Below are 144,179 nucleotides of genomic sequence, written 5' to 3'. Positions count from 1 at the left end.
GTCTCTTAGCCTCAGTTTCCCTTCTGTAAAATGGGGATACTAAATCCTATCTACCTCCTTGGGGTGTTGTGAGGATGAATACATTAGAGATTGTGAGGTGCTCAGATGCTGTGCTGAGGGGGCCTATATAAGTATCTATGATAGGTGGATAAAGGAGTATGTTGAGAATGTGAGGGTATAAAGCAGAAATAGAGCCAGACACCACACTCATTTCATACCTGCATAATAAGAAGCAGGTTTGCTGGTCACTACAGCACAAGCATATTGAATTCAGGAAAGCCAGTTTTAAAAAATTAACCATTCTCATGAGTAAGGAAGCAAATATTAAAATCTGCCATCATGGAAGAGGAAGGGAATTATTAATATGTATTCATTAATTATAAGGCTATCATACTTACAGTATCTAGATTTTGTGCCCTGCTATATAAATTAACTTCACCAGCACCTCTTCAACTGACTAAACCCTTTACATTTTAGCCATATATTTTAGAATACTTCAGTTCAGAGCTGTTTTTGAAAGGAGAGGTGGCGGGGGGGGTTGTAATTTTTCTCTACTCATGAGCATGTTGGTGGGGGCTGATCTAGCACATGGCTGTTAGATGACTGCCTGCTGGAAGACAGGTCTCATCATAACCTGATGGTAGCAAGACTTGAGCATATCCTGGTTTTGAACAGGAGCAAATTCTATGAGCAAATATCTTCCACTGACCGAACCCTTCATTCTGTACCTGTTAAATACACCTGAGCTACTATAATTTGATAGCTAAGTCCTACTACTTTAAGGGCCTCAAAGATAAAATCTAGGGGGTGGATAAGTTGCATGAAGCTGATGCTTTGCACAACTGAAACTGGAGGAAGAAATATGTTACTTTAAGCCACTTTCCCTAATCCTGGGCTGGCCAAGGTCTGAACTGGCCTATGGAACAAATTTGAGCAGCCGTAAGGTTGCTCTTACCTAAGTTGGCTGGACCAGACTTTTAAAATCATTTCTGCTAGTGCAGGAAGGCTGGAGTGCAGCACTTTTCAACCCCAACTCCACTCCATCTTGGAAGAGAAGAAAGGGAAGCAGATGGTGGAGGAAACTCCCCCGATGTCATGAATTTGCTATTTACTGCCTCCTCTAGGTCATTCATAAAGATACTAAACAGGACCAGAACTCTCATAAATCCATGTGTCAGCCTGGTAGACTTAAACATCTTAGATGAAGCTCCACCCCTAGATCAGAATGGACCCATGAGCAATAAGAAAGCTGATAATAAAGAACAAATTTTGCCAGGGGTGCGGGGGAAGGGAATAAATTGGCTAATTTACTTTTTGGATAAAATTATTAGACGTGTGGAAGAACAGGAAACAGAAGATACAACATAAGTGGGACCATATCTTCACCTGGTGTAAATGGTCATAGCTCCTTTGACTTCAGCTGAACCATGATGATTTACACTGATTGAGGATCTGTACATAGTTTTTAGGAGCACCTTTGTGGCCGTGTCTCATGAAAACTTACTCTCAGAATTAATTCAAACAGGCTCAGAAAAGGACACTTTGTGATTAATGGAAATGTCGCTGAAGAGCCACAAACAAAGAGCAATAACAAGTGGCAAATTATCAAATTTGGGGCAAGTGTCTCCTGAAGTGCTGCGGAATCTACATGAGCTCCAACTTTTTTTAAGATCTTCGTGAATGACATAGAGAAGAAGAAGCAGAGAACAGGTTAATGAAATCTGAAGGTGCTGCTAAACGGCTGGGTGTTCCGAAGACCAGGGAACACAGAGAAATAATACAGAGGGACCTGCTGAAATTAGAGAGAGGAAGAACGCATGAATCTGCTCTTCCTACAAGCAAGGGCTTCATGTTGACTGGATTCCCTCTGACATTGGCCTATCCAGTGATAGAATGTTCATACACTTCAGCGTGTGGGAGGGAGGGGCATATGGTAACAGAATCTTTATCGTCCACATGGGGTTGAGGGTGGAAAGATAGCAGCAGGGTCAGTTGCATTCAGATGACTCTGGGCCAGGCACCCCAGCTTTGTCGGTGTTATTTGTCATGATTTTATGATGGGGCTTATTGAGAAGTGTCTCCAGTGCTTCAGGGGAAAACTACAGACAAAGTCAAATGAGCCTCAAAGAGTCTAAGTTCAGAGTCCCCACCTCATTCTGTTCAGCACTGGCCCTGTAGGTGGCGTACCACAAGCACAGTGCCTCCCTCCATGGGATCAAAGACCTCTCTCACTAAGGTGACCAGTGGTCCCAATTTTATAGGAACAGTCCCTTGGGTTCTTTTTCTTATATAGGCTCCTATTACTCTCCACCCCCTGTCCCAATTTTTCACCCTTGCTGTTTGGTCACCCTATCTCCCAGACAATTCTAAAGGCTGAAGCCCAGCTCCAACAATTGACTAATCCATTCAGGGTGGTGGTCCTTTCCCATAAAATTTATTAAACCCTTTTCCTTCCCTAGCTGGAGCTAGGATTCATCTACTCTGTAGGCAGGCGGTGATAAGATATTCTCTCTCTCACAGACACACACACACACACACACACCCTGCTGGAAGAACAGGAACGTTTCCCCATAGCAATGGCACTTTTTAATGTTCTGGGTGTACCAAAAATGGCAGAAGAGCTGAATTACAGGGCTCAAAGAGAAGGATGGGGGGAAAAAGTCACAAAATCCACAGTGGTGACAAATTTACTTCCTTACCAATAACACAATACTGGACTGCTTCCAGAGTGAGAATGTACAACCCTAAAGCACACTGATAAGCAGCAATGTTAGACTGGAGAAATGTGATCACATGCTGGTGGACAATAAAACCATTCTGAGGCCAGTGGGCAAATGCAGGCTGTCATTAAGAAACCCACAAAACAAGGGACATGATCACTTGTTTAGACTAGTTGCCACACAGGAGTGCCACCCACTGCTGGGCAGTGCAAGCCTTGGATTTTATCATAGCCCAATACCAGAATATCCCCAATGTGAGAGAGAAAGAAGAAAAAAAAACCCTGAGTCCTTTCACAGCTTTCTACAGAATATAAGGACATATTTCAAGGAGATAGACACGTAGAGGGCAAGCTGATGTTAGAAATACTGCAGCCCTTTGGACTACTGAAACAGAGTTCCATTAGCCCCGGTGAAACTACTGAAGAAGGAACTGGCAAGCCTGCAAAGAACAGACATACTTATATCAGTTAAAATGAACAGTGGATCAGCAACCTAGCTGAAGTGAGAAAACTTCAGGTAACCTTGGGATATGCCTTGATTCAAAACCACTGAACAAAGCATTGAAAACAGGCTGCAATGGAGCTGGCAGTAAAAGCCATGTCCAAAGGATGGACTATCTACTAGTAACCCCTGGCTGCAACAAGTCAGCAAAAACTGGCACAAAAAATACAACAACAACAATTGTTAAAAGGAAAGATGTGACAATCTGCATGGAGCTTGTAGCGAGGAGAACAGGTTGCAGGAGGGAAGAGTTTGAAGGAGGCACCAGGAAGTCAGTCTGTGTTCACATGGGTAGAATGCTAGCTGCAAGTGCAGTTTCTCTGTAAATAGTTTTCTTAATAAAGAACTAGTTTAGTTTTAGAAGCATGGAGTCCTTTCATTTTATTACCCAGCACATGGTACGTGAAACACCATGCAGGCAGGTAGACTCCAACTTTTCCAAGGAAGTGTGCATAGTCATCAGGCTTTCTGACCCTTCAGACAAGTCTGCTGTATCTTTGTATACAGCTGCACAGTTAAGATGTTTTCAAATTTAACTGCACCAAACTCCTTTTCAGTCAAAAATCACATACATTTCCTGCTGGTGTTGGAGGTGTCATTTTTCCTTATTGAAAGATTCCACTATTCTAGATGTGTTGTGCAGAACATGAATGTGTTCAACCTGAGGGCCCTGGATTCTGGATTATGTAGACATTTTTTTTTGTCTTTTTAATCCTAAATCTGTCAGACAGTTATTAAATCTATGAGCACCATAAATCTGTTCCAACAGAAAGACTCAGACTGACAAATTCTACAGATTATGCTACCGAAACCTAGGACTTCTTTGAAGTCCTACGTATGCTTCTGTCTCACCAAACACAAAGCTTGTAACCCTCTCTGAGAACCACATGTGAAACTTCCCAGAAATCCTAAACTTCATCAGCATAGTCTTTGTAGCACCCATGCTCATCACTGATGAAATACAAGTCTCACTAAAGTTACAATCAAATTATATTCAGCTGTGCTGGAGTTATCTGAGCATGAGAAAAAACACACTTTTTAATATATTTAATGAAAACCAAAGAAATTCCAAACCAAAAATCTTCATTAAAATAGATCCATATATTTGAAGGCCAGGAAGGACCTGCACTGGGAACACAATCCAATTTTATCCAGTAATTCCTGCGGTGGAGAGATTTTTACCTAACACATAAGTTGGTCCCAGTAACTTGTGGTTAAATTTCTTTTTGAAAGAAACGCAGACATGATGTAAGGACCTCAAATTATGATCAATTTGTCAGTTAGAAGTGACAATTCAGAACATATTTCCCTTTAAAATATTGTTAATGATGTTATAGTTATAGTTTTAAAACTAAATGCTAGAAACCCAGGAGCTCCATTTGGGGGTTCTTATATCTACCGTGAATTCTGCTCTCACATCCCACTCACCCATCACCTTTAAACCAGAGATACACCTACCCATTTCCACTACGATCAGATTTTATCTACATTTTCCCTACCAATGAATTATGCAGCTAAAACAACAGTAGTTGTTTAAGGAATGCAGGATAGCTTCTCAAATCATCATTTTTAAAGTGGCAAAGCAGTTCTCCACTGTTCTTAAGATTTTATGTTTATTTATTTATTTTCATTTTAACGCAACCGTTTGTGTTTGGAATACCAGAGAATTCCAATTTGCTGATCTTGGTGTTAATAAACATTCTTAAAGAAACATTAGGGCCTTAATTCTACTCTCTTGGAGGAGAATTCCTGATTGCAGTGGAATAATTCCAGATTTACAATAGTATAAACGAGAATACAGTTTGACATTTGTTGGGGAAGAAAAGGCCCGGGGTTGATTATTGACGAGTATCCAGACCTGATCCCATTTTGGATTTTTCTTTAAATAGCGAACTCAAAGATTTAATAAAAATCAGCTTTAATTTTTTGCTGATTGTTTCCCACTAGATCTATTGTATCTAAATCTCAGCAGGTCTAAGGCACCAGAGTGTACTTTTCTGTTATCAAAAAATGGACTTCAACAGTTTCAGTCTCTAATAGATGGTGTAAAGATGTGCTAAAACCCTGGTTATGAATGGAAAAGTTGGTTAACACATCCATATGGAAGTGAGAGGTAAGGGATGTCAAAACTGTATCTATATGAGACAAGGTGAGTGAGGTAATATCTTTTATTGGACTGACTTCTGTTGGTGAGATAAACTTTGGAGCTCCACAGAGCTCTTCTTTAGCAGAGTGTCCCATACCGATGTAAAACAATAAGTTACTGCAACCTGGTAAATTGTATTCAAATACACCGAGGAATAAAGAGTCCAGTGCAGAGTACACTCAAAAACTAACCACAAAAACTCTAGTCAAAACAATAGTAGTATGCGCACCGAGTGTAACTAGACTACGCTCTCTGTTTCTCACTCTCTTTAGTCCATTAGCCCCTGGAAAGAGAAGAATAAGGTTACTTTCCGTGCTTTGATACCTTTGCCTGCTTTTCTCCCTGCTCTTCAGAGGAGTACCTTGAAGTAAACTATCCTCAGTACGCCTGGAATATATCCCAGCATGGGAAGCTGCTTAGTCTGCCTCTCTGGAGTTATATCAATATGTAGATTCCTAAACACAGAGGGAATGAGTGAATGTCCTCGCTCTCCAGTTTATGTCAAGCGCAGTTTCAAAGTCAATGAAATATAGGATCGGAAGAAGGACAATTGTGCCCCCATTTCCTTTGATCAGAAGAGAGAAGGGACATACCCTGCCAAGAGCGCTCAGCTGCGAGGGTGATGCAAACTTTATAGATAGAGCAGATTTTTTTCTTTCCCTGCACGGGTTGCTTTAAAGGAAAGGTACGTTCGTGGGGAGTGTGCCAATGTGTGTCACTGCATGAAAGCCACTTACAGACACTGCTTGATGGGCACAGAAAATACACGATTACTCCTCACTGAATGAAATCCCCTCTCCCTGGTGCCTATGATGCTCTGTCCCACAATGTGGCATGGGAAGGATTTCACTCGAGAGAGAGTTCAGACAATGTCAGTCGGAGTTCTGTCTTCCCTCCGCGTGAAACGATAGTAATAATAAGGGAAAGTAACAACACTGGCTATTAAGAGACCCAAACCACCTTAGCTCTCCCAGCAAATCTGATGCGGTAACGTAATAGAACGTAACCAATTCTTTGGTGTATAATAGATTGTTTTTAACATCGTCACAGACCCCAGGGCTGACCCTGCAGCGCTTACGTTAAAGTTACCGGAAATTTTGTCCCTAAGAGTTGTAAATCCCTGGGCCTAGCAGCGCAATTGGTGTTGTCTTGGGGAAATTACGCATTGCAGCTATCTCCGAAGCAAAGCCTCAAAAGTTGCAGGACCGTCTCTCTCCAGCTTTTCCATTGTGTATTATTCTTATTAATTATTATGAATTTACAGGTTTAAAATAGTCATCACTGACCTGAGATACATTATTGGCAAAAAGTGTCAATCAAAAATTGCTCAGACCTCACCTCGTCGCTATTCTAACACTTTTCAATCTCTCAGCGGCACTGGAAAGATGTTCTTAGCTAAATACATGATTTGATTAATGAGCACTTACATTTGCTAAGGAATGCAAATTCTGTCTCTCCATGTGTTATTAGCTGTATCAGAATATTTGTCCTTTCAGGCCTCTTTGAAGTTGATGAAGGAAAGGCTGTGATGTGACACCGAGGGGGAAAAAACACTTCTGATTCCTCGGGTTTTTTATTTGTACTCTTGCCAAAAGCGCCAAAGGTAGCGAAAGTTACAGAAATTATTTAAAATGTGTGTTTGTTTTTCAAATGCTGCAGATATTTTTTTTCACCTGGTCCTCCCTTTTAATAATAATGGGATCTGATGAACAGTCTGCTTTGAAATTATTTTACGGAGTAATCTCTCCCATGCCCTAAAGAATCTGTTACTGTTTGGAAGATATATAGGATCTAAATTCAGTTGCCTATCCCAAACATGTGAAGACTTATTTTGTATTGCTTCTTGGTTTACATTAATTTCTTCCTTCCCGCCCCCCTCCAATCCCACCCCCCTCACACACACACACTGGTGGTACTAGAGTATGGAAGGCATTCTATAGCACTTGTCAGTTACCTAAAAGGTTTAATCGAAGCAGCAACTGGATATTTGCATTTTAAAGCATTTACCCAAATATCAATTTCAGGCTCAGGTTTTTAATGGAATGCGGTTTGATGCGAGTTGTATTTTTGAAGTCTGCAAACCGCTCTAAACTTCTTACGAATACTGAGATCTTACATTTATCAGGGTTGGTGAGAAGTGGTCACTTCAGGTAGCTTTTGATGATGAGGCTGAGAACTAGGTAAGTTAGTTCAGGGAGCAATGGAAACCACCTGCAGTGGTATGGATGGTGGCAGGTTTACCTGGTTCTACATTGTTTGTGGACACCGCTGGTTGCACCGGTTGGCTGTAAATTCCAGGGCGATTTTGTGGTTAGAGTATCGAAAATTCAAGCAGTTGGGCAAACCTCAGAGGACGGAGATCAGAGATAGATCTTTGTACAACACAATACGTTGGATGCAACACAACTTGGCTTAAAAATGTACCACAGTGCCACTAACATGTTTCTATGAAATGCCATTGCTTTCATTATAATTCTCAGTCATGTTATGCGCCTTTTAGGTACGTTTTCCAGTGTGCATTCGCAATCACTAGGGGAGATTTATTGCTTCTAGTGGTTTAGTTATTCCACCTAGGGATGTTCTAACATTTGCTCTCTGCTGGTGACATTACAAAGGAACTCAAATTGCACACCCAACATTAAAGACAAACATAAATGGACAATATTGGGAGCCTCTCTGAATGTAATGACTCAAGTGAAGTTTTTATTCCAGATAAGATCCCAGCGTCAGTTAAACTTTTGTCATGTATCACTTTTCCTCTTGAAAGGTGTTATAACAGCAATTCAATTACAGGAAATAGTGTACATCATCTTCACAGCTGGAAAATTCTGTAACTAACTGTGACCAAACGTTGTAAAGGAATATAGCTTAACCAGTATTACGTGTTTTTTTTAGCTGACCACAGGTTAATTAATTTCAAGGAGCTTAGTATATCTAAACAGAAACATACTGAGATGCTGGCAAGAAGTCATAAAAATATAAAACGTGGAATTAGAAAGATCATATGAAATCTACAAAGCAATATTTTTTGCCTGAGAATAACTCTTACAGCTTTTCTCACCCTAAAGTATAATAAATTAATTATTATTATTATTATTATTTAATAGCAAGTACTGTAAATCCAACCCTCTCATATATATATAGTCTGTGTCTATATGTCACACACACCAGACATATGCATAGCATGTATCCATTGAAATATACATACATATGCATATTGCAATATATACATATATATATGACGCTACCTTGAACAATATATACATTATAGACCACATGATTTTATTAAACATCCATTGATACCCCAGCATTAACTGCATACAGCAAATGTGAGGAATAGCTGGATCAGAACTGTAAGTTGTACACAGAGAAATGATTGCTTCTGAGTGCAGTCCTAAATCATGCATGTAAAAAGCTCAAGGAAAGCTCCCAGTAACTCAGACACAGTTATCATTTCAATTAATGATAATATTAATATTAGCTGCCGTCTCTAGTTGCAATTGAGAAGATTTAAGGGGGATTTAATTTCCTTGAGGGTATATGAAAAAAGCATTATAACCCCTTGGAGGTGTTTTTTTTTTTTTAGTCCAACAAATGTATCTGTGGGTTTTTTGTAACCTCGTCAGTCAATAGAAGTGCAAGTACATTGCTTTTTTTGAAACACTATATTGCCCAATCTTCCATCTTCAAAAAGACAAAACTTTCCTTAGGAGTAGAATAACTTGTTTGACTCCAGTGGAGTTGCTGAGGAATTACTCTGCTGTAAACGACAGCAGAAGTAAGACTTCAGGGGGAGCTTTGGGAGCATAAGCGATAGGGCCTCAAGGTTTGAATACACGGTCAGCAAAAGCACCTGCAAATGGGAATAGTGACAACCCCCCACTAAGTACCCTTTGGTCGGTCATTGGCTGTGCAGGGATCATTGCAGAGGGGACAGGTTACACCTGTAGGAATCCACAGGATGCTTGCTGGGAGCAGAGTCAAGAAGGGGCTCTTAAGCGTTAATTCTGTGTTTCTAATCTGAAAATCATCCGAAAACGTTCAGCGTCAAAGATCGGGTTTCTTCTTCTTCTTCTTCTTTTTATTATTATGAGTTATTAATTCTCATTATTGTTGCTTTTACATATAAAGTGCCGGGAGCAAGATGGTCAGCAGCTCCACCTGGTAGGAGAGCAGCAGTGAAGAGGAAATCCCGGGCTGGGATATTAAAAACAATACCTGAAAAGGGAGGGCTAGATCCAGAAGTCTTTTCTGAGCAAGAAAAGCAGGATCGAGCCCCTTGCTGTTATCATTGACCTGGACGGTAGCTGCTCATGGAAATCAGTTTCTTTACAAATCTTTTAGCGAGTTGATTTTGACTTCTTGGCTCTTGTTTTTGTTTTAATGGTCTCATAATTTGTAAACCTTGTTGATCGAAACATTTGTATCTAAAAAATAAACAAATAAAATCCTGGTTTCGCAAAGTCTAAAGCCTCAGCTGCCCATTTGCAAGTGTTAAAAGGAGAATATTTAAAAATAAAATAAAATAAAGAAAACCAAACTCTTTGAGTCCCATTTTCCATATCGCCATTAAAAAATCTGTAGGAGGGATAAAAATTAACAAATTAAATACATCAACCAAGATTCTGGTAAAGAGACAAAATTGTCTTCACTATTCCAGTTTCAAATAGTCCCAGATATTCCCCAGTGCACCGTAAAAACGTGAGCATTAAACTTCCTCGCAATTTATTTGTCAGGATGCAAAATTATTTGCGTTTTGGAAAGTTCGTTTTAATTGATTTTTGTCTGAGTCTGGGATTTCTGATTGCATATTAACTTACCTTTCTAGTTGAACCAAGAGCCTCAGACCTGTTATTTCCTTTTATTTCAGTTTGACTTGATTGTTTCATAGACAACGATTTTACACAGAGAGGCGCACAATCGCACACATATTTGAATCTTGTATAGACTGTTTCTATCTATCTAAAACTTAAAGAAACTTTTGTCATTTCCCCCCAAAATATAGTTTTGTTCAGTTAAAAAACTTCAGGAAACAAGAAAGTGGGATAAAGCCTGGAATTATTTTTTGTGGACAAAATTACACTTTATGTTTTCTCCAGCAAGAGAATTTCGTTCCTACAAACGTGTCTTACATTTTTCCTGCAGAAGCCAAAACACTTTTTAAATATTACTGGTTTCTTTCGCCTTCCCTATTTCATCTTGTTCTTTTTCTCAGCTTAGAAAGGTGTTCCCAAAGAATTAACCTAATTATTTATACAATATCTTGAAAACTCTGGCACATCTGAACGAAAATGTGGGCATAACTCCTCCCAAAATACGAATCTTCTATTGTCTAATCTTTTGAAGAACGTGTTTCTGAAATTCGGGTAAGGGAACGCACCACTGAAGATTTGTATTATTTTCTTTAAAGTCCTTCAGATGCTTAATATCTTAAATAAAAATCCTGTAAGATTATGTTTGTGTAATTGGCATATATACTCACACCAAAGGACAATGCACATCAAACACGTCTTTCAAAACTTTTTTTTATATTTTATTTTTTTTGCAAGTTGGGTGTTAAATTTTATTTTTCTTCTTAAAATGTCAATCCTCATTTAGGAAAGGTGAGATCTATAGATAATTAAGGGTTATTTGTTAATTATCTAGTTACTTTTGATGGTAAAAAATACACACATTTTCTATTGTGTTAATTAGTAGGATGTCATTCTACCAAAGGTATCTTTGTCAATTGCAAGGAGCGGAAGAGGGAGGGCGGGGGAGAAGAGAGAGATTGGAAAGCTTTTGAAAAATAAAATCTTAATAGGTTTTCTAATGGTAATTTAAGAAATTAAAACCTTATCATGTTACGTATTTTGCATAGGATCGTTTTGCCACTTAGAATGACCTGGCATTTATTTATTTCTGGGGGGAAAATTAAATATATATAATACATCGCTTTCTCTACAGTTTGGTCCAAATCTTTTTTTCATCATTTTTTTAATTGAACCAACCATCTTTGCTTTTAATAATTGTTTCCATCCCGTTAAACTGTTCAAACTAAATGTCTTCTATTCTCTTGTCTTTTCCTCACCTAAGAAAGAACATCCGGCTACAAAAGCGAATCAGCTAAATAATTAAATAAACAAAAATCATAGCAGGAAGGTGGAACACGACGTATGTTATGCTATGTCTGCCTGTTTATTGCTCACGTAGCACCTAACGGATCCTAATGTGCAACTGAGATAACGTGGACTTAATTCGAGCTCTCGAAACCTTTGGCCTTGAGCTAATTAAGAAAAAATATACTCCAAATTGCTATTTCCAAAAACACCTTGTTCATTTGTCAAAGTTACCCATGTAATTTTTTTTAAAAAAAAACAAGCGCAATAATTATAAATCACGGCATTTAACTACTTTTCATTATCTTCAGAAAATCAATATCAATTCATTTAAAATTATTAAGATTATAATAAACTTGCTATTGCACCTGACTTCTCCAAATGCGTTACACATGGAGTATCTGGAACATTTTTTACAGGCAGTCTATGCCTTTCTTACCTATATAGCCTTCTTTTGCCATTTCCCAAGTCCTTGGCAGGACACTTTTAGAATATATAACTACTGTATTATTTCCACCCTGCTATTCTGACTGTCTTACGCTGTTAACTACACTCCAGGCAGCACTGGCTTTTTAAAATGTTTTCCTATTTACGAAACAATAATAATCTGACATATTTGTAGCAAAACTCCTAACTATTGAGCTCAATTCAAAATGAACACCAATGGCAAATATATTTTTTAAGAATTTAATGTAGGCAAAATCATATGGAAATTATTTGGAGGGGATATAAATTGATCAGGAATTGAAACTGTAGGAGGCACTCATTCTGATGGCATGGGGAAAAGGAACAGGAAAGCTTAGAAAAATGTTTAGGTGTGGAACATTAATTATAAAACACAGAAGTCTTCACTTTTGTTAGCTTGGTAGGAAAGCGTCATGTCTCTCTCTCTCTCTCTCTCTTCTCTGTCTTTTAAAGAAAGAAGATCCTAAATTCCTTTTGACTGATAGGAAGTTACAAGACAAGATGCAATTTTCTCTTTCTTTTCTGACAACTCTGTCATCCCAGGGATCATAGTCATGTCAGGATGTCTATCTCGGGAAGAAAAAAAAAACATTAAAGCCTGTGGCCATCTTTGCATCAAAATTTTCCAGACCTCTATTTTTCACTGTGATCTCACTGATCTGAGTTTGAAATGCAAACGCGGTAAAGCCCCTAAGCCTTCAATCGTGTGGAATTTTCAAAAGATCTCTAGAAGCAATCTCAGGCTGTCTGACCCCTGACAGGCGTAGATCCCTTTATACCTCTCTCTGCCAGCACTTCATTTGTTGAAATATCTTTCAGATTTGCACCTCCAGATGACAACCTGAGTGTTTATTATGTGTATGAATCTGAAATCTTCACTGCGTTACAACGGAGCCGTCTTAAACATCATATTTAATTTCAGATCATAATTACCTGAGCCTTTTTTGCTTCTAATTATCGATTCCACCTTCCTCTCTGTGTCATCTTGATATTTTGTGTATTCTCCGTTTTAATCAGTCTTTTAAAAAATCTTATTACTTTATTCCACAGGGGAATTAAACGTGTCACACTGAACACACATCATGACTATGTGGAGATAGACACTGGACTCACATCATGTGGCGATGTATAGTTATAACTATGTCTTATTTGCTCTTTATTACTAGCTGGCTGTGTGTGTGTGTGTGCGCGTGCTTTGAAAACAATACAATATCTAACTATTACTGCCACTGCAATCCGAGTTGTTGGTATATTTCACCTCTTACTAATCTATATCAGGCCATTTCCATTGGGGTATATTGATAGCAGTGTTTAAGTTCTGTCTTGTGACGTAATAAATTGTCATTTGGTATGAACCAGAGAAGCTCAAAGCCGTTACATTTTCCTTGCACACTTCTCTAACTTTCTAGAATCCCAGGTGTTAGTGGTTTCCCGTTCACCTGTTTAACTACCGGTCCTAGATGGTTTATCTTTCAAAAGAGACGGATGTGATAACACTGGCCCTTGGCACTTAATTTATCAGTCGAAATCTTATATACCCAACAGCCTGATCGTTATCATTCAGAATGTTTGGTTTATTTTAACTGACCTGCTTAGGTCAGAGCTCTAAAGACCACAAATTTTATTTTCAGTTTTAAAATCTGAAAGTGATGAAATGTTTAAGATCTTACAAATTATTTGCCGGTCAAGTCTATACATGCCTCTGCACCGCAGCTCTGCCCTCCAAACTTCTAGCCACATGCGACACAGGGCTCTATTTAAATGGTAATCTTTCAATATTTGCAAAGGTGTCTTTTTGTGACAGATATTTTTTTATAGATTTCACATTACTCCCCCCCCCTCCATTTGGACATAGGTTCGTTCTGTTGCTATGATTAACTTATTAAAATAACTTATCATTAGTTTAATTTGCCTAGCAAACGCCTGCCTATGTGTTCAGATGTTTCTGTATTTATCCATTTTTTCCCATAAAACTTGTATTAAAACAAAATGTTACTTTTCTTTCTCTCAGGAGCTGTATATACATAGACCCTCCCTTTTTGAAATAGACCGCAGGGACTGTCATTAGATCAGATGGCAAGCCTTTATAGAAAGTGTTTTGCATAATTACATACCAAAGCCAGAATAGTCACCCTCACATTTTATGGGTCACAAACCATCAACAATTGGCACATTATTGTCCAAGAAACCCCAGTCCATTCACTGATAGAGAAAACTAGACTGCCTAATCTAGAACTGAAGAAGATTGAAATTTCTTCTAATAAGAACCCAGAGAAGATTATTTTCAAACTGACGTGTTTACATATAGTTATAAAGTTCAGAGGACCGATGAGGAGAGAGAAAGGGTAAAACCACTAAACATGATTAAGAATTGCACAGTGGTCTAATATAGATGGTTCTTCAAAAAGGAACAGACTGAAAAGCCCCCCCATACCCCACCTCCTTTTCAGATCTGTTCCCTTTTCTACCGTTGTGATTCAGTAATTAAGATATTCTTATTTGGACAGACAGCTCCTCTGGTAACTGAATAATATTAGTTCCCTTTGATGTCAAACTTTTGACAGTTATCACACCCGCGTTGAGCAATTTAGCACAAATGCCCTCTTTTCTTTCTTTCTCTTTCTCTTTTTTTTTAAAGAGGGGGGAAAGACTTTGAAGAAAAGTAATAAGTGTGATCGCTATCAGCAAATGATGGAAATCGCAGCGGACAGCCATCCCTGGGTATAAATTACATTTTGTTCTATATAATGAAGCAGTTTTGTTTTTTCCTCATTGGGCGATCATTGTCCAAAATAAGGGCAATAATCCTATTCACTTCACACTAATTCACCACTCTCTCCCCTGGATCTCCCCCACCACCACCGCCGGGAAAAGGGGAGATTTTCCATTCCTTTCCCTCCTCCAACCCACCCACCCAGTAAAACTGAGAAGCCATCAGGAATTGCCCTACTACAAAATAAAGGAACAGCTGAACGCTGAACAGGGCTGATGACTCAGGGAGGGTGTTTCACCTGAGTCTGGATTGACATAACATAAAGCCACTCGTGTGGACGCCAAAACTTTGGATCTGCCAGATGGCAGAATGATGAACCACGTCTGTTGTATGATATTAATAAAAAACCGTACATAGGAACACGTTGCTTTTTTTGATCCCCGGGTTGCTTGATTTCTAAGGAGCGTGGTGACGTCTTCTCCCCAACTGCCTCTAAATCAGTTACCTGTTCTCTCGAGGGGGTGAGCTTTCAGTCTAGCAAGTACTGCAGCATCCCAGAGCCTGCGTCAGGAGGAGCATCTCTCTCCTAGGGGCGTCTTGTCGCTTTTCAAACCTCAGCTGGAGTATATAAGGATGGGGGACCTTTCTGGTAACTTTGGGGAATGCTCTTTAACCCTGGCCCTGGCATTGTCCCCCGAGGCAAATTAGGAAGAGCTTGATATAGGAGTGACACGTGAAAACGCCAGTGCAACTCGGTAACATGATCCGGGAGTAGGGGAAATAACTTGTGGGTGTTTTTTTTTTCTTTTCTTTTCTGATTCTTTCAGCAAAACTTTGGCCGGGGGATGAGGGCGTAGGGGGGGGTGGGAGAGAGAAGTCAAACTCTCGCAGGTTTCTCGCGAGATCCAAGCAATTAAGGGAGGAGGGGGACTAACCCAGCCCTTTGCTTTCAGCTCCCATTCCCACAGTGTGTCTAGATGCCCATGGAACTCAAGAAAACAGCGCTAATGCTTTCTATAATCTAATTATCCCCTGAACGATGCGTGTTTTAGGGGGTGGGCAGGCATCGGGCAGGCCACTTTGGAAGGCAAGAGCTCCTTCGGTTTGGCGGACTGTGCCAGTCTTTCATAAGTCAAAGGCATTGATGTGACCCTTCCCACATGCCAATACAACCTGCCCCTTCGGTGGCTTGCTGGAAGTGAAAGTCTTCCCTTAAACTCTTGCCCACCGGCTTTAAATTGAGAAAATACTGGAGGCAAAGAAAACATCCCTCATTTTCCCCTACCCCCAGTGTATTTCCATCAACCAAACACCCCAATACAGCGTGCGTATGTGTGTGTGTGACCTACTTACCTACACAGTTCTCACTGATACTTACCAAGCAGTCCCTTTTTTGGCTTTCTAGTGACGAGTCTCATTAGCAGCCTTAAGGCTCGGACTAATTAATTGAAATGCTTTTGGTAACACTATAGGAAGAGAGAATTGTTTATGTCCACAAATGTGTTATATTATTTTCGGGCTCGCCTTACCAGCCCGCTCCACGTGCCATCAAAGGAAGGATCTCTCTGTCTGTGGGTGTGTCCCCGGGGTACCACCTCACTCCGACAAATCCATCAGGCTTTCCTGGAAACTTTTGCCCCAAAGGGTACAGGGCTATGTAACATTTTCCGAGGATTTGCATTACACTTTCAACTCAACGGTAACAGGTTAATACAGTGGAGGTTCTCCTCCCCCCTTCTTGAGCGGACACCGCAAACAACCCCACTCAGATGGACCACCTCCAAATCCGGGTCCGCACTCCAACTAAAAATTAGATTTTAATTTGGTGGAGCAGAGAAATAAAGGGGACTTCTCAATGTTGGGTTGCTTTTTCTCTTTAAGATCTTAAAATAAATCTTCTCCTTTCCTCTCTCCTTCATGCGGGAGAAGACAGAACAAAATAAAGCCAAACGGTTCGAATCACCCTAAAGTATTTGCAAACTGAAGATCTCATTTCTGTCCCTACTTGTTATGGAGGATTGGGGACATATCTTAAAACCCTTCAAAGCTTTTGGGCTTGCATCTCATAGGGCTGTGCTGTAATGGGGTTTGACAGCTTTCTCAAACAGCTCAGAGACTGAGTCCAAAATTAAAGCGAGGACCATCCACCGACCACTTATTTAAAGATTATCCAATAATTCATTTTCAAACTTTCCATGGAAAGGTTGCAGATCAAAATTCGGATTACTTGTGCGGTGCTTGGGCATATACAATATGTGTTTCTGTCCATGGGCGTGTGATCCCGATGTGAATTCCCATTTAACAATTAATACCTCAGCCATTTTTATAACACCATTGCTATTGATCAAGGGGGAAGGGAAGCAGCAATCGTGTGCAGGGTAAAGAAAATACTATATTATAAAGAAAAGGCAGGTTACAGGGTGGTACCATAACAAGGGATTATCACTCTGATAGAACTATGCTAGAGATTTCATTCACATGTTTATAGTTTGATTCCTGGGGAGGAAATGTGGAGAAAATATCCTCAGATTCTTGCAACAGGTATGGAAATATTTTACCTGTCTCCAAAGGTCCTAGCAAAAGAAAGAGGCTATTTTTTTGTACAGGGATCAATTGTTTTAAAAGTGTGGGAGGGGGATGCATTTTCCTCGGAATATTTCAAGGAGAAAGTAACTTGTGAGGAAAGGTTCAGCTTTGGAGAGATAATGTAGTCAGCTGGGTCAAATGAAGTTCTTCCCGGGTAAAAAGAAAAATGAAATACATTAAAATGGGTCACCTTTAAAGTATTAAACAGACTTCTCCCCGAGTTCTCTGTTCCTAGTTTTCTCTCAGCAAGAACGCCCAGACATGCATACATGCATACAATCGATAGAAGAATCCCAAGCAAAATTCCATTTCACATTATGGACATTTATTCATGTTTAACAGCTGCATTTCATAAACACTGCCTTAGTAACAACACTGGTACAGTTTAAAGACAGAGAAAAACGCGCATTTCTCTACACACAAACGTATTTAAGTGTCTGAGATTCATTAATGTTGTTTAAAAGTGAAAAACGCGGGAAGGATAACAGTGATAAGAAATGGACGTAAATATATTGACTTTTCTTATCTTCTCTTTAAAAATAAAATAAAATACATCATAGAACTGCATTACACACTGAACATCAGTTCAATTATTTCCCCCTATAACTCATTTCTAAAATCATTTTACATGTTGGATTTAACAACCGTAAAATACAACAAAAATACTGGAAATATCTGAATATCTGTGTTTTCAATTAGCAAAGGAAGTTTTGTGCATTTGTTTGTTTTAAGCCCGGAATGTGACACTTACAATGGACAGTTCGCATTTTTCATAATATGGTCTGTTTTGCTTAAAACAGGGTGAAATATAATTACAGAACAGCACGGGGTGGATCTGCGAAAGAAACCTTTCCGACAGATGTGATCATAACACACGATCCATTATAACGTAGCATTAATTGCTTTCTTTGCACTATTTTTAGGGTTGCGTACAAGCCCATCAATGGAAGTGAAGAATCGCAGAATATATCCCGGTTTCGAGCACTCCGTCAGTTGCTGCAATGAAAGACTCTCTTTGCTACACCTGAGAACATGTTTCCTCGAAAGACGCGTCCTTTTTCTCAGACTTTTTAAACGTAGTTTATTAATAGTCCGGTAACAGGTTAACCAGATCAGAGAGACGCAATGGCTCACATTTATTCTGAAAATGTTACGAAGTGCACGTCCTACAGAGGTGGAATGATTAGTCATATCAGATTGGCCTGAGTACGTATATAAACCTGCTTTCAAAGGCCTCTAAAAATCAAAGAGAAAATATTAAAGTTCCTCCATTTCTCAGCTTTACACAGTGGATCACTTAAATGCATCTTTCCTCCGAGGATCCGTACTAAAAGCGGTGGACAGGAGACTGGTTTCGTCTGTATTAACTACTAGCTAAGCTGGCAAATAACATTGTTCATTCATCTTTTTCAAAGCTGATTTATAGCAATCGACAGGTTAAAGCGTCATCTGACTTCATTACTTTTAAAAGCTGTCTATTTCAGAACTGTCACTTTTCATCACTGAAACCAAGTAAAACTCGTGAAGAAATGAATTGAGAAAGACTTTTAGATCATGTTTATAATTCTTTGTCTCGACGTTAACATTCCTAATGACCTGACCTGCTTTAGTTACTTATACGTCTAATGTTAGGAGTAAAATACAATCACCACTTCGGGCTGCAAAAGTTCCAGAAAAGGGAGAAAGTGTGTGGGAAACAGAGGAAAAGCAGTACACAGACAAAACACACACAGTTATAAGGCAGCATGTGTAATACACACATGTGGTTCACGCACACACAAAGGCTTAGCTATGCCTAACTTTTTTCCTCTGTTTAAAATGTGCAATGAAACAAACAAGCATAGCTTTAATATATGCTTACTCCGGTGATATTCTTCGTGCATTATTAGGACATTCATTTTAACTAACTGTAAAACTAATAATTTTGAAAGCGTGTTCAACAACATTGTAAATATTCTACTGCAAAGGACGTACATACAAAGATAACCCATCTTTACTGGCTTAGATCTGCCAAAAATATAAACAAACAGATACATTAGAGAGAAATTCTGAATAAGAAGACTAATCAGATAATACAGAAACTGAGCTGACCACATTAAAATAGCTTGGTTTTGTGTGTACATGAGATCAATGGAATGCATATTCGCATGGCTTTTCATTTTATTTTTTAAAAGCTCATCTTGTCTTCAAGCTATTATATTTTATCAATGTATATTAATATAAATGCGACCGATCTGAAATGACATGAATGCAGCTTTCGGAAAAATAGTAATAACTCAGAAATGAATTTCTACCAAAATATATAGATTGCTTGGTTTGATTTTTTTTCTGTCTTTGAAATAATAGTCACCAATACAAAAATAAAAGATAGATTTCGAACTTCATTCATATAAGCGGAAACATAAATTTGCATTTAACTAGCCAAAAATATGAACCTATGTTGCTTTTGGTTTTGGTTTCAGTCCATCACTATATGTATATGCACACACATAACACCGCTTTACGAAGCAACACTCCAGTTCCCAATTAATAATACAGTATCATTCCAATATCAGTAATCGATGTTAATGCCTTGAATGCAATGGACCAAATATTGCAAATGTTAACAGAGTGTTTATGACCTATATAGGGCTGAAATATATCTAGAGGCAAATTCTTAGCAGCACACTTTACTGTGATTTGTTCTAACTATTGAATATTGATAGCCTCAACTTGCTGGTCTGTATTGGTATAAGACTGTTTTAACATTTGTTTGATTTATTATGGCTTTTCTTTTGAAATGCCTAGTTTAATTGTATTCTTCAACAAACTCCATTACCACCGCAGAAGTCGTGCTAATGGGCTTCTGTATAAATCAGCCACACTTCCGTACCTTAGAGCGCCACCTTGCTGCTTAAACTATAACTGCACGGCAGAAAATACATAGTGATATTTGAACACACGTACTTTTCATAATCAGAAACCTAATAGACCAGGACACTTGAAAGTATTCTCTACTAATAGTTTACGAGACATTATCTCTTTGCTCAGCATCTTCTATAGTATCAGAATGTGAGTGAAAAAGAAAGAGAGAAAGACAAAACCAGAGTGTACAATTTCACGAAGACTGAAGTTGTAACAGAAGCTGCAATGTTTAACATGAGATATAAAATAACAGATAGTTTTTCTCACCTTGCCTACAATTTGCGACTCATTTTTTATTGTGTAGGTAACTAACCTCAGGGGTAAGTTGTATGCAAAGTTATCTGGTAACCCAAACAGCTATGCGAGACTTGCATATTCAATTAAGACGTGCAAAATCAAATAATTACAGCCAGTCGTGCAATGGCATATGAAGTATCTTTAATACTTTAAGGTCAGGATCCAGTGGTGGTCTTTAACTATTTTGTTTTAGCGGATTCAAATGACACTTAAATAGCAGCACAAAAATATTGAGCTTGTTAAGTAAAGCACACAACATTACATTTGCTTGTTCCCCGTTCCTTCTCCCACCCCCAAAAAATCTGTTTATCCAATTGAACGAAAGTAAATTCTAGCAAATCAATCAGACCTAATTTGTACCATTCCTTTTTTCCCCCTGTGGTCAAAGAAGAATGTTTTAGAAGTAAACGTCACCTTTTCACCTCTTCAGAGAAGATTTTGTAAACTATTAAAAACTCAGCGCTATCAATGGAGCCAAGGCCACAGGCACATTTGGCTAGAACTCCCTGGGACTGTATTTTGGAACTATCTCAGGTCGTTGTTGCATGGGCATGGTTGTGTGGTCCCGTTAAGATTTGTATTTAATCTGAGATGCGGAGCGCTCCTCTGCAGCTCCCAGCTTCGGAAATGGTTAACACGTGTGGAAGACATAGAGTGGAGCCAGAAAGCAATTTTTTATTTTTCTTTTTTTTTTTTTTTGGACTGCCGCAACACTTAGCTTGGCTAGAAATGAATGGCCAACTTTTCGCCTGGTTCTCAAACGCACAGCAGCGCCCGCCTTCACTTGCAGACAAGCCCAGTGGTCTCACATTGTACACGTCAGTTGTTTAGCATGAACCATGCTATTAAGTATTGATTAAGAACATCCCCGGGTTATTCCGAGAATATGGAGAGCTACTAACGGCCATTTGACTACCAGAAAGTATAGAATATTAGTTCGTGAGCAATAGGCAAGGTACCATTCCTATTCAGGGTGAGCTCTTTCCCCTGTCCCCGGCGTTAATACTCGGGAACTATTTCAAAGACAACAGAACAGGAGGGGCAAAAAAAATCCAGCCAGAATTTAGACTAGAAACAACATAACCAAACAGCTGCGACAGGTGGAAGAGATATAATTGCGCTGTGGTTCCAGGTTACAATTAACATAGAGAGATTAACATGCAAAGTCCAGTTATGTTAATAGCAGAGGATTCAAAGGCACTGTGGCCAGGTTTATTGAAGGAAGCAACAAAACTGCAAAAAAAAAAAAATACTGTAAAGCTCTGTTTTATTTCACTCTATTTTACTTCCGACATAACCTGGAGCTCGCAGAAGTTTGGGAACTTGTCTGGGTTCCCCTCCCCCCACCTTTCTTTTGGGTGAAGAGTTCGGTTTTTCTGTTAGACAATTTAATGCCTTTAAATGACTTTCTTAAAAAAATGATTCTATTGCTGTTGCACTTCCTACCGCAAGATGCAAAGCAAGTCAGTGGAGTTTGTATTACAACTATGTCATAATGTTTCGCTGATGCAAAACATGTAGCCAGAGGGGGTTGCTAATGATTCCTAGATTAGAGAGAGAGAGAGACTGGTTCCATATCATTAAAACCAATGTAAAAACTAACCATTAATATCGGGCATCGGAATATCTGTCTCAGTCTCCCACATGCACGCAAAGATCTGTCACGAGCCTTTTAAGCACCGCAAACGTTTTGCATATTCTCCCTATTAATTATGTTTACATCCTATTCATTTGCTTAGTCTCTTTGAGAGAGTCAGCGTCAAACTTTGCGGGGGGAAATGTACTGGGATCCAGCGGCTTTTCCGGTCGAGGGGATGACTACAGGAAAGCAGCTTTGGCACAGCCAAATAAAATAAAATAAAATAAAAGAAGAAAAGAAAAGAAAAGAAAAGAAAAGAAGAAGAGCTGCTCAGAAGAAATTCTGGTGGGAACTGGGAGCGAGATGACACCAGGAAAAGGGGGTGGGGTGGGTCCCTTTTCTTCTGTTATTGTCTCTTCTTTCCAACAACATGTTTTTGGGGGACGATCAGGGATGATTCAAAGAGAGAGAGGGCAGAAGTACGTGATTAGAAGTGACCAGTCCGAAACTGATGAGTTTGTCTCTGCTAAGAGTCGCGGGCCTGAATCCTTCCTCTGTTCGTGCTCCACTGGAATATTGAGAGGGCTTTTGGGGGCGGGGGTAGGAGGTTCCATATATATATATACTATTTGTCTTATATATGTATATCCATAAACAGAGGGAGCAAATCCAAAGGCAGGGGGGTTGAGATCTCCCCTTGGGATTCTCTCCTCATATTATGTCCTCCCAGGCCTGGGAGGGAAGATGCACCCACATAAATAAATAGGATGGGAGACTTAAGGGCTGCAGTCGTGAAGGGGGCAGGAGGGCTGGTTGATCCGAGTTCAGTGAGCTGGGCTTCGGAGGCCGCCAGCCATGGGGTCTCTTTGGCAGGGCACAGGGAAGAAACACGGAGAAATAATGAAAGGGGAGGGGAGAGAGGGAGCTGGCTTGTGGCGGGCGGCTGGCTGCCCCCTTGAAATGAACTGGGAGTGGGGGTCATTAAGAGCTGTGGTCCTCAGCGGGGCGCCGCTCGGAGTGGGGAGTCTGTCCCACGAGAGATCGCAACGACCGGCGTGTCGGCGCCTCCGCTGCCTTGAGGGCTGGATGCCGCTTTCGCTCCACACCGGTCAGCTGCCCATTAGCCCGGGGTCTGGCTGTTGCCTTGCAAGCGGCTCGGAGCGGGCACAGAGGCGCATCCTCTCCACCAAGGCTGGGGGCGCGCTCCAGAGGCTGTAGATTTTCTACCTTGGACGACACTTGTGTCCCTTGTGAAAGGAGCCCAAACCCGAGCAATCTGTGTCCTGCATCCTCCCGGGAGGTGGGTGGGTCGGGCTCTGGAGGAGACTAGCCAGGCCAGAGCTATTGCATACAGCTGCGGCAGCGGGGCTGCTCCAAGGGAGCCATACACACGGGGCAGATCGAATAAGGAAGGCAGGAGTCTGTTGGCATATTCCTGCCGTAAAGGAACCCTGATCAGAACCCAGGTGGGCGTTCATTTGTTGGGTGTGGCCGCCGGTAATTTACTCCGCGGCGCCTCACCACTTCAGGTCGTTACCTAAGAATAATGGCCCCCAGGGAAACCTCGAACGTTTGGGTCACCCTGATTTCGGTGCCAGCAAACCAGCTCCCGGCGCTGCACGTCCTCTCCCCTTTAAACTGAAATGTCCTCTCTGGTGTAACCCAAGCCCTATGATAGGAGCCAGGTGAGTGACTCAAACAGGCATATTATTCTATTCCACTTCCCCTGGCCTTTATTCGTGGACAGCTGCCTCTCAAACACTCATTTAACAATTACATATTTTGCTTCCTTAGATAGGAATGAGATAGATCCAATTTCAGGTTCTACCTAGCTTTAATGTCTTCGGTTTTTATCGCTTCTTCCCCCTCCCCCCCCAACATCCCTTCTCCAATATTTTAATTAATGTCCTTGTTTAGGATCACAGGCTTGTTTCAACGATTCAGGATCGGGTCTCGTTGATGTTGATCCTGGGACCGATAGCCACTTTAATGGTTGAATCGGCGGGTGGAATATGAACAAAATATGATTTTCAGCAAAGCCATCGAGTGCGTGTGTGCGGGGGAGAGAGAGAGAGAGATGTATCACTGTACTTGCAAAAGATCAACCTTAGAGGAGAGCGGAGCATTGCAGGTACTGGCTGAGTCAGCCTGGTGGCTTTACAGATACAAGGTACGGACCAAAGGACACGAACCCTGGTGCATTAATGGGAGAGGGAGGGGAGTGGAAGACGCGTAGGTATCTTTTGCCGTCTTTGGCGTTCATCTGAGAGGTATAAGTGGCCCGGTGCTTGGCATCCTCCCAAAATGCGCCCACCAACAGTCAAACCGAGGGCGGTGTTGCAACACCCCGCACCGACATGGGAACGCGACTGGAGGGCTGCGCATGCTGTCCAAGCCTGAAAAGCAAACTTCTCAACTTGAACTGAGCAGTGCCGAGAAGGCTGGCGCAAGAAATAGCAGCCAGGGACGATCAAGATGGGGGGGGGGAGGGCAAACGATTTTTCCTAGCCAGAGTTATTATGAAGACAAGGAAAATAAAAGTTTTAAATATAACCTAGTTACATCTGCTTTCTCCCCGCCCTCTCTCCATATTTACGTCATTCCTTTAAAAACGCTACATTTATGAGGTCTGGTGGGCTTCTGGGGTCGCGGTGCATAGGAAACAGGTGTTGTCAGAATGCTAGTGTGGCAGTAAAGTTTTAAAAATTAAGTAATAAGGAGTTAGGCTGGTTGGAGCAATCTGCTGGCTTTAATCTGGGTTAATTTATACGGGAGGGGGGGAAAAACCCTCACGCTCACTCAGAGATACTGAAGGGCACAAACATAGCGAGAACAGATTCACACTCCCACAGATTATGGCACTTGAGAAAAATAGATGGCTTTTGCAGAGCCTTATCGATGGGATGTGGGAGCTTGCTCGATGTAAACAACCACGAGTAAGAAGAAATGCAATTGAATGAAAGATTAAAAGCCCCTCGAGTTATGTGTGTTGTTTTTTTTTTAAACACCCTTGGCTACATTTAGCATCAGGATTCCAGCGAGGCTGGAAAGAAAAGATTTTATTTAAACCTCTATTTCTTTTAGGAACAATCAGAACAATATTTCTCTCAGGGCTGTTTAATCCGGACAAGTTCTTCTTCCTTACGCCGGAGTTTCAATTTAACCCTAGTGACATCCGAGTGCCAAGTGGGCAGCATTTCGGATCCATCTGTAAATTCCCATGAACACCTTAGCCCACAACGCGCCGGAGCCAGGACCAGGAGCATCTCCTGGGAGCATCTTTATTCTGGAGAAAAGGGCCAGGAGGCTGTTCCCTTAAAAGCGCCTTGCAAATGTTGCGGCAAACAGGTGATCTGTGTGAAACGCAGGCGGAAGCTTGACCCGGTGTGATTTATAAACGTTACCCCCCTTGTCCCACAAACTAGAGGCACACGCTTGCCCCGAAAGGTAGATTTGTCTCCAGCCAATCCAGTTCACCGTTACTCTTTGCTTTCTTCCATCAGTACGGGCCCGCCGCTTGGGCTCCTAATATCCGAACATAGACCAAGCACTGGAGCTTGGTGATAGCGGAATCGATGTCAAGGCTCGCCTCGGCCTGCCTTCCCCACCCCTCAACCCCTTATACCACTGGGGCTGGAAATCACCAGTGACCCTGAACTGTTTCTCGACTAGGTTTGAAAAGGCAGGCGATCCGAAGGCCAAGACAAAAGGTTTTGTGTGCACAAATACAATCTACTTAAGGCCTAGGGGTCTGATTCCACATTATATAGGGAGCCCCTACATAATGCAGCTCTACTTTTATTTGGGGGGAAAGGGGGAACTGTAATACCGACATTGGGTGTAATAGCCGAGCATAGGCGTGGTCTGCAGTTCTGCCTGCCAAGCAGCCATCATGACATATTATTTTGCTTCAAAGGGGAAGGAGGAATCATCATCAAATATGATTCTCTCCCCCTGTTAGGGTTTTCTGACAAATCATTTTCGTTGTATCAACCACTTGTTTCTTTTAGTATGGCCAGGAAAGATTTCATTAAGGCGCCTTCCAAACCCACCCCTCCAAATCTAGTCTCTTTCACAGAGTGCGTCTCCTAATCATAATTAAAATCGTCTCATATACATTGGCGTCTCTTGTGTGCACGCTGAATTGCAGGTGACTGGACTAAACGTTCTTTCGCTGTAGTCTATCATTTGTACATTACGTTGCCAGCGTGAGATAAGACATATTGTGAATATTGAAAGATGCGATAGGAGCAATATTAGCAATCGATCGTTTAATAGGCAGACGTCATGCATCATGTTCAGTTCCATGACAGCCCGGCACTTCAGTTAATATAATTAAGATTAAAACTCAAGTGGTATTGGAGGGAACATATATTGATGGCTTTGCAAGAATAACATTCTGAATATAATGACTGGACGTCACTGTGCGTGTGTGTGGGGGGGGGGAGTTCTTAAATTGCCCTCTGATAAACAACAACGTATTACTACATTTATAGAGAAAACTGATAGATTATTTGCAGACACATAATTAAGTCATTATGATGCCCTTGCCCAAGAAATTCAGTTACATTCAGAGAAAGCCAAGTGTATTGTCTGTGATTTTAGGGTGTGCTTATTTTATATTGTAGTCATATCCCTATATATAAACCGAAGTCCTAACTGTTTGCTTCGGTAATCCTGGCATTCTGGAAGCAAAGCGGTGAGAAACATTGTGTTAGAATTCACACTGGATTATATGTCATTTAGGATTTCTTTTGTAGAATTGTTAGTTTCTTTTCAATAAAAGGACACACTTGGTTCATTTTATTTCAGGACACAATTGCAGCGTATCTGTCTTAATGACCTTTTAGAGGCAGTTCCACTTTTGCCTTCTCTGTTGCAAATATAAAATACACTTCGGTTTAAAGGTTGTAGCCATTCCCTTCCGAAAGCAGAAGCTTTGTACTTAGCAGCATTTGTGTGGCTGATAATAAAGTACAGCTTGAAATTATCTCAACTAGTGGAATATTAATCAAATCAATCAAGGCTGACAAATGAGAAATATTTGAGAGAAGGCGGCAATTTACAACTTTGCTATTAGTTAAGAATCTCTCGCCTTGTAAGAGTAATTAATAATTCTTGAATGGGAACCATTTGAAAACGAAAAGCACACGGTCTTTAAATACAAATGGAGTAAAGAAAAGGCTTGGAAGTGAGTTATGTGTCAGAGCCAGAAAACATAGCTACATGGGGATGTAAATATGAACACGTACACAGAGAGAGATAAAAGCCGGACAGGAAGTAAGTACAGAAAAAATAATAATTCAGAGCATTGTTTACAGAAGTCACATCCCCCGTCCAAAGATTAAACGCAATGATGGACTGCAAAGTGTTTTAGAGAAATTACACCCAGTAGGAACAGTGGATGGCAGATATCAAGAAGTAACTCCAAACTGATCTGAGAAATGTCTCTCTCTCTCTCTCTTTTTTATGTGACGAAAGACCCCTTCTCCCAGGCTCCAGCTCCGGGAGGGCAACTCAATTGTCTTTAATGTTTATAGTGTTAACTCTACCTATCTTCACATCTACTACAACACCCATCCCTTTTCCTTCCCCATAGACACACATTGATTATTACACTATATGGACCCCCTCACCCCCCCTTTCTCCCCCGACCCTAAAAAAACAAACAAACAAACAAACGGACCAAAAGAATGACTTGTTGGAAAACTATAAATCATTTTCGTGTATGAAACCTTGAAGACTCTATTTAAGTAAATACGCTTACTGTGAAACAATGAATAGATCCAAGTCCTTCTCCGGATTGCTTCTCAAGTGCTGCCATCTCCAAAACTTTTATTTACAAGAGAAGAAGAAGGGGGAGGGGAGAAACTTTGGCAAACTTTATCTCTTCTTTATTATAAGCTTCAGCCTTGCCTTGGTAAGCCCCAGCCTGTTCTACAAAAGGTGGCTAGAGATTGAGATTTATTGGTTTCCAAATGAAAAGATTCATTCGATATAAGAGGTTAACTCAAAGTTCCTTAAACCGTGACTAGCATTGGCAAGAAGCTTTGCCTAGTCAGCACAAAGGCAGTTCAAAGAAACCTTTAAAAATACACACAGATATACATACACACAAACACACTCTCACACTTTAGTCTCAACTGCAATTTTCTTTTCATTTTTGTTTCTTTCTGCCATTACAAAGCCCTGAGCCCCTTTGTAGGTAGCTGGAGGATTTTTTTTTCCCAAGCTGAACTTTGCCATTTTGGTGTTGACCAACCCCCTTTTCTTTTGCAACCAGTGAATGAAAAGACTCTAGGGAAAGAGGGGCGGGGGGGAAGAAAAGTAAACGGGATGAGCAAAAAATGAATAAAAATAAAAAAATCCCAACCTTCTAATTTATAGAGATCAGAAGAACGTTTTTAAATATAACAGGAACCAAATAAGGCTAGAAAGAGCCATGCAAAGAAAAACAAAGAAAAGGGACAAATGTTAGGAAAGGAATCAAACGCATCTGAAGCTAATAGAATGGTTTAGATTGAGTAAAGTCTGCACCCTCCTCCCCCCACTCCGGTGTGAGGCGTAGAATGTTGTCATGACACACACATGTGTCGGTCTGTCTTTCTGTGCGAGTGTGTGTGTGTGAGAGAGAGACACACAGAGAGAGACAGACAAGCGGTCTGAAGTTATAGGGCAGAATCCTGTGTGTGGAGCCTAAGCTATGGAAATGCTAATGAAGGAAAATTAACCCGGCCGTTTGTTACATTGCAGAGGGATCAATGCCTGACCCAGGGGCTGAAGGGATAGCTTACTTCTGCAGGAAAGATATGAGATGATCGCCCTGAAACACACTAGTGCTGAGACCCACAGGGAGAAATATGGAAATATCATTTAAAATGGAGGGGGAAAAGCCCTTTAAATAAAGTGCTCGGAGATAAACAGCTAAAAGGTGTTTACATGGGTTGCCATTCGCATTTTGGGGCATTCGTGCAAAAAGGATATGCCTTGAAATTAGGAATGTCTTCATGTCGCTTTCTTCTCTCTTGTCCCGACTGGAGACAGCACCACACATCCCTGCAATCCTCTGATTTTATCACCAGAAATTCCTCTCATTACTGAAGAGTTTATTCTTTTGTTTCGAGCGGGAAGAAAGGGAGCATCCCCCATTTCTGGATGGAAAACAATGGGGAACCTGGACTTTGGGGGCAGCTTCTGTATTCCAAGTACAGAAAATAAGTTATTGATTCAGCGTGCAAACTTTCAGGCCCGTCAGCTTTTTAGCGACAGACCGAGGGGAAAGGGAGCGCTGAAGAAGCTTTTGGGGAAGTGTTTTCAGAGATCGTTTGGGTTAAGCAAAGAGATTGACCTTTCTGATTGGAATGTTTTCAGTGAAACTTCGAAATAAAATGCATGGGGAGATGAATGGCTTAAGAGGGGAGAAATGCTGCCTTGAGAGCAATATGCATAGGACAATGACGCCATTGGGGTGGGACTGCTGTACTTGTTCTTTATATATATATGGAGACACACCTATCTCATGGAACTGGAGGGGACCCTGAAGGGTCACTGAATCCAGCCCCTTGCCTTCACTTACAGGACCAAGCACTGATTTTGCCCCAAATCCCGAAGTGGCCCCCCTCAAGGACTGCAACTCACAATCCTGGGTTTAGCAGGCCCATGCTCAAACCTGCTATCCTGCCCCTCGCCATCAGAAAACCCACCATATTAGTAACAGTGACCAGGCAAAATGAATTATGATGTTGGAAAGGGAGCAGGAAATAGAAAATAAGAGAGAAAGAAAATATTGACCGGACCTAGATCTTCATAAAGAAGAGATCAACAGAGTAGCATTGTTATCTGTATGTTCCAAGAAGCGATATGTACAGTATATGGGCTCTGACCTGAATGCTATTGCAGCCATTTGCCACCATCAGAGTGACAGCAGGATCGAGTTTCTGTCTGAATAAACTATATCAAACTTGCTGTCTGGCAGTTGTTTCTTTCTCCTGCTGTTTTAGTTTCATCCATATTAGAAGTAAAACTAGGATTGTTCTAAAATACCTCTTTCGTGTTGGGGAAGTCTTTCTTGGAAAGCCAGTCTGTATATTCTTAGAGAGAGCGACAGCGAAAGGTTGGCTAAGCCTTGCTCTCTAGTGAAAGAATGAATTTTTAGGCCAGGGTTAATTTCCAAAGAATCCTTCATTAGCAATGTTGCTGGAGTTAAGGCACTAACTTGTTGGCTGAGATTAGATTATGTAGGAAGGAAAAATCTGTGTGCGGAATCCATTACGTCTACAAAATTGAGAATGCCTTTCTTGTCATGGAAAATAAACCTTCTAAAGAATCGAGACAGACAATGAGCTCAGTGAAATAAATAACAAGAAATATGACCACTTCATATGCCAGGAGTACAGCAGGTTTGGGTTGAAATGCATTATATCTCTTCAAATGACTAATCTGACCTCCACCCCACCCTAAGAGAAAAACCATTACTGTTGCACTTGCATCTAGTTGAATATAGCCAAATCTTTAATCCTGCTCCAAAAGCACATGGAGTCCCGTTAACTATGTAGAATTATTTGTCTGAAAAGGGGAAGATCATGTTTTATAGGAATAAACAATTTGTATTCAGTGTGAGAGATATTGCTGAGTAAAATCTGCGTTTTAAAAACATTAGGATAATTATTTCGCCTTGGGATTAATAGAAGATAAATTTACCTTTGAGTGTGATGGTCTAGGTAGTGGTTAATAAAGAACCTAAGTACTAAGGTTTAACCTCAGTATTTGACAATTTTTTTTAAAAAAAAATTGAAGAATGAAAGGTGAAAAATTAATTAGAACTGAAACACAAAACGGTGAAGGAAGAGTAAAGTGTAAATGTATACAAAAATAATAGGGAAAATGAATCTATGAAAACTGGGCATCCAGACAGGAATAAATGAAAAGTTAGAGACATTTGGAGAAATAACTCTCTGGATCCTGTATAGTTTCTATAGCAAGAATTTAAAAAAAAAAATACATCTGGAGGAAAACTGGCTTTGGCTGATCGTTTTTGCAGTTTGATTTTTTGCAACAAGTATCCAAAGATCTAAACTAATTGATTCTGGAGTTTCTTGGAATTTATCCAAAGAGCAATATAGTTTTAATTGTATGTTGCTTAAAACTCCATTTCTTGAACAGTGTGAAACAAGTCATAAAAGCCATAAAGCGTATCACTGTTTTCCCCCCAACCATAAATACTCAACCGACACTTAGAAATCTTTCTTAATACTCCTAAGGGGTACAAAATAATTTCAAAGACATGTAACTACATCATAAAATTGGAAACTGTTAATCCGTTTTAACTGATTTAGTAGGCAGTTGTGATTTTTTGAGGGGTGAAGATAAAACCTATTTTCAGTCTCCCACGAACAAGCGAGATTTCGAAATGTATTTGAAAACATGCATTCTCTTCAGATTCTCGCCTGCTGAAAAGGAAATAGATTCCCTCTGTACAAATCATCCAAGAGGCTCTAAAAAGTATTTGGATGGCGTTTGAAAGTTTATATACATGTTTCTGATCTCTGATTTACTAACCCCAGCCAGCAGCGATAATCGCTAACCAGCCAAAACCAACCTTAGGAAGCCAACTTTTCCAATTAAGAATAATATATTTTGATCATTAGAGGCAGTGGTTATAAATAACAGAGTATTTCTTTTTAAAGCACGATAGAGGATTGATTCCTTTCCCCCCTTACACGCCCACGTTCTTCATGTCTAAAAGTAGCAGGAAAACTATGCACTGGATAGAAAGTGAAATGTGGCTAACACAGAGGATTCATTAATTATTGTAAAGGGTTTGGTTTGAGCATAGGAGGGAGAAGCAGCAAGAGGAAACCTACTGCGTCTTTGTAGATCACTTTGGCGTTTCAGAGAACGATTCAAGCTGGAAATCTGTAAAATCCACGCAAACCTTTCCCTTCTCACCACTAGCCCACCCTTTGACACAGCTGTATTGAAGTTGGGGCTTGAAGGTCCTTGGAGGTCTCCGAGTGTGACAGTACTTAGAATAGCGGGTAGATGGCACAATTTTCTAACATTTAAAAAGAAGAACCCACGCTGGGAGCAATAAGTCCATTTAAAAGCCCTTTATTTAAAAGGAACAAAGATAACTGACAAGCAAAGTACAGAGACATCTCAATGAAATTTCTAGAGAAGAATAAAAACTCTCTGCAAAGGAAAATACAAGATCTCGGCTTTTTTAAAAAAAATGTACAATAAAAAATAAAATAAAATGAAAAATAACTCTCCTAACAAATCGATGCGGTTCATCGAATGATGTATATTTAATTCGGGTGTCCGGAATAATTAAATATGAGCCGCTATGGTCAGGAAAGAAAGAAATTAAAGTTAAATGTTTCAGAGAATCAATACAGCTGTAGCAATTCCGTTGTTCGAACTCCAAATCAGCACAAACACCTTTCAGGGGAATCGGAGAAATATGGACATGGGGACAGAAGGGTACATTTGAATTTATGATACAGTTTCTAGAAAGCGGAAAGAATCTGAAGTTTTCAAACGATGGAGAAAATATTGACAGTTCTTGAATTAAGGTGGCTCTTTTCTTTCTCTCTTTCACATTTGCAGGAATAGAGGCGTTCAAAGAAAAGGTGGGGGTTGGCTGAAACAAGAGTTAAGCACATGAAAGTGGAAATTTGAACAGCGGTACAAGAAATCATTTTGGGGAGATCTGCTTCCTAAGAGTGGGTCGCAAATATTTAGGGAGAGATACACAGAAAATGGAAGGCTGATTTTGCCCCTGTCTTGTACTTGGAAAGTCAACGACGTGTGATACCAAATACACACCCATCACTCTCATTTTTGCTGAAGCAAAGGGAAAAAGCAAAAGGGGGAAAAAAGAGAAAGTGTAAAGCAACGCAAAGTACATAATTATGCATCGAGATATAGTTTATTATAGGCTGCGAAACACCACTAACCATAGACAGCGAAACACCTCCCAAAGCAAAGAAACAGGATACACACTCGTGGCTCCACTTATTCTGAAGAAAGAAAGAAAGAAAACCCCGAATTTGCTTCAGAATATGTGCCGCTGGAAGAAATCAGTTTCCGTATAAATAATTGTATTTGGGTGGGTGCTTTTCCGACTTATTTGTTGAGTAAATCTCTCTCACTGCGCTGAAGGCGAATCCCTGTTGATAAATCCATCATTATCGTTTGGATCCAGGGAGACAGCAGCGCCACTAAATTTATCTTACATTTGTAGCGCTTTAATAGACATTTATTAAATGCTTTTAGAGAGAGACATGGGGCGTCTGATTACATCCTAGTTATAGACAGAACATAAAGGCACACGTTAACACCAATTTACTAGGAAAAGAAAAGAAAAGAGAAAAAGAGAAAGTTTTGGAGTAAAGCTAGGGTACTCCATAGTACTCATAAGCGTTTTCTCACATGACCTAAATACCATATCTTCCTGGCCCGTCTCCGGATTCTAATAATGGCATTTATTTGTATGTATCAGACAAACCTATGTTTATTTTGATTTCGATCTATAACATCAGACGATATATGACCATTGGCAACAGACTCATCACACTCTTTCACATAAGCCCCCACCTGCCTTCCAGCTTTTAACTCTCATTTCAATCTTCTTCAACTGAAGAATCTCCAGGGACCTGGGCAAACTTGTGTAAAACAGTTAAACCAAGCGTGGTTCAAAGAGGATTGCTGAGTTCCTCTCGCCACCTTAGTAAACCGAAGGGCCCACTTCAAAGAAAACACACTGGAATCCAAAATCAAAATATTGCCATGGCTCACATATATGGCAGAGCTGAGACCATTTATTCCGTTTCACGCGTTGGTTGGGACGGAGTTGTGCCCTTCTTTTTGTGGGAATCCTTCATTTTCCCTTGTGCCTTTACATTTCTTATTAGAAGATCCGTGTTTTACTAACGTTCAGGTAGGTTTTAAAAGTCGCCTCTTCAACTGTCCCCAGCTGAGATCTGGTCAAATTCCGTTGGCATTGCTACCCTTCCACCACTCTGATCCCACGTATATTCCCCGATCCTTTTTTTATTAGAATGATTACTACGGATACTAACTCTCTCTCTGTGTATGTGTATAATAGGTATGGGTAGGGATTCTAAATTCGATTCCCAAGAATTGAATACTCCAGTATAGAACAAGTGGTTATATTGACTAAAATCCACACACTAGATTGAGGTTTATCCCTCTTAACGCACTGTGGGCTTCCTTTAACCGAAGACTTGAAGCCTAAAACACACCGCCGGTATCCCTGAATCTTAAGAAAATACTCAAAAAAGTCCCTCCTCCCCATACCTCCCCCTTTAAAGAACATTTCCGCTACCGAAAAGTTGCCATAAGAAAATAAATACAAGTGACACTGTGCTGGGGGAAAGCTCATTAGTTCGTTGTCCCACCCTGATAAAAGTACAGAAGTGCAAATTATGGAGTTCAGCTTCACACTCTCTGTCAACTAAAATCAACCCAGGGTAAGCTTGACTCAAATTGCTGCTAACTTGGCCCGCAATTCTCACCCCCTCCTTCCCCTACCTCGTCCTAGTAGAAAGGATATTCGGTGGAAAAATATTGTTCCAAGGAGGGTAATGATCAAGCTTTACATTAGGAGGACTGCGCAAACTCATTTCCTCAGCAGTAATCCCAATCATTTGAACTTGCTGCCGCAATGGAAGGGCTTGGGAAGGGGGTGGGGGCAGTGAAGAAGAGAACTCCTGAAATAACATATTCTTTCCAGCAAGGTAAAAGAAAAAGCGGGCCCTTTGTTTTGATAATTAACTCAGTCCAAACTAGGAAAGCAGATGTGTTTGCTTAGCTAATCAGAAAATAAGTTTCTTTCAAAAAGAACTCGGTTTGGAGCTTGCAACTGGGGACGAAAAAGAAGGTTCCATTTTTGTTCTCACCCCTCCTAATCTCATAAACGTTTCCGAATACCTCGATGGGAAGAGTCAACAATAATTTTAATAACAATCAATAAATAATATAAAAAATGGGAATCTCTCTCAAAAGCAAGCCAGGTCCCTGAGCAAGCGGTCCTCCGAGCTACCAAGCCAGAGCTGTGGACGTTTTAGTTATGGGGGGGGGGCAGGAGGGAGCGAGCCCCCCCCACAAAATTTTAATGACATTTATGACATATTAAATCGGGCAGTTTTACAATTGGGTTTGAATGTGATGCTAACTGATTACAAGCGCGTTATCAAAGGGACGGTAAGATTTATAACTTCGAGAGCACAAACCTCTTGCTTTAATGACAATAGATGTTCAATGGGAGAAATAGAAAGAGGTTTTGTTGGCTCTGCATTCAAATTGACGGTAGCATTCAAAATAGCTGGGACTTGGAAATCCATAGGCCAAAAATACCTTTATGGTCACCTATTAACTAGTGTGTCATTGACACTTTTCCTGGTGCTTCTTATTCAATCCCCCTGTCGCCTACAATTTAAAGCACGTTTCTCCCCCTCGCGAGGTATTTTGGGGGTTTTGCATATCTGCGCTACATAAAAGGCTGTTCCCCCACCCTCTCTAAACCAACACATTAAGCAAACTTAGAAAAAAAAACGAAAAAAAAGAAACCTAGGGTCCTATTACAAACCAACGCCCAGGACTAACTGCTTTAAAATTACTGCATAATTAGATTTAGCTGAATTTCACCATTAATTAGGCAGCCGCACTGCGGGGAGCCTTTGAAATCTGAGAAAATGGGAAAAATCATCTGAAGCACGTTTTTTAAACCCAACTTCAATAAATCCAGAGCGGGCCTGAATTTCTCCGAGTATCCCTTTCCCCTGTACAAAAGCGAAGTGAAGCAAAGGATGATTCGCAGGACCCAATAAAGTTTGTCTTAAAAAAATTCCGTGTATATTTTTAAATCCTGCTTGCTGGCGGTGGCATATGACACGGGTTATGAAGGGTCTTGACATATTTTTTTTTCAAATGAACCTTCTCGAGAACCCCTTTCTCTATGAAGAACAAGCCCTGATGTAATACCCTGAATAGATCTTATTTATTTCGATGGCCATTGAGCTGAAGAAGAGGTAAAAGCTTGTTTGGGAGAGATTCTTCCACAGGTAATTTATATTCAGACTGTATACTATCTCTGGGTGGAAGATCTCTCTGCAGCCGTATACATTTACCTACACGTGTCTGGCTAGAAGTCTTCTAATGTTCTGACCCCACCTATACTAAAGGATCTCTTTTAACTTCTTTACTAAACGCCAGGGTATGCAAATATGCTACAACCTACAGCACATGAAAATACCAAACACAGTTCCTGGATGAATGAGAATTGATAAGGGACTGTCTTTGGTGGTGGTTTTTTTTTAAATTTTATTTTATAAATTATTCTGCACCTCCCCGAACACACACACACACACACACACACACATTTTCAATACACGAGCCAGACAGAGAGATCGGTTTCTGATACCGGCTTTCAAACCTGTTTGGTAGAAGGGGAGGGAATGAAAAAAGCGTGCATTCAAATCCACTGTCTGGGGAGGGGGGATGGCTGGAGAGGGACGTTGTTAATGTTTTCTCTGATTAGATCCCTGCTTGTTTAATTACAGAATCAGTCCGGACCTGCATTTACTTGCTTCGCTGGGGAGTTTTTCAGGGCGGTTTTCTGGTTACAGCTGGAACGGCCCTTCTCTTTGCCTTTTGTTTTCTTGCTGCCTCTTTTATTTTTTGCACCCAATGTGTTTCCTATTACTAAAGCGCTGCCTTCGCTGAGCAGCTCAGCCCAGGCGCTTGCATTGCACTACTGGGAGACGCCATGTTGGCTGAGCTAATAGGACACCAAGTCAAAAGCAAGCTTAAAGGCATACTTCCACACGCTTCATCTCCCCTCCTCGACACTGCCCCAAATGCCACTTAGCGCGCACACCCAGGGCCCGCAGCCTTAGAGGAACCGGTACCCCCGCGCTATACGGGGAGGGTTAAGTGCAAGCCCCCCGCTCGGTCTGGTACGATCCTCAATGTCTGTCCTTTAAACCGCTTTGTGTTAACTTCAGAGATAAACCTCCTCCTGTCCGGACATGGGGAGTGAAGCTAACTGGGAAAGGTTTGGAGGTGGGCGGGGGGGAATCATTCTCGAGACGTGTTTTAAAGTGTCTTAAACGCAGCGATCGCCTCTTTGCTTTTACTATTGTTGTGGTTCGCGTTGGGCTGTTTCTGTTTCTCTTCCATCCCAAGCACTGGTGGTGGTGGGAGAAATAGCGAACTCAGATCAGATAAAAACCTCGCAAGGGGGAGGGAGGGGGGAGAGGAATAGACACTTAAGAGGAAAGAGTCGCCATGTTTAGCAGCTTTTTTTTTTTTTTTTTTAAAGATCTCGTCAATTTCACATAGAACAAGCCTCTCATTCCCAGCCCTCCTCTTTTGTCCAACTCAGTCGTTGGATGGGTCTTTTGTTCTAACTCAGCATGAAAAGAAAAACTTTCTTTAAATGCTATAAACTTAAACCTAATGCAAGCCCCTAAACAAATCCTCCTCTGAGCATTCCAAACATATATACATGGGGTTTTTTTGTTTTTGTTTAACCCTGATGCATTTTCTGTTTACTCTTATTCTTTGTGCACCAAAGCTAGCTGCAGAAACACAGATCTCTATATAGAGCTTGCAGGCTTTCAAACATTAAAAAACAAAACAAAACAGGGAATGTCTTTTGATTTGAAAATCATAAATTATAATTTAATGCCAATAACAATGTACAGCAAACGGTTGCTTACAATAAACTCACACAAAACAAACAAGTAAAGATCCGGTGGTCTTAGCTGGAATTAAAACTTCACACACACTCACTCACATGCAGAGCACTTGCAATAGAAAAAGCTAAATCTAGAGGTCAGCAATCCCCTTCAGTAACACATGCACACACACAGAGTTTATATATTTATATATAATCAGCCGTGGTTCAGGTGTAAAACTGCTCAAATTCACAATTATATATATCATTTCCCCCCGCTCCCCCCTCCCTCCACAGATGGGTCTAACTGGAAGGAAGATCAAGGTTTAATCGACTTTACAGAATTGTCTCTCTCTCCCCCACTTTTTTTTTTGAAACCACAACTTGGTGTAGTAACTTGTGGTAGAGAGGGTGGGAAGCCTCACACAAGGACAAAACTGCAAGCTTTCATATACAAAGCCTCTGCTATAGACCATAGGTGGGGGACGGGACACACACACACACACCACACAAAAGAAAGCAACCGCTTTCACAATCAGATCACCCTGCTTTGTGTCTTCCCTTCCTTCAAATTTTATTTGCGATGACAGGGATAGTAAGTATTAAATACACAAATTGTGTATCCGATCCTGCAGCACTTCCGCAGACAAAACTCCCACTGATCTGAATGGGACCTTTGCTGGCGCGAGGATTCCAATATAGGGCCCTTCACATATATGTGTGTACGCAGAGGTACACATACATTCAGGTACCCCAAATGTAAAATATGTTGACTACCTCTGGTCATGCTTTCACTGCCAATTTTTTTTAATCCACTTGTTATTATATACACATTAAAAACAGTCGCCTCAGTCCTACAAGCTAAGTCACTCCTTGTGAAGACCTCTCAATGACAAAGATAGATGGCAGTTACAGAGTATTATTAAAAAATCACACATGCTTAAAGAAAACTCATTGCAAACAACTGACCTGTATTTACAATACTGCTATTACCTTGCTCCAGTGATCTTGTGCGTGTAGGTCAGATATTTACAAAAGATTTTTCCTCCCATTCCGATCATAAAATAGATACTGCTCTTCAGATTTCTAATACTTTTTCACAACAATACTTTTCCTATGCAGGCACTTAAGTGTGATAAAAATAAGGCCCTTCTCTAGAAAATCCATTTTTAATTAACAGGAGGATTAGATGAATGGGGGGTAATGGTTTACCATTTCAATATAGTGCTTCCTAAACCAAAGATAAACCATGAGTTTAAGTCCCCCAACCCCACTCCCGAATTAAACAGGTAAATACCCTACTATAAGTCTGCTACAAACTTATTGTGACAAGTAAACAAATCAATTGCCTATGGATTTATAGAACTACAAACTATGGAGAAGTAATGCAGTTTCTGAAAGACATTTGACAGCCAAACAAGTTTCAGATATCAAATAATATTTTAATTTCTGAATACTTTCAATTTTCCTTGGAATATAACACACAAAGACTCGACCAAACAGTTCAGTTATTATAACTTTTACAGTATACAGAAATGTTGCACTTAAAAAAAAACCTTCAGTTTTTTTAAACACAAAACTGTAAACTCTAAGATACTGAATCAATCACGTTATCTATAAGTGCCAACAGTGTTATTTTGTCATGCTGATTTCAATGATATTTTTTTTAAAAAGGGAAAATATCAACAATTATTATAATACAAAGGGCTTGCAAATATACAAACAGATAGAGGAGTTTAATAACAATTCATGAAGAACTATGTGGAATCCAATCCAAATTACAAAAGTTCACTTTGTTTTTTTTTTGTGGTTTTTTTTTTGTTTTTAGTTTTTTGTTTTTGTTTTTTTAATCAAAACCATAATGTGTCTTGGACACAATTCATTCTACCTACAATAAATCCCCACAGTTCATTTTCTGTCTGAAAATATCAAAAACCTAGTTTTTGGGGTAGTTAAGTGACATGTGGTTCATTTGGGTCTATATAATTATAGCTCTCTCTCTCTCAGCTTCAAGCTAAATTTTGGGTCACCACCTCTAAGTGCGCTTCCATCATTGTGTTGTTGAGGGGTTTTTTTTCCTTTTCTTTTCCTTTCTTCCTATGATACTTTCGTGGACTCAGTTTTAATTCTTTCAGAACATATATTTTAAGGATACACATTTTTTTAAAGAAGCCAAGATTATATCAAAAATTATTATAGAACCACAGAATAAACTGGTTTGAAACCAGAAAAATACAAAAAAGAACAACTATAGGTACATAGACACATAGGACAATTAATAATTTGGAAAAAAAAAGACTTACTTTTTTCCATTGCTAATTTTCTCCAAATTTCCTTTAAAAGCACTTTCAGTGAGATATTTTTCTTTAAAAAGTTTATCCCATAAAAGAAAAAAAAAGAAAAGAAAAAAGAAAAACCCACCCTAATGTATTTCCTTCCTTCTTTCTTTTTTTCTTTTACTTTTCTTTTCCCTTTATTTTTTAAACAAAAGAAATGATAAGTAGCAAGTTTTTTTTTCGCTTAATGACATGGGAGTTTTTAATGCATTCTGTAAAAGTTCATTTGAGAGTCTTTTTTTAATTCACAGTCCATTATTTTTTTTCCTGTCTTCTTCTAGCAAACTTGTAACATCCTTTTACATCCTTAGCAGAAGGAAATATAAGCAACCACCAGAACCCAAATGTCATTTGCTTTCCTTTCCCTCTCTTTCATCTCCCTTCTCAATATATATATTTTAATTTTTTTCTCCAATATTTTATTGAATGGACATATAAGGCCAGTTAAAACTGCTGCCAGACAGTAACATATCCCTGATTAGGGTTTCTATTGGGGTTTTACCTACCAAACGGACGAAAAACAATTGCTCTATGACAGAAGATGAGACAGTGCGCAGTGAGGGAAGACGTAGTAATAACTTCCCGAATCGCGTTGGTTGGTTGGGATACTGGCTCCTAACATATTCTTCCAAAGCACACTGTGACTTCTCCTGTAAGCTTTCAACATGGGCTACATCAGAGAGACCACAGGCATCTAGAATAAAGTTAAAAAAAAAAAAAAAAAAAAAATTAAATATAAAATAATTAGTTTAAATAAGATTGTTTTTTAAAAAAAAACTGGCAAAATTAGGCGTAGATAGTGGTTGATCATGTCGCTCTCAGAGCTAAGCATGTTTTTAGCAAAAGGTGAATATACATATATATATTTCACCCATCGGAAGGGTCTGCTCTAGAATCAAACACAGCTTCAAGATCTGAGGGTTTAATTGCACTACTGAGCTAGGCGTTAATACTGAGATGCTGAGAAAGTGTCATTTTATTATTAACTATTATTATTATTATTATTTGCAAAGGTAAAAAAGCGTGCGGGGGAGAAGCCACTATTTCTTTCCCACTTGGAAAATAACAGTGAAGAGTCTCATCATACGGCTAGAAGGACTAGTAATAAATAAATAATAATAATAATAATTAATACTAAAAACTGGCTCAGCAAAGAATAATGGAGCCCCGGTTCCAGCAATAGATTCTCCCCCAAAGAAGACAACGCGTTTTTCTTCAGTCTTTGAAACTGATTTAAGTGGCCCTTTAAAACTGATCTTGTCAGTTTAGCCTATTCAGAGGCAGCCATGCAAACTGTGATCTCTCTGTTCATTTGAACTGTGTCCCCCTCTTTTCTTTTTCTCACTTTTTCTTTTTGTTTCTTTTAAACCCAAATCCTCTACAAGACGAAAAACTCCCTGATATGGTCTGGACATTTTTCTGATACGCTAAAACACAAGCAGTTCCCTTTAAATCAGAGACGTCTGTACTGAAAGAGCACAGGTTGTGACCTGACCTCTCTGTGGCTTCTTAAGCATAGGGCTAACACATGCATATTCTGCGAGTCATTAGGACCCAGATTTTAAATAAATAAGAAAAAGGGGAAAAAAATAAAAAAGCAAACATCATATGCATCTATGTGTGTGTGTTTTACATCATCGAGGATTATTGGGGAGTCTGAGAAGCTGCATGCATAACCTTATATTTGCATGTGTGTGTTTCCACAAAATCAGATAACAGAAATCTTTATCTAGTTGGAAGGCAATTTGCATGCCAGGCCTCACATTTTGCAAATAGTAATAAATTTAACAGTTACGACAGTGTCGGACAATTGTTTTCTTGAAAGGCTAAAAAAGTGCTCTTTAGAAATCCAGGATTTGAAATAAACTCATCAGGGTTGTGTTGGGGAGTGAGTGTACTGCGGGTGGGGAAAAATCCTAGCTGAAAATTTGAGCGAGGGATAAAATGCATCTTTGAAAATGACAGGGAAATAAAATAAGCATCCCACAAACAAACGGTACATTCTGCTTTTCCTACGGCTAGATGCTCCCTGCTAATTGATCACTTTAGGATTTTAGCACAAGTAATTTGAAAAAAAAAAGTTTTACGTGTAAAGCAATAATATATAGAAGGAAGTTTAGGTCACGACCCAGAATCTGGACAAAGTCCAGAAAATGACTTAGTTCCCCAGACCCTCTTTAACACAACAAGGAACGGATTGTGAGTCCTCCTTCCCCCACTCCACATAAACTACATTTTTTTTTCTGTTTCCTGATATCAGGCTTTAAAAAACTCCGATGAGTAATTATTTTACAAGCCCTGCTTCCATTCATATGTTTATCACGTGGCCACTTTCCCAAGCTTTCAGATTAGTTACAAAAGAAATCATTTAAGAAAATAAAACCACCTTAATCCAAAACTTCTAGAGGTCCAATACAGTGTGTCACCGGATGCCGCCTTAAAGTTTGCAGCCTCGACTAACGTAGTGCACAAATTAGAAAGCATGTATTTAAATTATATATATATGTAGCCTCCAGAGTTAAAATCAAGTCTATTACTCACACAGGTTAAACTACGGTGCAAGTTAATTAGATTTCACAATGCATTCAATTATTGTTTTATAACTCATATACTATTTATATGCAGAAAAAGTTGGCACGTATTTTCCATTTTTAATTATCTAAGAAACACCTTACTGCTTTGATTATTTCCTTCCAGAGAGAGGCATAGCTGTGTAACCATCGAATTACATTTTTAAGCCCCAGCTAAGAATCCTCTTCTGTTAGTTTTCATATTATTACTATGTATGTACTGGAGAATTGTCTTTTATAAACCGCTACTTACTTTGGACCATACAGCTCCTGCTGGGTGTAACTGCAAACTTTCTCCCTTAGATCAAATGATACAGAACTGCTCATTGCCACATTCTATTTAACTCAGAGACAGCTCTTTGGGAAATTTGATTTATCTTATTTTATGGGATGGAAACGAATGGATTTTAAATTCAGCTTGGCACGCTTAACTTTTTTTTTTAATTCACTTTTTAATCTCGCAGGGCTGCTTTTGTTGTTGTTGTTTTGTGGTTTTCCATAAAATGATCCTTTTTTTTTTTTAAAGTGGTTTCAGGGATGGGAAGACTTGCATTTAACATCAGACAGCTTTTGCTGCTGTTTGGTGTCCTTAAATGCCAGAGCTATACGGTTAAATCAAATATTATTTTCACCGGGGAAGGCAGAGGCTCACATGCTTTATTTGTGCTCAAAAGTCCCCCCCGCCCCATCATTGTTAAAACTATTTGAAGGCTCCCTCTAAGGATGCCTATAGGCCAGGCCTTCCTTGGTTCCTTGGAGAAACGCATCCCATTTTTCTAAAAGGACACATGTAGCAATGATTCTGGTGGGGTTTCCAGCTTCTTCCACTTTGCCAGAGTGAACCGATTTCAAAAGGATGGCTGGGGAGGGGGGAAGAGTGCAAATAAATGCTGCCTACCTGAGGTGAAGAGGACTATGGCCTTTAAACAGCTATATTCTGCAGAGTCGACATGCAACGCTTTCAGTTTTTCTACTTGCTCTTGGAAGATTCGTATGTGGTCCATAAAGGCGACCACTCGGTCAGCAGACATCGGCGAAGCGTGGAGGCCAGCAGCGGCCAGGAGAGGGGCTACGTGGAGGGGCATGGAGCACTGGGCAGCGTTGAGCACAAATAACTCGCTCCAGGTCAGCCTGAGGAGGGCCACCTGGTCTGTGATCTGGAGGTCTGGGAAGAAGGGGATATTCCTGGCCCACTCCACCGCACTGAAGAGCATCCTGGCTGCCAGTTCACAAATGTTCTCGATGCCCATGATGTTGTTGGGTTGCATGCATTGACTGCCAAAGCGGGAGGTTGGGTAAGGTTCTGCTCGCAGGAGAAGGGAGATATATCCGGATAGATAGGAATGGCAGTTGAGAGGGTCCCCATTTGTCAACGCGAACTGACCATGAGTTGGCTGTGTGGGTGGCATTCTGCCCCTCTGGACGGCTGCAGTAAATAAAGAAGAAACTACAGCAATTAATATCTGAATTGCTACGACCCTTTTCCAATCAAGTTCTGCTTTGTGTGTGACCCTGGGTAGAGGCAGCTTTGGGGGGACATGCATTTCCCAGACAGAGTTCAGCCTGGGTCTGGTTTAGGGCTCTGCAGTTCCTGGTTAAAGTAAAAGCAGCAATAAAAGCTAAGCAAGGCTCTGTACATGCCTCAAGGCTGCTGCTCTGAACTGCTTTGAGGACACTACGGATCCTCAGTTCCTAAACACACAAGAATTCCCCCCCCCCGCCCCTTCATATGTACCGAACGTGTGTGTGTGGGGGGAGGGGATTTCTCTTCATTACAGCTGATATTGCTTATTGATTTAGGGCTTCAGGGCAGGGAGGGTGCAGGCACCTTTCAAAACAGGGAGTGCTGGTCCCGGACAGCATTTATTGACTATTCAACAATCCTTTAAAAAGGTAAAATTCCCCTGCAACAGCGACGGGTAGATACAGCCACGCGACGGACGAGGGTTATTATTTAAAAGCACCTTTATCAGCTGCTCATGGAAAGTGGGCCTCTCATTTTGTTAATAAATTTACATGGTGACAGCGAGAGAAAAGGAGAGGGAAAGGGAATAATAGCCAGAGATGCAGAAAGAAGGGAGAGTGGCTGAAATGTGCGTGGCTTAGATTTGTGATTTAGCATATGACAAGGTTAGTTACTCTTGCAGACACACAAAGACAAGCCTGGCAGTCCAAAGCCCCCCTAACCCTTAACCTACATAGCAGCGTCCAGACACAGAACACGCCATTGCAAAACTGGAGGCTCAGATTTCTCGTCTAATTTTATATCACAAAGACTCGATTTGCACGGATCAAAACCCCTCAGCTGCTTATTTCTTTCCTCCATCTCCCGTCCCTTTTACCACATTCTCGCTGTCTCTCCTGGAGGAGTGGGGGAGATAATTACAATACTAAAAAAATGGGTTTATTTTTAAAAATCAGACTGAGAATCCATAGTGGAATGCAGAAGAACCCTGCAGTGATGCGAGTTCCATTGCTACAGTAATTCGAACCTCCTGTGTAAGGGTGAGTGTTGGGGGTAGATATTCATCTATCTATCTATAAATTCACACACACACGATTTGGGGGAAAAGGGGGGGGTAATGCTGAACATGCAGGAGGAAACATTAAAAAAGTAACCACGCCTCAGAATAATCATCTCCCTCCTTAAACAGCTGAACCTAAAATATCCACTTCCAATGAACCTCCATTAGCCAAATCACACACATCAATAAGGAGGGCATGAGAAAGCAGGCAAGCCCCCCTCCCCTCAACACCTCTGTCTGAATTAAGGGAAAGTTTCTCTCACTCGCTGTTTATTGTTGATTAGGCTTGTTTTTTTTTTTTAACTGATTTGTTTGAAGGGGAGAAAAGAAAAACAGAAAAGCAAAATGCAGTGACTGAAAATTGGAAAACAAATGAAATCCCAATACCTTCCCGTCTCATGCCAACTTTGAGGCATTTTTTGAGCCGGCAGTACTGACACTGATTGCGGTGGTGCTGGTCAATGGGACAGTTCCTGTTGGCACGACAAGTATAGCTCAGGTTCCTCCTGACACTCCGCTTGAAGAAACTCTTGCAACCCTCGCAAGTAAATTGGCCATAATGTTTGCCACTAGACTTGTCCCCACAAACCACACATTCAATGTGCTGCTGCTGCTGCTGCTTGTCTCCTCCTTGGCTCTGCTGGCTTGGCTGGTTGGTCTGGGCTGGAGTGCTGGGGGGCCCTCCTTGTCCCGGGGTTTGTGGTGTGTGAGGGGCCCCAGCTGGTGGTCCTTGCACTGGAGGGGCTTGAGCAGGCTGAGTTCCCTGAGCTCCGGGTACATCGTCCTGGGGATCTCGCCACGCACCAACTACCATTGCCATATCTATTGGACACCGTTTCCAAACTTCCTGTTCCCCCTTTATTTTTAAAGTTTGTTTGCTTTGCTTTCAGATCAGCTTTGCAGCAGTTTCTCTCTCTCTCTTTTTCCTTTTAAAAAAGGAGAAAAGGGGGGATGGGGGACAGAAAAAAAATGCCAGCGAAGGCGGAGGACGAGGGGTGTTGGGGGGGCAGATTGCGAGTCGATTGTCTGGCTTAAAGACAGAAGTAAGGGGGTGGTGGGGTAGGGGGGAGAGAGAGAGAGAGAGAGAGGACAAAATCTCTTCAAAGATCTCCCCCTCTCTCTCTCTTAAAGCTGATCTGCTGCAGAGGAGTTGAAGGAGGAGAGGCGAGTGTCGGGGGGCCAGGTCCAGGGAAGCTCACAGTCAGCCATTCAGGAAAGCCATCAAAATAAGAATGGAGAAAAGGTTAAAGATTACACACAAGGCTTGCAAAGAAAAAAAAATTGCACAACTAAAAAGACTTTTCTCGGCGCAGAAAGCGGAGGGGTTCGCTGTAGTTTTTTGAAGTCCAGAGTGTGGAAACATCAACCGAGATCAGCTTCGCTTTTTTTTCTCTCTCTCTCTTTCTTTCCGCTGTTTCTTTCTCTCTCTTTTTTCTTTTCTTTATTTTGCTGCTGCTTCTCCTCCTGCTGCCGCCGCTGTTGCTGCTGCTGCTGCTCGCTGCCTTGTGCCGCGTCTCCTTCTTTGCAAGTGGGGCTCTTAGCGCAGTTGGTTCACACAACAACATGGTTGTGGGGGGGGGAGGGAGGGGGAAGGGGGAGGGGAAGGGAAAGAGTCAACTCTCCAGCTTAGAGCTCAGCCAGTGATAATGATAAAAGAGGAGAGCAGGAGGAAGAGGAGGAGGGAAAGACAGATCACAACCTAGAACACAGCATCATTCTTCAAGCAAAAAAAAAAAAAAAAGCAAGACGAGAAGAGACGCGGGAGGGACAATCAACCCCCCCTCCCACGACCACAAAAAAAAAAAGCAAAAAAAAAGGCGAAAGAAAAAGAACTGAGAATCAAAGTGATCAAATATGCTGAGAAGGGGGGTTAGGAAGTGAATGCGATTTATAGGAGCGGGGCTGGCAGAGTGGTGAGTGCTTTCTCTGCGATCAGCTCACTGAGCTCTCTATATAGTGAACTTTGACACGACTGCTGCAACTTAGCACACGTTACCATGGCGACCGCTCGCCTTATAAGGCAACAGACTGCGTTTGACTGGTCAAAAGCTCCCGGACCTCCCCTCGCCTCTCATTGGACCGCTGAGCCTTGTGCTGGCAGGCATGGCTGCCAAGGCAGGCCGCCCGGTCCTAAAGGGAGTACGGTTCTCGGACAGCTTAGAACGGAGGTGGGGGATGATTTTTTTTAAAATATGATCGTTATTATTATATCTTTGCACTTTCCCTTTGCCTTAGTTGCAGGATCTTTCAAAAGAATGGGGGGAAATAAGGCTGGAGACCCAGATAAATATCCAGGGCAAAGTGAGACTGAAATAGTCTTTGTAGGTCTCAGACTTTATTAACTCTTTGATCAGGCACGAGAAAAAAAAATCTGATCATATCATCACCTGTAAGCAAGAGAGTTACATTACATTTGCCTGTTCCCCATTGTGGCGATAATGTCATAAAATAAATTCCTGATGTATTTTTTTTCCAAGGGGGTTGGGGTGAGGAGGGTAAAAATAACAGCTTCTGTGCTAAAAAGGTGATCGGATGTAATTCTTATAAATCAAAAATTGGGGAAGGAGTGCTTTCAGAACTGATATTCCTCAGTGACTACCTTCTCCTTTTTAGGGTTAAAGTTTCGTAGGTATGTAGATTTAACTTTTTAATTGCTCAATCCGCCAAGAGGATGCTGACAAAAAGATAACTGTGTCACTCAGATGCTGCAGTTAAAAGACATTATCATGAACCTTATTCAGCATCATTTAAAAAACCCCTCTAATATGGAGTTAGCTGTAAACTATAATTTCAGTATATGCAACCCTGGCTAATTATTGTGAATGGTTATTTGCAAAGGTAGAGATACCTGTATTCATACCATACACATTAGTGAAATGTCTGTGTGTATGCTACATATATATTAGATATACATCTATCAATGTATATAGACAGAGACATCAGTGAATATGGTACTTGATTACAGAATAGTTGAGTATAGACTTCATTGTTTCTTGACTGCGCTGGCATTTCAAGAACCATTCTTTTCATCAAACACCCAAACGTAAATTGGAAATAATTAGCATACAAATACACACCACACATGTCTGAATATCTATGTTTGTGAACACATACCCACACACATTTATTCTGAGTTGCATAGTGTTTACAGCAATGGCAATGATTTAATCAAGTGCAGCATATCTTACATTCATTGAGTATGTTGGAAAAATTCAGTGCTGCTTCCCAGAATATGAATTTCTTTTCTTTGATCAGAAACCTAGGCGGTTTGGTCATAACGCAATGCATTTCTAGCTATTCAACTTTATTCTTTTTGTTTTAGGCTAAGCAGAAATTTACGGATAACATACACGGGGATGCGGTAGCATTGTGACTCGGTAGCACAATCTCTGTACTATATATGGAGCAACTCTAGATAGCTAACTGATCTAAGTACACAGGGGCAATTGTTTATATCTTATTGAACCTGGGTACTAAGTACCATAACGGAGATAGTTTATTTCCTATTGAATAGCTGCAGCAAGCACCAGAACAGACAAACGCATGGATAGGTAGAAATACATTTTAAAATACATAGATAAATGGACAGGCAGACAGTTACTTCTATACAAATATACACATACATATATACACAAGTCTGAGATAGGGACTTATACACATATAGTCAAACTAAGTAGAAACATGGGGACCCAGATGCATACAAAACTATATACAGGATTCATTGCTGCAGCTTTCCCCCTCCACACACACTTTTTCATGTTGCCACATGCACACCCCTTCTGCCGCAGAAATAATATATGTCTCTAAAGCCGCAGGTGCTGAGATGATTGGAAAGTTGTAAAAACCACCTAGACTTGACACTGTCCTGTTTATAAACCTGGAATATAATAAGATTCCACCAACAAAGATGTGCGTCTGGTCAATTTCAAAGGCAGGCAGTAGAATTCCAATTGATCATGATATAGCAATATCAACCCTTAGCTTAAATAGTGATCGAGGGGGAGATAGAAAGAAAGGGGTTGGGGGAAGGGACCTTTTACGGTTAAAATGTAGAGAGCTGCCTTCTGATTTCCAAATAACTCAAGACATTAGAGGTCACACATTTTGGTTGAGAATATAAACCATAATTATTGACTGCAGTTTATGTGGCATGTCTTGGAAAAAGGTTTCCTCTCTCAAATCTTACAACGTATACAGGGATAATCCATCATCTAAAAACATGAACATCTTAACAAATGCAGAAAGAGCGTTTATTTTTTTAACAAGGTCCACATTATGAATAGTTTGAATATATGATCTACCTACATATGCTTAAAAGCTCCAGTATATTCGGATTACTCAAACCATAATGAAGAATGCCCCAGATTAACTATTTGCTCTTCGAGGGATACAACAATGAGACTGTCTATTAGGTGGTTTCCTATTTATCTGAAAACACCCCTACGATGTAGGCTGATGTAGAATAGATGAATATAATGATGAACTGCAGCTAATGTTGCTGAATACTATTTGAAAAATGAGCGTATCTCTGATAGATGAAGATTCTACAAAGTCCTTATCGGAGCTGAGACACAACAGAACAGTCATATTTTGAAAGTAGGATTGCATTATTAATTATTATTATTATATTTATTATTATTTACAAAATAATAACCCCCTTCTACCATTTTACTGCAGATGTAAATTTATTTTAATGAGCGGGGGGCGGAAAGCTTTATTTTATTAAAATAAAGTTTGGGATAGCGTCCGCGTAAATCTTTAGAGATCTGTTTTTCTGGCAGAAACTTGCCTAATCGTCCTCTACTTCTTTATAGATTAAATCGCAATAGGCATACAGCATCGAACAAATACCGAGTTTCACTCTGAACTCAGCGGAAAGCAGTTACGTCTAACAGAATGCAATGAATTCCTCTTCTCCCTGAATGTAGTATGTGTGTGTTTTTCTCTTCCACCACACTGAAGTTCCATGAATAGGGAAAGTGGCTCCTATTGTGTGCCTCTGAACTTCCAAGTCAATGCAATTTTTAACCACTGGCTTGTGGTACTTTGAAAATCACCAGGGGCTGTCAGAGTTGGGTCCTCTGAAAAATTTACAGTGCTAAATCAGAGCATATGCTGTGAGAGAGGGAAAAAATTGCTTAAGATTGGAGCAAGTACAGTATCTGTCTGCCCCCTAGTGTAAGTCTCTTATCTACCTAAAATTCAACTTTAAAAGAAAAGGATCTCTTAAAGGGAAACGACTTTTGGCTCACGTATGCATACGAGAATGAAACTTCTGTGCATTTTAATCTGATTAATTCCTAAGGATTTAAAATTAATTGGCTTGGACACTCCTAGACGGACAGTTAGATTTCTGCATCAGAGTTTCTCCAAGCCGTGTGTTGAATAGGTATTTTTAAGCGGGGGCTGGGGGGGGGACTGGTTTGTGATTTTTTTTTAAATGAGAAGCCATGCCTCTCATGCTTTTGTCAGAACAGAGCAGTTTTGCTGCTTAAAGTCAGATCTGCACCTTTTGGATAAGGATAAATATTTGCCTTAAAGCTGCAGACCAGCTGCCAACCGCACCTTCCGATGGTGAGTATATATTCCTGCTTCTTGCCATTGTACTTGCTTAAACAGAAATTGTTCCTGGTGGGAGAAAGATGGGTTCTCAGCGCTACACATTCAACACCGACCTTTCTCAAAATAATAATAACAGTAATACTAATAATTAATAAATATGCTGCCAATTTCCCACGATTACAAAATTCCGTGCAGAATCCCTAGCACTAAAGTTAGAGACCTGGTTCTTCTGCATCCTTCAGAATCAGTTACTATAACAAAGTAGAATCAGTTAGTTACTATAACAAAATACCCTCTCAGAATGGCTATTCGTTCTTCACTCTTGTTTGAAATGACTTTGATGCACGTTTGTATATTAGCTTTTGAATCTGATTTGGGTTTTGTTTATTTTTACTAAAGGACTTGATAACTGATGGTGCTGTAATTGCAGACACTGGGTCTCTTCTCTCTCCTCCCCTATCCCCTTCGAGCAACCCACGTAACCTTAGAAACGATAGTTTAATAAGTAAGTTATCTAACAATTGTTTTTTTAAAGAGAAACACAAGATCACAACACATTTAAAAAAAGAGTGAAAAAGAAGAAGAAACTATAAGTAAACATACCAAAACCATATTTGCCTTGTTCAAGGTCCCAAATCGCTTGCATCTTCTTTTTCTACCTCTCCTTTAGTTTGGCAGGTGAAACAAACAAATAAAAAAAAAACCGCTGTTTGCCCCCTTGAAAAGATGTGCGTTGGGTAATTAAAGAGAATCTCCTTCTTGGTGTTTATCTAAGCGATTGTGCAAACTGATAAAAAAAAGTAAATAAATAAATAAAAGAAAAAGAGGCTCCAGCTTTCGGAGGGGGGGGGGAGAGAAAGAAGCGAGGTGAAGGGAATAGATCTCCCCCAGCCTAAAGGGAAGTGCTTTCCGTGTGTTATTAGCGTTCAGCCTTGGGGGGGAAAAAAAAACAACTGAACACTCACTCTAACTTTGCACAGACAGGGTTTGAGGGAGAGCTTTGTACATAGCTGCTTAGGAATGTGCGCCTTGCCTTTAAGAAAAAAAAAAAACCCACCCAAACCCAAGGTAGGAGCGATGTCTTTGAGTGATCCGTGTCTCTCATCTCATTCCTTAGAAGGAAGGGCGTCTTGCTACACCTTGTTTGGAGCTGAAAAGACCCGAGACTTAAAAACCAAACCAAAACAATGGGGGGAAAAAAACACCCCACAGCCACCCTCGTGCAGCCGGAAACGATATCGATAAATAAGAGTGAAATCTCCTAACTTAGTGAGTGTTGTGGTCGGATGTGTGCACCCAATTTCAAACCCGCCTAGAGAAAAACCGCAAACAACTGCAGGCGAGCGATCAACACATGCACAGCAAGGGGATTGGGGAAGGGGGGAGGACGAAGAGATAATGTCCTGTTTAGGATCGGTAGGGAACGCAAGCACATGCTCCAGCAAGCTGGAAAAGAATCGGCGCTAACCGAGAATCTGTCTCTCCCTGCCCCTGAGAGCCCAGCTAGAAGGAGTTACTCCACAATTTTTTTTTCATTTTAAAAAGAATAAATCCATCCATAAAACCCGCTGGAATGATCATCGCTGTTGCCAGTTAAAACCCTTAGAAAGACATTTCCCCCAGCCCGTCACAACCGTGGCAACTTTAGAAATGCAAAGCGCAAGGCGTTGGGGTTTTAATTTGTTAATTTTTTTAAAATTCGAGGATCCTGTTGCAAATCGGCTATTATGCCCATTCCCGACCCACTCAACCAGTCCTTCCTCCTTTCCTAATGAACGAGACGCTAGCGCGGGGAGAGTTTGGGACAATTTGGAATACATTATGCTGCGTTTGGCAGTCTGGTACAGTTTTAAACTTAATGGATTCCTGCTCTCTTCCTTTTTGTTTTAAGAAAAGAATGACCAGGGGGAGTGGAGGGGGAGGGGCACACACGGATCTTTTATTTTAGGAAGCTGTTATGGTAAGAAGTGTGTCAAACTTGACAAATGGAACAAACGTTCCCCCACTCTTACTTGTCTTTGCCTTAAACCAGGAATTAAGTTAACCACAGTTCTGAATGTTAATTGCATGTTTACTGAGCTAATGAAAATTACAAATGGGTTTTAGCACCTCAAACGATGAAAAAAACGATGACGGCAACCATCATCACAGCCTGGGGCGGCGGGGGGGCGGGGCGGGAAGGAATAAACGCGCAATATTGACCAGAAAGGTAAATCTTTTAACTGTTCATTAATACCCTAACTATAGTCTACACAAGTTTCCTCTCCTGTTAAGTCTGATCAGTACATGGGAGATGGAGACACAGCCCAGTTGAATTAATTTTTATTATTGCCAGGGGGACATTCAGATTCCCGCCCTGCATGCAGTCCTCCCCCCTCTGCAAAATAAACCCCTTACGGGTGAGAATTCTTAAGGTGTGTTGACAAGCATATGATACATAGTAAAGTAATTTCCTCTCTTAGCCCACGCCTGCCCCTCCCCACACACCATCTTTCCCAAATGTTCCTTTTCTAGCAGTCCCAAGGGCTAGAAGGGAGAGAGGCAGAGGAAAGGAGAATTAACCCTCCCGTGGGCTTATCCTTGCAATCCAAGGAGGAAAGGATGACCTAATAATTCAGTTTTATGATAACAATTTTCATGCTTGAAAACTAACTGCCCAATGAAACCTAAAGGAAACAAGGAAAAGAGAGAGGATTGTGGACTATGCCTTTAAGGATTCTCCCTCCACCCCAAGGTGCAGTATGGACAGGATTTAATTAAATCGGCTAAAGATGTTTTAAATCTAAAATTAAAAATAATTACAGGGAGACGTTTTCCTCTGGTGTGGAGCTCAGCGTTTGAAAACTTTGGCCCAAGTTGTAGTGATAGCCGCGACTCTGCTCTGCAAGGGTCAGAGGTGAGGACTATTTTAACCTTAAAAGCCTGCGAATGACCAAGGTTGAAACTAGGCTTGCAATACTAACAGCCATAATTACCTCTACCCATTCCAGGGGCATTCCTGCAGAAGACATGCTAGACGCTGGGTAAGAATATCTTGGGGTCGATCATTTAGTTATTTGTTTAAATAACAGCAATATCAAGGAATTTCTCGAAGTGTTCCATTTGCTTGTGGGACTGGAGCCTTCTTTTTTTTTTTTGCAAGCATTCCCAAGGCGCTAGGTCTTTGTCTTAGAAGGAATGGAGTGTTTGAATGGTGTGAAAGGGACAGAGAGGGTCGCTTCAAATCGATTTTACTTGTCCTCTCTGTCTTTTCGGATCAACGCCCTTCAATGGCCACATAGGTGCTCTTTCAACCAAAAACTTGTGCAACATTTTCTGCCTGTATTGGTGCTAAATACAATAAATGCTGGGCAGATTTTTTCCCCTTCTTTCCAAAGCAGAAAGCACCCTAATTAAATTGTTTTATATGGACAGTCAAGACAGACCAATTAAGTATGCATTAGTATAAAGATGTATTCTGGAGATAATCGCTCTATACAAGATGTGTGAAGTTCCTCCGGCAGAGAGGGTGTAACACCTTTTGATATGGATCCCCCCCCGCCCATCCCCAGTTGTCTCTTTTACCTGAATAAGGCAGTGGATAAATTAGTTAAAAGCCATTCGGTAAAGTGGTTTATAAACAAAGTTAACAGGTGGATGTACTCGTCTGTATAGTAGAATATTTAATTGTAGGACACATACATAATATACAGCTATATATTCATGTTATATATAACATGAACATATAGCTCTATATTACATATGTGCAGTATATGTACTGCAGTTGGATAGATAAATGAGGTAATATTCAGCTAATATAGAGACAGATGACTAAATACACAAATATAATAAAATATATAGCTGTGTATAAAGTATGGATCATAGAAACACACATGCTAAATATAATACATAGTTATGTATTAGATTTTACACACACGTGTATACACATACACCTATTTATACACCAGTAAAAACACTCACACATATTATATACTGATTTAATCATTTACAATAGAAAATATTTCGCATTCCAGGCACGGGCTTTCCCTGGGAAGAAATAACAGATCAGAAGAAGCACTCATGAACTCCTCTTTCTGGCCATTTTAGTACCTTAGAGAAAGCTCTCTAACGTGAATACTTACAGAAAATGAGGTTTAAGATCTAGTCCGTCGTTAATTATTTTAAAGGCAGTTTCCATATTCCAGCCCTGACTCATTTTAACCTATTAAAGGGGGTTGGGGGGACATAGCCTCAGATTACTAGGAGAAGAAGTGGATGGATGGATGTGAAGTTCTTGAGGCACCTTGTATTCCCAGGCACTTTCGAACAAACACGCTGAGCATTATTGTGCTAGAGGGTGAAACCCTTACAGCAAGAGATCCTGATTCCTGCACAAGTGGGACTGAGGAAACAGACCCCCTCACCTACGTCCCCCTTCACTCGACATTACATTGTAAAGCGAGGAGAGAGAAAAAAGAGGGGGTACAGAATGGCAAAGGCAGCGTATCTGGTGGCTTGCTCGAGATTCATTTTACAGTTGCACTTTGAAAGGGTTTAGAACATCACAGGGAGCTAGGAGATATGGTGACGCGTAGGTAGGTTAATGTCAAAGTAAACGAGTTGAGAACAGACAATTTAAAACCCTGTATTTCTCTCTTTACTGGGTACATTCGAGGACAAATCCTCACATACTGAAGGAGAGGCAAAGAACTCATCTAAAGGAGCTCTCAGCAAGTCTCCTCCCGGACAAAAGTCCACCTCCTGTTGGGCTGGGTATTGATCAGGAGAGGAGCTGAAGATGTCACCACGCTAAATATTTACTGATCACATACAAATAGCCGGGACCTGAACGATTTTCTCCTGTGAGGAGAGTAGAGAGAGAAGGGTAAATCATTTTATTAGTGTGTATAAAGCAAAGAGCACACTCTGGCTTGGAGTGTTTTAAGATGTGTCTTCAGCTGGATGAAAAGAGTTAGGGAAATCGATATCAAGTGATTAGGCGACCCAGTAGTGTCAAAGAGAGAGGCTGTGAATTTCACGGATTTGGTTATACCGGGATAGGGAAAAGAGAGAAAAAAATATCGGGAGATTAAAGGGAGGAACCCATTGTAGCAGAACCAATGAAAAATAATACCTAATCAGCCCGAAGAAGGTAGGAAGAAGAATAAAGACCCACATTTCTAAAATGACCTTAGGCAGTGCAATCAGGAACACTCATGAAATAGTCAAATAGGAGGAGAATAGAAATTCTATAAGGAAAATACAATTAGGAGAAGGACATAAAAGTTTTCCCCACCCACATGTAAAGCAATGACTAGAACACTGAGAAATGGTGACAAAAGACATACAGCGAGAATAAAAAGGAATAAATGATGGTCAGATTTTGAGATCAAGTTGAAGGGACTTCAGTTATCTATTTCTATCAGGCAGGAATGTCTTTAATAACGGCAGCTACAGGAAATTCATCTCTGTTGTGAGATTTTAAATCAAGTTTGTTCCCACCCCCTAAAAGAAACGTGGTGAATAAAATAGATTTTAGTGTTTAACCATATCGTGTTATGCTGTAATAACAGCTCTTCTAGTATATAATCTACAGATTACTGCTTTTCTAAGGTAACCACAAATGGCATCAAAAGCAGTACTTCTGAAAATGACAACATGATTAAACTCCGCTCTACACGTAGTATTTTAATTCGGATGGGGGATTTTAATGCAGGATCTTTAGCAGTTTTTAAAGGACTATTCAATTCTGTCTCAGGTATAATAATATCAATTTATGCGTGGTGGTAGGTTATATACAACTCTGCTTCAGACAGTCATAGTAAATAGCAAAGTATATCAAGCTAGAAATCGACAATGACTCTGCCAATCAACGTGAAGGTAGTCTATTTAAGGAACCCCGTGATTTTTTGCATAGAATAAATGGTATTTTCGCAATATTAAGGGGACTAGCTGCAGCGTATATCTTTTCTTTGGGTGGGAAACCCAAAGAGGGTGTCACTGAATAAAACTAAGTCCATACGACCAAGGGAAAGTTTTAGAATCTGCTCGAATGATGCTATTTTCTGAGAAGGACGAAGGGATCTTAAACTAGGAATCTAAGAGCAGAACTGATGGGAAAATGGCTTTTCACTTCTCCAAGGGCTAATTTTGCAAGCACTGAAGTTGGAAACAGCTACCAATAGGCAACTGGTTATTAATATCTACGAAGTGGCTGAGAAAATGGCTTTTTATTCCTTTGTATGCCCTTAATCCAAACGCTATTTTCGCCCTAAACAAATGGCTGCTGCTGTTACAGGTCTTGGAGGGTGGGATGGGAGAAAGGGCGAGGGGGAGAGGTATATTAGATGAATTTCATGTAAAGCTACGGGGTTCATACAGCCCTGCTGGATCACTAATGCAACAGGAAACCCCAGGATAGAGACAGCCTAATTAACAGTTTTCCATAGCTGAAGCGATTTTTTAAGAATCCCAGGGGATTAGACCAATATGTTCAGGTGTGAGGCCAGGAGGGCCTATAACACCTCCCACTATAATCTTATAACCTCTTTACCTAATTCCTTAGATTGCAGATAGGAAGAGTCTGACCCTCGAGGTCGTAAAGAGCTTGGTTTCATTAACCCTTCCCGCTCCAGCACAGAACCAAGGTTAACTAGGCTAATCTAAAGGATGTGTGTGTGTGTGAGAGAGAGAGAGAGAGATGCTAGGGAAGAAAGGAGATTGCATTAGATGCAGTGTGGCTGCAAGGTTTAAGAACTCTGCTTCTTCCTATTCCTTTTTTCTCTAATACGAAGGAAAATGGAAATGGAAAGAGAACTGTCTTGACCGCTTATGTATACATATCATATATACATATGCTATACAGCCACATGCATAACACTTATAAATAAATGCACACTTTTGTAAAACAATATTTTTGATTGACTTCATTGCAGATGTTCTTCTTCACTACTTTTAAAACATGGAGTAAATGAAAATATTCTAAAAATGTCAGATATTGCAAAAAATATACTTACCAGCCCCCAGACCATCACTTTAGATTCCTCTCCATAGTCAAATTATAACTTTTAAAGAAGAAATTTAGAAATAATTCTCAAAGTATATTTGCCTGCCAGCACACCTGGCTGATATTTTAATAGGTAGTTGTAGTGTATTGATTCAATATGAATCACTGATGTTGAAAGTTAATAACTCTCAAATTGTATCTACATGCCTATATATATATTTGCACACACACAATAGCACTGTAGAAATTTGCATTTTTGCTTCACATTCTCTGTTCGTAAATCTTTTAACATGATATTGAATTATACCTTTGAACGCTGTCAAACTACCTTTAAAGCAATTCAATTGTTTGCAGGTTTCTATGTATTTCACACAATATTTGTCACGTTAAACTCTTCACCTATACATTTGAATTGTTTGTTTGTTTGCTTGCTTGTTTCCTTTTTCCCAGTATGAAAATAGAAATATGTTAACTACTGAGGCAGGTGGCAACATTTCTGGTGAGTATGTTTAAATACGATCTCTGTGTACATTTATTTTATTTTCAAATTAACAAGAAAACTGGAATAGCAAATAATATGAATGATAACTGTAATATGCTCCAGTCTATTTAACAAGCTCTGGTTTTAGAATATAACTATATTTTAATCCATCATTCTGCTAAACAAAAATAAAAAAATGTAACCTCTCTCAATAATAGTAATCATTACCTTCTATTTTTTACTTGCCTTCCTCTCAACAGACATAATAATGAAGATTTTCTAGTGGCTTGTGACTTTTAAGAGATAAGTCCAAAAAAAATTAGCAGAATCTTAGGCAGTTGAAAGTATGAAATCATATATATTTTAAATATTCAGTTTTAAAAATAACATTCTTATCAAATATAAAAATGAAAACTGAGCTACATTAATTTTTATTTATAAAAATTCTAAGTTTTTTTAGGTTTGGGGTTTTTTTTTTAAAGAAGAAACAGATTATTTAGGGAAGCAGTTACTACATTCTAGGGCCTGCATTAGGCATTACATAAATAGAAATACAGCTATCAGAAATATCCAATAAGCCTAGACAGGGACAGACAGATATACACACATAACCACAGCTGAACAACATAACATGAATTTAAGAGATTTTTTTGATCAATTGCATATTTATAGCCTCTTAATTAAAACTCCCCCTCCTCTTAAAGGCTGAAGCTTTCTTGGAAATATTTTAAATGCATATTTTAGACTCTGTGCTCTGAACTGAATTAAGATGAGCTACTTTACACAAAAGTGAAATCCTTCTCTGTACTGAGTGTTTAAGAAACAACTGCCTATCAATCTAGGTATACATTTCTTCACATTTCTTCCCTTATTTTTGCAGACTCTATTTAAAATGGTGCTAGTTTTCTATTTATAAGAAATGAATCAGTCTTATAAAAATCCTATGTGTTTGAGATAAATTGGATAAGATTTTATCATGTTAAAGAATTAAACTAAACTGAAAATATTAAAGCAAGGGGATACCAGCAAACAGTGAAAAATGGCAGATATGGCCTTTTGTGATGAGCTTGCCTTATATCAAGTGCCAGGAAGAACAAATTTTAAAAACTAGGACCAGTTTTATGTTTTAATAGGGAACAATTACATACAACTTTATTTCCAGCTACAATATTTAATTTGATTTAAGTATTATCTGATAATGAAATAACCCTATTTTGGATTTTAAATATATTGTTGCTTATAAAAATGTTATGGTTTCAATCATATCCTAATCTTAGATATACTTAAGTATTCCACCTTCTTTGGACACAGACCAGGTAGCTGAAGTCAATGGAGTTATTTCAGTCCCTATATTTACCCCGTTTTATATATTATCCTATATTTTGTTACTAAATCTAAGAAGTCTTGCTACAGAGAGGGAAAATAAATTCATAAATTGAGTGAGATCATTTTCAATACTAGAAATTTTTTGTTATGCAGAATACAGTTATTTACTTCAGCCATTCTTTACACTGATATTCAGCAAACACCTCTGATAGTTACTTGCAAATGTCATTTTGACACGTTTAAGCCTTTTGAAGTTCTTCAACTAAAAATTAATTATTTTGACCGATACTGAGCAGTTAACCTCCCCTATGTGTTTCAGATCCAGTTGCAGTGCTTCATAGAGAGATGAAATTGTCATCCTAAATAGTAGAACCTGAGAACTGGGTTGCTTTAGAATGAGAAGGGATTCTTTTTTTTTTTTTTTTAAAACCCACCATAATAGTATGGCATGTCATACACCAATAAAACAGTTTTGATAACATTGCTCATGGGCTTCTCTACCACATAAAGTTTTCTTAATAATAAACAAGAAACTTTATCCCAGCTAAATTAAAATAGGGCAGATGTTGGCTATGGTTCAGATTATTCAGCCTTTCACCTCTTTGCCTTTGGCACAAAGGTGTCTGACTTTGTCTTCATACTACATCTGTTTCTAACTCTAAGGTATTATTCCTTCCCTAGATTTCTACTTTTATTTTATGTTATTTTACTGTCTAAAATTCAAAGTATTAATTCAATAACAAACTTTCTACTTTTTGGATTGCTAGACCCAGTTAGTGAGGATAAAAGTAATGGATCTGTTAGCTTAAAAGAAAAGTAGGAGCAGTAGAAGCTGTTCTTAGATAGCTCAGTTCTGGATTGGTGGTAGATAACTTTATATTATGATGATAGCGGCTTCAGTTCAATTGGCTTCCAAGGCCTGAGACCTTTAAATTGTTCCCTTGCAGCATGTGTTCTAAGGGTTAAAAATGCAAAAGGTCCCATCACTAGAGATATTTAAAACTAGATGAGACAAAGCCCAAGGAAATATAGTTTAGTAGACAATCCTGAACAGACAGGGGTGGGGACTAGATTGTCAAACAAACCTTTTCCATCAACTGTTTACAAATCAAGACTATTAAATTTCAATGCCAGTATGATGTTATGAAGAAAGGGTACAGTTTTGTCCATTTGAAATAACTACGTTTAGGCTGATATAAGGCACAAATGGAGAGAGTTGCCAAAGTTGATGCTTGGTATAGTTTTGCATGTTAGAGTTTATAAAGGCTTGGCACTATATGAAAAACTCTTAGTGCTTTGCAGCTGATGATGACTTGACACTTAGCTTAGTAAACAACTGTTGAAGGTTAATCAGGATGCTTTTCTGAACTGGATATTTAGAAGCAGGAAAAGTGAAAGCTGTTTCTTTCCCGGTCCCCCTTCTCTTTTCCAAGCCATCGCTAACTTTTATGATTTTTTTCCTCCTCTTTTACTATCTGTCTTTGTGCCTCAGGGCCAGTGAAAGAACACTGCAGATTCTAGATTGCTTTCAGAGTTTGCCTTTGCTGATGATGGATTACCATGTCAATTTAAACGGCATAGGATTAATTTGTTTCAATGATTTCTCTTTAGGCTGAATGCCAGCCTTTTTTCTACCTCTCCCTTTGCTCTTCAGAATGATAATAATAATAAAACCTTTAAAACAAAACAAAAAACCCTATCCATATCCCACTTTAAAGAGACAATAATAGAAATAGACAAGTTAGGTGTAATGTTGCAACAGAGTTACAGGTTTGAGTGTTTTTATCTCATTCTAAAAGGCTGAAGCATACAGTCACTCACATTAAAATGAAATTGGATCCAACGTTTATTCAATAAATACTTGTCTTGTAGGTAATCCAGAGCAGAGTGCTTTTGACACATAAGGACTTAATTTGTCTTGGATAACAAGTTATTAATATGGCACATTTAAACTTGCCACCTACAATAAGGTCATTTAGATCTATAACATGACTCACAGGATGGTGTTAGAGAACTTCATAGAAGCGAGAAACAAAGTGTGAGACTCTGTCCTAGTTCTAGAATGCTGCTATACATTTATTCATTTTCCTTATTGTTTGGATCTTTTAAGGAGAAAGTTTACTACATGATTTTTGTGGAAACTGAAGCAGCTACTCAGAGATCAATATGATACATCAAAATTAGGAAAGTATCTCCAGCTTTTCTTTTAAAACATAACTGAAATGTTCATGTGGAGTAAGTGACTGGGTTTTTTGAAATGAATAATCTTAAAAGCTATGCTACCTCTGCTAACAAACTCATTGCAGGTTTGAAAGTGAAGCTAACGACATTCGGTTCTGAGGGGAAATTCACATACATTTTGCATATACTTTGTCCATGTGGTTTGCAAATTACTTTTCTTTTAGTAACAAGCATAATCCACTCATAAATGTTATTGCTCTAATTTGACTGTGCAATGTTTGTTCATGTATTAGCTGTACATGTAAAGAGAGGTGTGTTAGACGGTTGTGATCTGTACATAGCTGAACACACATGGATGCTTGTGGGATTGTAATAGATTTCAAAATCAAAGTGCTGTGCAATGAACTGTTTAAAAAATTGGTAACCTGGGAAAAGAATAAACTCAATTTCACTCCTTCCTCTCTCCAGGCCTAATAATGCCTGTAAGAGTTGCATTATGACAGATATATTTTGCCTTGTGGGCATGCTATACAGAAGACACATTTGCAAGCCAGTATCTCTAGTTCCACAGTAACTGTGAACTGTATTATGCTGTTTTAAAAGTTAAAGTTTTTGGTTGCTCTCAACATAGTATATTTTGTTTCTTTAAGAAATAAAATCTCCATTTAAGCTCTTTCTGGGAAAAAGGATATTACATATAAGTTGAAAAATGCAGGCAAGAAAGGCTAATTGAATGAAAAGAGAGAATTAGGTTAAAAAATAGAGTGCAATCTAGTATCACATTTTCACTAGTGTAACCTGAAATGAACGTGTCTCAAAGTCCCTAGTGATGCCAGAGTGTTTAGATGTTGGGCACAGATGGAGACACCTATTGAAATGTGTCTGAAGAAGATTAATAGGACTTGTCAGTGTTAGGAAAGCACTGCTTTGCTGTAAATTTCTACTAGCACAAGATGATTTACCGATGAATGCTCAGTTATCAACCCCATCACTATCATTCGACACTAAATCAAATTGAGCAGTTATCTACAATCAGAAAATTTCTTTTAAAAATAGGCATACACCTTTAGGCTGGAACTCTTTAATAAAAGCACCCCATAAGACAATACTCTCTGTGTTTTGTGTGTCTCTTCACTAAAGGATATATTTGAAAGTTCCCACACAAAAGGCTTCTTTTCAATACTGAACTCCAAGTACAGTGTAAAATTGGGCTTGTCAAATAACAGAAGAAGGTATTCATAAAATATCAGCTTCATCATATAACATCTTTACTAAGGGCCTGATCCAAAATCTACAAACGTTAATGGGAGTCTTTCTATTAAGTTCAGTAGGCTTTGGATCAGGTCCTGTATCTCTGACACAAGGATTTTTTTTCCTGGTGATAATACATAAGTTCCCCTACTTTGGAAGACCGTATATCCTAATCACATTTTAATGCAGAATAGTGGTCAAGACTCAGAATATAATAAATAATAATAATAAGAATTAATAAGATAATTAATGACAATAAATAATGTATTTAGGAAATGGCAGTGTAATACAATGAAATGTGTGTTGAATGATTGAAAAGCATTTTGAGTAAGAATTTTTCCTTCCATCCTTTACTGAAGACTTGCTTAACTATAATGAAAATTTACCAGCAAAGGGATCAAATCTACTAGATCTGCCTTTACTGTCTTGGTTATTATAATTAAATAGGACATTTTTGATTCAGTTCTGAAAAATTTCTTCCCTTTACTCAGGGATAGTAATAATTTTGCCCAGCTGATTTATTCTAACATGTTTCTAAAAAGTCAACTCCCCCTGGCACCTTTTCATTATTATTATAGATAAGAAGAGTCACTTATGTTTAGGGTGGAATGCCAAGGAATTTCCCCTCATTTGATCTATGTTTCCAAGCAAAGGCATAATTCCCATTATGCAGAATCAGGACCTGGCTATGCAAATTCTAATAATTATCCAATAACTTCTCAGCCAAGGCATATATATCTCTTTCCCCTGCCACCTTATCTTACCTGTAGTTTACATCACCTTTTACTAAACATATTGCATGCTGTTTACAATGGGTTGCAGCTGGAAAGCCTTTGTGTTTCCCACCCCAGAGCCCCTCGCTGACCACCTACAAAATTAATTGGATAAGTAGTAATAGTGGTTTACTTGTTTATGTTCAAATTCTGATTTTCATGAACTTAAGGCCAGATCCACAAGTGGTGTAAATTGGTGACTTTTAATGGAGTTAGTAGCTGATTTACAGCATCTGTTTCTTCTAATTAAACCCTCTAAAAATGATTCCCTGAAATTAGTTGGAGGGGAAGACCCTTTAAATATGTTGGTATTATGTAGAGTATCATTGCAATCTTTAACTTTTCAGCAGGAAACATGCAAAGAGAATATTAATAAAGTTCAGTGCAGTGAGAAGCTAGCTAGAGTGCAGCATTGGAGAATTATGAACTACTGAGCATAATCCATAAACTCCATTTGGTTACTATAATACGCCAATCTGTATTTATTACCAACCCGCTCTGATGCTTATACAACTAAATTTGCTAGATTTATACACTCTAATGGTTCCACAATGGGAAAAACCTGTGTTCTTTATCTTTCTTTTCCTGTCCCAAATAACCCCTTCCATATACACTCGAGGCTTTTCTAGACCTTGTCTGGGTTTAATCAAAGGCTGTGGGACAAAATGTGCATTATTAAGAAATATAAATATTTTCAGAAGCAATCAAAGGGTTGAAAGATTGATTCGGCATGTAGATTGGATTTAATTCGAAGCAGCTTTGTTCTAATGAGGACTACTGGGATACAAAGACAGCAGCCGGTTATGGCCACCAGTTGGGAACTTTGATTCATTACAGTAACCTGTCAAGAATTTCAGCTAATCGCTAGGTACTAAGAAACAGTGCTGGGGTAGCTGGAGGTCTATTGTTTTCAACCTCTCCCTCCAGAGAACAGATTTACATTTCATATTATCTGTTTTACAGCAATGACAATTATGTCTAATTTCTTGCTGCATATGGGGCCAAATCCTGCAGTCTCTTACCTAGGCAAAACTCCTGTTGATTTCAGTCTGAGTTTTGCCGAAGTATGGAAAGACTTGGCCGTCGATGAGAACCGAGTCAGTCATGAATCAGCACAACTACGTTGAATTAAATTGATCTGCACCCATTTACGCTGTCTGAGGATCAGGCCTGGTTTGTTTAACAGTGACTTTGATAACAACCTTTTTGGCCAAATTCTGCTACTCTTACTTATGTAAGCAAATGGGACTATTCAAGGAGGAAGGTGCTACTCAATGTGAGTAAGAGTGGAGAGAGCTAGTTCTTTGTTGGCCTGGAAGCTTGTGTATTATTATTTTTGTCCCAATAGACATTAAACGCCATGCCTATAGAACAGGGGAAACATAGAAACCCAGTAAAAATTGATAAGAACCATCATTAACAAATGTATTGCTTTCCCTTTAGACTTTCAAATATGTTAGGAAAACTCCTTTGGTGCACAGGGGTAATATGTCACAGATACTATTCACTTGGGGAATGCAGGATTCTGACGGCTTTACTAAATGTAGTGCATACAGTTAGAATCAGAATACATACAGGATCAAACACTGACTAGTTCTTCCCCCCACCATCACTTTGTCCATGCAGGCTGAGAAAGCTTGATTTCTCTGAACTGTTTCACCCATCCACAGCTGGAATTCCAAAGTGAAATAAAAATGGCTTTAAAACCAACACTACATGGGAGCCTGAGAGAACAAGTTTTCCTTTGTTGTAGGGTATAGTATTATTTGCTGTAGGTTTTTGATATACATTCTAAATTAGGCCTGCAAAGGCATGCTTCATCTTTAATTCATCACTCTCAGCTGAAAGAGATTAGCAATGTCTAGCACGCACCCTTCGCATGGTGCTGACCTCATCAAGTATGGCCTGAAATTAATTAGCCTCATTCATTCCAAATGGAAAAGGATAATGGAACGGCATTTTAGAGATGACCATCACAAATTGTTTGCAGCATATTTAAAAGCCCCCTCTCTTTTAAAACTATGTAGATTAAAATTCTTTCCAGCACTTGCAATTCAGGAGCAGAAACAGCTCAGTCTTATTTGTGGAACTGGAAGTCACATGGTGTGTGTGTACTTGTTGTGTGGCTGTAAATGAAAGAAGTTTGTCAGTGCCAGAACATCTGGAATTAATTTGATATTTCCAGGTGCTCTGGCATAGCTGGGCATCAAGCACATGATGTTTAAACATTCTTTTGCTGGATCATTTAAATCCATATGAAATCAGTGTTCCTTTGCCATTCATACATGCAAAGTGCTAACACAAATTCCAGGTTGGCTTTAGAGTCCTCCATCAGTCATTATCTAATTAGAAATCAGAGCAGACCCAAAACAGCATTCCTTTGAAGCATCCTGGGCAGCAGCTTGTGATACTTTGATTGTGTGACCTACATCATGTTGCACCCTCCAGTCGTCTATGGGCTAGATTTTAAAGGTAGTTAGGTACCTAAAGATGGAGATAGGTACCCAAGTGTTTTTGAAAACCCCACTAGATGCTTACCCTTATATTTAGGTGCCTAAATACCTTTAAACATCTGGCCCTGTGTCCCTTTCCAGACACTCCAATAGTATTTTAAACTATTGCTGCTGACTCTGTTTAATCATGGAAATACATGGTTTCCCAAGACTAGTTCCCACACCATCCACGGGGGATGGATCAAGACAGGCCAAGGTTCTGAATATTAAATTTGCTCTCTTACCTAGCCAAATATTTTATTAGGAGACTCAGGGCTCTGAGACTGGTTGTGTAAAACTGTTTTTTCAGGATAAGAACTCGGTGCCCGTGATTTTAATAAGGCCTGTTCTAAATTTTATAATTCTTGCCACTCCCAGTAGCAGTAAGGAAAGAATAAATTCCTAAATGAAGAATTGGAAATAGCTAAATACTGATCTGATACATCAGATTGAACTATAAGTCCATTAATTTCAGTGTTCTGGCTCCAACAGTGTCCTGGGCATGACACACCAGAGGAAGGAGAATATCTTCATAATGCACAAGGCCAGTGCTGGACATGGGGGGGAAAACACTTTGTGACATCCGCTATGGTCACCTAATGCCCCAAAACAAGAGATTTAATTACCGATCCTTTAGCACATATAATACATATATTTGTCCTGTAATGTTCCCACTGATATCCCAGTGACTTCAAGATTGGGACTCTTATTGTTGGTCATAAATGAGCTCGTATATTGGTCAGCTGTACCCAGAATGAAACCACTCAGCTCCTTGAGCTTCCAAGTTAAGGTTAGCCCAGTAAAATAAAAATAGATATCAGAAATAGAAGAAGAAGAAATCAGACCGTAGGTATAAAGCTAGGGGAAACACAGGCTAGATTAAATTGTTATGTTAGCCTGCGTAGTGATTTAGTGTCAGGTTTTTTTGTAGATTTTATCTCAGCTCAGAATTGTTTCCTCCTAAATTAAACAAAATGTTGAAGACATGAGAAGTGAATTGACCCAAAGGTGCACCAATCTGGATTCCCTAGTCATCTCATCCCTAATCCACTGACTGCAACAACTTATCATTTTGAATATTAAAAGTTCCTCATATCTTTCATCTTTCCGAAGTTCATGTCACATCCTCTGAGCTGAACACTTGGCATTTACTTTCCTTTTTGGTTTCTCTGTTAAGATCAAGACACTTCTGATTGTGCAATGAGGTCAGCTTGAGTGGACCCAGGCACTCAAATGGAGTTCCAGAGGCGGGAGAGATTTCATGATGAATTTTAGCAGACAGAATCCCTGCCCTCTGCAGGCACCTTCTCTCTTGCTGTCCCCTCTCCCAACTCTCCAGGGACCAAAAAGAAAATGGTGTTTTGTTTAGTTTTTATCATTTGCAGACATTTCATTGGCATCCAGTTATGTAATATAGCCCATGGGGGACAAGAGATCCAGCACAAAAATGATCTGGATACATGCTTTTAGGAATAAGTAAATTTCCAAATAAACTCATTTTTTTTCAATCCAGCCTTTACTATATTAGTACTGTAGATTAATATATGCTATATTCAGAGATTCAGATGTTTGATTTGTCATAATTAGGTATTGTCTTATTTCTTGCATAACAGTTAAACAAAAAGGCCTACTTGTGACACAAAACTTTTTTCAAATAGGAGCGACCTACTAGTTTTTTATTCCAATCATTCAAGATACAAGTTAGCCAATGATTTTAGAAAACTAACTCATGATGGTTATTACAATGGATAGCCCAAGTTATCTGTGGTGTAATGCCACAAATGACAATGGAAGTGCACTACAGATAAATTTCACTTGTTCTTTTTAATAAAGACATCTTGTAATAATCAGATTACTTTCAAATAATACAATAGGATTACCCAGATGGATTAAAAAATAACAGTTTTGCATATACATAGATCATTTGATTCACAAATACAGGAAAACTCAACAACTGTTTTACAGTGGATAGCAACATTAGACTATAATTTAGAACAGTAAGAAAGGAAGGAACCTCCCCCATCCCCACCACACACAAATTCTGCAGTTAGGCAGAATGTAATTACCAACACTGGAAGTTTGCCACAGCACTATGAGTACACCAAGCAAATTTTTGCCCATTAAAGCAACAATTTACTCACTTTCAATAACAGCATTCATGAGGCATTGCAACAGATGGCTTACATCAGTGGGTAACCTTATGTATGCTTGCTGGCTGCCCTATTCTAGGCTCAATGTTGTGAGTTCAAGATGGAGGATCATCCTAAACTCTGAATGCTCTTTTGTGGGTTTAAGTCAGATCTTTAGCCTAGGCAAGGATTTAGGGGAAAAAAAAATCTTTATACTGTATCAGGATCAAAGAGTTATTTGTACTCTTGCTACAAGTCCCTAAAACAAAGCTTAACAGGGAACATTTTTAAAAGTACAAAGAGAAGTTAGGCATCCAAATCCGGAAGAAAGTCAGTGAGAGTTTGGCGCCAAATGACCATGAGTTTGGAAATCTCCCTTTAGGGTGATGTAGTGCTATGTCAGGCCTCTTTGGGCTTTGACTCAGGGCCTGTTTGTACTTGGCACTAGAATCAGTGACATGCTGTGTGTTCTCCTTCGTCACTTGTGCCATTACTGAGCCACTCATATCTAGCAAGCATGCACACTGACACAGAAAATATGTTGATTAAGAGTAGCTGTTGTGTGAAGCAGTCCTTTACCACACTTAATTTTCTTTTATTTTCTTAACTATTACTCCTTGGGAGTAAGTACCAACATTTCTGTCAGTGACAGTGCTAGAAGACCACAGCGAGTACTTAGAGTGACCAGATGTCCTGATTTTATAGGGACAGTCCTGATTTTTGGGTCTTTTTCTTATAGAAGCTCTTATTACCTTCCACCCCTTGTCCTGATTTTTCACACTTGCTGTCTGGTCACCCTACCAGTACTTCTGGCTCCTCTGGCTCTTTTCTATCCTGAAACTAGGCAAACTAATTTGAATGCTTCTAAGTTAATATGGGCTGAATTTTGCCCATGAAGTCAAAGGGACAGATCCCTGGCCTTCCCTAAGTTCTCCTTTGCACTGCTCCAGCACAAGCCCAGAGACAAGCTGCGCCAATAGGGAGTTAGGGGTTCCCCTGATATAGGAGAATCCCTCTGCTTTATGAAGCTGATTTAGCAGTCTTTACACCACCTGTTCCCCTACCATAGAATGGGAGTGTTCAGGTTTGGGCTGGTGATGAGAAGGGACTGTGACAGGGACTGGCGGGTGTGGGGCCAGGGTCCCCATACAAGGCCAAAGGAACTATCATTCCAGCTACTGCTATAACTTGTGCCAGGTGATGATTCACCTCCTAGCTGACACAAAAGGCTAGGGGTGGCAGAAATGTGCCTCAAACTACCTTTTTCTCCTCCCCTCATCTGCCTTTAGTGTGAACCCAGTGAGACTGAGGTAGAAGTTGGTCTATTGACTGGATATAAGTTTGGTCTTGTAAGGTACTGTATGAACCAAATAGTTCCTGCAAAAATTAGCACGCTGTGCAGGCTACATCTAACAAATAGGTTTAATATTAGAGATGAGCAAGACATTTCAGATAAAATAAGGCTCCACCTGAACCTCCACCTGTTTCTCAAACTAAACTCAATCTGTTCCTTTCCTATCCATTTTCTGGATGAAGAAAGCAATGTAGTGGTGTTGCACCATAAAGAACCCAGCTTCAAAACTGAAAAGTGCAATGGGCGCTTGCTCAATAACTGAAAAATAAACAAATACCAGTAAATGGAAAGTGAGTGGCCCATATTTTACACTGAATGTTAATGGATGTGCATGTGCATGGAAGACTACAGTGGTCAGAGACTTCTGGAATAAAACTGAAATAAGTCATTGGATAAAATAAAATGTTCTCAGTGACAATCTTAGGGGAACATGTTCCTACCTAAAAATAACACTAGAATTACACACAGAAACCCTCCCTGGGATCTGGCAAGCACTTCTAAGTGAGCTGTGCAGTCTGCTCAGTTCTTACAGTAACTGTGCATGTTAAGTAAACACACAGCAGTCACAGAATGTCAGCACAAACAATGGACTGATTAACAGCATAAAAGTATGTGGAATAATTCAAACTTTATATATTCCACTTTATATAGATTAACGGGCTTCTCCTCTGCCACAGGCTGAGTTGTACATGGGCACGGTTTGAAAGACAGGCTGGGAGAATGAGAATTGAAACACAGGGCTACCTGTGACTAGCTCCCTAGAGGATGCTGGTATTGCTGTGTGATAGCTATAGATGCATGAACATTTGTTGTGTTTTCTGACAATGTGATGTCACCTCATTCAACGAGTGTTGGCAAGGGCCAGAACCTCGGCTCGTGTAAATTGATGTAGCTCCAATGGAGCTGTGTTTGTTTGCACCAGTTAAGGATCTGGTCCTGCTTTTGCTTCTTTTACTCTGTCAGAACATTGCACTGCAATTGGTGGAATAAGAACGGCAGGATTGGGCCATGAATGAGAGGCTGAGTTAGAAAGCAAATGAATTCCTGCCAAAAAGTTCAGCAATGTTTCAGAAGTATGTAAAGTGTCTGCTTTGAAAAGTGTCAAGTCGGATTTGTGACCAATTATCCAAGAAGAAGAGGTGAAGAATTATGTTTACACATACTAATCTGCAGACAAAGTTTGAAAATTACAATGCATGAACTTGTATCATTTCCCCCCCCAGTCCTGGCACTTATGCACGTGCACATTTCCTTTTGATTAACAGGAAAACATTGTTACAAACATGCACACACTCATGCACATGCAGAGAAAAGAAGAGTAAAGGAAACTGCCATGTAGCAGCAAAATAATTAAATATTCCATGATACCAAAAAGATCCTGGATCATTGTATGAGTAAAATAGCTTTATCAGCTGGGCTGAAAAATTATGCCTAATGTGTCTGTATTTGTTATTTTTTCCCCAGCTGTGAAGACCTGGGAAATAATCCACATAAAAGAATTTCGGAAATGAAAGCTGTCTCTGCCATCTTTTGTTTAATTAACACAGGTATACCAATTTAACCCCATTTATCTTGATATTACAGATGAAACAGTAACTAACTGATGATAATGTTACCATTAGGGCTGCAAAGCATGGTTCGAAACTAATCATGGTGACTTGCATTGTGGGCAAGATCAGGCTTGTTGACTTTTTGGCCATTCACAGGTTTGAATGAGTTTGTGATTCAAATTTAGGTATGGTTTATTTTTCAATCGATAAAGGTTTATTGGGACTTATCCCACCCCTCCAAACTTAACCCTAAGAATGGCAACAGCTTTAAAAACTTTCCATCTTTCTTTCTAACAGGTTCCTGATGTTAAGGGCCTGACCTCAAAAAGAGTGGTGCACAGGTCAGGCTACAAGGGAGGATATGGGAGTAAGCTACCTCTGACCTGCAACCCTACCAAAAGCAGCTATTTTAATAGCCCATGCAGTGTTTTCCTGATCAGCACCTGAAGAGATGCCTTTCAGCTAATTCCCAACATATTAACTCTATGGGCGCTGAATGATATACTGTATCAGTATGTATATTTAATTTCCAGCATGGCTGGAAATACTTGATACTGTAAGAGCTAAAGTTGCCTTTTAAAACACCCAAATAAAAGTTCACAGACACCGCATCTCTTCAGCTCCCACTGACTTCACTGACATTTATGGGTGCTCTGCACATATGAAAACCAAGCCACTTACATCTAGGTGTCTAAATATAGATTTAGGAGCCTAATATCATCCAGCCAGGTTGGAAAACTTCTGATTTTAAATTCCCTATTAAGGGAAAAGGAGCAGCATGGTTTGCAGGTGTGCAAGCTTCTTTGTCCATGTGCCTCAAATCTTGACCAAATGAGACTCATCACTGTGCATGTCTTCATGGCTCACTCATGTCCTTGACCTCTCTCCTAAGAAAGTCAAAAATGGGTGATCATTAGTACCAACTGTGTACTTTTTATGGTGAAGTTGGCACTTGTCTATCAGTAAACAGACAGAGATGGCCTAACTTATTTCACACTGGTCACCAAACAGCCTCTGGATAGTAATGGCTTTTGGATCCTTACCAGCTATGCTGGATTTGAACTCCAGAGATGAAAGGCAATATATTGTGTTACAAAGCCCTTGGGCCATCCAGTCCCCTGAACAGACACTTCATTAAGATAAATAAGCAAACACTTCCAGCCAGTGGTAAGCAAGGAGTTAAAAAAAAAGGAAACATCTGCAATTGTGTATGCTTATTTGTAGCAGCTGCCTTAAAGCAACACTGAAGCTGGCTGCAGCAATGTTGCAGTGGCTGCTTTAGAATGCTTAAAAGCCAGCATGATTTTCTGAGAATTCAAAAACACCAGCAACATCCATTACATACCTTTGGCGTTCCCTTCTCGGCACCATTCTGTTCTCACACATCTCCTCGAGGAGGCAGATCTGTAAAGCATGCAAACATTAAGAGTGCTGCTAACTAGTGAATTATAACTAGCTAGGAGGTCTAACAGTGTCAAAGGGACCTTGCACCGTGTGCCATCCCCATTTTCCAGGATGAGATGAGCAATGTGCTGTTGCATTACAACACATGGCCTCATGCCTGAAAAACAATTGCAATCAGTGCTCCAGTTCCCAAACAAGGTCAACATTTTATAGGGAGGAGAGGCAAGACTATGTAAGATGTTCTCAAAATTTTATCTATTATTCTTCTACTTATGTCTGATGAAACTGTGCTTGGGGCATAATTTGAGTGATGGGTGCAAGGAAAAGATGGATCTAAGTCATTTTTACCTTCCCTCAGAGCATCTCAAGATCAGTTTAGACTGTGCAGTTATTTAAAGCAGCCTCAGAGATACTCTAAAACAGTGTTTTCCAAACTTGGGACTCCGCTTGTGTAGGGAAAGCCCCTGTCAGGCCAGCCAGTTTGTTTACCTGCCGCGTCCACAGGTTTGGACAATTGCAGCTCCTACTGGCCACGGTTCGCTGCTCCAGGCCAATGGGAGCTGCTGGAAGTGGCATGGGCCAAGGGACGTACTGGCCACCGCTTCCCGCAGCTCCCATTGGCCTGGAGCGGTGAACTGCGGCCAGTGGGAGCCACAATCAGCCAGGCCTGCAGACGCGGCAGGTAAAGAAACCAGCCCAGCCTGGCAGGGGCTTTCTCTACACAAGCGGTGTCCCAAGTTTTGGAAACACTGCTCTAAAGTACACCAGAAACAACATCTTTCTAGGGCAGGGGACTGGACTCAATGACCTCTTGAGGTCCATTCCAGCCCTAGAATCTATGAATCTGTGAATAGGGGTCACTGTGCTAGGCAGGATTACTGAAGCACAATGTGCTCCCTCAGTCCCTACCATGTACAGGACACCAACATACATGGCACCTGTAGGACAAGGAGTAATTGGCTTCATCTGCAGCATGGGAGATTTAGGTTAGATATTAGGAAAAATGTTTATAAAGATAGTTGAGTACTGGAAAGGGTTAGCAAGGGAGATTATGTAATACCCATCACTGGAGGTATTTAAGAACATGCTAGACAAACACCTGTCACGGATGATCTAGGTATACTTGGTCCTGCTGCAGCAAGAAGGGATAACATCTCTAGGTCACTTCCAGCCCTATATTTCGATGATTCTATGGCCACGTCTATACGACGCGCCATTTCGGCGCGTTAAAATCGAAAGCTCTGGGTTCGATATATCGCGTCTCGTCTAGACGGGGATATATCGAACCCAGAGCGCGCTTACATCGATTCCGGAACTCCACCAAAACAAACGGAGTTCCGGATTCGACTTTGCGAGCCGCGCACATCGATTCGGCGCGGTGAAGACGGGTGAGTAACTCGATTTTAGATATTCGATTTCAGCTACGCTATTCCCGTAGCTGAAATTGCGTATCTAAAATCGAATTTCACGCGTCGTGTAGATGGGGCCTATGACATACATTGTGAACACAGGGCTCTGCCAGCTATATGATGCCCAAGGATTCCCCCTGTGCAAAGAGAATCCCCAGCTGTCCATTCCCTGAGCAGCACAAGGCACTTTTGGGGGATAGGGAGACTGAGAATTTCTTTAAAACACTGTTTTGTTCTTGTTGTCAAACCTTTAGGAAAAGAAAAACACCACAAATTGCCAGTGTGCAGTTCTCTTATTTGTATGTTATGTGTTTAATGCAATACAGTCTGGAAAGTACCAGCTGTTGGGGAAGAGAAGCAATCTTGCACCCTATCTTCCATGAAAGGGAGAGAAGTAGAGATACAATGGAAATGTGTACGTTTTTGATGTGTGCGTCCATGTTGTATACATCCTTGCCTATGCCTGAGTCACTTAACAACAAAAGACTTGCAGTCAAAAATACACCTTGAAATGCTGATATCATCCTTGTCTAGATGTTCACAATCAGGCATTGTCACAAGGGCTCAAGGGATAACACAACAAAAATCCAGATAAGATATTCATAGAAATGGAAGATGCTGGGTAGACAATAAATGGCATTCAAAGTTCCTTTACTTTACCGAGGAAGAAGGTGGGGGATAAGACAACAGCAACATAAATGCTTTATGATATATTAGAGAGGCAATGAGAAACCCAGGCAAGGTTTGTATTGTTATATTGAAGAGAATCCATCTCTGTTGCTTGAACATACTGAGAATTGGAAAAGGATGGGCCTAACCAGGAGACAGCCGATAACTTTCCTACAATCTCACAAGCCAGCATCGATCCAAATGAATTGGAATTGGTCTGGCTTGACCAAACCTGTATTCTCAGACTCAGTCAGAAAGATTCCCCATCACTTTTTCTCTTTGCTGTTTCTGACTGAGAGACATGAAACTCTCTTTGACGTTTGCATTTGCATGATACTTTTATAACACTGTGATAGAAACAGCTTTTGAATCATAAAAACTCTTGCTTTCCATTTGCAGGCACTAAGGTGCAAGTTCTTGTTGCCCAATCCCCACCTTCAGCCAAAGGACAGGTATGAGTAATCCATTGAAAGGAGAAATCTAAAGACTAGAAGGTAAGCAAGGACTGAAGTAAAGCAGGCATATTCACGTGACAGGAACTGATTCATTTTTATACCAAAAGAAGATTTCCGATGGGAGTTCTCACCGGCTTGGAATTATTGCAATGGCCGAGGCTTGATTCACTGCAAAGACAAGTACATAATTTATTCACTGTTTAGTATTATTATTATTTCACTCTGGGATCAAGTGGGAAAAAAAAGTTGGGTTCTCAAGAAGAAAGCCCCAGATTTAGACACAATTAGAGCAAGAGTAAAATTTCAGGGCAAGTGGATTCATGTTCAAGTTGGATTTTCCCCAGGGCAAAAGTTTATCTTTAATCCCCAGCCCAGCCACAAAGCTTTACTTGACCATTTCTTGTTCTATTCAGTAAAACGTATATTGTTACCATAGCAGCAGCTGCATCATTTATACATCAAATTATTTTATCAGTTCGGCCCCTTGAGATATAGCATTTCACTTGTAAGGGATCCTATAATACACATTAGTTATGCTACCTCTTCCTTCTGATGGGTTGAGGAATTTTTTTATGCTATTCATATTTTACAGTGCATTGAAACATTTCCTTGCATTTTATTTGAATATCTTAGGATGTTGCAAGGCAGTAATACAAAGATGCAAAAATAGCTCTTGGCATGTAATATGGACAGGAGTTACATGCATTACAATCTTTTCTTCGGCAGCTGTCATTCCAGTCTAGATTGTGAGACCCTCCCTCACAGCAGTTTCAGTCCTTTGCTGGCCCATCAAAATCAAGAAGCAAGAAATGGCATAACTAATGTGTACTGTAGAAATCAATGGAACTGCTTGGGAGCACAGTTCTACTCAATATGAGTTAAGGTTGCACAATTTAGGCCTCTAGTAAGAGTTACTACTGTTCCTACTTTGAAGAAACTTTATTAAGTAGTTTTGACTTTGAAATGGCAATGGTACTACTAATATAATTCATTCTTTCTTTACTATGTGATTTGTCCTATCCTGGGTATCATGAAGGGTTACTCTTGCCCTAGCTAGCATTCATTCAGTACTCAGCTAAATCTTCCAATGGAGATCCTCAGATTTCACTTTGTGTCTGCAGGTAATACATGGAGGGCTTCCCAGTTAATGACAAGGTTGTATGTAGGTAGAGATAGCAGCAAAGCTAGATTTATGCATCAAGACTCAAAGCCTTTCTAACTTCTGGATGGTTTGATGCATTCACTGAAGTCTGGCCAACATGACCCGAGGGTATTTGCATTGTTGAGAAGTTTCCATACATTCTGCTTCCCTTTCTTTCTCTCTATTCGCAACAAGTCCTGGAACTATCTTTGAAGACATTTAAGGTAAGAAAGGGAGCATTAATTTTTGTTGTGGGCAAGAAGTTAATTTATTTAGTTATATCTAGGATCTAGTATCTAGTAGCACTGGAGCACAAAACACAGTAATTTTTCAAAGAGATTTCTATAGGAACTCTGCCTCTTCCTTAGGAAGCTTTGCCCCTGTCTCTTTCTCTTTTTCTTTCATTTTTGCTATTCTCATTCCTTGTCTTTGGTTATTGCTACAAAGCTTTTGTAAAACCTGAGTATGGCGAATGGTTTGTTTGGATTCAGTCCTATCCCTTCCAGTACTTTTGTTCCACAGTTGAGGACACAGAAACCAAGAATGCCTTAGCTCTGGCTCCTGTGAGTTTTGTCTAGCCGCCTGCAGGTGCATCATCCCAGAGAAACACAGCTGTTGCTAGAGGACACTCTCTGATGTAGCTGGGCCTCAGCCCATTTATGTCATATGATATTGTTTCTCTGTCTTTTCCTGCTCAGAAGGAAAGCTGCTGCATTCTGGAGAAGTGAGTTTAGTAACTTTCATTTTCAACTCTGGATACTGAGAACTGCTAAGGCCCAGCCTAGAAATGATGGACACACAGATCATTGTGGCCAGATCCTCAACTAAGAGTAAGCAGCTTAGTTTCCTGTCAAACTATTGGAGGAGGAATTAATTTCTTGCCACTGTTGCTGCCTTGATATCCAGGATCAGTGGTGAGTCCAACAAGACCCCAAGGCTTTGTGACTGATGTTCAAGTTAAATGAAAAACAAATGCAGAATTTAGTTAGTAAATTCCTTCACACACTAAGGGTTTGTACTGCCTAAAACCACACTGAACTCACCTGTCTCCAGATTTCATCACAAACCCCCAACTCAGTGTAGATTCACTGAAATATTCACTGATGTTCATAAATCTTTCAAATGAACCTAAGCCGAACCATCACCCATGATAGAATCTTATATTTTTGACATTAAGATCAGGTAAAATACACAGCAGATTTTAGAATGAGTTAGGGTCTGAGATAGAGTCCATTCTAAATATGAAACTCGGAGTAAAATGGGGAAGAGTGTGATCCTCATGCATTGAAACTACAGATAATGTATTCCAGAAATTTGAAGGTCAGAAGACTCCATTATTATCATATAGTCTGAACTCTTGCATATCTTGGAACACAGAAATACACCCAGTAATTTCTGCATCAAGCACATAACTTCTGGTGGAGTTGTTAGCTCATCTCTTTTAGATAGATATTTACTCTTGAGTCATAGATCCCTGTGAACATCAAGTTTCACATTTTTCCAGGTTCAAGTAAGTGTGTTTGGGGGCTAATCTTAGAGATTTAAATGTCAATGTGGGAAATCTGTCCTTGCATGTGGCAGATGTAAGTATCCAACTGAGGAGAAAGCCAACAGTAGATTGAGACAGAGAAAATCTTATGGTAGCCTCAGCAAAATGTCTCGCCTTTGTGTCCAGGACTTTCACGGGGATTCTTTTTATTGTTGTTCTTTTGTAGCCACTATTTGGTTTATCCGTAGGCTCAGTTAACTGGTGCAGATTGCAGTGGGAAAGACTTTAGGGGCAGATCCTTCACTGGGGATGATTAGGTTGGTGGGCACCTGTGACTACTGAGACCACTGTTGTGGCTAATTTGTGCACACACACCTGTCCCATTGAAGTCAATGTTACTTATGCTCTTAAGTCATTCAGGTGATTATGGAAATTATAATCTTAGAAACCTAAATGTGGATTTAGGAGAGACTAACTTTAGGCTCCTATTTTTGATAATTTTGGGTTGCATGTTTTCCGGGGCAAGGACTGTCTTATTTTTTGGTACAGTGCCTACGCCAGTAGGCACTAATCCCTGAATAAGGTCCTTACGCACTAGTGCAATAGAAATAGTAAATAATAATGGAGCTAATTGGCACAGCTTTGTTAACTTCAGATGCCAATTCACACTAGTTGAGATTCTGGCCCTGTGTTTTTATTCGTCATCTGGCATGATGGTCTCACTAAAACTTGTAGATGTGAAGTACAGGAATGAAATGTGACTTGGGAGATAGTGTTGCCTCGTGGACAGAGCACTGGAGTGAGATTCAGCAGATTTGAGGTCTATTCCTGGCTTTGCCACTTGTGTGTTGGCTGACCTTAGACCAGTCACTTTAAATCTCTCTATGCCTCAGTTTCCACATCTGTAAAGTGGGGATAAATGATACTTACCTCTTTGGTAAAGGGTTTTGAGATCGACTGATGAAAAGTGCTATAAAAGAGGTCGATTTTATTATTGCAGTGCTTAGAGCATGAAGAGAATGGGCTTCTGATGGAGATGATGCATTTAAACAATGGGGGTATACATGCGTGTGTGTACACAGACATGGATCTCTATGCTTTTGTTTCCAGAGACTGGAGTCCAGGTTTGCTGTTGTGGAGACCAGAGAAGAAGTAACAAAAAGAAAGGAAAAGAAACACTGCAGAATAAAAGTACATTTGAAATGGAAGAAATCTACATTTCAATGAAAATACTTTTAAGGCATTTCAGATAACTGAGTGAAATAATTACAAAGTTTGGAAATAGAGAACAGTAGCTTTGATATCTTTTTCTTCTGTGAAGCAATTAAAATAAGCAATTTTTCAAATACTAAGCAGAAAATTGCTAATGGTTGAACCCAAAAGCTTTCATTTCGTTCCTGGAGTCTTTTTTCTTCTAAAAAAAGACCAAAAAATATTAAGGTGGTTTTCTAGATAGATTAATGCATAGAGCAGTTGTTAGTTGGATGTCATAAAAACTACAGCAGCACAGAATAGCTGAGATAAAGAGTCAGTTTTAAATCATGCAACAGTCCAGTTAATATCAATGTATAATTAAGAAAAGCATAAGAAGTCTCTAATGGTGATTTGATGGAAAAAAACTCTAATAGGGTTTCTTTTGGAATTTTCCATTTCAATCACTCTTGTAGATATTTAATGGATTTCCTACCCTGTCTTTGGCATTCGCGGGAATTATCCAAAAGTTAAAATCAAGCCCTAAAATGGAACACAGGTAGACAAATTAGCCCATCTGGAGAGCAGTCTTTATAGAATGAGAATGTGAGCTCACACTGAAAATTTAATACAAATGTCTCAAATCTGGTGTGAAAACCCTATTTGCCATATAATCTTAAGCAATGTAATACTAACCCATTTCCTCACCTTTCTAATCCTGCTGAAATTCTGAACAATTCAGAAATACTAAACTATGGGCTATTAAACATAACTAATTAGTCTATTTAAATGGCAAGGTTTTCTCCAGTCATGTATCTTAGTAGTACATTGAGGTGGGTTCTTCCATTGCTGACAGAGAGATTTAGAGTACATGGTTCTCCATTAATGTCATGGAGTTTCATGAATCTCCCACTTGTCACAGGATAACTAGATCCTTGGCTCACCCATGTCCTAGATCCCTTGAATGAAGCTAAAGGGGTGGCACCTGCCGTACCATAGAAATCATCAAGGACGTTTGGCCAGCTACCGCTATAGGACAGATGCTGCTTTCATGGTTATGCCTTGAATGTCTAGGGTGCGCTGAAGTTGTAAAATTAACAGCACTGTGTAGCTATCTCAGCATGTACACAACCACTTAGCAAAGAGGGGAGAAGGACTGGCACTGGATTAAAGCACAATATATTTGTTGCCATCACTTTGTTGTTGGCCCAATGAAAGCTGAGGGAATTATCTCCAGAATCCAGGAAGACTGCAAACTGAAAAAAACCTAGTACCTCAGAAGCAGGCACAGCAAAAAGTGATTTTATACTTCATTAGAACATATTAGACTACAATACACTGACCAGAGTAAAACAGGGTCCATTTTTCCATCTGTCTATATATTCCTTTCCAATACTAAATCTATCTGGAGACCTTTCAAAATTATATTATTAAACACTGCCCCTTTCCTTAGCAAATAAAAAGCTGAAAAGAATGGAGATAAACCAGAGTAACGTACAACAGTGATAGCTCTACAGTCTGATTCACCATTACTACTTAAGTGAAATCTGAGAGTTGAATGGAAATATCCGTCAGACCTGCAAGGCCTAGTTTGGGTATAAGAGGGAAGAAAAAACATTTTAATATTAGGCAAATTTAGTGCTATGAAAGATCCTAGGGACAATGGGAGTGAAGTCCACTATCTTATGATAAACTATTCAGAACTGTCCTATCTGATTGCCTCCTGCTGTCATCCTCTCATTATCACTCCCCTTTGTTCCCTCCCTACCTCTTCCCTTTATCTATATTGTCCTGGCCTCTTCTACTCCCATGCCTCCAATTCCTTTCAGCATCATATACCCTCCCACATTCAAGTATATACAATATTTTTTGCAACACACATCTCCATTTCCATCTTTGTATATACGTATATGCAGTAGACTGCAAAAGGCAGTGAAGAATCAGACCCAACATATATCTATGCATCTGTCTCTTGACATACATACATACATATATACATATGTTGTGGAACCTATATATATATATTCATCTTGAAGGTTCCACAACATATGTATATATGTAGTGAACCTTCAAGATGAACGTTACAACGACTAAATATCTGTGCTCACCATATGCCCAGCTCATCATTGGTTTTTGCCTCTCATTGCACCATTTGTCTGTATTTCAGAATCCTCAGGGCAAGGACCATCTCTTACAAGTTGTTGGTATAGTACTTAGCACAATGGGGTTCTGGTCCATGAAATGGGGCTCCGATCCTGACTGGGGGCTTTGAGTGTCCTCATAATAGAAAAAAATAATATGACTGGTAAAGGGGATCTCTCAGTTTTCTTTGGCGGGAGAGCCTTTAGACTGGTGTTTGTGTAATTGGAAAGTTGAATAAAAATATCAATACACTGTACTTTTTTTAAAAGCACATGTTGAAATTTTGGGAGGCACCTGCTAAATTGAAAACCAAAATAAATAAAACCTGAATACCTACAGAATAAGATCAGTAATATAATCTTCCAGTTTCACACCACAAATACACCCCTATATTGTCCTGGAGTAACCAATTTAAGGGATGAAGGTTAAATTCTATTTCCATATCCAGGGAGAACTTATCCCCATCATCCAAATTGTCACCCTCGCTGGTTCTCTTGGCGGAGATGTTAGGTTAACCTACATCACTTTACTTTTTTAGAAAAAGGATAGAATAGCCCTACCATTTCCAGCTTCCACCTGGAAATACTCCTATGCAACTTCTACTCCATAGTCCCAGGCAGGCTGGAGTGATTGCCACCACATGATCACTGTACAGCTGGCAGGAAGAGATGAAACTGCTCATTTCCATCTGCGACATTTCTCAGCCAGGAAGAAAGCTACAAGGCATCAAACTGTAGGCTGAGAGGCATCAGTGCTGCCACCTGTTAGAGATACTGATAAAGAAAAAACTTGGTAAAATGTAGAGCTGTGAAGAACTGCTAGGAATAAAATAAACTGATAAAGAGGAAGTGATGTTGCCTTCTTACCACCAACCACCATTTACAGCTCCCATCAGAGGTCAGAACCCAGGAGGACAGAAACAAATACAAGCCTTTATGTGAAACAGATTACAAGAGACACATTGGAGGTGTGGATAGCACAGATCAGCTGCTAGAGGCATAGGACACAATATCTTGTACTTTAAAAATGGTTGGGGAAAATGGAAGTCCATATGGCCCAATTAGCGATGCACAATGCTTTTGCTATAAAACAGAAAATAGCACCTGAAAGGCTGTTGTCATTTCTGGACTTGCAAACATATGTCATTTGCAGCCTTATATTTGTAAGTGCAGGCCTCCCTGACTTTGAGGGGGAAAGTCACAGAACATTGAGTCTGCTACAAGGAAATCACATTCCCCTCCACGTAATGTAGTTAATAACAAGAGTCTGCCAAATTTAGATTCAAAGAGAAGAGGGAAAAAATTTTAGTTGATATAAGCCATCATAGCTCTATTGACTGGGGGCAGGGGCAAAAGAACAATTTCCAGCAGCTGAGGATCTGCCCCTGGAACTTAGACTAGTGTTCTGGGGAGCTCCATGAAATTGACTCAAACATTTGCCAATATAGGTTAAATTTGAATAGGTGCCCAGTTTTTCCCCTAGCAACATATTTGCCAGAGGAAATGAGACTCCAGGAGGTAAGTTCCTCTTTTAATGTGCACATGTAACTTACAGGAATGGGAAATGTATCAAGTGGAGAATCTATTCCTTGGGTACTTATTTCTTCCAGATTAAAGCAGAATTGTGGCTAATAAATTGTTGAGGTGTGAAGTGGATTTGCACCTCTCACAAGATGTAGCTGGTCCAAGTGCCAGAGTATCACTTTTCCTTTTAATGTTCAATAAAATGTTCACAGGCCTGGCATTAGCTAAAGGTATGAAATGCAAATTTGTTTCACAGTTTTCTTGCTTTCTACATGGAAGTAAAGTAAGCATATAAAGGGCCTGATTTTCAGCCCTGATGTCATTGCATGTGTATGTGTGTGTCCATCTGCTCACCTATGTTGTCCACACAGAACCGCATATATGTGTGCAAGTCTCCAATGTGTTTATACATGAAGCTAGATGACGGGGCATCCAGCCACATGTCTATGAAATTGTGGAATTTGTGCTCATACACAGATGTGCACCAGTGCCATGCCAGGCCTCAGACCAGAGCCCTCAGAATTCTGACACTTGCAGAAGAAATTGATGGTTCAAGCATATTCAAGTCATTCTATGGTGCTTATGATTCTCACAAATCATGATATATTTGAGAGACAGCATGATTAGTACCCAGGGCACAAGACTGGGACTTGGGATATGTGGATGCTATTCCCATCTCTGCCACTGCCCTGCTGCATGCCCAGGGTAAGTCACTTCATATCTCTGTGCCTCTGATTCTCCTCCTACCCTTTGCATGTTTTATCTATTGAGGGTGAGATTTTCAAAAGTACCTGAATGAGTTAAGAGTCAGTGCAGCTTGTGCTCCTAATTCATCCAAGCACTTTTACCCCACTCTTTGTGTGTTATATCTATTTAGATGGCAAGTTCCTTAGTACAAGGATGTGTTTGACTTTGTACAATGCCCAGCACAATGACCATTCTGAGATGGGACCTCTAGGTGCTAGTGTAATACAAAAAATACATATATTACTTTTTTTTTAAAAAGTAGTTTATATTTGGGTAGAATTTTATGACATATGAACACCTACCATAATGACAGCTAAGGAATTTAATTCTTCCTGCCTATATGCAGTACTTTATTATTCCATAACATGGACTGTTTTGCCAGTATTTATTTTGGTGGTGCATGTACACTACAATTTTAAAAAGGGTTAAGATGTCTCATATTATAGCATAATAATGGAGTTACGCATTCAAATGCCTTACATTTTAAAAAACCTACAGTAGGAAGAGCTACCCTGAAAAGGTCACTGATTGATCTAATTTGTTAACTTGACTCTGGAAGTTGCCAATACTTGTGCCTCATTACTGGTAACACCTAGATTAATAGAAGCAACAAAGAGTCCTCTGGTACCTTATAGACTAACAGATGTATTGGAGCATAAGCTTTTGTGGGTGAATACCCACTTCATCAGTTTAAGGTCTGAAGAGACTATCAGCTCATCTAGTGTGACATGTATAACACAGACCAGAGAATTGCATCATGACTGGAGCATATCCTTCCAGCAAAACATCCCATTTTGATTTGAAGACTTCATAAGATGGAGAATCCACCACTTCCCTTGGTAGTTTGTTCCCTCACTGGTAAAAATTTGTGCCTTATTTCTAATATGCATTTGTCTGGATATAATTCTAGCCATTGGTTCTTACTATGATTGTCTCCACTAGATTAAATACCCCTTAATACCCAGTATTTTCTCCCTGAGAAGGCATGTATACCTTTCACACTACGTAATGTAGTAGGACGAATTATGCAATTCTGCTGCACCGAGGAACATATTTAGTGCTAACCCAATGCTGGAACTATGTATGCTCCAAATGATGGGATTTGATATCCATGTAATTTTTCAATCTGTACAGTGATATAGTACTGATATAAATACGTAACCTTTCCTTGAACACCTCTAAACTACTATTCTCTTCAATAGTCTCCCACCTGAGTGAATCCCATAGGTTGTTCACATCTGATATGGCTTTTTAAACTATTCTTGTCTATTCCTTTTATATATATGCTCTTATAATTTCTCAGGTTTCCAGCTGTTCTGAACTTGTAGGATATTTTGAAGCGATGTATCCAATCAGCGTTCACCATTACCATGTTACATTGCTCTATTAACTCTCTTCTTTGTTCAGGACTAAATCATTTTAGGCTTCTTAATTTCTATACACAGAGAATATCAACCCCCCAGCCAAAAAGCCACAAAGCTCTTTCCTGTATTGTATATGTTGTTTTAGATAAAATGATCAAAACCGAAAGAGTATTTGAAGTGCACATTCCCATCAAAATGTTTGGGCCAAGTCAGTGGAACTATGCTGATTTACTCCTTCTGAGGATCAGGTCCCAAAATGCCATCAATTTTTTTGGTATTGTTTAAATATCCCAAAGCAGCTTCCTTTCCACTCTTTTTAATTGAGACTTTCTGTTGCTTTTCTTGAGACCAAAGAGGAATGTCTATCCAGTATGTTTACCATTAATACTAATAGTGATTTTAATTAAATTTATTTGAAGATAAATATTCTGATATATCCTAAAGTTTTCAGCTTGAGATGACTCAGTTTTGTTTGAATGTAATTCAGATCTAGCATCATATGTGGTGAGTTCATTCCAGACGAATGGTTAAAAAAGTCCAGTGTGTCAGAACTTCAGGCATTGTACACTGGGGAAAGTCACTGGCAGAATGCATACTTTGGAGCATTTTTCCATTATCACATGGGATTCTTAGCCCTGAGATTGTTCTGCTTGAAACAAGCATCTCCTTGGAGAATCTGATAAAGATATTGCGTAATAGAGAGATCAGATTTCCAGTACTCTTAGGAATTACTTTCACAAGGGTAGGAAGAAACATATTTCCCATTTTGGGAAATAGAAGAAGCCACTCTCAACAGAAAGAAAAGTTTAAGATTGCAAAAGAAACATCAGGGCTGGAATGTTATGGGAGTTATATACCTCTGTAGCAATCAATGTGGTTTGTACAGGATATCAGTGTAAGTGGCTATTGAATTAAGAGGCGTCCTTCCTCTGTAATTTACACTACAAATTCAGTGTAAAAAATTCTGATGTTTCATCAGACTAATTCCATTACCTTACTGAGTGACAGAAATTACATTTGTTTTTTTTAGGCTCTAAAATACAGACATCATAAACCAACAGAAAGAAAAGTGGGGGGAGGGGAAGAGTGATCCTGATTTTTTTCAGGGATGAGAGAACCCAGAATATTTGGGTTAGGAAATAAGCTGAATATTTAAGAAAGCCAAACTTTTTGAAGTCTGTGTTCTGGTTAGACTTCTGTTTGCAGTTCTGGGTTGTATAATTAAAAGAAACATAGAGAGAACTCACATGAATTTTAGCTTCTGCCAAAAGATGCATTGTTCATGGTTGTTCTACTAATTTTTGCTTTAACCCATAAAATACTAATATTTTCCAGTCTGACAGACAAACTAATGCGTGTGTTTGTGGGTGTACATACATGCATTATGTCTGCCACATCTATCCCCAGTGAGACAATATGAGTAGTTGCTCAGATCTGGTCATTCTTTGAAGCCATGCGTTAAAATCATCACACTTATATAGTACTCAGGTTACTAAAGCATTGAGAAAGAGTAGATTTTTCTATGCAATTGTTATTTAATATCTGTTTGAAGTATCTGAATCTCATTGAAAATGAAATGTACCCCAAATAAACGGTTTTCACTTGTATCTAAATGTTCTTCATATCCATTTAAGTCACTGTCCTTTGTCCATACCAAGAGTGGTTTTTCATGATGAAATACAAGTTTAAGGTTGATCATCCACTGAAGAAAATGAAACACACATCTCAGTCTCTCTCTTTTTCCTGGTTGTGATGCTTTGGGGTTCAACCCAGATCAGCATGGGGCTCTGTCACTCTGGGTACCTTACATCCTATACTGCAGGGCTCAAGGGCCTGACACCAACAGCCAGGATACAAGCATGCAGGTCATTTCTTGGCTTTCACCACCTGGCTACTTTTTTTCAGGGTGACCCCAACACCTTCCCCCTCCCAAATTTCCCCCAAATTGTCTGCCAGTGTGAAAATCTGCTGAGGTTCCCAAAACTGTAAGTTACTGTGTGACTTCTCTCAGCCTTGACAAGTGAGAACTTTGCTACTGGTAAGCTGTGTGGTAACTTCCTGATGCATCAGCTTGTCTGCCTTGTCAGCAAACTCTCCAGGACTCTGCCAGTCCACACCTTACCTTGTAGGTAACAAATAGTGAACCCCAACTCCCGAATTCCCCCAAGACATCTCCCTGAAGTCCTCTCCTGGAACACTCACTGAAGTTCTGACGTTTATTTCTCCTTTAAAGAGACAATACACCGCAGCTCATTAATTTAATTGGGGTTTGACAAACACTCTTATTTCAATCACAGCACTTAATTGATTTGAAGTAAAAGCAAAACAAGTGCATTTAGGAAGGACCAAGTATAAGGAATAAAGATAGAAAGGGTTACATGCCAATACAAGTAAAAATATGCTTCTAAGACTGAAACTTAATTGTAGCAAGTTACAGTCTGTGCCTGAGCAGGTTTCTCACCTCGACTCAGTTTCCAGAGACTTCAACTCTTGGCTGAAGGTTCCAACGTTCTGTGATTTCAAAAGCTCTGTGCCCTTTAATCCCCCAAGTGACAGACTACTCAAATGTCTTCCCCCACCCTTTTATCACCCCAAAATTCATTGTCTCTGTTTCAAAAGCCAGGAAGGCTTCCTGCTGTTCTTCCCTTCCTGTGACTTTCCCATCCCTCTGCTGATTTGTATGTAAATGGGGCTTCCACTGTTATGCTTCTATAATGCACAGTTTACATTGAAGACAGGTAGACAGCTGCTTTCTCTCTTGTCTGGGACAAAACCTGTTTCTCCCTGTGTTTGGCCACAGACTTTAAAGTATAATGTCAGTTAGTATCCATAAGTCCTCACCTAGTGTTAATACATACATTTCACAATGACGTTAATCACCAGTGTGTCACAGGCTTTCATAAAAGACCTTACTTTATTCACTTTTATAATTCAGTAATATTGTAAAGTGTCAGAGGGTAGCCATGTTAGTCTGTATCCACAAAAAAAATGAAGAGTCCAGTGGCACCTCAAAGACTAACAGATTTATTTGGGCATAAGCTTTCGTGGGTAAATCCCCCACTTTTTCAGATGCAGTAATATTGTATACAAACAGATGATTCAATTGTTTATCTTCTGATGGTCAGACCCCCTGTCTTTATAGCCTAGCAAATCTTTGAAATGTATTCTTTGAGAAGTAAGCCCAGACCAAGATTCTCTTTCTGAGAGATGCCATGCTGTTTTCTCCCCTGCTTGTTGGTTTGTTTAGCATGTATTCAGATGAACCTTCATTGTCTCTTTCTGATGATTAGGCTGGTCAGACAAACAAATACACATTCCTTGGTCTAAGGCCGATTGTGCTTATGCATTGCTTGCCAAACACTTTTTAAGAACATAGTTCTAGTACATAACTCTTCGTGGCCACTCCAAAAATACATATTACATGAGAATATTAATGATCAGTGAGTTATTAGATTTACAATGATATATTACATTACACCTTTTGGGTATACATCATGACAACCATGTGTTAGGTGTAATGAGTATGACATGCCTGACACGTGTTGCTGACACACAGTAGAGAACCACCCATGGGCCTCTGAGTCGCACTGGTCACTATCTTTTAATTACTAGCAAAAATAATTTAGTGAAATGGTATAAATTGTCACAGCACCATTGTGATGCTAATTTCCATTATTTGAGGACCTACCACTTGATCATTAAAACAAGAAAAAGGATCATATAAATGCAAGACTTTTTATCTTAATTGGATATAGAATATTTTTTCTGTCTCTAATAGATATCCTTGATTAAACTTCTATTTTAAATACAAATAATATGGTTGTTTTGACTTCTGGCACATGTTTCTTCTGCATAATATTGATTTACTGACCATGTAAAGACATCATGTCTAATCTTTTGAGTTAACCTGAAAATTTAAGGCACAATCCAATGCCCACTGAAATCAGTGGTAGGCTTTCTATCAATTTCAATAACAGTTGGGTCAGGTCAATAGTTCTGATGTATACACAGGCATTTTAAAGAATATGAAATTAAAAATATCCCAGTAGAATAACAGTGTACCTTTCATTTAATGCATTACATGCTTGTTAAAATCCATTTTCAATGGTTTCTTATCCAAAGCCCATTGAAGTCAACAGCAGTTTTTCCATTGATTCCAGTAGGCTTTGGATCATGCCATCCATCTTTTGTGACCTACTATGTTGTGTTAGCCAGTTTCTTAATCACTTGGAGAAGCCATTTATGTCTATGTATTTGAATAAAGAACTTCATGAACCACCTTTCTCAAGAGGACTAGCCGCTGAGACTTAGTTTTAAGTCGTTTTTATAGGAACAGCAATGGGGGTTAATGACCAATAGAAATAAAGTCAGTTAAAGAGCTAAAATATGCAGCCTATGTTTTATTAGTAACATTGACCCAGAAATGAGAAATGAATTATGGAATGTTTGCTAATGAGTCATTAATTTCTTTATAATTGTTTCCACATTTGGGAGAGCTCTCTTTCTAAAGCATCTAGAGAACCTCTGTGGTCACTGGGAGTTTGGATGAGGACCATAATATCTGATATGTCCTATAACAACTCCATGTATTATAAAGGATTCTTTTTGTTTATTGAGTTACATTTATGGGCTTATTTTATGGTTCATTTAATTCCCCCCCCCACAAGCTATTGTCTCCTCCTCCACTACTCTTTAAGGTAAAATACTTAAGAAATGAACAAGGAATCTCTATCTACATCAGATCAGAAAGCAAACTAACCAAAATATAGTCAGAAATGTTAAGTAAGGTCTATTTTAGATCCTCACTCAGGTCTCAGAGAATTGCAAACACTAATTAACTGTATATCTGTGTAGCTGCATAGCTTTCATGGAGTCAGCAGTCCATAGCATAGTCAGTGTTATTTAAATGCAAATTAAATAAAACTTTAAAAAAATTGCTCCCATTAAAGTGATCTGTTAACGTTTTAAGCCTTTAACGCTTATGGGGCATGACTCTAATTGCATGATTCTGCCACTGGTAGATCTTAAAGAGCTTCTTGATCTTCAGGATATTCATATCTTTGGGATTATTTTTCAGGAAAGGTTTATTTCAACCATGAGAAAAGTTGGCAGCAACAGTTGGGTTTTAGCTGTTTATTTTTAACATTCCTGATAAAACCAGAACAAAACAAATCACATTTTTTATCTGACCTGCAAACCAAAAAGTAAAACATATTGCTATGTGGAAGACTTATTCATTTCTCTGATCAGGGACTCTATGCAAAAAATAGGCTTAGTGTTGACATTCTGAAAGATAGCATGAAAGAAACAAGAGAATGAAGCTATCTATGATAGTGGTTTTCAACCTTTTTTCATTTGGAGACCCCTGAAAAATTTCAAATGGAGGTGCAGACCCCTTTGGAAATCTTAGATGAAGTCTGCAGACCCCCTGTGGTCCACGGACCATAGATTGAAACCCACTGATCTATGATATTTCTTACTGGGGTGGTATTTCCATGTGGTCCAAGTTTCCTTCCCTAGTGTTGACCCACATGTACTGCATAGTGTCCATGGTATGTGAAATGGGCCACTTATTTTTTTGCACTTGCATGGTGCATTACATTTGCCCGTGTCAAGAAATAAGAACACCGTAGATCAGGTACCAGGATCTTGTATCAGTTTGGATTAAAAAGCAAAGGGGAATAAGGGTGAGCATAATGGAATTTTAGACTAGGTGGGCAAGGCAAAGAGATCTGCAATAGCAATATGATTAAAACAGCAGGTACTTTGTATAAGGCAATGTTTATGTTCAGCTGCATAGAGTGTAAAGTATATGCCCCACTGCACACACAGAACCAGACATAGCAGCAGTAGTTAGAACCCCAAGATTTATCACCTGGCACAATCCCACTGTAGTGAATGTAAGAACTTTTCAGTCTGACCTGTGCACAGCTTGCACACAAGTTACATGGTTGCAAGTGACCACATCCTCCCTCTCCTCTGCCAACTGATGTCACAATGTCAGCAGTGATGACAGAACAGTAGAAAACAAAAAAGGAGCAACAGTGGATGCAAAAACAGTTTGCTCTTTGTGCCTTTACAGTAGCTGTTTCTCTGCCTTGTGGGTAATGGAGGCTCTTGTCTTGGTAGCACATGAGAGAAAGTGAGTTTCATCTCCACTTGCAGTCTTCTGGCCAATGATATGTTCCCACTCATCATTGGAACCTTTCTGCCCTTTATCTTTAACATCACTCATGGACCCCCGGTTCATCTGACTCAAAACAACCTTGACAAATTGGAGAATTGTCAACAAGTCAACAAGATGAAATTCAAGAAAGACAAATGCAAAGAACTTCACCTATGAAGTAAAAATCAAATGTGTAACTGCACAATTGGGAATAATTGGTTAGGTGGAAGTACTAGTGAAAAGGATCTGTGTGTGTGTGTGGGGGGGTAATAGTGGATCAGAAATGGAACATGAGTTAACAATGTGATGCAATTGTGAAAAAGGCAAATAGCATTCTGAGGTACGTTAACAGGAGTGTCATATGAAAGACACTGGAGGTAACTGTCTAGCTCTACTCAGCACTGGTTAAGTGTTAGCTGGAATACTGTGTCTAGTTCTGGGTGCCATAATCCAGGGAAAATATGGATAAAGTGAAGCAAGCCCAGAGGAGAACAACAAAAATGACAAAAGGCTTAGAAAACTTGGTCTGTGAGGAAAGGTTAAAAAGACTGGGCCTGTTTTCTTTTAGAGAAAACACGACCGAGGGAGGACCCGATGACAGTCTTCAACTATGTTTAGGGCTGTTACAGAGGATGGTGGTCAATTGTTCTCCATGTCCACTAGAGCAGTGGTTCTCAAACTAGGGCAGCCGCTTGTTCAGGGAAAGCCCCTGGTTGGCTGGGCCGGTTTGTTTACCTGCTGCATGCGCAGGTTCAGTCGATCACAGCTCCCAGAGGCCACAGTTCACCACTCCAGGCCAATGGGAGCTGCGGGAAGTGGATGCCAGTATGTCCCTCGGCTTGCACTGCTTTCTGCAGCTCCCGTTGGCCTGGAGTGGCGAACTGTGGCCACTGGGAGCTGTGATCAGGCAAACCTGCAGACGCGGCAAATAAACAAACCAGATCAGCTTGACAGGGGCTTTCCCTGAACAAGCGGAGGCCCTAGCTTGAGAACCACAGCACTAGAGGTAGGACAAGAAGTAATGGGCTTAATCTGAAGCAAGGGAGATTTAGAAGAGTTTTTACGGAAAATGTTCCTACTATTAGGTCAGTTAAATTCTGGCATAGACTTCCACGCAGGTTGTCGGCTACCCGTAATTGGAGGTTTTTAAGAACAGATTGGACAAACACCTGTCAGGGATGGTCTACATTCACGTGGTCCTGCCTCAGTGCAGGGTTTGAACTTGCTGGTCTCTTGAGGACTTTTTGAGCCCTACATTTATCTGATTCTATGATTTCCAAATGAAGTTACAGATCAAAGGAATTCTCCTCTCCAAATTCAGCATCTTCCTCTGTAGTTATTCTGTCCTATACTTTGTTTCTGACAAATACCTACATGAGTGTCTTGTTCAAATGATAAATTACCCTTACATGTATGGGCAGCAGTTCTCTGAAGTATGAAGGTAGAACTGTCTATCTGTGAGATGCTCAGTATTGAACAAATTATACTTTGGCTGTGCATCCTGACTCTTCACTGCCATGTCTGATTATTGACCTTGATAATTGGTGCCTCTTCTAGAGAAATAATATTATTTTCTTTGCTGAACATAGATCCACCTCTCCTGGGTTTCTTTCTTTCTTTTGTGATGAATGTCTTTGATGCTATGACAAAACAGAAGAAAGTCCTCCGGGAAAGATCAGAGATGTGTTCTCCTTGTAACATGGTATAGTACTAATAAAAGTGAAGCTTATTAAGAATTTCACACTCTGGAAAAGAAACAGTTCTCATGCTATGCAAGGCCTGATGCAAAAGGCACTTGGAGACAATGCCAAGGCTGTTGTTGACTTCAATGAGCTTTAGATCATCCCTCTTTGAGTACTGGCCTCATAAGTACTCTGCTCACACGAGTGCAGACCTCCAGGAACATAAGACACTAAGGGTATATCTACACTACCCACTGGATCAGCGTGCAGCGATCGATCTGGTGGGGATGGATTTATCACTTTAGTCTAGACATGATAAATTGACCCCCGAGTGCTCTCGCATCGATTCCTGTACTCCAGCGCTGCGAGATGCGCAGGTAGAGTCAACGGGGGACCGACAGCAGTCTACTCACCACAGTGAAGACACCACAGTAAGTTGATCTAAGTACGTTAACTTCAGCTACGTTATTCACGTAGCTAAAGTTGTGTAACTTAGATCTATCCCCTCCCCACACAATGTAGACCAGGGCAAAGACCATAACACAACACAAGAGATGTTCGGAAGCTCAGGAGGCCACAGCAAGAAGATATAATGATAATCAATGTGAAATTTAGTCAGTGTCAAATACTGGAAAAAATCAGTTCCAAGGTTGTGTACTTATAGAAGTATTTCAAATTAAACATTGGAAAGGAGACACTAGATTTTGCCTGACTGGCTCAAACAGCATATTTCCCACTAAGAGTCACAAGGAGTAGGCTTAATCCATCATGGAATCACGAGGAACAATATAATTTCAACCATGTGACAAATCTCATCTAATCCATCTCCATCACTGTGAAATGCTGCATTTGGATTATTGATCTGTATGATAGAAGAGGGGAAATTAATGTAAAATATTATGGCATTTTTACTAATAAAAATACTGGGGAAAAATGGCATTTTCATGGAAACACCACAAACCTGAAAAAGGGGACATTCTGAGTGCTTTCCATCTTGAACTGAACGTGTTGTATACTTCTAATGACAAGACTTCTTACTTATAAGTGTCACATATAGTTAGAAAGATCACTGGAGGGATTGAGATGGTAGTTTTACAGGAGAAAAATGTGCCAGTTTTTGCTGGTGATATTGGTGAAAATTGGACCTGCTTCACAAATTGTCCCAGAAAATTTTTACAAAGCACAAACAGGGAATTACACACACTCTAGCCATTAAAGGGTTTAATGGATATTTTTCTCCCTAATAAATAAAAGTTACTGAACTGTGGAATTTCTCTTCCATCCTATTACCTCCGGCTTCATCCAGAATAGGCGCCCTCTTTGTGTCTACAAACCATCTAAAAGTTGACACTACTTATCTATTCAACTGAACGATGCTGGTAATGCAATAATTTCCTTCAAACATTCTTATTGGTTTTATGTCCTTATTTTGGGGTTGCTGACCCCTCTGAGGGGAGTCCAGGGCCAGTCTACCTGTGACAAGTTAATTTAAAGGGAGAGAGTCTATCTAGACAGCTAACTGACTAAGGAATATCTGGGCCTGATAAAAGGCCATCAAGGCTCAGTTATAGGGAGGTGCTGAGAGAGAGAGACAATTTCTCCTAAGAGAGGAACTCCAGAGTCCACAGACCCCAAGAAGGAAGGCTGTATCACACCTATGCCCAAGGGGAGAGACTTTATTTCAAATTTATTTTAGGATTTAATTAAGTAGAGTCCCACAGGGGAATTTTGTTTTATGGAGTTCTTAAGGGGCCCTGAGGAAAAGGGAAACTGAGGCAGAGAGTGCCTACAGTCCCATGCTAGGTCAGCATGGGACACCACAGGGTAGACATGTTGCTCTTAATTTTTAACATACAGTTTTTTTAAAATGAAGTGTGCATGTGAGAATAAATTTTTGCTTATCACTGTCAAAGAGTAGCTATTGCACTGGGTTGAGTCAAAGCACTGCATAAAGCATTTCAAACTTCATTGCAAGTTTTCTTTCCTTCCCCACTACACCATCACCGATGTCCATCAATCCTTATTTGCAACATCACCTGCTGTTCTGATATGAGGCTTCTCCTGAACAGAAACTGGAGCAAAGAACAGAAAAAAAATGTTTGTCATTGAACTGAACTGAGAAGAAGGAAGAGGAGAATGATAGGATCATAGCCTGCAGCACTTTGTTTATGAGAACATCCTTCCAGTGATATATGTCTGCACCAGGTGAAAGGATTGTATCACCCCTAACATATTTTAAATGCCAGGGCTGGCATGCAAGAAGACAATGATTAACAAGTTTAAACAAAATGTGGTGTCCATGTAGTCAGTGTTATTTTTTTAAAGGTTTGCACTTGGTAGTATTGTGTGATAAAATTGTGTTGTAGTCTTCTCAAATGGAACCTCTTCTCATAATACCTTAAGCTTAATAACCTAGTTTGGATGGTAGGTGAATCGATAGTGTTGCACATATGCCCACATGTATCTGCCACAGGTTTTTCAGCTTGTCTATCTTATATGGCCCTGTTGCGGTGTAAAGACTCAGTGGCATGGTGCCTCCTGCTGGTTGTCTCGACAATTAGCTTTTTCCAGCCCGGAGCACCCTCTGCAGGCCAGTATCTTGCCTGCCGCCGGCCCTGTGTCCCTCCCAGACTCTGGTGCCCTTTGCCCAGGGGTTCTGCTCACCACAGCACCCCCTCGGTTTGGGTCTTCCCTCCCAGGGGAACCCCCAACCCTCTAAGCCCACCTTGCCTCAGTGACTACTGCTAGTCATCATCTAGCCCCCATTCCCTGGGACCGACTGCAGTCCATAAACCATTCATCATCAGCAAGGGAGTTAGGAACCGCTGCCTTTGCCTATCTCTGGGTTGTCCCTCTGCAGCCCCAGTACCTATTTGGCCCTTTTAGTAAGGCCTGAAGCCTGGGGTTTTTCCTGGCTGGAGTTCCCCAGCTACCTCTGCCCTTCCCCAGCACAGCTTCACCTCAGCTCCCAGGCAGCCAGGTCATTTTCTCTCAAGAAGCTAGAGAGAGAGTGTGTGTTTTAGCTTCTGGCCCACTGCCCTCTTATAAGGGCCAGCGGGGCCTGATTAAGTTGTGGCTGCTTTCCCCATCAGCCTACCTTTTCCCTGCTGCAGCCCTCTCCAGGGCTGCTTTAACCTCTTCAGTGCCGGAGTGGGGTGACCACCTCGCTACAGGCCCCAATTACAATAATACTTGAGTTTGTCAAATCTGTAATGTATTTATCCTCACAATACTCCCATGATATTGCGAAGAGCTATTATCCCCATTTTATAGATGGGCAGCCAAGACATCGGAAAGAGACTAAGTAACTTGCCCAAGGTCACACAAGAAGTCTGTGATAATGTTAGGAATTGAACCCAGGTCTTCAGTTATCACTAGCTGAACCATCCTTCCTTTCTCTTTTCTATATCACCTTCCTAGATAGTGTCTCCATTGATATTTCGCAGAAAGTGATGGAGAGTTTCCCTCTATTGGTATTAAGTCCCCTGCAATGCAAAGTCAGTATTTGAATCCAAGACATTATTGTATTTACTTGAAATCACTCCCAGATTTTCTGTTTCGTTCCTCACTCATGACTGTATAGATCAGTGGTTCTCAACAAGGGTTACGTGTACCCCTGGGGGTACACAGAGGTCTTACAGGGAGTACATCATCTCTGTATTTGCCTAGTTTTACAACAGGGTACATAAAAAGCACTAGCAAAGTCAGTACAAACTCAAATTCATACAGACAAAATAAGAACATAAGCAATTTTTCAGTAACAGTGAGCGGTGACACTTCTGTTTTTCATGTCTGAGTTTGAAAGTAGTTTTTAAGTGCGGTAAAATTTGGGGGTAGACAAGACAAATCCAACTCCTGGAAGGGGTACAGTAGTCTGGAAAAGCTGAGACCCACTGATATAGATTACTTGCATTAGAGAATTAAGCAGGCATCTATGGAACCGCCTGGTGGACATTCTTTAATTTTCTGCTAGTTTTCAACGATGGTGAGATATCTTAAAGTTGCTACAGTGTGCGGCAGAGCTCTGAACTTGTCCCCATGGGTCCCACACTTCTAGGCAGTATATGCTAGCCTCAGTGGCTCACTGCGACCCTCCACGTAGCCCTTCTCTCTCTAGGGCCAGGGTTACAGTCTACTGAGCCCTTTTCATCATAAGCCAGCAAGGAGGTTGGGGAGAGAACTCCCACAGTCTCTGTTGTCCCTAGGGGCTTGTTTCAGAACAGTTAAGCCTCCTGTCCTGACTTCCCCTCTCAGGAGATGTTTCTGTAATGGCAGGTTGTGGGGGAACCCGGGCCCCACCTCTACTCCAGGTTCCAGCATGGACTCTAATGGTAGCAGCTGTTAGCAGCCAACCTTTCACTGCCAGAGTTGCTACATTTCCCTGGGCCACTTCCCAGCTCTCCTGCGTCTTCCTTCTTCACCCTTACCTGAGGGCTCCCTTACCAATGGCTTGAGAGTGTCTTCATTAACGAGTCCCACTTCCTCTCCTCTGGCTCCCCAGCTCTTCTCTGCCTGACTGGAGTGAGTTCTTTTACAGTATCAGAGAGGCCTTAATTAGAGTCAGGTGGTCACATTAGCTTAATGGCTTCACCAGACTCTTTGCAGGTTAATTGGAGTCAGGTGTTCTCATTAGCCTGGAGCATCCCCTGTTCTGGTCAGTCAGGGAACAGAAAACTGTTAATCCAGTGGCCAGTATATCTTTCTTCTGCTACTCTTCTGGACCCAACTGGCCTGGGTCTATCACAAATGGTTTACTTGGATTGAGAGTGGGCCACTGATGCTTTTCAATCGTATCAGTGTCTTTTCTGAAAATTGGCAAAAAAATGACATCACTGAATTTTGCCTGGTTTCTGAGCGTTCACAATTTGTTCATGATTTATGGGAAATACAGGTAGCCTGGGAATGTATATATTTTTGTATAAGCTGGAAACAGAGCCACAAATTGTCTTGGTTGAAGAGATTTAACTTCTTCAGTAACTGCACCTGTGACTCGTCAGTTCCAAATATGGTACTGGACTGCCAGTGGAGCGGCCTTTATTGTCACAAACAATGTATGCTGTTCTGTAGCTATCAGCTCTATGGCAGTTTTCATCACAGCCATTCACCTGATGAACAAAGGTGCTAGTGCCGCCATCACTGGTGATGTGGTTCCATAATGTGACTCAGTGTCTCAGACTAACAGCCTGACCTGACTTTTTGGAAGGACTGTGTACTCCACGTGACACTGACTAGAGGAGCAACACCAGGACCCAAGTTAATAGCCTGCTACTGCAGTTCAGGGGAAAGATTTTTGGAGGTAAGGAAAAAAAGCAAATGAGTAAAGCTATAGCCATGCATGATACATGGCACTCAATGCTAAAATGACATTACAGAATGTTAAGAGAAAGGAAAACAGCAGCATTACATCTATGAGTGACACTATGACCAGAGTCAATGGAACCATCATCCATGCTTTATTGGGAGGGAGGGGATGGGGGGACATTATAAGTGAGGGAAAAGGCTCGTTTGGATGGTCTGAGCATAGGATTTAAGAGCCAGGATTTCCTGTGTCCTAATCCCCATTCTGCTTTTGATATCCTGTGTGGCCTTGGGTAGACATCTGAATTGCTCTGCCTTGATTTCCCATCTGTAAAATGGAGATAATATCTGCCTTACCTACTGTGCAGGGATATTATTTAAGGAGGGTTATTTAATTAATGGCTATAAAGTTCATTGCAAACGGAAACACCATGTAAGAACTAAGCGTTATTTAATCTTGTGACCAAAAATGGTCTCCAATCTCTTTTAAGCAGAACATAAGTTTTTGTAGGGGGCTCAGTCACACACATGAATACTTACCTTAACTTAAGTCATCAGGAACCATAGACTGTCTCTTTAAGAAATAGTTTACTTCTGAACCAGTAAATTTACTACACAAAGCTGCCATTATTTATGCATTCCTGCATATATGGCAAGGTGAAAATAATAGAATAAACATCATATACTTCATTATGATATCGGTTTACACTTCCAGGGTACACAAAAAGAGGCCATTTCATCAAGCTAATTGCCTGAAAGTAAAAGAGAGAGAACTTTAGCTATTAGTCTATTATGGGGCTTTTTTCTTAATCACAAATAGGGGCCGTGTTTCCCTAGGGAGATGTGTATTCTAATTTACAATTGAACTACAGATCAGAGCAATCAATCTTGTGCAGCACTTTTACAGTGTAATTGCTGCAACATAACAAATAAAAAAAAAAGCAGCCTAAGCTGAGTTTCAGCTTGAGGTGGAGATATTTACCAGGCATTGGTTCATGGTGGGAGGGAGAGAGAGAGATGCCACAGCCATGAATATGCAATGAGGGCTCATTAGTGCCCTAGTGTTGCCATGACGAATGGCATTATCCCCAGACTGGTGCAGCCTAAACATGAATTTTATAACGACCCATTTATCATGACTTGTCATGGGTTTTTTTTTGGTTTTTTTTTACAGTACTTTCCACCAGCTTGCACACCTTTCACCATTATTACTTTAGAATCCCTTTCTTTCGTTATTATTTTATTTGGTATTGATTCCCGTCTCCTAAAGAGAAAGTGCTTACAAACATAAACAAGCCAGTGGTGGTTTAAGATTAACCTGTAGCTTCTAAAGTTGAAGAACCCATGCAAAATACGTAGATGGTCTCTGCCCACTTCCTAATGGACAAGCGTCCTCATTTTCACAAATATCAGCGCAGGTTAGACAACCTTGTCAGTTGCCTCTGCAGAGCAGTCCAGTATTGAATGAGCAGGGAAACAAATATCTTCTCACTCTGATAGGTGTGATGCATTCATCTGTTTGGTTGCTCTGAGCATAAACTAAAAATATTCCTCCTCAGCCCACTCCACCTGTGTGCACGGTATAAAACTCTGACCTCCCCTGTAGTATGACTAGGCACTAAATCTGGGAAACAGATAAAACTTCTGGTGTATGCAAGTATTCCCTGGACACAGTGTCCATGTAATGACAATAGCACCCAGTAATCTAGGGCAAGATACATGAGTGAAATCTATGGAAAAAAGGAATGTTTAAAAATTAAAAGCAACCTATGCTCTCTTCCCACTGCCCTCCTTCTCTCTTTTGATTGTTGATCACATTTTAGTATTGTCTCACACTTTGGCCCAGTTAACTTATAGTTAATACGTTACTGCCTAAAAAGAAATCCATGTAAATTGGAAGCTTGTACTGGTACTGCCTGGGCTGTATATGTTCGGTGGTACACAAAGGTCATCATTCTCCAGAAATATGAATCTGGCACTTTCATGGGCATTAAAATTCACTCTTTTTTTAAGTTGAGAACTGTATGATTATTATTATCCCAAATGCTTTCATTGCTAGGATGCATTTTTTTCTCCAAAGTGTCTCTGAACTTTCACATGAGGTTTCTGAGATATCTACTAGCATCAAATCTATCTTTGTTGGGTTTTATACTCTTGCTATTTTACAAGGGTTACAATAACAAAGCAAATTATTTCACTTATTTCTGGGATGAAACTTCATTTTTTCAAACAAGCTGTGGTTTCCCATGGTATCTGAAAACAACTCTCCTGAAATTTTATATTGGGCTAGTCCAAGGGACATGGGTTCATTTGTCATAACTCTTTAAAATAAAAAAAATAAAAAAATAATTGGAGATATACCTATCTCCTAGAACTGGAAGGGACCTCAAAAGGTCATCATACTCCAGCTCCCTGCCTTCACTAGCAGGACCAAGTACTGATTTTTGTCCCAGATCCTTAAGTGGCCCTCTCAAGGATTGAACTCAGAACAACTCTCTACAACAGTGGTTCTCAAACTGGGGCTGCTGCTTGTTCAGGAAAAGCCCCTGGCAGGCCAGACCAGTTTGTTTACCTGCCCTGTCTGCAGGTTTGACTGATCACGGCTCCCACTGGCCGCGGTTCAGCCACTCCAGGCCAATGGAGGCTGTGGGAAGCAGTGCGGGACAAGGGAATTGCTGGTCGCTGCTTGGTCTGGATCATCTACTGGAGGGCTAAGAGAAGAGAACATTATTATAAAAGGTGGGGAAGGAACACAATATATCCTAATATGTTTTTTTCCTACCATTATTGTTTGGTCCTTTCTTCTTTTTTAAAAACTGATCATAATTATATTTACTAATCATGATCCATCACCAAGGTGGTGGCGGGTATCTCTGGAGTGGAGATTAATATTGGAAAGGGTTGTTACTGCTTTTAGGATCAATAAAGACATATTATGAGCCTATTGCTGGATCTCTCCATAGCATTTGCTATGATCAATTTCTGCCCTGTTCCAGAGGTGTGGCAGAGGAAGTCCCTGATGAGATGGTTTTAATCATTCCTCACAGGTTTCATTCAGAGAGTTGTGATGGGCACCTGCTGTTTCACCTCTGTAACTCTCACTTGTGGAGTCCCTCAGGAACTCAGCCTCTCTCTCTCCTTCTGCTCGTCATCTATATGAAGACAGATTTTGGAACATCATGGACTAAAAGGCCAGCCCTGTGCAGATAACACCTGGCTCTATGTCACCTTCATGTCACACACAGACAACACTGTTTCTCCAGGCTGAGATGAGCAACTATCTGGAAGAGTAGGTGGGTGAAGATGGATCCAGAAAAGCCTGAACTGATGTTGTTTAGAAGAACTTGCCACCTCTGGAACATTACCTTCCAATGAGTGTTCACCCTCAGATCATTAGGACTCACATGGACTCAGTATTTCTAGATCCCCAAATAGCTTCAAATGAGAAAAGTGCCCCTTTCTACTTAGGGCTGCCCAATCTGACTCCTTTCCATTTTGGACATAGCCCCAGCGACCTATGTATTTGTGACTTCCAGACATCATTATTGTAAATCTTTGTACCTAGAAATGAAACCATTCTTCTTAGTGGTTCTGAAAATAGCAGCTTTTCTGATCTGCAACACAAGTCATAGAGAACTCATCACCCCAATGCTCCACTCTATACAGTGGCTCTATGGGGAATACTGGGTCAGATTCAAGGCTTTAGTCTTCATCTTCAAAGATCTCTCTGGAACCAGCCCAAGCTGCCTCATTACCGTACAAGATCATGACCTCCAACAACAGTTATGTTCCACTGGGACCATGGGGCTGTCAGCCTTAAGAGTGAAATTTGTGCTTGTAGGAAAAAGAGGTTTTTGAGTGACTGGCCTGCAGATCTGGAACTCTCAGAAGAGATAAGGATGACCATGAACCTCAGTGTTTTCAGTCCAAAATGCAAAATGAATTCTTCAGTCTACCTACCCGTACTGATACTATGCATACCCACATACCCGTCCAGCCCCTATTGATAGGGAAAATAGGAGACAGAAATAGAGGGATGTATTTTTGTGTATATACTTCACTATTTTGGGTAGGAGGCATTTAGATACCTTGCTGATGGCTATCATATAGGAAATTAGAAAGACATATAAAGCCAATTTTAAAAGACCATCTTAGTTTAGAAGCTATGTACCTATTTTTTTCAGTTTCAGGTTCACATCTATGGGTACCCAAATATTTTACTGCAAATTCTGCAATGTCTCCTAATTTTAATGCTTGTTTCGAAAAGGGATATAGTTATAACTGCAAACTGTTCACCGGCACGTCTCTGATCTGGAAATGGCAATCATTAAAATAAAATAAAATAATTATGTTCTTTAATGTATTTGAAGTGCCAGTTCTAAAAATATGTGTGTGTACATCTATCTATCTATCTATCCTCTAAATTTATAATAAGCATACTCAAATTTGAGGAGCTGGAGAATAAAACTTTCTTTGTTCTGTGAATATTAGCTTCCAGCAAACTGTTAGTATGTGCTTGTCTCAAACAGGACTTGGGAAATAAGGGTGGGATTTTTTTTTAAATGCACAGTATTGGCCTAACTCTATGCCCATGGAAATCAGTGGAGTTTTATTACTGATTTAAATAGGAACAACATTAGGCCAAAGCTAAGCACATTCAAAAATTCAATCCCAAAAGTATATCTTAATAAAATTATGTGCAGATCTAACTCCCACCTGCCATAAAATCCTGAAATCAAATAAATGAACATTTTAAAAAAAATTAGTGACTCATTTTCATACATTGGCAAATAGGATCTGAGTGTTAAAAAAGCAAAAATCAGAGTGAAAATAATTGTATGTATAATGCTGTTCAATATTCACTGTCTATATTTATTAAAAAGAGAAAAAAATTAAAACGAAGAGAATTTTCTATGCATAAAAATAATTTGAAATTTTAAGACTTGCAAAAGAATTATTCACTGAGAACAAGTTTGCATTCACTGTTAAGTAACACTTGGCTATTTGAGCACCTGCACAAAAAAGAAAACCTTTTTGTACTTGTAAAACCTGCCAGACTTTCAGTGGAAATCTCTGATTTATATCTTTGATGTTTCATTTTATATACAGATCTATCTCTGCTTTAAAAATGCTTCACGAACAGCTTAGCATTTTTTGCAGTTGTTCATCAGCACCCCAAACTCAATGCCAGCCAATCAGATTAGTAATTCTAATAAACTAATTATCTTCTCCTCTTGATGCAGTTTGGTTGTATTTTAAATCTCCCCCTCCCCACCCCGCTACACACATTTTCCCTATTTGGAACCAATCACATGTTTATTCCCGCTTCAAAAACAAACCATTCCCTCCCTCTTGCCCCCACTTTTTAAATGACATCTTCAGTCATTCATGAGTTAATAAAATCTCAAAGTCATCTGGGGATAGATAAGGAGAAAGAAAGAAGAATATTGTACACATAATGACAGGCTCCCTGCTGCCCCTAAGATGTCATGGGTCAGCCATGTTAAGAATGTGTGCACCCAATCATCTGCTGATTTTTATCAGCAAGGCCTCAAGCACAATCTGACACGGGCCAGTTTGGGAGTTACAATGAATAAACAATGACTTCTTGGATTGTTGGCGGCTGTGTGATAGAGTGAGGGGGTTTATATATACTAAAACATGATGACATTAGCAATCAATACACCCATTACTGGACAAGTTATTGGACGAAGAATGCACATGTCTCAAGCTTTGTGCACTTTGAACATACGACCAACAGTGGAAATCCACGGTAGTAATGTTACTTAACCCCTCATGGGCCTGATATGCTAAATCTTATGTTGCCTTGAAGTGTCTGAGACCAAGTGATAAAGGAAAGCTTGATCTGATCTAGAATTCTAAAAAAGAAACAATCGAACAAACCGCTGTTGGAAGGTTATCATTTTCTATTGTGTTTCTTAGGACTTTGCTATAAAAGGGAAAGGAAAACAGACACATATTTTTTGTGTATGTTCCTTTGCTATTATAGAAACATCTCCCCTTCCTATCAATGCAGTCCGTGTCATCATTCTGCGGGACACTTTTGTGAACTTAGAATATCCCATGTTTATGGGTTGTCCTCTGTTACTATGGAAGCAGTTGTGAAGATGCAAAATTGGTGTTACAATTCATGCCTGAATCAGAGTAAAAATGAGTGTCTGTGAAAGATCCAATAGTTATTTAAAGCACAAATACGCCTGGGGCTTCACTATGCAAGTTGCACAAGGCTCTGTGGTGGTGATGGTGGTGGTGGTGTGCTCCAGAGGGTTAATCCCTTTTGGGGAGCAAGGAGAAGCACAATCCATCTCGCGGCTGCTTGGTGCACCCTTGATGTGTTATCTGTTAGGAGGAAACTGATAGCTCTGCACTGGCCCTTCCTGTGGATGGTGAGCAGGGACAGAGCTATGCTCCCACCTCTTTCCTGGTGTTTTGGTTCCCCAGAAGCAGCAAAGACAGAGAAACTTATGTTTGCAGGGCCTGCTATTGTGCTTGGCCCTTGGACAGGCCATGTGAATGGGTGTGGCGGGGAAGAGTGTGTGTGGCCATCTTTATTTTCTGTGCATCCTCATGAAGGAAGATCTCTAACTAGCCCCTGATAATTAACTCAGGGCCTGCACCTTTAAAATCATTGATAAACCACCTTATGATCCTCATAGAGGACTAACAGGGCGTAAGGATCTCCTTGACTCCTGTATGAGGGAGGGAAAGCAGCTTCTCCAGGGCCACTACTTCCCCTCCTGCACTAGTGAGTGGAGAGTGGCAGGGAAAGACATGGATGGAGCCTGGGCTTTGTCCCTCCATGTGCCAGCCCATGCAGCTGAGCTGGTGCTGAAGGGGGAAGTAAGCTGCTTCGAGGGCTGGCATGATTTACTTCTCCGCTGATCAAGGGGGAAGCAGGTATTAGGAGCTGCATGTTAAGACGTATCACTGTTATAGAGCACTGTCATAAGAGTGGGGACCAAAGTGTGACATGGGCCAGATTCTCAAAGGTATTTAGGCACCTAACTCCCATCGTAATCAGTTGGGTGTTAGGTATCTTATTACATATGATGAGCTGAGGCTCTGAGTCACACTGGTCTTATCCACTCAGGGTTTGTGGTAACGTTATAATCTGGTCTTTAGAGTTCTGTCTTTGGCTTCGGTGGAAGAGGGATCTAGCCCAAATACAGTGAGAAAAATCATGAAAACCCATTTCCTTTTAGCTAAAATATTTTTAAAGCGTTTAGTGGGTACATGTGAATATTCTCCCCTACCTGGGAAGAAAGCTCTTCAAAAGTCTGAAGGTGAATTTGACTAGCATATGCTGAATGACACCGCTTCTAAATGGAAACGCTTCATAAAATGGCACCGTTACCTCACATTACAGTAAGTACTGTTTTGTCATGTTTATTTTAAACCCTCAATAAGCCTCCCTCTGTAATTTACAATTAACTTTTTGCCTCAAGGTAACAGCTACATTCACAAAAATAATGGTAATAGACTGACCTTGTTATGAATGGATAACAAGCTGGAAACAATATACTTTGTCACAGAGCATTAACTGTTACTGCTGAAATTGTAAATAATGTGTATAGAACATGCATGTAAGTGGCTCCCCTTAAAAATATTGTGTCAATTAAACACTTGATATGTAATGTATTATTATAAAATCCATTTAAGTCATATAGTCTAAGATTATACTCCAGGCAGTGTTCACCTCTGGGCTGCCCCCCAAAATTTGCAAAGATGGTCTCACACGTTCAGTGGTGCATTTCTACAGCTACATTGTGAGACTGGCTGTGGAATCTGGTCCTAAATGTTTACAAGCTATATGGCCACTGCTGTTATTTGGACTGGTTAATTTTCTTTTTACCAGTCGCTATTACACGTAGTACTATGGTGTTCAACAGTAATGGCTTGAAACACTTTGGGCCCTGTTCTCTGATGCTTTGGGGCAGTTCTCTGCTGATCAAAAGCAGGCTTAAACCAATATCAGCTGGCCACTGGAGAGTTACCCCCAGGATCTCTGGGAGATATAAGCCACCATAGTGGCTCTCATACTATTCCTTCCTCTCAATCATTTGTGTAGAGGGTGTGACTCAGAAAAGGGGGCATTTTTAACACTTGGCTGATCCTTCCCTGCCCCTTGGGACTATTTGCTTATGCTTGGAGGAGTACAAAGTGGTTTGGAGTCACTGTCCTGTTCTTCCACCTGCAATGAGTGTTCGTAAGCTGTAGCTTCGGTCTTGGGACTGCATTTCACAATAGCAGTAGGGCAGTGTTCTGGCTGATTGCTGCTGGGCATTTACTATTTATAAAGGGAGGGATGACATTTTAGACTGATGCCCACAAATAAAGGGCAGCATGAAAACTACAAGTGCCAAGGCATTAAAATATCTGGTTGCCAGTAGTTAGGGTTATTAGCTTCTGGCAAAACAATCTCTGACCAGCTAGAGTAGATCACAGAAAAATAATGAGCTAGAATTTTACTGGAGTAACTATTGCTCTTCTTGAATCTAGTGTAAATCCATTGCTTTGGGCTTTTAGTTAAGCCACCAGACTAGTACTTGGAAAATCTGATTTCAGCTCCCAGCTCTGTCCCAGACTCTCTGTGAAACTGGGGGAAAGTGTCTTTTTCCCTCAGTTCATCACCTGGGAAAATGGGGATCACAAGCCTTCATTTTTCTGCCTTGTCTAGTTAGGTTCTTTGGGGCAGGGACTGTATCTTAGTATGTGTTTGTACAACTGGGCACAATGGGGCCCAATCGCAGTTGGGGCCCATATGCACAGCTGTAATAGAAGCTAATAAATAATAACGACCTGGACAAAAGAATGCACTCCCATCCATGAAGAAACAGATGCAATGCATGTGTAGAACCGGGCAAAAGTCTTTTCTGTCCATATTGGAGCCAGAATTTAATGCATTGCTAGTTGTTAAGGAACCCTTATTCGTCCTTCCACCAGGTATTTTTTTCCCTGGGTAGCTCTGGTTTCACCTCTGAAGTCTAGCTATATTATTTGCTGCGTATTTTGGTGCCATCCCTGTAAAGATGTGCATTTCTACTGGCAAGAAAATGAAGGATTAGCAATGGGCAGAGGTCAAGTCAGTCAAGACTTTAAACACGTAGTGGGTTGTAAAAAAGCTTACATTACTGGGAGCTCTTTGCCAGATCAGTACTTTGATGCCAAATGTTAATCCTTGCTGGGGACATGATGGCTTGTAAATGTTATAAGAAAATATCATTTTTCCTGTAGAAAACAGGCATTTATAGTTAAAAAAGGGGATTATTTTCCCATGCTCACATTTGCATTTCATACCTACCTACCCTTCCTGAGCTCTGCTTCAGTGCTAATATTTAATCACATCACTTACTTATTTCTATAACTAAAGGGAAAAAAGCATGAGCTAGGCTCTAATTCCTGGCTGAGCTGGATATTAACAAATAACCTTGGGCAAATTATTTTCACTTGCTGTATTTCATTTTTCCTATCTGTAAAATGGGGATGACAGTATGCAAAAGGGGTCCTGTGAGGCTGAACATGTTTGTGACTGTCAGAAGGAAGATGCTACTGGATGCACAAGCATTAGAGTTGCAATATACAAAAACCTCTACTTTAAAAAAAATAAAAATAATGGAAATATACCTTCTCCTAGAAGTGGAAGAGACCCTGAAAGGTCATTGAGTTGAGCCTTCTGCCTTCACTAGCAGGACCAAGTACTGATTTTGCCCCAGATCTCTAAGTAGCCCTCTCAAGGATTCAGTTTACAACCCTGGGTTTAGCATACCAACACTCAAACCACTGAACTATCCCTCCCCCCTTTCTACTTACTGCTAGGAAATCCCTGGAAAGACCTGTCTGTCCACCTACCCATGTCAAAATTTTCAAGATGAACAAGTCAATACAAGATTGATAAATAATTTGAGGCTAGATTGTCACAGTCCATACTCAGCCACACAGGGGACTAATTCCCTGTCTCACTCCTCTGCTTAGCTCTGCTAAGATTGTGGCTCTGGTCACAAGGGAAAAAGCAAGGCCTACTTTTGTGAGACTCTCTCTTGCAAGGCAGTAGGAAGGGAGGAGCAGAGAAGGGCAAAAAGTGACTTGCAAGCCAGATTAGAGTTTTGAGTGCAGAGTGAGCTGCTCTGTAGAACATATTGAAATAAATGACTCCTCCCAAAATTAGAGCCAGTGGAGGGGGCAGGGCAAGAGTTGTGACTTTTTGATTTGCTGCTTTGTCTGCTACTAGGGTGGTGCCAGAATTCTCATGGGACCTTGAACAAGTCACTTAGTCTCTCTGTGCCTCAGTTCCTCATCTGCATTATTTTACTTTATTCTCTGTTTTTATAACCATACAGGTCCTTTACCACTGTCACAATTTGCCCCCATGTCTTTCTGTCACCTCTTTTCCCATTGAGGGTAATTCACATTAAGAGTTTTTAGGTCTTGCCCAATATTATCCCTCCATCTTGTCCCCCTTGGTAAGCCACCATAAGGTGGTCCTTCCAAGAGATTCTTACTGGTCTGTCTTCTGCCATCCTGGCCACATGCCCTGTCCACTGAAGTTGTTGGGATTTCACTGCATTTACTCTACTGGGCTCTCCGTAGCCCTCCTGCAGTTCCCTCATAGATCTTCTCCTCCACACATTCTGTATTTGGGAATAATAATATGTTCTCACCTCCCAGTGAGATTGTGAGGATAAATCCATTAGCATTTATGAGGTCCTATGGTGAGAGGAACCATATAAGTCCCTAGACAGATAGATCTGATGACATAGAGTCCACAAAAATAATAGAACCAAGTTAGCTTGGGGAAACTTGAGCTCCTAGGACTCACACCACATGCAGTTGGCAGCTATAAAGTCATAATACCCAAGCACAAGAAGGATTCAATATGCTTTTCTATGGCAGTGAATAAGTGTGGTATGCTGCATGGTACTACGTTCTAAACCGTGCGGGTTTGGTTTTGTTATGCAGATAGATTTGTTCCCCTCTTCTCCCTTTGAAATGTTTTGAATTAAAATAGCTTACTCAAGGTCAGCAAAGGCATATGGTCCTGCTCAGAACTTTAAACAAAACATTAGTTTTTACAACCTTTTGTAATTTGGTATTGTATACAACATGGTTATAGACGGAATTTCTGTAATCTTTGCAATGGGTGACAGAAATATGAGAGCCAAATTTATAAGCCATTTAGTGAAGCATTTAATCAATTCCATGCATAGGAAATAACTCCGATTGCTTTGCTTTATCAATCTTCCTTTCCCTCAGCACTGCAGTCACCCCAACCTCCAAACACTTAAAGGCGAAAAAAATATATATATGCAAATTCTAACGATGTACACAAAATGTCAGGAACTTCTGAGGGCTGTTTCAACTTAGTTGCCGGCATCAATAATCCCTCTTGAGGCTGTTAATATATTTCAGAAGGAAGGCAGAAAGCCTAATATTTATAGGACATTGCAAGGCCTCTTGCTGCAAAGTTATTCATTAAACACCCTTTGCCTAGAATGACTCCCGGACACAGTGTAGAGCTATGCAGATTAAGCCTGTGTCTAGTACTGAAGTGTTTGTGTGTGGTGTCTTTAATCGCTTTCAAACATTTCCCCCCACATCACACTAGTCCCCTACAAACATTTTTTTTAAATTCCCTGTATCACACCAGACCTCGTATATCTGTAGAATATGAACAGTGGGAAAACTACTTGACACCCTCAAAGAGACACACTCTCTAATAGGAGCTAGGGATGGCTTTTCTTTTTAAAAATATACTAAGGGATAGATTGTGACTTAGACTGTGAGCCTGCTTGGGAATCTGAGTACCTCCCTTACTCCCTTTGCTTGATGCAGGAATTCCTGAGTGAGATTCTCAGGTCTGTGTTATGCAGGAGGACAGACTCAGTGATCATAACGGTCCCTCTTCTTGCCTTAGAATCTATCAATCTATATGGGCTACGTGGACCTTGGATTCAGGCATGTGGAGGTAAATGGGGTGACTTGCCTACTTAATCCCTATATAGAGCAGGTGGGTAGGGAAAGGGAAGAGCTTTGACTCTACCACTTATTGGCAATGGGGAAAAGGATAGTAGTTGAGTGATGGTCTAGGCCAGTGTTTCCCAAACTTGGGATGCCACTTGTGTAGGGAAAGCCCCTAGCAGGCCGGGCCGGTTTGTTTACCTGCACTTCCACTGGTTTGGCCGATCGTGGCTCCCACTGGCTGTGGTTCGCTGCTCCAGACCAACTCCCTTCCCCTCTCCATTGAAAATAGGGAAGAAGGATGCAACCTGAGTCCTCTTGAGTTGATGCATTTATGCCCAATCGCTGTACCTGAAGTCCTTACCTTGACCAAGAGGCAGGTTCTAAAAGATTAACCTCACCAGCATGTTTTCCTTTTCATCATGTACTAGGACATCCTGCATGATACTCTGTTCAGAACAATAAATGGTGATTTTTTTTTAAGTGAAAAACTCTCTAGGGAGCAAAAAAGACAATCTCTCTCTGCTAATCATCAGCTGCTCAACTATATTAAAATTAGACAAGGCTATAATTGTGCCAGAATGGCTCCTTGCCCTCTAAAATTAGAATTGATAGAATGGTGGGCATAGTACTAAATATATATCTCATTTAAAAATAATGTGCTCTCAGGCTTTCCTAACATTTGAAAAAGTGATCAGTGTAAATTCCCAAAGTAAGATCTCCACCTGCCCCAAGCATATTACAGGTGTCATATTCTATACTTTCATTTCAGGGAATAGGAGCTATAGAACCAAGCACTCATCCAAATTATAGATTTCTTTTAAGGATTTCTTTGTCCTTTGTAACAAAAAGAGCTAGATCGAGGGACTAAAACTCAACCAGGCATCAGCTATCCTCTTGCAATGTAGACTAGAAAGGAAAGTAGAAGTACCATGTTGTAATCTCCCACAATTTCACCACAAGTCTCATTGTATTTGGTGTTTTTCTTTAAGCTCCAACTCCTGAAGTTACAAGGTTCAGAATCTCAGCTTTCATTTCCTTTTAAAATAAGTTTCTAGCTATTATAGCTGAAGATAAAAGCTTAAAAATATAAACCCTAACTTGCCCCCCCCCACCCCAAACCTGAAGGCAAAGTAAAAATTATTTAATTAAGAAAACAAAACAACCTCATGGTTTTGGAAAGCCTACGTCATGATTTTTGAATCACTAGGGTTAGCAATCTTGGAGCTGTTTGGCTTTGGGTGGGATCCTAGATTTGAGCAGAAAAAAGAAACTCAGATAAAAGCCCATCACTGTTTAAACATCCTTGATTTGAAGCAGTTTCTGTTACAAAGTGGTTTGTTTTCCTGTTTTGAAAACATGATCTTCAGGAACAACACACACTTCAGCAGCACTCTGAATTTCTGGCACAGCCAGTGGGTGTGGCTTAGTACTCCACTCATGCAACACTCCTCTAGGCTGCCTACCACAGAACTGGGCTAGATAATCACAAAGGAATGCTGGGATCCTGAAGGACTTGGAAGTCTCCATGTGGAAAAAGCAGGGTTGCTAAGAAGGAAGAGATTCTATATTTTATCTCTGTATGTGTTTTGTTGGTTGGGCTTTCAGAGTATTTGCATCATTTTGCACGGTCTTGAAGAAAAGTGCCCTGATCAGCTGAAAAGAACTTATTTGGGCTGACTGGATATAGAAACACAAAAAAGTACCCTATGCTCAGTGTGGTTCCTTCCTTAGGGGTGGGGCAAACAAAGGGTTGGCTCCTATAAAAGCCCAAACCCCAAGCAGGGAGTTGTAGAGGGTGTTTTTGGTAGTGTGTTAGGGAAAGAGTGGTTTACTAAGCTGATAGACTGTGACAAACCTTTAGTAGGGTTAGAGTTTTATATCTTGTTTAGACTACTTTTTTGTTTTGTTTTTAATTTGGGCATGGGGAGGGTTTATTTGCAGGGGTGTGAAAGAAAAGTCAGGGCTACTTGCTGCAAGTGGGCTGATCCATTTAATGTGAGTCTGTACTATCTCTCACTAATGAACTTGCATAATCACAGTAAACAGATTCCATCATGTTACTGTGTTACCTTAAATACATCTAATGTATTTAGATCTTTCTTTCTGAATTTGGGCAACACTGGACTACTGAAAGGACTTTCTGTAAATGATGATACACAAAGGGCATTGGAAAGATAAAGAAAGTCTGTTCATGGGATGATGGACTAGAGAATGTTGGGCTGGACTCTCTTGGAAGAGGATCCTCTTGTTGAGGAAGTGGAGAGGCTAGGTTCTCTACAAAGGAAATTTTATGTGGGATGAGGAATAGAGGGAAGATTTGGTGTAATCTGAGCTGTAACCTAGGGTGCTGGTTGAATAGTTTAGCTCCTATAGCATCCCATAACTCTCTGATTGCTGCTTCTGTCCTTAGCTATAGCTGTGTCCTTGTAACATTCCCGTAGTCCCTGGTCCTTCCAGTGAACCTCTAATAAGGCCTCATCTTCCTTTTGAGATTCTCCTTTAGGGCAGAACTAATAAATTTATCTTGACCTTTTTTAGAGGAGACATTGTTGAAAATGTCATGAGAACAGGCTTTCCGAAGAGACTTCTGCTATATTAATTCTACCATTTAGTTTGCAATTAAAGCTATTTTTGTGTGCATTTCACTGCTTGATGCCTGTACAATCTGAATATTTAATCTTTTCTTTAAAAAAAAATTGGTGGCTCCCACTGGACAAATGTCTACATCATAAAAACACTCATAATGATAATTAGAACCCAGTGAGTCCGTAAAAGGGATAAGGATTGAGCATGACCTAGAGACTCAACTTCCCTCTTCACTCTCGGGGATGGTTCTACAGGTCAGGGTAAGCTGGCCTAGAGGAAATCTGTGTTTTCTCTTAGGGACTTGTATGCCTCCCCCTCTCTGTCAAGATACTGTCAGGACACCTCAGAATCTTTAATGTATTCTATCCTTGCAATGCTCCCATGTGGTAAGGAAGTGCTAGTATCCTTGTTTTACAGATGGGGAACTGAAGCACAGAGAGATTAAGGCCCAGATCCACATCTGTCCTTCACATATTGCTAAAAGGGAGAAAGTACAGCCTGTATGAGAAAAGAGTCCCAGGTGGCTTTGGTGTAGAACAGGGTGTTTCAGTATTTCCTAATTTCACTTTCCTAATTCAGCCACAGGAGTTGGAGGAGTTATTGGTGAAATTCTCTGGCCTGTGCTATTCAGAAGGCCAAACTATATGGCCTTCTTGCCTTAAAATCTGTGAATTTAAGGGAATATGCTTTTGGTCCATTTCAGTTCTAGTAGGGAGTAGAACCAAAAGGATTAAGGCAGGCTCCTTAGGATCTGGGCCCCACAGTTAGTTTGGGCACAAAAACAAAGCTGGATCATTAAACAGAAGTCAACAAGAGCACATAGCTGACTGTTGCCCATCAAATTGCTTTTAGCTAGGTGCTCTGGGAGACCAGAAAATGCACCCTGGGTCATGCTGCTTCTCCTTCAACCCATCAAGTCACAGTGTAGAGTGAAGGGAGAAGGGAAGGCTAACAGCAACTGGGAGCTATGTTGCTCTACTCACCTATTGCTGTGCACCACTGGCCATCTGACTTTTTTTTTTTTTGTGGGAGCGGAGTTAAGAGTTGTCAGTTTTTATTTATTCAGACTCAAGTTCTCTGGTGCACCCAGATCCGGTGCACTCTTAATGCACCTGTGGTGAGTTCTGATTCTTTCTGGGTGGGATTTTTAAAAGGGGATAAGAGAATGAGGCTCTCATTGACTTTCAATGTCATTGGGGCACCTAAATACTACAGGTGTGTTTGATAATTCCTCCCCCTCAAAATGGCTCCTCACCCATACTAACAACTACTGCAACCTGGATTTTGCCATTTTACTGGCTTCTGTGGGTTCGGTCTATTTTGTTCATTTCTTGCTAGCAGAAATAAACAGGAAATATGTTTAACAGGAACCACAGACTTTCCACTTTCTAGAAGCAGCATTTACTCCAATCAAAAGAGACAATAATTTGAAAGCCTCCATCAAGTATTTTTTTTTTACTGTTTACAAAACATGATATTTTATGGATGTAATTTATACGTGGAAAAGAAGAGGGCTATTCCCGTTTTATCTTTATCTTCTACACATAAATAACAAACAACTCCAGTAATCAAAATTTACTACAATTGTAATAGATTTTGGCATCGTTTGTGTATTGCAAGGAATGTTAACATAATGTTGACTTTCAGGACTGAGGCCAGGTTTTTTTTTTTAAACATTTTTTTAGGTTGGAGTCATTATAAAAAACTCACTGTAATTGTGGCTTTTATGACGTTCAAGAGATTAATTCTCATAAATAAAATTGTTTCTACCTCCTTCTAGTCAGAAAGTTAAAATTATCTGTGACAATGTATGCACTAAAAAGTTGAATACTATGAAAATATTTCAATAATTAATGCATGCACCATCTAGAGCAATTGACAGTGAGGTCATAAACATAATGGGCCATCTGTGTTTGATTTGTATCTGAAAATGCTTAAAGGGATAGGCAGGTAATTCAGGCTTCTCTTGTAAATGTAGACTGGCAAGATTTTTTCACTTTCTCAGAAGGTTGTTGAGCCATTTGTTGATTTTTTTTTTTTTTTTCTCCTCAAGTTCTTCCTGGCTAAAGCTTTTTAACATACTTCAGTGGTTTGCGGTCCTCCTCAGACTAGGCAGAACAGACCAGTAGGACTTTAGCTTTTCTGTTGCTTATATACAGAGGGTTGTGAGCTGCTCTGCTTTATTCATGTTATATTTTGTTTAATCTATAAAATATGACTTTTCTGGGATCCAGCACAATTCCATTAGCACCTATGTATTTTAGGATCCAGTTCAAAATGGCGCTCCTTGGGCTGGATCTTCAGCTGGTGTAAATCAGCAGTGATTCATGGAGCTGTTCTGGTTTATACCAGCTGATGACTGCTTCTTGTATTTCTAGACCTCTGGGGACTTGCCCCAGCCTATCCTCCTGGACCTTGTCTCTCATGTGGATGCACATGTCCATCTCTCAGATTAGAATTACTTTGGCACTAAATTTCTGTGTGGTAATTAAGGGAAACAGAAATGGTAAAGTCATCATGCCTTTGGTAAGAGCAACTGTTCTCTCTGAACTTATCTCCAGGCATATGAGTAAAACCAATATCAAGCTGAAATGGTACAATAAAATTCCCTTATTTTCACAGGCTCATCTGGTGACAATCATTGTCTGGTGGATTTGGTACAGACTGGTCTCCATGTGACAAAAGCCATTACTCTCCCATTGCCAAATACCAGATTATCCCAGCAAAATCCATTATGCCAACCTGAATCCAGAGGAACTGCACATGTATATCAAGGGCAGTGCACACCTCCAAGAATGTAATAATTGCAGTTGTATCTATTTAAGTCCTATTCCCATTTCATTCAAAGGGGGAGGCTGGTGTCATGCTTAAGACAGCAGGCTGGGGTCCATGATAGATGAGGTTCAGTACCTGGCTCTTCTGTAAACTTCCTGTCCAACTTTGGGCAAGTTACTTAATCTCACTTTGGCTCAGGTCCCCGTGGGGTTAATAATACTCAACTTCACTCACTTTTTGTCTGTTGTTGTTGAAACCAAGCTTTTAAGGTCACTTTCAATATTTGTATGCATAACTCCTAGCACAAGGAGTCGGGGCTCTATAGAAGCTGGGACAATGCAAATGGATAATAATAAACTTGCTTCTGAGATAGCATGTGATTTAAAGTCAGCAATGCAAGATCATTATCAAATTGTTTCATTTCATTTTAATTAAAAAGGTTTTTTTTGTACAGTATCTACCTGTTAACAGAAATACCTGTTTTGGCCAACAAATCAACCAGTTCTCAACTCTCTTCTAATTCTATAATATTTTGAGAAAAATAATGATGGCTACTATTTTGCTGATTTTATGAGCCAATATGATGCTAATATTAGTAATATAATAAAAGGCCTTTAAATGGTATTGGCAAAATCATTGGTGCTGAGATTTCACTAAGGGGCATTGATTAAGAAATGTAAAGGAAATGAAGGTATAGGGACTACACGTGCAAGATTTTGTCACTTAAGAAGTCTGGAGTAATAACTATTAGGTCAGTGGTGGTAAGACAATCCTATAAACATGGATTATAAGATTTAAACTGGGGCTTTGCCTCATAATAATTATGTCAGCAGCTAATGGTAATATCTGGTGGGCTGCCCATTCTTCCTGCTTCTCCATTTAAAGTGACACCATCCCAGTTTTTCAGTCTGCATCTATCATAAAGACACATTGATTTCCTTTCTGTGGAAAACACATATTTCTTCCCTCCTGCTAAGAAGATAAATCTGACAGATTTTAATCAAATGTAGTTGTTCACAACTAGAGAAACATTTCCAGTGCCAGAGATGAAAACAATTTTTGAAGAGGAGGAGGGTTCTCGAAGCCAAGTGTATTTGGAGAGTATACCTGTGCTAAAAATCTAACTCTATTCACTAGCTGCTAATACCTAATGCCCTATGGATAGGTTTAGCTTTACTGCCCTCCAACATAATGCCTGTCTTGTACAGGTAACCACGAATACGGCTATAGTTAAGGATCTGTCACCGGTTCTGTCATAAACTCCCCTGTATCCAGGGCTTTTATAACTCAGTCATAAAAATCCTCTTCCAGCTAAAGCTTAGCTTACCCAGGCAGACCTGATTTTGATCTCAGAAAAGCGGCTGATACAGGTCCCACTGTCTCTTCTAAAATTATCTGTTGTCTATGAGGAAGGGCTCTTACAAAACATGGACATCACACACGCCCAACTATATGAGAAGAACTGGAAGCAATATTTTAGTGAGAGAGTCTTCCTTCCTTTTAAAATAGTAAACAAATTGGCTTTACTCTTTTAAAGTGAGAGGAGTCTAAGTTTTTCCAATTTCAGATGAATTTTTGTTCTAGTCTAATGTTTTAGATAATGTTTTTTTTTAAAAAGAAATTTGTTGGGCCACATTCTGATCTCAATTGTAAATCTGAAATGCCTTTTATGGTTTTAATTATATTACTCCAGATTTACACCAATGTAAGTTAAATTAAAACCAGGCTCCATGAAGATAAGGAGCAATAAATTTGAATAGGGCCAAGATATAAGGTAACATAGCAGTTATTGTGACTGAGCAAGAAAGAAAGCTAGCTAGTAATATTGGAGTCCTACTAAGACAATAGCTTTCTGTCCCCACGATGTTGAAGACTTGGCCCTATTTGTAGTAGTGAAAAAGACAACAGTGAATACAAAGCTAGTGCCCATGTATATAGTAACTGCTTTCCATAAGGGTATGTACTGTGCATTTGGAAATATGACACGCAACACCATTACATTCTACAGTGGAATCAGAATGTGATAAATCTAATCTGTGTTATGGATTTACAGTAAAGAATTCATAGTACAGCTGATGTTACATGGTCTGTTGTGAATGACTATTGTAAATAAAGTAGCAAATTTCACATACTGGAAACACATTTTTTAGAGACACAGAGAAGCCTGGGAGGTATGTTAGCAGAGTCTAACAATCCACAGGGCTTTGGTACACTGCTGGCAGCTAATTACCGGTGGAGCATGAGGCACCCAAGATCTATATAAATGGGAGTAGAGAGCAGTTTCTTTTTTCTCATCAAGGATTTGTTTGAAATGAACAGGCCTCTAACAATATGTGGTGAAAGGAAATAGCGGAAAGAGAAGAGAGAGGAAATGGATATGAGAAGGAACAGAAGGTAGAGGGAAGGAATAGCAACCTTAGAATGTAGGAATGGCTGAACCAAAGCCCTGGGTCTGAACACCCACCACATTTTGTGAATCCAAATCTGGATCCCCATCTACATTTTGTAGCTACTCCTTGTTCTGACAAAGGCCTGAATCAAAACTATGGATCTTGAAATCCTCACCAGTATGGTAGGATGAGGGTTAAAAAAATCTGGATCCCGATTCAAACACTGCAGCTTGGGCTCTTTTTTAGGTAAAACTAAGTTGCCAAATCTTTATCTCCTAGTCAAACAGATCTAAATGGCCAATTACAAGGTGGAGCAAGGGCTTGATCCAATGCCAATTGAACTCAGTGGGTGTTTTTCCACTGTGCAGTAGATTAGTCTCAAAACACTGCAGTGCTTGGGTCTTGCCTCACTTAAGACAGAAGCCAATTGCCACTGAAGTCAGTGGGAGTCTTTCCGTTGGCTTTAATACTAACTGGATCAGGTCCTTATGGAACATGAGCAAAGAGAACCTTCTGCCAGTTCAGGAGGCTTTGGGGGTTTTACTGTTTCATTCACTACAGAAGTTTGATTTTGATGAACTGCTTTTCCCTAGGGATGGGGATTACTGGGATAAGATATAAGAAGTCACTCATATCCTTTTGTTGTTGTTTTTTAAATATTTGTTTCATGTTTGTGGGTGTTCTTGTATTTAATGGTTTGGGGTCTGGACTAAAGTGAAAATGTCAAAATACCACAAGAATGTTAAAGAACTTCAGCCCAGTTTTGAATCCCCAAAAGATTTGTATAGTTTGACTAAGATTTGCATGATAAAACAAACCTCTGGACATTTAAAGTTTAACCTACATCCTGAGACATTCTGATTAAATAGAGCTCTTGTATCATATTAGTAATCTAGGTTTGGTTGGCTAAATACTTCTGCACTCCTAAGATCTGATTTTTTAAAAACAGTCTCTAGTTGGATAGGCACAAATAACTGTGAGCATAAATTTGTATTTAAATGTGCAGCTACCTGGTTGCACAAATAAATCAAGTGCTTAGACAGCTAAGTGCTAGCATTTCTGCATCCAATTTTATAACATTTGAGCATGAATTCCTCAAGTAGTTGACAGTTTTTACTGATTGTGTCCAGCTCTTAAAGTTCCTACTTATGTATTGGTAAAGTGCAGGAAGCGGAGTGCATCCATTAGGCTGTTACTTCCCCATGTGGGTAGGGAATAGGCCAACCTCTCAATGTGTCAGCCAGCACAGCTGAACTGGTAGGGAAGAAGGAATAATCTGTGCCATTTGAGCAATGCCAAAAAAGCTGGTGCTGCTTACTTCATCCATGGGAGAAGGGGGAACAAGGATCCAAATTCTGACATTCTGAGTCACAATGTGATCCCTAGTCTGTTTCTGACTTTAGCGCAGCCATGCACTCAGGGCTTATGATAACTCAGTGATCTCACTCTGAGGTAGCAATATCAACCCAGCCCTTCCACTTACATTTTCTTTGCACATTTACAAACTGTTATCAAAAGTATGAATGTTGGAAGGGAAAATTGCTTTTATTCACTCATTCTACATTGATAATGGAGCATTAATTTAAATCAAGATAATTTTTGGCAATGAGTCAGAAGTAAGTCTCAGCCAAAGCCAATCTGACCTTTGCTATTGCCTAGCATTTTTGCTTCTGTGTGTTTTTGAGCTTTTTTCACATTATACACTCCAGCCAGATCATTAAGACCTCATGCTTCTTTAGCTTTAAGCCAACAAGTTGATCTTCTGGTGATCAAGCCTTTTCACAGTACACTCCTGTTATTATGAATCTCCTTTCTTCAAGATCTCAAGGAAGATTCTCCTTTTAGGAGTCTATTCTCTCAGTTATTTGTGGCGGATTTGCACATTTAAGTCCCATCAAATGTGCCCAGGAACTCCCTGCACAAATCCCCACCTCTCAAACATAGCCCATCTCTATGCTTCACTGGGAGAAAAGACCCATTAGTATTTTAAAAAAAGTAAATTTCAAGGTTTCCTTTCTAAGCATTCCAATGGCTGAGGTTTATTCATTTCTCCCTTTTAGTTTATTATGCAGCACCTTGAGTTATTTGCATGATAACACACCCTATAAATGGATTATATTGTAATGTATTGTGTTGGGTTAATGCTGACAACCCTTGGTTTGGATAGCAACTTAGATTTTTAGTTTCTGATGTGCCATTCAGAGAAATTCCTTTTGAGGGGCATGAGGCAAAGCAGAAGGGAAGATAAGGAGGAGCCAAAAGTAGGAGTAAGTTGTATGAATAATTTTAGGGAACGCTGGCACTGAAAGGAGAGAGGAATATGTTAACTTCAGCCCCTCTGCAAAGCGGGGAGAATAAACTCAACAAAATGAAGTTCCTATCTAATAGCAATGAATATGTATTTACTCTCCTGCCTTTTACCAGAGTAGCAATTGAACTTCAGTGCTCTTTAGTGACAGTCTTTCGTCTATGACCAGCACAGCCATGCAGCAGCTATGCTCAGAGTGTCATGCCATTATATCCTGCCTATTTACAAACTGAAGTCTGTCCTCTAGAGAAGCACTATATTTTCAGAAAAGGGGTGAAAGGAAGAAAAAATCTGCTTGCAAAAAGGGTTAGAATCCTCTTGGACTCGAATTTGACCATATAATGAGTTCTGATGGGGAAGGTTTTGTAGCAGGGGTGGCAACCTATAGCACACATGCTGAAAGCGGCATGCGAGCTGACTTCCAGTGGCACTCACACTGCCCGGGTCCTGGCCACTGGTCCGGGGGGCTCTGCATTTTAGTTTAATTTTAAATGAAGCTTCTTAAACATTTTAAGAACCTTATTTACTTTACATACAACAATAGTTTAGTTATATATTTTAGACTTCTAGAAAGAGACCTAGAAATATTAAAATGTATCATTGGCACGCAAAACCTTAAATTAGAGTGAATAAATGGGGACTCGGCACACCACTTCTGAAAGGTTGCCGGCCTCTGTTTTGTAGCCTCAGCATAAAGTGTGGAAGATATAGACACCCCTGGAGTTTAAATCCTGGCAGAGATGACTCGGCCCTTCTTCCTTAAAAAGCCAATATCCTACAGTGTATCTGCCATCAGTTTATTTTGCTGTGAGTATTTCAGAGGATATCACAAAAGCAGGATCTTACTGTGGGCACTAAGGAGCTCACAGACTTTGAGCAACTTTGGTGTGAAAGCTGCATAAAGATGCTTCTTGTTGTTATGCTGGCGGCAATGGATTGATTGACCAATTCTAAATTGCATACAGTTCTTCAGCTTGAATCAACTGAATTGCAATTCTACCAAAGGGCAATGCCCTCCATTTTCATGACAGTTCTAATGGGTTCAATCCTACACAGTGCTGAGCACACTGGCTCTCCTCCGGCAAAGCCATTGAGAATATGTTTAACTTCCAGTATGTATGTGTTCTCACAGAAGTCGATGGAACTATGCACATACTTATAATTAAGCACATACTTCAGGATCAGGGCCAGATTACTCAGCACTTTATTGTGTCAAATAATTTTTCCATGGCTTAAAGGCAGAAGGCTAATTCAGAAGGGGAAAAATGTGTTGTATTCCTTAGCTCTCCTGCCCATTTTGTCTTCAGTTAAAATATTAGGAGGTACAAAGTACTTCCCTAGTTTAAATAAAATAGCTTTGTCACTTGTGAAATGTAGTGGTAAATATATGAACAAACTGTACTTTAACTGTAAGGATTTAATGGTGAAAGCTGACCAGTTGTACCAACTTCATACAGTCCTTAAATTCCAAATAAAGCGCTATTCAGAATTACTTTCTTCCAGTTTCTTGACTCAACACAGGCATAAATACCATGTTTTTCCCAACACTTAAAAATAAAACTAAAAATGAGTTCTTTTGGAAAATGAGGAGAAAGGAGAAGCCTTTTAAATTATAAAGTGTAACTGAACTATTAGTCAGTGTGCTGTGCCATGTCATGAAATGTCTGATCCTATTAAAGCTCCGCTGCATGTAACCAGAGTACTTTAAAGAGAACGTGGAATTCTGTGTTTACTTAAGTCTACATAGCACAGTAAAAAGATTTGGCTTCTACACATCGTTTATCAAAAAAGAGCTGCACAAAAGGACGGACCAAACTTTGTCCTTGATTTGTGCAATCTCATAGATGTCACTGGCATCACATTGATGTAACATAATTCTGCCCTTTTGGATGTATAAATGTTTAGCCAAAGCACTTGATTCATATTTTGTTCTATGAACACATTCCCCAGTTAAAATATTTAGTCCCAGATTCTCCTCTTACCTACCATGGTGTAAATCAGGAGCAACTCCACTGAGTTTAGTCGAGTTACACTTGTGTACATGTGAGACGACAATCAGGGCCTAAATATATTTGTAGTGAATGAATGGTCTGGTTATCCTGGTGTAAATCAGGAACAAATCCACTGAAGTCAAGGAATCCATGTAATTCAGGAGTAATTCCATTCAAGTTAATGTCTCTGATTCTGAACTCACACCAATTCTATGTAGATGCAGCTTCATTAACTTCAGTGGTTAGGGTAGGGTAAAGATAGTCTTGATTCACATTGGTGTAGTTGAGATCAGAATCAAGCTTGAAACTTTTTGCATCAGTTTAATCTAGAATGTTTTTATGCAGTTATTGATAAAAAAAAGACAAACTTCCTTTGAAAGATAGAAATAAAATGACCATCCATCTACTAGACTTCAGTAACAAATTGTTTAAACTCTTTACTAAAAGAATATTTGTATTCCCACAAGAAGTTTTGAAATCTGGAACAAAATGTTACCTGTTGGCCAGATGCTGATCTCAGCTACTCATGAAGAAATCCAGATTAATTTCACTAAAACCAATGCTGTTACTCCAAATTTGTATAATTGAGATCCCATTCCAGGCTTGCGAGTATATTTGAATAATTATTTCATAGGAATTACTGAATCCTTTTTTGATTTAAAAATGTTATTGGATATTTCAAAATGCTAAAAGGCTAGAAAAATAAGAATATTTGGCATATATGGAAACAAACAAACAAAAGCAGATTATGCTTTCTTCCATTTGGCTCATTCAGTCTGTTTAGAACATAATAACATAAGAATGGTCATACTGGGTCAGACCAAAGGTCCATCTAGCTCACTATTCTGTCTTCTGATAGTGGCCAATGCCAGATACTCCAAAGGGAATGAACAGAATAGGTAATCATCAAATGATCCATCCCCAATCACTCTTTCCCAGCTTCTGGCAAATTATACACCTTTCTGTGTTATTTGGTATAACTATTGTATCCTTTGAGAAAGTCCAGGATGCAGTAAACACATTACAAAGAAAATCAGCATGCATTTGAAATTAAAATGAAATTTAGTGTATTGCTCAGAGAGATGCAGAATGATCTAATACTACTGTTATCAGAAAGAAACGCAAGGTGATCAAAATTGATAATCATTCCTCTATTGAGGGACTGATAAAACTTTAATTAAGATAATCTACTAGAAGGTCACAATGTTTCATGTGTGACTAATTATGACAGACAAAAATATTAATTTTAACAAACATCAATTTGCAAATTTCCTGTTATTTGTATAATAAAAGACATACATTACATGTATGTATGTAAAAACATTTATAGTAAAAACATCTGGAGTTTTAGATACCCTATAACATTTCATGTAAGGGTTTCTGATATGTCAAACCAATGTGTATAAATACTGTATTATTTTTTGTTATTATTTGTATTATGGTAGCACCCAGGAGCCCCAGTCATCAACCAGAACCCCATTGTACTAGATGTTGTACAAACACAAAACAAAAAGGTGGGTCCTGCCCCAAAGCTTACTAGCTACATATAAAACAAGAGATTCCCGATGGATACAGTCAGACAGATGGAAGAGTACAATGAGATAACATTGGTAAGTGTGATCAGTTAGAAAAATAACAATTGTTGCTTATATGATCTGGAAATCACTGAGCAGCAAACATGGGACGTACAATGCCATTTCTTCAGAGCAGAACCACACTTTACAAAAGAAAAAATAGAGCAAAAGATCACTGTCACCGTAGCCAAATTAATTCAATCACTACACTGAAGGATATTTCCATCAAATAAAGATGCATATTTATTGTATTATAGAATGAGGAGATGACAGAGGCAAAGTGCTCTCCTGTCGACTCCTGTTCTCCAGTTCCCCGAGAAGAGTAAGGTAAGTTGGTGGGAAAGCATCTCCCATCGACTCAGCGTGCTGTAGACACCGCTGTAAGTCAACCTACATTACGTTGACTTCAGTTACGTAACTTACTGACCGAAGTAGCGTAACTCAGGTCGACTTACAACGGTAGTGTAGACCAACCCCTGTCCATCCAGACAGCTAAATTTCTCACCAAGGTTCTTGTGTCTCAGTTACTGCAACATCGCCCTCTGTCTGGCCTAGATAAATTCAAACTTGCACTGCTCAAATCCATTCAGAATGCTGCTGCAAAATCATTTTCCTAGCTTGTCGCTTTGATCATAACACCTCTCTCTTTGCATCCCTCCACTAGCTTCCCGTTCTCTATGAGCTGATCTACATTAGAGCAGGAGTGTCGATCTAAGGTATGCAACTTTAGCTACGTGAATAGTGTAGCTGAAGTATAAGTATCTTAGATTGATTTACCATGGTATGAGCACCCCAGCATCCTAACATACCATCCTAACATTGTGGTACTTTTTGTAGACATATTGGAAAAGGAGAATTTTAAGGCGGGTTTAGTGGAGGATAATGACTTAGTTTTGCAGATGTTCATGGGGAACTCCTCACAAGTGTGAGAGGCAGCATGGGATAACACATGAAGGTGCTTGTTTGAAAATGCAGTAAGTGGGCAGTGGAGGCTTATTAGGATTAGCTGACCTCTTGATACTAGCTGAGAGATGAGAGGCCATGAAGGGCCCTGAAAATAAAAACAAGTAGCTGATGTTTGATGTAATACGATATGTCCAGACTACCCGCCTTATCGGCGGGTAGTGATTGATTTATCGGGGATTGATATATTGCATCTCATCTAGACGCGATATATCGATCCCCGAACGCGCTCCCTGTGGACTCTGGAACTCCACTGGAGTGAGCGGCAGTAGCGGAGTCGATGGGGGAGCCACAGGCATCAATCCCGCGCCATGAGGACCCAAGGTAAATCGATCTAAGATACTTATACTTCAGCTACACTATTCATGTAGCTAAAGTTGCATAGCTTAGATCGACACCCCTGCTCTAGTGTAGACCAGCCCATAGAGAAGGGGAAGCTAGTGGAGGGATGCAAAGAGAGAGGTGTTATGATCAAAGCGACAAGCTAGGAAAATGATTTTGCAGCAGCATTCTGAATGGATTTGAGCAGTGCAAGTTTGAATTTATCTAGGCCAGACAGAGGGCGATGTTGCAGTAACTGAGACACAAGAACCTTGGTGAGAAATTTAGCTGTCTGGATGGACAGGGGTTGGTCTACACTACCGTTGTAAGTCGACCTGAGTTACGCTACTTCGGTCAGTAAGTTACGTAACTGAAGTCAACGTAATGTAGGTTGACTTACAGCGGTGTCTACAGCACGCTGAGTCGATGGGAGATGCTTTCCCACCAACTTACCTTACTCTTCTCGGGGAACTGGAGAACAGGAGTCGACAGGAGAGCACTTTGCCTCTGTCATCTCCTCATTCTATAATACAATAAATATGCATCTTTATTTGATGGAAATATCCTTCAGTGTAGTGATTGAATTAATTTGGCTACGGTGACAGTGATCTTTTGCTCTATTTTTTCTTTTGTAAAGTGTGGTTCTGCTCTGAAGAAATGGCATTGTACGTCCCATGTTTGCTGCTCAGTGATTTCCAGATCATATAAGTAACAATTGTTATTTTTCTAACTGATCACACTACAAATGCAACTTAAGACCTGAAAGTCAAGCTCTGCTTTTTCTGACTCATGCATTATCATCACTAGTAATAAAAAGTCTATTGATCAGTTTCTGCCTGTCTCTCACTCCTAAGGCTACGTTGGCTCTGCCACACTATAAAAACTTACTTTTGCCCCTACAGTTTGTAAAAGACTATGACTCTGAAAAAACATGGGAGCAGATCTTTTGAGAATACAGGTGCTCTTTTACACAGTCTTTTTTTTTTTTCTTTCCGAGTAGCACTGTACTTTGGGTTCTGAATGAAGTTCACAACTGAACCTCAGAGACAGAGAAATTGAATTCTGTGCAGAGGCTTAACATGAGGCCTATACACCACTTAAGTTCTATAGAAACTTTCAGACGATGGCTCAAGTGGAATTTGTCATGCATAGTCACTGTATGGGCCATTTGCACAAAGTGAACTGTACCCACAGTAAGTTTAAAAATATATATAACAACTGCTCATATCTTTTCGTTGGCTTAGTGACTATAATTCATGTACTTACCTCATCACCGACTGGTTTTATCTTTGTTTCTATAATGTTTTTGAATGCTTCTGCAATATCATTATCAAATGGCTCACCGTAAGAAGCCTTCTCCATTTCAACAACTGATCCGTCATCAGTTAATCTTGGATTCTCAGTTATGTTTATCTCATCTTGACCTGTGTCGTCTTAGCTGAGTCAGAAAAGACAACAGCCACAATCCAATCTGACAAGATAAACTGTATAACCAAGCAAAGTAAATGATTTTATACTAGTATGCTCACACTTTTAATAACTCAGTACTTGTCTGATACATTCTTAACAATAATGTATGTAATCAGCCATCTCAAATTGCAAGAGTCCGGAAGAACTTTTGTTCACTATGCCACGATGAGTGTAAAGGCCTTTAAAATGATGAAAATCAATGGCCTTGTTGATGTATTGTCCAGATGCATTGTTGTTGATATAGTGAACTGATATTACCATAAAAGATCAATTTTGTCTTGAGGTTCTCTCACCTGTGCTGATTGCCACATTTTTCACATATTTAAGCTATTGACATTCAGTAAGATGCAATGATGTAGATTGGTAACCCCTCCTGGTATTTGACTCCAGTTGTTCGTTTCTAGCCACAACTTCAAAATTATTTTGATAACTATGAAAAGCGCTGAATGACCTGAATCTATGAATGGTGCCTCCACAACCAAATCATGAATTATAGCATTTTTACCTTAAATTGGAACAAAACTTAATTTATTGTTATTCTTCTTCTTATTTTATTATATTAATAATAAAAACTTATTTCTAGACCAAAAATTTTCATGATGAAGGCTTTCATGTTTTCAAATATTTCCACTTTTTTTCTTAAAACCAAACATTTTGAAATATCTAATTATTGTTTTTTCTCCTTTTTCACTATTTTTTCTATTATGCCACCAACTGCAACAGAATGAATGATATATGTAGGTTTCCCTCCCCACTTTCATTATTATCATTTTTCTGGTTTCCACTCTGATTTTTACAAATCTTTAAATTTGGAGAAGTTACATAATGGAAAAAAAGGAAAAATGAAAGTCTGTAATGCTCCAGAGTGGCTGAGTTAGGTTCAGTTTTCCTTCTGCCACTCCAAAACAAAACCAAACTCTGGATATCCTTCATATCTATTGTACCAAATACCAAAAAAGGAAAAACAAGAGAAAATGGACAGAAAGAGCAAACAGTGAAATTCAAAATTTAGATTTTGTTGTGAAAATATTTGAAAAAATGTTCCATTTTGAACCTTACAAAATGGTCATAACGTCAACATTTTGATTTTTTCATGAAATTGTGTTTTCCATTTTTCAACCAGCTCTTGTCTTGAGACTGATCATTGTGACAAATCCTGTAATTCGAACTGTTTGCATCACTAGGGTTATCTCAATTCTGCTTGGCTTGGATTCTTCTTTTACAAGGCACTATCCACAGCTGCACTGTGTCTCTTCTGAATTAATTGTGGTTTTCTGCTGCATATTTTGAGTCTACACAAATCTAATGTACATTGGATTCATCAGTCATTGGCCCCATGTATCACTAATGCTAACTACTACATAAAGTCACTCATCACTTAATTATTCCAAATACCAAGTGCGTACTCTTGTGACAGGACAATATGAGTTTGAGCGGAGGACTTATCTCTTTGGAAAGAAGGGGCTTACACCTTCTGATTGTATTTGATTTTTCAATATTGTAATTCAGTGTAATAATGATTAAGGATATTACCACTTTGTACTTCATTAGCACCTTCCATTTTTTAATAAATTAATGAATGCTACTTTATGACATCTCTCTGGTATAGATAAATGTAATCATTCCCATTTCATAAATGGGAAAATTGAGGCACAAAAAAGATTAAGTTGCATACCCATGAAAATATAGGAATTCAGACACACCCAGGAATAGAACCCAGTAGAACTGACTCCAGCTGGTGTGAGAGAGCCGCAAGAACATTCTTTCTTTTACTTTATAAGCAGAAGATGCTTGTTGTTTTGACTGAAATCAAGATAAGGTGGCTATCCAGTTGTGCTCATTCAAACTTCTGAACATCAAAAACAATAATTTATTTAATCTTCCTTCTTCATTAAGGCTACATGTTGCATGCCAATCATGCCTGCATAGAACTTAAATCAACCATACATAACCTAGCTGTTCTTTCCCTTGGATTAAAGATATATGGCTTCTATTAATCCAGCTGGTAATGTGTTAGAGTAATGAAATATCAGCCTTATCAAGTGAAGTGCTAATTAGACAAACAGCTCTATAACCCAGTGTATTTTCCCATAGTTTTACACAGCTAGATGCTGTGGCATTGCCCAACTAGAGCATTCAAACAGAGAAACAATTGACATTTCTTCCTTTCTTTATTTTAAGCACATAGCCTGACTTTTTGGAAAAACAACAGGAAATATATAGGTGAGGAAGGATGGGATGGCAGCTAAGGCCATGGATGGAGGGTCAGGATATCTGAGTCCAATTCCTGGCTGTACCACAGACTTCATGTGTGACCTTGGGCAAACTATTTAATCACTCTGTGCCTCAGTTCCTGATTTGTGAAATGGGGATAGTGAGCCTTCTTTTCTCCTGTTCTTTGTCTGCCTTGTCTATGTCCAGTGTCAGCCCTCTGTGGCATGGACTTTTTCCTACTGTCCATATGTGAAGCATCTAACACATGATGCTTTGATCTCAGTTGGTCCTCTAAGTGCGATTATAATGCAAATAATTAATAATAATGGACCAGATGAAAAATCCCTGCAACTATCAAAGATTCTGTGCAGTCACTGAGCCCATCTCAGATATCCCTGTAGCTAGAGGTTAGTGAGAGGGCATTATTTAGTATTGCCACATATAAATTCAGACTCTCGTAAAGGCTATACGGATGCTTTAAAAACAATAGACAAAGCTTTGCTTGTGAATCTAAAATGTTTCTTTTCATTCACTGCTCCAGATATGACACTGTCCATCTCATTGTCAGGAAAGAATGGCAATGACAAATCACAAATCAAAAGAAAATGGCTTATGAAGCAGAGATGTCTTTTCCAAAGGCTCTCACTTAAATTATAGAACAATCAGTGTGGGTGGGGTAGATATTATGAACAGCTACCTGATCTTTGCAGATACTCGAATGGCCTGATCCAAATCGTATTGGTATCAATGGAAAGACTTCCATTGACTTCAGCTGGACTTTGCATCAGGCCCTGTCTTTATATCTAATCCTTGTATTGAATGAGTCTAGTCCACTTGGAACTGTTAGGACTATACTTAATCAAGTTACTAAAAGATATTTAGACAGAAATACCCTTGGCCTGAATGAATCACTTTCTGCATCTAATAGTTTCCCCAGAATCGTCAAAAAAATATCATCAAAGGCTAGTGCTTAGATAAACAATATCAAGATGCTCGAATACTAAACAGTGATAACATTTTACCTTTGTTTGTACCTTTGTACATAAGCCCCACAGAGTTTTAACTTTCACCAAGTTAAATAAAGGTTTAGTAAATGGCATTCGTGCCCTTTTAACCCCCAATATCCAGAGTGCATCCGGTGTGACCATTCATTACTTATGAAATGGCTGTAATTTATACCAAATGGGGTAGGTGAATTCAAACAGAAAGATACCATCAATGATAAAAAGATAACACTTCTCGGTAACAGATGCTTCATTTTATGATGGAAATGGGGAAGCTGAATGCTGCAGGTGCTGGGCTGACATTAGGTCTGTGGAGAATCATTAGAGCCTCCTTAGAGATCTAGGTTTACTCTGTGTTTAATCAGCCACAGTCAGAAGAAATGGCTTCATTTCAGCTTGATGAGAGCCAGATTACAAAAGGAAGATAGATGGCCAATAAGGTTCATCACTATAAGCATATTGTCTTAATTTGAAGAAACAAGCTGGCATCCTGTGCTGAGGAAAAAGTAAAGTGCAATATGGCAAATATCAAACCCCAGTTATTTCAAGTCTCGGTGCTCCCCATAATGAGAATTTCTTGGTTGTTCTTCTTTTTACCTATATAATTTTTTAAACAAACAAACAAATAAAAATGCAACACACCACAAACTGCCAAGTTACTCATGAGATTCCAGTGCTTTAGGTTCCAAAAAGCTGAAGTTTCTTGAAATATTTTGCTCATCTTAAGAATTCTCCAGACTTATATATTTGAATTGACTGTTGATCAAAAAGATCTCCAACCATAGTATGAACATATACCTTCCAAAAGGGTCAAGGTGAAACCATCTATTAAAACCTCCCAAGATACCCACAGTCCAACTGGAACAATGAAACTCTCAGCCAATATGGGGATGCTTGTGCCAGCAGGAAAAGGTACATTCAAAGGAGGTGGACGTTAGACCAGTGAACTCATTCCCGCAAGAGACAAGTACCTTTCTGCTTTCAGGACCAAATACAGAAGTCCTTTCTTTTACTTAGCTTTCCCTCAATCTGTTCTTTGTTATTTCTCTCCCTCACAAACACACACACACAGAATTTCCCTATAAACTAAACAAGCTGGTTCTTCTGCTACAGGACAGTGTCAAAGACGGGGCTATTGGTATTTTGATTCTGAAAAACATGGGGAACTTTCAGATAATGTGATGGGGACAAAACTATTATTACTATTAATAGCTTATTCTGGAGGAGCACCTAGAGAGGCTCCAATCATGTTGGGTTAGTATGGTGAGAGGCACTATCTGAACATCTAGATCTTGATTTACAGAGATGCTGAGCACTCACAATTTCATTTGAAGTAAATGGGAAATGTAGGTGCTTTGCACGTCTTAAAATCAGGACAGTAGTAAATGCTCCAAAGAGATTACAATCTAAAGTCCTGATCCAATGGCATAGTTTCCTCTGATTTAATGCACTTTGGATCAGGTTCTGAAAGATAAGAGGGTGAAACAAATGGAGTAGGGCTACAGAGAGATGGGTAACATTAATAATCAGATGTTTCAGCACAGTATGTGGACACAATTTGTAGGTGTAATAAGCAGGAATCACAATATGCCACCTGCTTAGCTGTTATCAGATGGCAGACTTCCATACGCATCATGGCAGAGGGGAGTTTTAAGGAGAGATTGGAGGGATAATACTGTGGTTGCTTTATGGAGCTCGAGGAGATGTTTCAGGCAGCCTGAGAGCATGAAGGTGCTTAAGGGAGAAGTGAATAAGCAAGGTTGGCAGAGCAATGGAGAGGGTTGACATCACACTGATATAACGGAATGGACAGAAAGGGGCTAAATTGTGAATTGGCTTTGAAAGTAACAACAAGAAGTTTGTGTCTGATGCAAAGGAAAAGCCAATGGAGAGACTTAAAGAGGAGGGTAATGGGCTACCAGGATGATCTTAGTAGCTGCATTTTGAATGGAGTTAAGGGGGATGAGGTTGCTGTACTTAGGACATGAGATGATCATCTAGAACGTCTTGATAGATAAATTAAAAAGCAAAGGATAGGAGTATCCTCCAGTTGTCACTAGTCTATTATAGATAGTCCCATGCAAATAGTACACTATCTGCCATTTTCCCGGTGTCCAGAAGGGCTTTTCTGCTAACTTCCTTGTTTCATCTCTTTCAGCTTCTAGTCATTCAAGATCTCTTAACCCAATTTTACACTAGTACAAATATGAAAGTGAAGGAATTACAAATGATTTACACGATGGCAAGGGAAGAGAATCAGGCCTTTTGAGTCGCTTGAAGTATAAAGAATATGCTCACTTTCCCCTCACTGCTCCTGTTTTCCTAACACATCAAAAAAAGGATCTCAGGCTCTAGGAAGAAAAATAACATTCATTTGATCCTCACATACTTTCCAAATGCCTCCTAGTAAAAGCAAAAGCAACCCATGAATAGTTACGCACAAGCAAGTCTTTTTAAACAGTTCTGGACATGTCACATCTGTGGTTTTGCAATATATGTTGCATCTCCATGGAGAGAAACCTTTAATTGTCCAACCCAATAACTATTTTATAGCTGTACTGACACAAAAGAGTAGTGAACTGAGCCCTGAACTGCTCTTAAAAGTGCATTTGCACAGACTTCTCTATGGAGTGAGCTGGAAATGCCTCGATAGTCTAACGTGAATACATTATCAGACCTTACCTTTACTTAGGCACGTTGACTACATTTTTCAGAAAATGATAGGCTGAAACATTCACAAAGTGGAGACTTAAGAAGCTTAACAATTGGTAGAAATATTATCATCTACCATCGTGGTAACATTATCCAGTCATTCCCACCCACAGACATATGCATGCATGCTGGATTTAGGCTTAGAAAACTGCAAACAACACTGTAAGTGTGTGGTCCTCAGTGTCTGAGGATGAAGTGAGCAGAAATGTTTCAAGCAAGTTAGCTGAAAGAGGCATGGGGGAAGGGAGAGGAGTAGATTTCCCTGCCTCAGTGATGATCAACTCTCTTTCTACATACTGCTAAACTGTATTGCCAGGTATGGCTTTTAGCTTGCCTTCTGAAGAGCAAACTTTTTGCCTTTGGAATGCACCAAATAGCATGCAGTTTAAAAAATATCACCTGGTGAAATATTCTCAGACTTCCTATAGGCCCTTTATTCCCCTCCTTGCCACTTAGCAATTACTTAATTTAAACACTGTTATAATTAACGATGAAAGACCAGATCCTCAGAGCTCTGTGGGGAGGGGTATTGACAGCTTTCTGCATTTTGCCCCACCCCGCAATATTGGTTGGATCCTTGGCATAAATTAGAGCAAGTTCAGAGCTGCTTTAATTTGCACCAATTGAAAAGACTTGCTAGAGGTCATTCTGTTGGCACAGGATTGCTCAACACTCTGGCCATGCCTCCTTCTGTCCCTAGGATGCCCATTGCATTCTGCAGTGCCCGGAGAAGATGGGCAGATGGAATGGCGTGGCATACAGCCAATTATTCCAAGTTTATGCCACCTGGGATTCCCCAAGAAAAGAGGCTGCCCTGTTAGGACACCTCGTTGTTCCCTTTTCATTGCAACAAAGGGGACAGAGTGTGCTTCAAGGCTGAACTGTCTGACTTTAAGTTCTTGTTTTAAAAATGAAGCTGAGCTTTGCTTTTCTGCAAATCACTCCTACGTGACTCAAAGAGGGGAAGACGACAATGTAAGTGGACAGACACCAGCTTATTAATAAGCTTTGGGCAAGCTCAGCTCTCTTGTGCATGTGCAAATGCCAATGTTAGCACTGAAAATGCAACATCATTGGTTTTGGATCGAATTTCTGCCACCAAAGGCCTGTAAAATCTTGCTCATGTGCACAGACCTTTCTCAGTTGAAGTCAATGGGTAAATAAGGGTTATTCACAATGAGTAAGGTTTTTTTCCCAAGGCTGAGACTTTATTCAGTGACACAATTAAAGAGATACCACTTCTCACCTATGACGGGTATGGGGCATCACTTTAGATTTTGGCAAGAAGGTGGAATTTTCTTCCAAGCACATCTGCTGTCTGTGGATGACATTCAGTGGAATAGATTTTTTTTCCCCCTTCAGTATACGGACATGCCAAAGCCTTCTTGTGAAAAGTACTTAATGTTCTACAGCATGTCAGTCACGTGGTGCCTGCTAGAGCAAAATGAACATCCTTCCTGGGATAGTTGCCATTTGCAATGGCACCAGAACCTAGTGAAACAATCATGTCGAGGCACTTTACACATAACAGTGAAAGTGCACACATGTGAAGCACTCCTAAGTACAGTGCTGCAGATCTTGGCACACTATTTTACATTCTGCTTAGCAATCAAGTACACATGGAACAAGAGAATCCTGTGCCAGTGACAGTTGAAAGTAGGTGGAATTAGTACCCACAGAAACAATATATTTGTCAGCAACCTAGGGAAGAATGTGCACCAGCGTTCACTCCAGATAATATTCCTGCTGGGATTTCTGGATATACCATAGTGTATTTTGGCCTTGAAGGAGGATAGTCCACCAATATGGTTCTATCCACTTATCTGATCATCAATGTATATCTCACTTAATCAGTTCCCTGACTGCAGGGGAAAAAGGAGTTGGCAGAACTCCCTTCCTCCCTCCTATACTCTGCCTGTGGTACACAACACTTTAGTCTTTTGAGGGTTGTAATACTTGGTCTAATTTGGGTTGTTGGGTGACCTGTGCTATATCAGATTAGATGATCTAGTGGTCTTTTCTGGCTGTGAACTCTATGACTCAGTTGGGTGGTACATCTGAAGAATTCAACAAAAATACAACATTTTCCATTGTGGATCAGACCACTGGTCCACTAAGCCTCCAACAGTGGGTAATACCTCAAGTTTCAGAGGAAGCAACAACCTAAATAGATAAACACCCTAGAATGTACTTAAGACAGTGGTAGAATGCTTTACAGGAAGGAGTCTTCCTGATTGCTGCAGAACATCAAGTTTGTCATGAAGCATGAAGTTAGATTTTCCTTATACTGGTCTGTATGGCTACCCATAAAAGCTCAAATTCATCCCTCAGCTGGCATTAATGGGTTTGCCAAGGATCATTTCAACCCATAACTAGTCAGAAAAATTAAAATTATCCAGATATACTTAAAATCCTGTTACAGTATTTGGAGACTGCATTTTTTTTTTTTTACCTCGAGGATATAGAATAACCTATGTAACAGTGAGGGTACTGCAAGGAAGAGAGAAATCTGTATCAGTTGTGAATGGTTCCTGGAGCTAGTTACTCACACAAATAAGAGATTGTAAAAGAGAAAATTAATATAGTTATCTTCCAGGAAGCTGTCACTTTGTATACCTGGATCTACAACTTCATTGTTGGGTACCTATTCTCTGTCTGCTGCTGTAGTTATGTCACCTCATTTCTTTGCCAGCGAGAGAAGAGAAAAAAAGCTAGTAATTTATTACTCTTATTAATACGGTAGGCTGGATGTGTTGACAACATGTCAATAATTATTTCTGGAAAGACCCTAGCAGTAGACTCGAGGGCTCTGTAAGATGACTCATTTTACCAGAAGACAGATATGTGTGACCTGAGCTTTATGACAGATGTCAAATATATCGAAGTGTGGTATGAGGAAGATCATCTTATTGGCAAAGTAATGAGAGGCTACTGGGAAGATTAATGCTAAGACTGACTTCTGTTGTGTGTTGTGTCCCCTTTCCCATTTTTTCTGTAGGTGAGATAGAGGAAAGAGAGGGATTTCCCCTGGTCTCGGGTAGACCTGATGTGAATGAAATTTGGATAAGCAATAATTCCGGTCACTGTGACACCTTCTTTTCTAGTGGGAGAGTTTGAAAAACAAACAAACAAAAACACCTCAGCAGAAATGATCACGGCCTTTGATAAATCTGTGGCTCTGCTGTATGTAAGTCAAACTCACCAAACAGTGTGGCCCTCATCTTCCAAGTGAATAGTGACTTTGAGTGCCCAAGTTATGACACTTTAAAGGGTCTTATTTTCAGGAAGTGCTAAGTACACATCTCCTGAAAATGAAGCCCTTTTGTCTCAAATTGATCATGGTCACCCAAAAATGGAGACACCCAAATTCACAGTCTCTTTGGAAAATGTAGGCCCAGGACATTTTTGTTTTCTGATGATAGCACAATGACACTTTCTTTTCAAATCTGGGACATTAGTCCCAGATTACAGCTACAGCACCTTATTTGGTTGGAGTTCCTTGTTTATTACTGATCTGCACAGGAGCTGCCGGCATTGCTGCTGATTCTCCCTTGAGAAGGAGAGAGAGAAACAGAGCTCCTTTCAATCTAACTTCTAGAATTCAATAAGGCACTCAGATATCACAGTGATGGTCATGGCACTGCAGCCTGGAATAGAATAGAACAGAATAGCTCTGGCAGCCTGCCATACAGTCTAACGGTTTGCACATTAAACTCCATTCCCAGCAGTGTTAGGCTTCTCAGATTACCACAATATGGTGGCCTTCAAGGATCATGCCATTTCATCTTTCTGTTGGCAAGCACCCCCCCCACATTTCTTTTCGCTTTCATGACTGCTTATCCCCAGAGCAGCAAAACCCATGGAGATGTCACCTTAAAATAAGGACACTAGACTTGCACTTCTACGATGGATGGAAGGCTACAAAATAGGGTGACCAGATATCCCGATATTTGAGGCTTTTTTTAAATATGGGCTCCTATTACCTCCTATCCCTCGTCCTGGTTTTTCACACTTGCTATCTGGTCACCCTACTACAGAATGCCACGTACGCTAGGGCAGCACAACCCTTTCAGTATGACAGGCACAGGTGTGTCCTTTCTCATGGATGGTGTTTCATACAAAACATTGTGTTTGAAACCTGAACCAACCCTTGCGTTTATAAAAGATGGTCATTTGTATAGATCCCTAAAGGATTAATTACCCCCCTATTCCATGCTTCTGCAAGAAGGAGCTGTTAGGAACTACTTCTTAGGCTTCAGACTGACTGTTCTGAATGGCTGGGTGCAAATCCTGACCCTTCATCTTGTGGCTTGATAAAGCCTGAAATGCCTCTTAAGATACTGTGAAGTGGAGCTGGGTTAATTTTTTTGGCCTCCTCCCTTTTTTTTTCATTAAAAAATGCAGATTTGAGACACTGGACTATTTTGTGAATTCATGTTGTTTTTTCCCAAAATTGTTTTGGTTGGGGGGAAAAAATGAGGAAAAAAAATAAAAATGTTTTGTTTTGACATTTTTGTTTCAAAATAAACTCTTTTGGCTTATCGATATGCTGGACTTTTTGGAAAATTTCAATTTTGGTTTGCCCTGAACCAATTCCCCTCCCCGCCCCGAATTGTCAGAGAACTAAAAAAACTATTATTCACACAGCTCTACTAAGGACCACTGTGTGGCTGGTGCATCTGTGGATACGTGTATCCACTGGTTGCCCCACTACACAATGGGGGAGGTGCAGCTGAATCTGCCCAAAGGCAGCAGTATTGATGGTGGAGCAGTTTTGGAGGAAGAGTTTATGGTCCAGCAAGCTGTTGTTGACCTCCTATGTAGACAAACAGGGCTGTTTTCCTGTGAAACAGAAGTGTTTGCACATAATATCAATGTCAAAGTGGCAAAATTATATACTTCAATTAACTGAGCTGATTTTTTCAGTCCTCATTTTTTATCTGAGCCATTTTGTTCCAGGGCCACCCAGAGGATTCAGAGGGTCTGGGGCAAAGCAATTTCAGGGGCCCCTTCCATAAAAAAAAAGTTGCAATACTAGAGAATACTATATTCTCATGGAGCCCCTGCAGGGCCCAGGGCCTGGGGCAAATTGCCCCACTTGCCCTCCCCTCTGGGCGGCCCTGTTTTATTCTTTGTTTGCAGAGCACAATGGGGTCCCGCTCCATGACTAAAGCTCCTAGTTGCTACAGTAAGACAAATAAATAAATAAAAATAATATATGTCCTGCTTCTCTTTTCACCAGAGACATTTTTGTCACTAAGGTGAGGTTTTTCAAGCTGGAAAATATGAATATAAGGCACTTGATGAAACAGAGGGTATGTCTTGACTAAACCAAACCAAAACAAAAGTTCTTTCAACACAGCAGGATATGTAATACCTAAATCAAAATCAAGGTTCATGGTTTCACCAGGAATAGGACACATTTCTTTCATTCAGCTCCAGTAGTGGCACGAATTTAACTGTATTGTGTTAGCAGACACTGCTATATTAATTAAAAAAGTAGTTCTCATTATTTACCCTAGTTGGTTAATACAAATCTCAGTAGCGTAATCAGTAGGCTTCCTTGAGGATTTTCTCAGTATTCAGAAATAGAAAGCATTTGTCTTTTTACTTTACTCAGGAGTGTATTTAGACTCTGCTTTTTTACTTCCAAATCATCAGTTCTAATTTGGCCCGGTTCTGTCAATAATGCTTAGCAATCATACAGTATTTCTATATGCGCAATGTGTTGTATGGATCAACTAATTAATCTTGCAAAATCCCTGTGAAGTAAGAGGGAAAGTATTATTATCCCTATTTTACAGATGTGGAAACTGAGGCAGAGAGCTGAAGTGACTCATTCTTTGAGGAAATGGCAGAGACTTGAACAGAAATCAGGATAATCAGACTCTTAACCCTGCACTTGTTCTTCCATGAGTAGTTATGTCTGATGGATGATTCTTCAGTGGTTTGATGTGTGAGATTAGTTCTTGCATCTGAACATAGTAACAAAAAATTTACAAATACAATTTTTTTTTATGATGGAAATTTTCTTTCTTTTTTCTCTTACAAAACTGAGTTAGGATACTGAGAGGTCAAATCCTTGTAATTTAATAGGACAATAGAAGATGAGTTTGAGAGCCTTAGCAAACCTTGAGGTTCCAGCTTTATATATTCTTGGCATATATTTAGTGAAGTGTTTACTTTCAGCACAAGTTGCATTTATCACTGCAGATCAATGGCCTTGTTGCAAACAGCAGAAAGAAGCTCAAAGCAAAGAGAAGTGGAGGGAAGAAGTGGTGAGGTTAGAGCCAACAAGGCCTGACACTAATATTCTGTAGCTCACAGTTGTGGGAATCTCAGTGTTTGCTTTGCTGGGAGCGTGCAGGAGGTAGACAATATTCAAACTCTATCTCCAGCACATGGTGAATGGTAAAGAGTGGATGAGGAATTCTTGGTTTTTCTTCCTTTGTCAAATTCTCTTTTCTCCCGTTTCCAATCCCCTATCATCTCCACACTTCACTTTTTCTCAGTCAGACGAAGGAGTCGTCTTGAATAGAGAAAGCTGCATCATCTAAGCTGTTACAACATAATAGAGAATGATGCAACTCTACACAGCCTGTCATGTAATCTGGAAGTGTAATTAATAGGTGTGCTCTTCCCCTATCCAAGGCAGGTGCTTGACTTATACAATTTGGGATATCAAATACCAGCCTGAATTGTTTGTTGTGGGTGCAAGTAACATAGGTAAGAACACCTGTGAACCAAATACTCTTTATGAATTCTGGCCCACCTTAATTATACACTTTCTGAAAACAGTCAGTAAAAAAACCCAAACATAAATGATCATGTAGCTTGAAGAATCAGACGTCTCCACTGACACGGGGCAAGCCTATATAAAAACATGCTTTATAAAGCAGAGTCATCAATGTTCCAGGTCCTGCAGCATGGATTTCATTGAAAATCAAATGCCCTTTAAACATATTTTCATGACAATATATCCAGTATCCCTTTCATTATATCCACCCCGCCCTTCTCCCCTGTTCTATTTCTGGTTTGACCACATGTGAACCAAGATTAAATGATTTAGACACCTTTTTTTTTTCCAGCAGCTAGTTGCATTTGCAGTCTTCTACAAAAGTGGTTAAAATGAATTTTAATACGTTGATGGCACTTATTGAAGAGCTTAATATTCATAATAAATACCCCTTGGAAGTAATCACTAGCACATCCTTTTGACAGAGGGGTCAAGGCTGCTAATGACAATAACTACTACAAAATGCAATTCAGTCAATTACGTTAATTAAATTTCAAACTCTGTAATGTCTTCCCATTTATATAGTAAACTAATAGGGGAGAAAAGAACACCATCTTTATCTACCTCCATTTATATGTCCCAAAATGTTTCCTTATGTTTTGTTTTAACATTTGCAGCTCTCACCAGCTTCTCAGAACGTTTAAGATAATTATGGGCTTGGTAAATAAAGCTTATTCTTCAGCAAGAAAGGTTGAGATTTTCTTTTGAATGTTCTTTTATAGAATAAAAGCTTTTGCTTCACAGATCCTAATCTGGTATTTACAGACTAGCTTATTTTGGATAGTGCCAGCATTCCAGCATAAATGGTAGAAGTGTCTCCATTTCAGTGAATCCTTTTTTAATTATATTGTTTGAAATTGGAGTAAAAAGGAACACAGCTGTCTGGAGATTATACTAGTATACAGGTTAGAGTATACATAATGAACTCATGAGAAATAACAGCAGCAGAGGTTTAATATATTTGGTGTCGAAGGTATTTTGCACTATGGGCCAGATCCTCAGGTGGTGTAAATTGCCATAGCTTGATTCTATATAGGTTCTTACACCACACTCATCACAGCAGTATGTGAATTCTCATTGACTCCAATTCATATACACCGGCAGCAGATTTGACCCATGTTTGTAATGGAGCAATAATGTGTAAAATTAAAGCCCTACATTATCTGGAACATACATGAATTGAATTACAACCAGCAGTGACAATCCTACGCTGAATTCAGTAAAATCAATAACATTGTTCACATGCACACAGTAAGTACTCCTATGAACCTTTGTAATGAGACAAGCAGGATTTTTTTGAGGAGGCTACATGACTTTAGTGACTATTTTAGTTGTCTATCTTTTGGGGAGCCCCTTATTTTGCCAGTAGTATAATCTTTGTGATCAGCAGCAAATAAGGTTTGAAGAGGATCTCCCTAAGCAAATGCATTCAGTTCTGAAATACAGACTGGGCTATTTTCTTTGCATCTCTGTGTTTTTGCTGAACTCTTGTAAACTGCAACAGTATCTTCAGCGGGCTCCCAAGTTCTCTGATAATGCTATAAATTTAATTAGGACGATGAAGTCCTACAGTGCAATTAACTCCAAAAGTGGTACAAAGCAATAGCTTGGAGATACTGGCCTACAGTACTTAGCACTTAACTCTGAAATTCAGATAAGCCCTATCAACTCAGGGTTGTGTTTAATGTTCACTCCTGCTTATATACCGCAGACACAACCTAGCGGTCACAGTGTTAACACTCCCCAATATCTATTACAATTAGTTTTTGATTAAGAGGCCTAGCATGGCTTTTGAAGCCTTTTATGTTGTGTCAAACGGCTAGTGATGGAGTGAGATGCACAGACACCTCCCAGTAACAAAGCATCTTGTAAAAGGTTTCAAGTGAACTATTTTATCATCCTAATGGAAACCAGATGACTCTAACTCCCCCTTTAATTTCAACTATTTACTGAAGAGTCCTTGTTTTGAATTACTTAAAGATTTATTCTAAACCACTATCTCATGCATTAAGAATCACTAATGACAAAGCCATTTCAAGTGGAGCAAAGCTTTTAAAGACAATTGTGACTATACCATTGCATTTTATTCTTAAGTGTATACCATTTTGTAATGCCTTTGCATTTTTATACCTCTGCTTAAATTTTCTTTCTGATTATTACAAGCACAGCTTTTATTCAAACATTTTGATGCTGTAGTGGAGCTTCTAGATGTGATGGTGATAGTCAGTGGTTTTATTCCACATTAAGATAATTGATGACCACAATTTGGACCTGATCCTCCACGTTGGGCCTGATCCTTATCATAGAATCATAGAATATCAGGGTTGGAAGGGATCTCAGGGGGTCATCTAGCCCAACCCGTGCTCAAAGCAGGACCAATCTCCAACTAAATCAACCAATCCCCAACTAAATCAACCAAGAGTATCAGAGTAACCTTTGTTGACTTCAGGAGAAGCTTGTAGAGGAAAACGCTGTCCTCAGTACACAGTTCAATTATTTCAACTGAGCAGTGAGATCTTAGGAGGAAGACTTGAGCCACACTGTGTTGGTTACTCTGTCATAATGGCTGGAATTAGTTCCCAGGGTTCTAGCATTCCCCATCTGTAGACGGAAGGACTTCAGGCTGGATCACTACACTGCCCCTACTCCTCTCTGGCCTATCCTTTCCCTAGGCCCAAGTCATTCTGCACCTTGCTGCACTGGGAGTCATCAGAGAAGTGGGCTCGCTACTGCGGCCTCAACTCCTGCTGCCTCCGGGCTTGTGCAGCAGAACACCATTTCCATTCAGCCTCCCCCATGCAAAAAGCAAGGCTCCCCCGCATGAGCTAGGTCATGAACTGTTTATCATGATGTCACGTGACACTGTTATTTACATCTGTCTCAGTATTTTACCATGCATAGTCTCTCATTCTCTGTGGAATGGCCTTCTAAGATATTCCAAGGAATACAGCTAAAATATTTTGCACTCAGTAACCCTATTTGTGTCAAACAGTAAAATATTTCTATATATTTAAATAGTATCAGGGTGTTGAGTGGTATTAAAGAATAACATGGATAATTTAATGAGTATGGAAAATTGCAGCTAAATTAATATAGAAAGAAACACTTGTGTCAGGAAAGAAAGAGGGAAAGAAATAAAACTTTAAGCATGTTGGAGTCAGTCGTGTATTAAAGTATAACCATTAAAAATGTTTTGAGAAACCAATGATTACTCTGAATAAACAGAAGGCGTGCTTTATTTATAAAAAACACCCAGCAAATATTGACTTCTCCTGAAGTGGATATCAAGATTTATTGACCCTTTGGGACAATGAATCTTCAGAATTACAGAAACAAGTAGTCAATATGTATTGTTATGAAACAGTCATTGCAAATGTTTTCACTGTAAATCTCTCCATCCGATTGATGGATTTCAAAAGTCTGACTATTTTCCCTTTGAAACCAGCGTCTTATAATATGTGGAGATGTACTTTAGCTATACAGGAAAAACAAAGAAACATCTGTTCACTTCCTGCAAGGGGACAGATAACTGCTGCCAATTAGGAGGCCATTATTTATATATGTGATCTTATTGGCTCATCAAAAATAAATAATATTTGTCATCACCAAACTCAGAAGGATATATGTAATGAATTAATTTCTACAGATGATCTAACTGCGTGATACTGTTCCATACTTCACAGTTATTGACTCCTGAAGTTGGACTTCAGAAAGTTACAGACTCTTTACCTTGCTGCTATCAGCCAATTGCGAGGAATTTTTTTTTTTTTTAATGTATGGGACAAAACTAGTTAGAGGTACAGATGGGCCCAGAGCTGGTTCTAGGTAGGGATGGGTGAACAGAAGTAGCAACCGGGGAGTGCTGCCCTGTTGTGCTGCTTAGCTTTTTCTTTCTCGACTATTTGGGGCAGGGGGTAAGAGGGGCATGTTGAAAACATTTTCTGCCGTAGCCTGCAAAATGGCTACAGATGTTCCTGGATTGATCTTAACTGCAAAGTTCAGATTTGGATCCAGGTCTTCACAAATTCCAAATTACATAGGTGCATGAATTTGATCCTGGCTCATCTTTGTTTAGAAGTGACTTAATATATAATAGGTAATAATGGAATGCATTACACATCATACCCTGAGATCTAAAAGCACATCACAAACATTAATTAATTAAACTTCACAACACCACTTCAATGCAGGCAACTATTATCTACATTTTATAAATGGGAAAACTGAGACGCTGAAAAATTAAATGACTTCCTGATGGTCACACGTGGAATCAGTGGCAGAGCTGGAGTGAGAACTCAGGTGCACTGATTCTCAGTCCCTCGCTCCAACTATTAGGCAAAATTGTCTCTTACACATCTTTGAAATTAGCGCTATGAAAGTCAATTAAATACAGAAACACAGTAGAGGTCAGATGTTGGCCGCCCCTGAATGTGTGCATAAGGGAGCTGGAGGACACAGATAGACCTGTACAGCTGAATAGAGGGCAATCGGTTTCCATGTGCTTGTCCTCCTTGGACTTGATCCAAAGCCAATTGAAAGCAGTGGAAAGATTCCCACTGACTTATGCAGCCTTTGGCTTAGGTCCCTTGACTGCCAGGTCTGGGGAGCTATATTGTTGGTCAATCCCCTAAAGGGGCACAGTAAGAGTGTGTCAAGGATGCTGACCTCTGTACGCTGGTCAGAAGCTGGCTCTAAGGGGAAAACAGGCTCACCTTGTTACTGTTCTCTCTCCGCAGATTTGCCCATAGGCAGCATGGTCTGGTTTAAAAGCTAAGAACTGTCCCTAAGTAAACTATCGTTTACATCCTGGCTGGGATGATTTAGTTGGTGTTGGTCCTGCTTTAAGCAGGGGGTTGGACTAGATGACCTCCCAAGGTCCCTTCCAACCCTGATAGTCTATGATTCTAATATTTTTTTCATGGGATCTTGGGCCTGGAATTAGCATCCTTTTAAAATATATTTTAAATTGAAATAAATTTCTGACCACTTCCATTTACAACAACATTTTACATACTATGCGAACGGGCTCTGATAAGGTCTCATGGTATTATAATATGGGGAAAGACACTTTATCCAACACTTTCCTATATCAACACAACCATATTTGTCAGCCATTACTTTTCCCCTAACCATTACTGGCATATAACAGCACTCCTGGCTCATCAACCCAACCATCAGAAATCTTTTCT

The 144,179-nt window shown here is 39.8% G+C and overlaps 1 protein-coding gene and 1 long non-coding RNA gene across 5 annotated transcripts; one reads left to right on the top strand and one right to left on the bottom strand.

The window, feature by feature from the left end:
• Positions 1-39,133: 39,133 nt before the first annotated feature.
• Positions 39,134-51,401, bottom strand: NR2F2 (nuclear receptor subfamily 2 group F member 2). Of its 3 annotated transcripts, none has more exons than XM_032783026.2 (3): positions 51,309-51,401; positions 43,517-44,044; positions 39,134-40,742 (listed from the first exon to the last, which is right to left on the bottom strand). In XM_032783026.2, the coding sequence occupies exons 1-3, from the start codon at positions 51,349-51,351 to the stop codon at positions 40,468-40,470; spliced, it is 846 nt and encodes a 281-aa protein (XP_032638917.1). In that variant the 5' UTR covers positions 51,352-51,401; the 3' UTR covers positions 39,134-40,467. The 3 variants fall into 3 exon arrangements, with proteins under 3 accessions (XP_032638917.1, XP_032638915.1, XP_032638916.1); XM_032783024.2 differs by lacking the exon at positions 51,309-51,401 and adding an exon at positions 45,531-47,075 and having other exon boundaries at positions 43,517-44,065; XM_032783025.2 differs by lacking the exon at positions 51,309-51,401 and adding an exon at positions 45,531-46,712.
• On the top strand, positions 50,140-80,520 carry LOC116826360 (uncharacterized). 2 transcript variants are annotated; one of them, XR_012656573.1, is made up of 7 exons: positions 50,140-50,717; positions 58,141-58,189; positions 71,142-71,224; positions 75,109-75,203; positions 76,286-76,529; positions 77,004-77,135; positions 78,905-80,520. It is a non-coding gene; the product is annotated as an uncharacterized LOC116826360 (long non-coding RNA). The 2 variants fall into 2 exon arrangements; XR_012656572.1 differs by having other exon boundaries at positions 76,286-77,135.
• Positions 80,521-144,179: the final 63,659 nt, after the last annotated feature.

This window comes from Chelonoidis abingdonii, chromosome 9 (genome assembly GCF_003597395.2).
Source record: "Chelonoidis abingdonii isolate Lonesome George chromosome 9, CheloAbing_2.0, whole genome shotgun sequence".
Classification (NCBI taxonomy): Eukaryota; Metazoa; Chordata; order Testudines; family Testudinidae; genus Chelonoidis; species Chelonoidis abingdonii.
Note: the sequence above shows the minus strand (reverse complement) of the source record. Positions and strands in the feature narration are given on the sequence as shown.

What these genes read in the sequence shown, in the direction of transcription:
- NR2F2 (XM_032783024.2), bottom strand. Translation starts at nt 45,963, where the DNA reads ATGGCAATGGTAGTTGGTGCGTGGCGAGATCCCCAGGACGATGTACCC. An exon ending in AGTTGGCATGAGACGGGAAG is followed by an intron (nt 44,066 to 45,530) that starts GTATTGGGATTT and finishes TAATTGCTGTAG; the next exon opens with TTTCTTCTTTATTTACTGCA. An exon ending in CATAGTCCTCTTCACCTCAG is followed by an intron (nt 40,743 to 43,516) that starts GTAGGCAGCATT and finishes ACTTTATTCTAG; the next exon opens with ATGCCTGTGGTCTCTCTGAT.